General features: G+C 55.7%; 5 protein-coding genes and 1 long non-coding RNA gene across 13 annotated transcripts in view; all 6 read right to left on the reverse strand.

Annotated features, from left to right (window-relative positions):
- Positions 1-3,201: 3,201 nt before the first annotated feature.
- Positions 3,202-5,431, reverse strand: SNRPE (small nuclear ribonucleoprotein polypeptide E). The gene is made up of 5 exons (XM_050911421.1): positions 5,366-5,431; positions 5,153-5,179; positions 4,566-4,628; positions 4,243-4,321; positions 3,202-3,479 (listed from the first exon to the last, which is right to left on the reverse strand). The coding sequence occupies exons 1-5, from the start codon at positions 5,417-5,419 to the stop codon at positions 3,424-3,426; spliced, it is 279 nt and encodes a 92-aa protein (XP_050767378.1). The 5' UTR covers positions 5,420-5,431; the 3' UTR covers positions 3,202-3,423.
- Positions 5,432-5,649: 218 nt separating this feature from the next.
- Positions 5,650-25,097, reverse strand: ZC3H11A (zinc finger CCCH-type containing 11A). Of its 4 annotated transcripts, none has more exons than XM_050911574.1 (18): positions 25,020-25,097; positions 17,688-17,740; positions 17,091-17,292; positions 16,769-16,888; positions 15,864-15,987; positions 15,224-15,427; positions 14,769-14,885; positions 14,151-14,231; positions 13,572-13,682; positions 12,681-12,743; positions 12,387-12,482; positions 12,108-12,173; positions 11,063-11,563; positions 10,341-10,414; positions 9,314-9,638; positions 8,837-9,006; positions 8,346-8,413; positions 5,650-7,822 (listed from the first exon to the last, which is right to left on the reverse strand). In XM_050911574.1, the coding sequence occupies exons 3-18, from the start codon at positions 17,142-17,144 to the stop codon at positions 7,558-7,560; spliced, it is 2,439 nt and encodes an 812-aa protein (XP_050767531.1). In that variant the 5' UTR covers positions 17,145-17,292; positions 17,688-17,740; positions 25,020-25,097; the 3' UTR covers positions 5,650-7,557. The 4 variants fall into 4 exon arrangements, with proteins under 4 accessions (XP_050767531.1, XP_050767529.1, XP_050767530.1 ...); XM_050911572.1 differs by having other exon boundaries at positions 17,688-19,166; XM_050911573.1 differs by lacking the exon at positions 25,020-25,097 and adding an exon at positions 19,112-20,081.
- A 4,349-nt stretch (positions 25,098-29,446) lies between these two features.
- Positions 29,447-75,366, reverse strand: ATP2B4 (ATPase plasma membrane Ca2+ transporting 4). Of its 4 annotated transcripts, XM_050911161.1 has the most exons (22): positions 75,318-75,366; positions 58,453-58,904; positions 53,515-53,712; positions 52,389-52,646; positions 51,445-51,570; positions 51,157-51,282; positions 49,254-49,289; positions 47,474-47,635; positions 47,138-47,352; positions 46,804-47,046; positions 46,442-46,683; positions 45,886-46,120; positions 44,510-44,689; positions 44,164-44,251; positions 43,915-44,021; positions 42,066-42,257; positions 41,743-41,956; positions 41,091-41,302; positions 40,608-40,715; positions 40,045-40,227; positions 37,538-37,627; positions 29,447-31,973 (listed from the first exon to the last, which is right to left on the reverse strand). In XM_050911161.1, exons 2-22 carry the CDS (start codon positions 58,646-58,648, stop codon positions 31,668-31,670), a joined length of 3,717 nt encoding a protein of 1,238 aa, XP_050767118.1. In that variant the 5' UTR covers positions 58,649-58,904; positions 75,318-75,366; the 3' UTR covers positions 29,447-31,667. The 4 variants fall into 4 exon arrangements, with proteins under 4 accessions (XP_050767118.1, XP_050767120.1, XP_050767119.1 ...); XM_050911163.1 differs by lacking the exon at positions 37,538-37,627 and having other exon boundaries at positions 47,474-47,608; XM_050911162.1 differs by lacking the exon at positions 37,538-37,627.
- Positions 75,367-106,508: 31,142 nt separating this feature from the next.
- Positions 106,509-116,317, reverse strand: LOC127026310 (uncharacterized). The gene is made up of 3 exons (XR_007767736.1): positions 116,272-116,317; positions 109,710-109,813; positions 106,509-106,872 (listed from the first exon to the last, which is right to left on the reverse strand). It is a non-coding gene; the product is annotated as an uncharacterized LOC127026310 (long non-coding RNA).
- Positions 116,318-118,088: 1,771 nt separating this feature from the next.
- On the reverse strand, positions 118,089-120,896 carry OPTC (opticin). Its single transcript, XM_050911491.1, has 6 exons — positions 120,672-120,896; positions 120,083-120,218; positions 118,963-119,121; positions 118,658-118,860; positions 118,420-118,515; positions 118,089-118,286 (listed from the first exon to the last, which is right to left on the reverse strand). Exons 1-6 carry the CDS (start codon positions 120,894-120,896, stop codon positions 118,116-118,118), a joined length of 990 nt encoding a protein of 329 aa, XP_050767448.1. The 3' UTR covers positions 118,089-118,115.
- A 4,280-nt stretch (positions 120,897-125,176) lies between these two features.
- Positions 125,177-138,461, reverse strand: part of PRELP (proline and arginine rich end leucine rich repeat protein) — a 26,184-nt gene continuing 12,899 nt past the window's right edge. The window contains exons 1-3 of one of the 2 annotated variants that reach the window (XM_050911527.1): positions 136,996-137,124; positions 129,374-130,325; positions 125,177-127,502 (exon numbers count right to left, since the gene is read on the reverse strand). In XM_050911527.1, the coding sequence (XP_050767484.1) occupies positions 127,324-127,502; positions 129,374-130,310 (1,116 nt within the window). In that variant the 5' untranslated portion in view covers positions 130,311-130,325; positions 136,996-137,124 and the 3' untranslated portion in view covers positions 125,177-127,323. Of the gene's footprint in view, positions 127,503-129,373; positions 130,326-136,995; positions 137,125-138,461 lie in introns of those variants that run through there. The other variant, XM_050911526.1, reaches the window with a different exon arrangement.

Genomic DNA, 138,461 nt, shown 5'->3' on the forward strand with positions numbered 1-138,461 from the left:
TTTTCCCAGAACCCCAAAGCCACAGGCAGAGAAAAAGGACAAATATTTACTCAAAGCACCTTCCAGTGCTGTTAAAGGTGCCAACACTTTTAAGAAAGAAAAAAACTCAAACACTGCAGAGCTCCACCTGGATCCGAGTGGGCTCTCATCTGCCTGCCACAACCAGCGCAATGGTCTCAAACTGAAACGCCGCGTGGTAGAGAGCTCCGTCTTACGTAACCTGTGCCATCATTAGTGCAGAAGCAGGTCTCACTCACTCGCTTTTTAAGAAGGAGCGAGCTCTATTTCTACAAAACAGACATTCGGGTATGGTGAGATGGTATCTAAGACTGCCGTCAGCTCGATTTTTGGTTGTGACAGATATCTAAGTGCCGGTAGCGGTAAGAAAACTTTCTCTGGCAAACCCCGCCATAGGCACTTTGTTTCCTAGAGATGTGCGTGGTATTTGTGCCACAACATGACATCCCACTGCAATAATCCAGCACGCTGAGGCACTCCTCCTAATGCCACCTCAAGGCATCTTCTTCAAAAGGAGCCTTTACACCCACACCCACACCCCCCCACGCTCCCCCACACCCCCGCACTGGAGGGAAAGGAATTTGCACGTTATGGAGAAGTACAATTTGCAAAAGCAAACACAACAGCCTTCAAGGCAGCAGAAAGCCAAGCGATGGGAGTTTTCTAAACACAGAGCCCAATTGTAAGCGTTCACTCTACCTTGCTCCTCCTCACTGCCTCTTGCTCAGCCAAAACCAGAACCTTCTACTCCTCATCCCCTTCTGAAGCAGGACACCCCAGGGTGCGACGAGCCGGGGAAGGTGCCGGTGCCCAGGAGATCCAGGCACCCTGTCCGGCTACCGCGCTATTTGAGAGCAGCCCCGCACCAGACAGCCCAGTTTGCTTTCTTCCAGGTTGTTTGGGAGCCAATAAAGCTGCTTGAATGCTGGGGAACTCTATGTTCCTGCGGAGGCTTCTAACACTTTGCTGGAGGGGCAGGGGGAGCTGGCCGAGCCCGCAGCACCCCCTTCTGTCTACCGCACTCTTTTGCAGCCAGTTTGAGTCTCATTCTGGCACTGCACGGTTCAAGCGGCTCATGAGACCGTTACCTTCTTGCTGCCTGCAGCTTGGAAACGCTCAGGAAGCTGGAAGGATTCGGGGTTAAAAAATCAGCAAGCATTTCGATGAGTCAGTCCTGTGGTTTTTATGAGGACAGACAAGTGCTTCTTGGGAAGCCAGTTCGGCAAAGCCAGAATTGTTTTTGTGCCCCGTCTGTGTGCTGGTAATGCCTAGAAGCTCTGTTCTTGGACCACAACGCTGCATTGCCAGGCGCTCCTCAAACAATGGGGCTGTGTTTCCTCCTGGACATCCACACACGCCTGGACTCTCCTGCAGGCTTTCTGCAGTTTTCACGGCTTCCTGCTGGGGAGCTTCTCCTTTTCTTCTGCAACTCCCCCACGCACATAATTACTGCCTATTTTGGTACCTTATCATGAGATGCTTCAGAGCTGATTAGCCTGGACTTCCTTCCTCCCATCATCAACCTACTCCAATATTGACGTTCATTCGTGCTAATTTGATAATATCAAAGAGCAGAGGAGCTTTAGGAGGCATTACGGTGTCTTGAAGTGCACAATTTGGAGTTGGCGGCAGCACTGCCGATAAGAACGAGCTATTTCTCCTAACGTCCAACTCTTCTCAAAAAGCAGCCGCTTGCCAGCCACGTGCAAAGCGGAAGAAGGACAGACCCTTGTAGGCTCCGAGCCAGTTTTGTTTCAGTGGCCCTGGATAAACTGGAGCCAAGCAACGTGATGCAACACATCCCATCAAATAACCTTTTTCTAAACACACGCTGTTAGCAAAAAGTTACACACACTTGGAGAGAGAAACGGTTACTTCAAAGTCACTTCAAAATTACTTCGAAGAGTCTGCATTTTTACAGTCTCAAGGCCATCATCTGTCCGTAACAACAAAGAGACGCAGGCAGGTGAATTTTACAGCACTGCATCGTAAAGACCCCTTACTGCAACACCTGAACTACTGACTGAGACAATTCATTCCCGCCTTCCCTGAAAGCCTCGCTTGGTACGCCAAGGATAAAATGGAAAGCAGATGCAGACGACCTCTTAAAATACTATTTCATTCCATATGTGCTAGCTTCTGGTGATGGCTTCTATTACTAAATGACACTGGTAGGTTATTTCTGTTTACTCTATGTTGGAAGGACTTTGCAGCTTGTGAATACAAATACAAAACTACTGACTCGGTTACCAGGCTGTACAGCTGGAGCTGTTTTAGCCACTGCAGTATGTCATCCTGCCTCTCAGAAGTTTCTTACCACGAACATCTGCTACGATACTCCTGATGTACGACTTCTTGGAATGGGAGAAGCATGCTGGATGATCTCTGCCAGAAGACTCATGTATTTCTATCCTTTGAGGCAAGAAATCTTCCATCTTGAATTTATTAATTTTCACGCTTAAGATGATACACAAATTTAAGTTTTGAAATACTGAAAGCTTATTAAATGATTTCTAGTGCAGCCTGTGTATCAAGATTCATTTCTCTCCATCCAGGCGATCTTAGTGTCCGAGTTACAATTACAGCCAAAACCTTTCTTTCTCTTTTTTTACATCAGAAAAGCAGCAGAGGGGACTGCTAGTCCCAAGGAGGCTAGGGAACTTATCTTTTGTTCATGTGATAAGCACCTCAGCTCTCTTGTGGAAACTTAAATAGAACAGCCAGATTCTCAAACGGATAATAATAATAAACCAACACGATAAAAACCCAACTGATACATCTGATATCCCAACTTATTTAACAGCACCATGGTTTAATCTAGAGACTCTGGCCAAAGAAGCAAGGAGTTATAGAGATTTAATCCAAACCAACTGCCCTGTCTGCTTCTCTGACCTGAAGATAAAAGTTATTTTACAAGCACGCCTAACCAGTATAGTTTGTAAATGCCGGGTTACTATACCACAGCCCCAAGTCCCTCACTAGAACCATGCAAGCTCAAGGAGCGCACGCCGCTCCAGTATCCTGAACGAGCCCACCTTGTCCACCTAACGCAGATGTAACATTCCAGAACGCACAGATACTTATCAGAGACTGCACAGATCCACGGTGAAAATCACTCTGAAAACATTTCTCCCCCTTCTCTACTCACAGAAGGGCAAGAGACTGAAAGCAAGCAGATGTACATTTACAGTTAATGTGAAAAATGTTTATTTGCAAAACACATTGTGCATCGTTTCAAACTACCAAAAAAAAAAAAAAATTCTTTGCATAAAGGCATGCACCTTTTTCAGCCCACGTGAGCCCAGTTACACTCTACTTCATGTCTACTAGCTGGTCCTGCTCCCACTAGCAGTTTAGCCACTCTGAAGCACCGTAGCCATTGTTGTAAGTGAAGAACAACAAATCCTAGTTAGAAACACTTTGTAGAAGAGTGATATTGTCCCCTTTTAACATGATCCGACCTGCAACACAGAGAAAGGAAAGGGGGGATTAGAGAGATCCCAGACTCTGACGATAACCTCGCGTTTTCAAAAAAACATTTCACAACGGCAAAGGTGCTTGCAAGAAGACACCCACGCGATAACTGACCAGGTTTTTATCAGTAACACAGAGCCCCTTCCCGCCTGGCCACACCGCAGGGCTGTGAGGGTGGTCGCGCAGGGCCCACCTTCACAATTCACACTACAACGTATCAGACACAACCTCCACTCCTGCGCTCGGTGTTTGAACATCACTCCGTCCCCACCAAGAGCCCAAACGTGTCACTTGTCGCAGACTGCTGTTTATCCTCGTCAGCAGGCGGTAAGTATTAAATACCGCCACTTAGGTGGTTCCCGGCTTCGACTCGGCGATAACACAGCAAGCGTCAGAATTGCTCGGGGCCGCCTGCGTTCGATGTAGCTGGGAGGAGTTTGACTGGGCCCCTCCAGCCACCCCAGCTGCAGAAAAACTGCAGCGCAGTCCATACGTTGTTACAGACGTTTGAAAGACAAAAATTGGTCTCGGGCAGAGGGAGATTCTCCTCCACGTTCAACAAAACCACCAGCTCAAGAAACAGCAGGAACCGAGACCCAGCCAGTGTCTGCTCAGACTTCAGACTCAACACTCTTCCCATGTTTGGTACTTTAAAGGTTGGTACTTTAAAGTTTGGTACTTCCACTATGTGGAAGGCTCTCGCGACCAGATGTCGGGCACCCCTCAGGTTACACAGACATCCTGACATACCCAGCTGTTTCCTCGATTTTGTTTTGGAGTGAATCTCCTCTGCGTCGTCCAGCACCAAGTTCATATATTCATCAAAGCCCTAAAAATCAGCAACAAAAGCAGTCAGTGAGCTAAGTCCCCTGCTCTAAACTTCAGCAATGATACAAACTATCATTAGCTGTGCTGACATGGGCTGGACAATTAAGACTATTTATTAGAGAGGCATGAAGTATTTCTACCCCCCCATGCTAGTTATTCCTGACACGATGAAAAAGTTTTATGAATCTGAAAAAAAAAACCCCAAACAATCAAAAGACATAACAAAGGCACATCCTGATACTCACAATGATGCAGCCTTCTATCCGCATGTTCACTTGCTCATAAAGCCACACCTGGATCCTGGACCTCTGCAAAATGATGGAGGAGGGGAGCAAAACGGGAACATAAACACTCCAAGCAATTTTGTTCTGTCCTATGCATTAAGCGATCCTCGCTACCAACAGCCACTATAGCTCTGTAGCACTCAGAGGAGTAACTCTCACCGGTGGTTTCAGTTACGTCATCAGATATTTTTAAGGCATTATACTATTTTGTAAATACTTTACGTGTTCGCTGATGAACACGTAACAGCACGGATTTTAAAACCGCCACAGGAAAACACCCCTGCACACCGGACTGCGGGACCAAACGCCTGCCACAAAGGTAATCCCTTAACGTGAGAAAGAAACGCTGAACTCGGAACCCGCTGTTCTCACGTATCTGAACGACAGAAAGTTCTCCAGTTGAACAGAAACCGGCTTCAAAAACCGGGTTACGAACTGGGAAATACCAATCCGGTGCGGCGCCCCGGTCCCCGCACGGGCCCCGCGCAAGCAGCACCCGGACATTCCCCTCCCGCAGGGGCGAAGCCCGGCCGGGCCGCGGTACTCACGTTCTGCAGGTAGCGGAAGATGAGGTTCTGGAGCGGAGCGTTAAGGACGCAGCACAGCAACGAGTCCTCGGCAACACGGCCCCCGGGGCCCTTCGGCGCCTCACGGGCCGACACAGCAGCTCCTTCCCGCCCGCCCTCCCCGCGGCTCCGAGACGAAGGTCCCCCGGCTCCCCCCCCCCCCCTCCCCGCTCCGCTCCGCCACAGAAAGGATACGATGGGCTGCACCATCACCTTCTGCACCTTCTGGCCCTGCCCGCGGTACGCCATGGCTGCTGCTGCCGCCCGGCACGCGCTCCCGCCGCCGCCACCGCCCCTGCCGCCGGAAGCCGCTAAGCACGGCGGGAGAGCGCAAGGAGCCGTGGGATGCTGGCGGACCCGGCCGCTCTAGGAGGCTGGGAGGACCGCCATCTCTACTGCTCCGCGCCGGGGTGGCGAGCAGGGGGCACCCCCCGGCCCCGCTGTGTCCCCCCCCGCCCCACAGACAGACCACGCACCGACACCGTTCCTACGCCAGGTTTATTTAAAAACACTGTTAACTGCTGTCATGTGGAACAGTTCAACTACCGGTGAAGGCGGAGGAGGCCAGACTACATTTAATACAATACCTTAAATAGAATACAAATATAAAATGGAAGAATAAAATATTTACAGAATCCATGGCATACACCACATCCCGTCTCCGCGACGGAGCCTGGGCCAGGGGCGGCAAAGGCTGACGACAGAGTAGGGGGAGGGAAGCAGTGAGGGGGAAGCCTTCCTCGCCGGGCTCTCTCGCGCTCTTCCTCTCTCCCCAAGTCCCTCCTGTCCGCGCGCGAGCGACCGGCGCTGGCAGAAGTCTCCCTGGGAGAAAGTCCTTCAGCAGGATAAAGCGGCGGCAGCTTGGGGCTGGGTGACCCTTCTGGAGCCGGAACAGCAGTTTTCTAAGTTTTGGTTTCAAACCTTTCCTCTAGGAACTAAGACATCACAGTGGATTATCAAAGCACACAAGTGTTTTCTTCCAAAGAGAAAGTATTTACAATCAACTCAAACAACTGATTTTTCCTCTGCCAGCAGCAAATGCCCGAGGGCCCCTACAGCTTCACAAATCATAGTAGGAAGAGACTAAAGTTCTTCAAAAAATTTAAGAAAATAATTCAAAATATATCTGCTAGGGAAAACGGTCACTAGTGGCAGGGTACACAACACACCCCAGTCTCAGCTATTTTCAGCAGGGTCACAAATTCAGACTGCACGTAGACACCCGAGGCAGACCAGTAACCTCCAGTCCCACCTCCAGCGCATCCTTCTACACAGAGCTCAAACCTCAGCGGTGGGGCAGGGGGACAGGGGAGACCAAAAGGGAGGATCCCCGGGGACATGCCCAAAAAGGAGAGCACGGTTGGTCCTGCAGCAGTACCAGGTTCCAAGATCGCCGGCCCGGGCACACGCTCCCCCTCGGGTCGGTGCCAACGACGGTGCCGCGTGGCCGGTGGGAGGTCAGACAGAGCCGACAGCGTCTGAACACGAGACCCAGCAGCCGCCGCTTCCCGGCGGAAAACGAGCCAGCAGCTCGGGCGAACGATTCTTGGAACCACGAGGCACTTAAACCAATTCTTAGTTTACCAATTTACTGCAGACTACAAGAGGAATCCTGACTACCCACCCCAGAACCCCATTCACATCAGCAAAAAGCACCAAACCCCCCCAAGCTTTGGTACAGCACAACAAAACGGGAGGGGGGTATTCTAGCTGTACTGTAGAGCTGCTGCTTTTCACACCAATATTGTATCATCCCTGATAATTCAAAGTAAGGCTGGATGGACTGACCCCAACCACCACCCTTGGCAGCACGTTTGGTCCAAAATACTAGAGTAATTATTCTGCTCCCTCCCACCTCGACATTTTCATTAAGTTACCCTAAAAGATTAAAGTCAAAATGATAGCATACATAAATAAAACTCAAGAGTTGACATAGTAACTCCAGGCTTTAGATATCCAACTGTCCAAGAAATCAGAATACCAAAGCTTTGAAACACGCTGAACGCTGAGTTTTGCCAAGGGGGGAGGAAGGAAGAAGCTTTGCGTTTAAGCCTTCAGAGCATCACTGAATCAGTAGATCAGTTCACAACCACCACAGTCTGTAGCTGGGCACTTCTCTGGCCCGAAATAAACAAGTGCTTTGTCCTCTTAATGTCGAAGGTAGCCACCGATAGTTACAGAACGGATGCACAGGACCTTGACTCTGACCAGCAGGGAAATTTAGGACAACTGAGTGCAGATACTGCCAATTTCTACCAGTTCAAACTGAGTTTAAGACTCACTGCAAAGCCTCAGCTAGAAAAAGGATCACCTCCGGGTATCCAACAAAATACACAGTTTTAATTTTTTTTTTTTTTTTTTTTTTTTAAACCTTAAGACTACGCAGTTCAGCTGTCAATCATTTCAGAAAGTTCCAGGAGGAGGTCATCCTCGTCCTTCCCCGGGTCCAGGTCAATTTCTGCTTCCAGTTTGCCTCCTGAGATTTCCCAAATAAGCTTCTCAAAGTCATCTTCTACAGATAAGGGTGCTTTCCCAGCCCCTGTGGAGCTCAACCGGCGTGTCTTTACCGCTACTTGTGAAGAAGCTGAAGTTGAGCTTGAGACCTCTGACTGTGCCACAGAGTCTGCCTGGCTTCCAATATGCAGTTCAGGACTTGGAAGAACAAGAAAGAGAGCAAATCAGTGTATGACATTCCTTAACCAAAGAGATGTTTTCTGCAAACCAGCTCTTAAAACTGTAGTTAATCCCTCCTACACCTCAACCTTACACAGGGATTGTTATTCGATTAACCTGGGGCTACTTTTAGAGTCCAATGTATCAGCGGGTACATTTTTCAGTTTGGGGATTTATCCGTGAAGACAGAGCATCTGGGGTCTGGCAAAGAAAGTTCAATTTTTGTAGCCAGAGACACTTTGCCACCTTTACTAATTTGACTGTAAAAAGGTTAAGAAGTCAACCTCTGCAGGCATTCAGAAAACCCAAGAAGTCACTGAGAAGTTGTACCAACTTGCAGCATTTTAAGAGAAGAATCTAAATAAGCATTCCTGCTAGCTGCTAGCAAATTATTTCAGATTAATTGTTCCTTTGTTGGATTTTGTAATTATCTCAAAACTCTCATTTTTCCACATGTGAAAAAAACTTACGATCAAGAAAAAGAACAAATTATGGCCATTACCTGGTTTTGGGTTTTTCTCTCCCAGGTATGGAGACCAGGCTGTCCTCTGGCAAAGCAGGAGCAAAGGCCTAGGAAGAAGCAAGATGGTTTTTACGATACACAGGTAAGAGACTTCTTAGTCGATTCTTCTTCCACTGCTTCTCCTCTGGCATTGCTGAGCCTTAACCAAAATACAGAACCAGGGCACACCCGAAGAAGAGTTAGTATTCACTTGAAGATTACTAATGACCTCGTGTCTTTTAAGAACACAGCATTAATGGACAAAATCCTTCACACCACAGAGAAATCATAGCAGAGTATTACGTAAGCGCTGCCACTCATCTAACAAAAAGCAGAAAGGTACTACAACCATCCTGTAGACCACTCCCGGATTTAAAAGGCAACAGAGACCTGTAGAACATTTCAGTTTTCCATCTTTTCTCCAAGAGGAGGGTAAAACTTGGGCATAAATTTTACTAGGGACCCACTATTGCCTCAGCTACTGTCCTTACCACAGCTGCTTTTTTAGCTGAAGGCTCCTTCGTATCACCACCAGTGGTACTCAACGGTTTCACAGCCGCCACGGCAGAGGGATGACTCTCAGCCACCTTACGTTTCAGCGTCTGCTTTGTGGGGGAAGTCGCTTTCACATCCGAAGGCTTCAGGCACACCTTAGATTTGGCTAGGGTAAAAGGAAGAGAGAACTGATACAGCCTTGCTCTGCCTCAGGAAAAAAAAAAAAACAAACAACAGGTTCTCTTAACAGTCCCATAATCCTTCTAGTTTTTTGGCCAGCACAATTACACTGCCATTTCCCAGGTTCTCAGCAGTATTTTCCACATAGTAAACTCTGTTTACCAACAAGCCATAAAAAGGAACAAAGAAGTTACAAAAAGGAGCCAGAGCTACAATGTGAAAATTGTCACTTCTTCTGCCTTTCCTTCAAAACATGACCTAAAGTAACTCTTTAACATACAGTCAACACTTACTTTTAGCTTTCCGTTCCAGAAGTTGAGCTGCTTGTTTCCCTGGTGATAGAGCAGCATCCTTTCCTGGGCTTTCAACCCCATCTTCCGCAGATTTCACCAATATCCTCTTTGCAAGTTGATAAGCTGACCCTGAAACCACGGTGGATTCAGGACTTCCTGATGCTGGAGTTTTATCCTTGATTGCTTTTTCAGCAGGAGATGGCACAGTAGCTGCTTCCTTCTGAAGCTTCTCTTCTTGGCGTTGTTTCAGTTGCCGCTTCTCCCTCATTATCTCTTCAAGGCTCTTCACTTGAACTTTAGAATTAGTTGCACTCTGATCAGAGGGCTAGAAAGAAACAAAAGAAGAGGACTAATAGGACAAAAATCTGTGGAGATTTCATTAAGAAAATCTGAGTGGCAATCTCTCCAAAATGGCTCCACGTGGAACAGAGCACGTTAATACCATTCAGATCTGACATTTTTTCCATAAAACATTGCCTGTAACAAGATCCATGCTTTGCTATGGAAATACTGTTTCAAAAGCCTGCAATTCCCAACATAGCAGCTTCTTTAATACAGCAGAAGACTCTAGCTGTAATCTATTACATTCTTTTTAAGCAACAGAAAGTCATACAAGCTCCCTCAATACCACATTCACTGACAGACTGATTCCCTCTAATACAAAGCTCTAGCCTTTTCTATTAAAATTCTTACCTCAGGATTTTAAGAGACCCTTCAAGTCTGACAGATAAAGTCACTGAGAACAAAAACATCCCCTCCACACTAACCTCGCAGATTTTATCTCGTGCTAATAGGGTTTCTTATTCATTGTCAGGTATAATAAGATTAATTCAAAGCTTGAGGATTACAATGTTGTCTGGAAATGCTATCGAAAGTGACAGGACTTACGACTTCACTGCAGCGCCTACCAAATACGGAAAGGTAGGAACACACTCCAAGTGGGAGCATGCAGCAAGTTACAAACAAAACATAACAAAAAATTATCAAAAATTGTATGAATGTACGTACGTCTTCACAAAGGACTCACCTCTGCAGGTGCAGAGACAGCTTTGGGAGATGGCTTGCTCAATTCCACTATCTTCTTTTCTTCTCTTCCAGGTGCTTTAAAACAAGCAAAAAAAAAAAAAGAATCATTTTGTCAAGAGCAGAAATAAAGAAACCTGGTTACCTCTGTTTCCTTGGTGTGTTTATTTCCTCATGTCTAATAATGGGACAGAGGGAAAGGCTACAGTAAGCATTCCATGCAGCATTCAAGCTCTCTTTCCCTCAATCACACTCTCTCCTTTTACATGGCTTATATCATCTTAATGACGAGATCTTTACTGCTCTGTCATTTGTGACAAAAACTGGCCCTCACATTAAGAAGCTGATACATGCTTCACAAAACACATATACATTAATAACTAAGTTAAACAACACATATGCCAAAAAGGAAGGTAAACTTGGCTTCAGCACAGGGAAGATCCCATACCACAAACAGATGGCAGAAAAAACAGAAGAGAGAAATTAGACTACAAAGCTCCTCAATGAATGAATTTTCCAGTGGGAAATACAGAAAACTATCATGTAATTCATGGAAAATAATATGGTTGCATATTCTGGCACTTCCTTGCCTTTTGACTTTGTAGCCTTAAACTCTTTTATCCTCCAGTATACACAGAAGGAAAAAGCAAAGCGCATCCTGAGCAAACTGAATTTGCTTGATAGGGGAACCACTTCAGCAGGGCAGGTACCAAATCATCTTATTACCTATTAGCTTTGTGATCCGTAACAATCTCCTCCCTGTCGGGGCAGGTTCAGGTTGTGGTGGTGGAGCCGGAGTGTTTTCTCCGCTCTGCTGCATCCGCAGAGCTTTCTCCTGCTTGATTTCTTCCAAGGTTTTAATACGCACTTCTCCTGCTGGCTTGGCTTTACCTGCCGGCTCTGCCAGCTGCGCTTTGCCGGGCACAGACGGAGCAAGTATACTCTGCTTCTTGGGCTCACTCTCAACTTTTGTCTTGGTAGGAAACTCTTCTGGTTTTTGCTTCTCCTCTTCCAATCGCTTGTGTTTTTTTTCAGCCAGGGCTCCTGAGAAAGCTTTGATGCGAACTGCAGGGGAAGGTCTTGCCCCTGAGCTGGGATCTTCTGTTTTACAACGTCCTTCAGTCTGGGGTTTTGCTTGAGGTTCTCCTCGTCTCTGATTAGCTCTCTCAAGACGAATTTCCTCCAGCGTTTTCACATGGATCTCTCCTGTTGGCTTAGCAGCCTTCTCTGTCATCATCAAAAAAAGAGAAGCACCAACATTTAAGGAGAGTCCAACAATATTTAAAGTCTCCAAAATCTGTCACAGTACTAAGCAAAACTAGGTTTGAGTGTTCCCAAGAATGCATCTTAGGACAGTATCATTCTGCATAATATTCTCCTCCTCCTCCAAGCCACTTGTATTTTGAAGACCAGTGCTATCCAGAGAGAGTTGCAACACAAAAAAACATTAGTCTATTTTATTTTGTTACTTTCTCAGACTGTGTCTCTCCATTAGCATCTCAAACTCCTGCTCCTGGCAGTGGTTCTATTCTACTCATCCGTAAGCATACTGCAGCTTCTGACAGTTCACAGCAGGAGCATGAAACCTTGATGAGGCACAAGTGGAAAACACACGCACACCTAGAGCCAGATCTCTGACAGCGGCCATCAGGACAGCTTCAGCACTCGAGCAAGAGGAATCAGGCAGCTTTTTTAAATTAACTTTTAGGGCTGTATGGAAGTTCATGGAAAGAAAAAAAGGGGAAGGCATATTTAATATCCAGTTAAATACCTGTCTCTGTACTGGTCTGTTCAGAGGGCAATCCTAGCCTCTCCTTCAGAGACTTGGGGACTTGAACTACAAGACAGAACAGAAAGAGTTAGGGAGACTGCATAAATCTCAATTTCGTGTTCACATTTCGAAATGAGACAGGAGGTCACGTCACTGGGATTCAAAGTTACCTTGAGCCCTCAACCAACACGCAAAAAGAACCATTAGAAGAAAGGACAAACAGAAAAGCTAAGTAGAAAATCTGTGCATCAAATCCAGACGTCTGTTTAGTAGCTGTACCTCTCTTTGGTGCTTTGTCAGCATTCTCCAGAATCTCTATCTTCTTCCCCAGCCTTTCAGCAAGGTTGCGCTTTAGTGGAAGGACATTTTTACCAGCTTCAGAAAGAGAGAAAACAAGAAATACTTTGTATTTCCTTGTATTTGCCTTTCATTTGCTAACAAAATTTGCCATTTCTGCAGTCAACACAGATCTCCTCCAAAATGTATTTTCCTCCCGCATACAGCAAAAAAACCCTTAAATATAGTCATGTTTCGATGAGGGCACCCAAACCACAGCTCACAAAAAGCTCTTACCTATGGTGGTTTTCCGTTTTCCCAGTCTCTCGGCAAGATTCAGTCGAATCACAGGCTCCTCCCCTAAAACAACAAATCATCTCTTTAGTGCACAGAAACCAGTAGCCAGTAAAATCATTGTCCTTCTAGCCCATGTCCCAAAAAAAGACACTCTTTTGTTAGCCGAACCACATAAACGAACGACTACGAGTAGAAGTAGTTCTACGTGTTTTTTGCCTTTAAAAGGAATCTGTGCGGATCTAAACACCACCATTTATACACAGACTCATATCACACTACTGTCTGCAACTGCCACTGTCAGCCTCTTCAGTGCTTCAAAATGTATAATTTTGTATATGTGTATATTTTATATGTGTTTATATATGTTTTTATATGTTATATATATTTTATAATGTGTATATTTTGTATAATACCATCTTCTATAGGTCTTCCCTTTCATTGCTCCCGTTTTTCAGTTATCCTCTTTATTTGTATACTGACACTTGTTTTGACATTAGCCTCTCTCTCCGCTGCTACTGCACTTAAACCCAAACACTAATTCTGTCACACGCTGTCAACACATTGGCTCATTCACAAATCTCACTCAACTTCAGGAACACAAAAGTCAAATTAAGCACATTTGAGAGTCTGTAGGATGGTGATAATATATGATTAGCTATGGCTTAATGTCAGGCTGATAAAAAACACATCTTGATCTTTTGTTGCAATACAACAAACTGAGCACCTACAAATGTCAAATCTTTCCAATACAACCAGGGCCTTTAAGCATAAAAGCATGGTTTTGATTAGAAAAGGCAGCACCAGCAGAATAGCATGTCTGAATTACCTTAATTATTACTTAACCTTTCAGTTTAGGAGCCATGAAATGGAAACAATAGTATTCACTATTACCTTGCTTTGTAGATAGAGTCACAGTTCTCACAACTGTCCGTACATTTTCCTTTTCTGGCACAGGAATAGTCCGAGATTGGAGTGGATGAACAGAAACTCCTGAAGGACCTTCTGATCAGAGCAAGCAAAACATAAGGATGTTTAGGAAAAAAACCCAACCAAACAAAACAGAAGAACTATCACGAAGACCAAAAACATTAGTTATTCATTACTGTCAAACATACAATGACCAGTGCACGTAAATAAGAGAGATGAGCCATTTCCCTCTGATTTGCCCTTGGAATTCCAATCTAGAATACCAGCTGTTTGAGTTTAAGAAAACAGGTTGCATGCCAAAGTAGCTCAAGGCCCCCAGCTAAACATGGAAGTCTGTCCCTCAAGCAGCTCTCAGCTGCAATCATTTCCCAGTCTGAACCCAACAGTGCAAAGAAATTTCCTTTCTTTTGCAAATAATTGTATTCACCAATGCATAGCCAGCTATCCAGGTAATATCAGAAGGATGGGGGGGGGGGGCGGGGGGGGGAAGGATGAAGGTGAACAGAAGGCAGAAGGATAAGAAAGTAGGGGATATTAACTCACCACCTTGTTTTTTTGTTTTTTCCTTCAGTTTCTTCAATTTGATTTCTTCAAGCGTTTTTATTCCGAAATTTAAATTGTCATCTGAAAACACAAAACGGTTAATGAAACTGAGGCTTAAAGGCACACGTTGAAGAGCACAGATCCTCAAGCTTCTTACAGCTCAGAACGTTTCCAAAGTATTTCAAATAAACCCTGTCAACACTGCCCACAAGTAAAAAAAGCCATAGAATAGATGGTATTTTGGTAAGCAATTGGCACCTTTCTTCACCCCTCCTCCCATCCTACAGGGTAAAACCTATAGTTTTAAGCATTTTAATCCATCTACATGGTATTAGATTCCTCTGTCATTAGACATGGCTTTCCACAACGTTTGAAAGGACACATTTGCAGGTATTTAAACTCCACTCTGCGGCTCTATTCTGTTCTACAAAAGTAAACAAGGAGGAGTTTACCTGTCTGACCCAAGGGACATACAACATTATTAGATAGGAATGAGCTCATGGAAATAACTGACTCCATCCAGCTACCCTACGTTCTATCGTATTTTTAGAACATACTGCTTTTGAGTTAATTGTCAAATTCTCCTTCCAAGCCATCCTACTACAGCTGTTGGAATACCTTGCTTTGTATTAGCATTGGATTTCCTAGTGGAAATGATCCGCAATCCATTATGGGCTTCTGTCGCTGGTTGCTGGACAGGTGTTTTAGTTTCATCTCCTTCTTCAGAAAGCTGGTCTGAAAGGCAAAAATAAACCTATTCAGTTAAGGAGTAGGGATTAGACAAGATTTTTCATGTTTATGTAGCTCATACAATGACATTTCAGTCCATGGTTCATATTCTGTTCGTATTCTTAACTACAAACACGAACAATTGTTTGTAGAAGGATTTTTTTTTTTTTAAAGCAGCTATATTGACTTGACAAACTCATATAAGTAAAAGAGCTATACTGGGAAAAAAATATTTAGGACTCCAGACTCTTGTCTGTAGCTTTAACCACTACACAATTCAGGTATTCTGTGATTTATACATTCACTTACAGTAGAAATGCCTTCAATAAGTAAAAAATGCTCACCATCATCATCTTCATCATCATCTGCAGCATTGATTACAACAGGAGGATGTGTAGGACTCGGGACATTTTCAGAGTTTTCCACTTTCATCACCCCCCTCAGCTGTGGCGAGGGATTTGACTGGACAGAAAGTTTGTTTTGCTGCAGTGACATCTGAGCCATTTTCACATCATCCTCTGCAGACTCAGGTGGACTTGGAAGCGTAGCTAGAGGAAGAGGAGGATCATTTGTAATTTGGCCACTTAATACTTTGACCCCAATGTTGCACTCACTGCATAGATATGGTAGATAACCTGCCTGGCTACCGAATTTAGAGTTTCCTATTCCCCACCCCTGGTTACACTATGAACAATGGCTTCCTTCACACACAAATCTCACTGCCCTACCACCCAGAAAGGGTTAAATCAGGGGAAAGCAAGCTGAAAGGCAAAGATCACACAAAGCACAGAGAAGCTGAGCATGAAAGAAAAAATTAAATACCAGAATTACATTCCGCTTAGCTGAGAGCCTATGACAGCAGACTTCTCCCTGCACTCATAAATGAACAGTTACTTGATGTCTTCTACGGTATTGTACCCACTCATGAGTAATATTCAAAATTAATTATTTAATACTTTAAGAAAAAGGACCTAAGAAACTCACTTTTGCTTGGCGGTAAGAAGAGTCCATCAACATAACGTCCTTTTGTGTGATGAAAAGCACAGTTGGATTTTTGACAGCCTACTGGCTGATTCTCCCAGTAGCAAGGAATCTCACTGCGTTTTTTCTGAAGACAGAAAGAAATAAAAGCTCATGGTAACACTCACCTTAGATTTGCAAAGAGACATAGTTTCACATCGTGCCAGAGACAGGACTATTGCAGTGCAGTGCTGAAACATCATTCCAAAGGTCAATTTATCACTAAAAGTATTTCAGGGCATATACACAAAGTTTGCGTAAGCTGTAACAACTACATATTATCTAGCTTTCCTATCATTCAGTTTGAGAAGACAGGCACTCTCACACATCAATTCAGGGTGGGTTAAACTAATGCAATGTGCAAAATACTGGGATTATTCAGAGGGGAAAATGTCTTAAATTGCCTAGGTTAAATCTATCTGAATTTATCTTTCAGAGCCTTAGTTCCTTCCCATCTTTTCTCTCCCCACCCTGTACTACCCCAAGAGGTCAGAACAACGTTATCTGAAGAAATCCAAGACAGAAGAGACCTGATAGACCACTATCAAGCCTAGCCCTCAGGAGGCTAATGCAGGCTGTTTACTACCACCCTGCTCCAGCACATTTAAGCAGTCTGATCAATGTAGTTGCTTTTGCCTCTGTTAATAAAATAACGTCAGCACCTAATACAAAAATTTCTTGCTGAGATATACCTAAGAAATTGATTTTTCTTCCCCCAACTTCCTCCCATCCCCCTCCTACTAACAGAAACCAGTATCATTTTAAAGCAAGTAAATCTATCATGTAAAAGCACATTCAGTCCACCTACAGCAACGAAAAATCGCTTTCAGTGATTTAGTTTGAGAACACATCTTTAGGCAAACACTCACATCGATCTCCATGTGTCTGAATCTGCAGATATTCCTGAAACAGCGACCCTCTTGCCAGAGCGTGCAGACCGTTTCATTTCCCAGAGCAGCTTCACAGTGGCGGAAGGAACAGCTGTCTCCCTGCAACCAAAAGAAAATCAACAAAAAGGAAAACAAAACAGTACAGCCTAAAAAAAAGTCCATGCTATTAGGACAGGAAGCAGAATCTAACTGCTTATTAAGTTAATGGAAATCTGTATGTCTCCTCCCACTCTTCCCCCTCCTCTCTCAAAAACTAAAAAGGAAAAAAACAAACCCCAAAGCAAAAGAAACCCAAACATACCTTGTTACACGTGGAATAGAAATAGAAGTAGCAGTCATCTCCTTGGTTAGACATAATGGACAAATTCTTAGAACAAGCTCAGGTTCTAAGCGTTTGCTCAACAGGGACTTCCTCCAGTCTTGGCAAGAGCTGGCTTCACTCTTTCTTGGACTGAAAGTCTTCTACTGGCTTGATCAGTGAAATCTTCTTTTTAAAAGTAACCCTGAAGAAAGGTATCAAGAGGTGAAAAATAATTAAGTAATAAGCATTTTGACAGCTGCTTTCTGTTAATCAAATTAGTCTCTTGAGGGGGCAATGTCCTGAAATCAGCTGGTCACAAAAACTATCCCAATACTAAGTCAAGCTTCTGTAAAACTGCATGGGTTTTGTCAGCAAGCATTCTCTTCTGTGTCCTTAGAAATAGTTATATGCCTTGCAGCAGAGAAAAAACTACTGCGTGTGGCTGTAAGCCCAACAAGAGAGCCACTTCTTAAAAAACTGGTCATACATTTGAGTTATCAGTCAATGATTAGCTGTGGGTACTGATAATTTCTATAAAATACAATTGACATATTAAACATTATTTTCCAATCACCATGGATCTTCAAGTTCACATACCTGGACAACTTCAGCAAAGATACTGATCTTCAAAGACTTCCAGTTAACTTCTCCTGTAGGCCGAACCAACACTGAATCCGTGAATTAATAATAAAGGGGTAGAAAGAATTTTCCTCCTCACATTGCCAAGGGAACCTCTCATCCACAATTCAAACATAGGATGTGCTTTTAAACATCTTACAACTAATGGAGGAAGCAAGTCCATTTGAATACTGTCAGACTGGAGACAGCCAGGGTTAGTTAGCTCTTCAAAAAAAAAAAACCAAAAAACCAAAAAAAACAACAAAAAAACCCAGTGCATTTAAAGATGAACTCGTGATTCAAAGTGGCTGCAAAAATGAGGATCCATCTTCCACAGCCGGACAATTTTAATTTTTTTTTTTTTTTTTTAATTTAAAATTCAGTAAGTTGCAATTTCTGGTCTTCAAGATTTCTTCACCTATTAAGAAAACACAAAAACCTTCCCCCATCTTTATTACCTGTACAGCAAAAACATACTTGTGTGTATAAATACACAAATATGTATATACATACACATATGTGTTTATACACACACCAAGAGTGAGTGATAATAAAGTCAGCAAGAGTGATAGTAAAAATTAGAATTTTTGGCTATTTGCCACATAAGACTGCATAAAAAGTCTCTCATTTTAAGGGAACTGGCAAAAATGGAAGATCTACATAATATTTTGATGAATATGCCTTCAAGGCTGATGCTTTATAACATGAGTGATTTTGGGGCCAGCACACAAATATGCATACATATGTACATGCATACAGTATAAACATATCTATACACACAAGCGTGCACAGTATATGTTGTATGATATCTCTACTGAAAACAACTTTGAGCCCTGATCAGACACGTAGAGTTGCAATCAATTAACAGCAGGAAGACAGCAGATCAAGGATACAGCAAGCTTTGAGAGGCAGGGAAATGCTCACTTTGCAAGTGGCATGGCTGCATGATACCAAGAATTTTGAATTACTTTGATTTTAGGAAATAATTTGTTTTCTTTTTACATCGGAGCAAATACTACAAGTTTGCCATCATATGCTGTTCCCTAATCCATAAATTCATCATTATCCATTGCTGCAAGATCACGGAAGGTTTGAAAAGATGGCTTAGGTCCAATTCAACAGCTGATAATTTTTTGATGCCAGAAGAGCTGAAACTGATTTTATTTAGCCACAAGCAGGTTTTTTTTAATGTGAAGTCAGATACTTTGATTCTTATTTTTTTAAAGATACTAAGTGCCATAAAATCTGCAACCAGACCAGATAAAGTTCAAATTAAAGTGATTCTGACCCCTTTCATTAAAAGGCTGCACGTTTCTGTGCAAAGTATTTCTGACTCTTTTGGACAAAACTGAATGAAATAGTTCTTACAAATTAATAATAAAAGGTTGGAACCTTTTACTCACACAAACACTAGTGAATTTTCCAGGATATTTTTTTTGGCAGGGAATTTTCCCAAATCTAAAATAAAGAGAGGAAAAGTTGGGTTCTCGCATTAGTTACTGTTTTTTGACTGCTTGACAAAGGGAATAAAAACAGTAGTTAAGTGCAAGGTTTTCTTCCCTTTTCAGTATTGATGGGACTATTCACTTTCGACCTTTAGCACCTTCAAAAACAGACTTTGTGTCATACAGATTCCTATGCATCTACTTCTAAAAATTACTGGTGCTCCTTCATGTAGAAGTTTGACAAGAAACATTTTTCCAAATGTGTTACCAATACCATTGATAGTCAAATTAAATTTCAAGCACGATTTCTTCAGTTTGCACAAGCCAACACTTTATAGATGGCAATTAAGGACCACTGCTTTGCTGAGCAGAGGCATTCAAATACAAATCAGAAGGAATTCATGGTCTAGAAGGCGGCATTTCTTTTCCCTAGGAAGTGAGAGACACCTGTATAATGCAACATTACTATATCCACCACTACGGGGGAAAAAAGAAATCCCCTCAGATTTAGCTCTTGTGAATGCCCAAGCAGCTCAGCATTTTGCTTGTTGCCTTCCATATTCCTGAGCAGACTTCAGGAGCTGTTCAGAATTTGAATGGATCTTGTTTAAGGAATGGGAAAAAAGCAAAACTTTAAAACAAACAAACAAAAAAGCCAACAAAAAACGCCCCGAAAAAACCTCAAAGTTCTAAACTCCATAACAATACTTTCATTTTAAAAAAGGTTAATGCAAAAACTTTTTTTTTTTTTTTAAACTGGTATCAGTTAACGTGGCAATCTGAGTGCTAAACAGAAATCAACTGAACTACCCCCTGAAAGTCTGAATAAAAATGAGTAACTCTGGTGCACTCAGCAGGTCTCTAATGGAAGTTGATAAGAATTTTAAACACTTCTTTTTTTCTCCAGAACTCTAGTAAAGTTTTTATATTAAGAGATTTTGAATTCATTTTGTAAAAAAAAAAAAAAAAAAAAAAAAAAAAAAAAAAATTACAGATGCAGTAGCTAGGGGTCATGAAAAACATGCCAACAAGTGCCATAAACCTTACCTTTCCTAAGGGAAGAGAAATAGTACAATGAAAGTCTGTCTAGTTTGTTTTACAAGCTTGTCTTTCTTGGTACTGAAGAAACAGTCCTATTGCCTGGTCTAACCTTCCAGCTTGCTGACCTGCCTTTGTCCTGCACCGAAGAGCAAGAAGGGAACAAAATCTTTTTTGCACCCCAACAAATGCATGAGAGAAGTATTATTGCACCTGCCTATGGGTACTTTTTGGTTATAAAGCACAAAGTATTTCACTTGGGCAGTCTCTCTTGCTGGTCTACTTTGTGCCTTTAACTTCTTACAAAAACATTAAAGATGCTTAACACCCCTGTTTATTAGGACAGTCAGATGACAAGGAAGGAAGAGCACCAGGAACTACATGTTCTAACTCCCCTTTTCAATCGGTCAGTGTCACCTCAGCTGCAAAACAGCCACTGCTGATTTACCTTTTCGTTACCGCACTCCACAGGCTGAAAGTGCACTAGGTGTCGCAGATTACATTCAGAACAGTGCATTATGATCCATATGCAAACGACACATCTTCATGTCGTCTGAAGCACAGAACAACCTCTTCCTAACACATCTCATTCTCTGTATGAAAATCTAAAGCTAAGCTGTCCAAACCTGAAGCAGAATAGTCATCATTTCTACCCTTTACATTTCTTTTAGTCAATTCTAGCTGTTAAATACTGTTTAAGCATGGACTGGGGGCATGTTCCGAGACTGGGAGTGTTACAGCACTCAACACCCCCTCAGAGCAACGACTGCAAGGTTGTCAGCCAAGAAGGCAAAGGTTAAAGCAGATGATCGTTTCAGCTTCCTCTGCCATGGAGTCAGGGTCACCTTTCATCGTGATCTCTGAGAGTCAGAGCCGTGAGTTACCACAGCCACGAGGCACAGCTGCCCCTTGCTGGCTGGAGCAACTCTATTTGAAGATGTGCCACTTCAGGGACCTGAATTAGGACATTCTTCCTTAAGATGACAGGCAAATTAATCTGTTCCTGAAAGGGCTGATTGGCCTGGTGTTTCTGTAACTGTCAAAGAATAACCCTGAGCTGAAGCACTCATCAGATCAGACACTGCTTCAGTACAGATTTGTCTTTAGCTTGACACATCAAGACGCAGGAGAAGGAATTCTTCAAAGCAACCGTTACAGCAGGGATCTAGTAAAGTGGCCAAGACAAAGCATTCAGATCCGAGTGCACCACTCCGTAGAAAATCAGTTTCAAGCCTAAGATATTTCACCTATCTCTCAGTCCAGGAGTGACAGCGACACCTTTGATTTGAAAGTCTTTCCACATGCTCTGCAAAGCCAGAAGGATGTGACCGATGGCAGCGCTTGACTAAGAACTGCCGTTCCCCACTGCAGGCCAAGAATCTTGCACCCATCAGACATCTGGGACCACTGGAATGAGCTGAGAATAGCCCCATTCTCCCTCCCAGGAGGATGCTGCTCCATCTTCTGCTGTTTTAAAGTCACTTTAACATACAAAAGGTAGAGAGGTTCACTGAGCAGCTATTTCCTGCTTCAAGTGATCCTGTGGAAGACGGTTTGAATGCTGGAGTTCCTGAAGAATTTGATGGGCCTCAGCAGAATGAGCAAGCAAATCTCTTAACTACCTGCTAACCTGTTCTCAGTGCTCCTGTGCTCAAAGTCCTGAATCATTAATTTTAAAATATACCTACAACATGGCAGCTGGCACCTAGCACTGTGCGCACATCGTTGGCAGTGTTGTCAGAAGCTGGAAAGACAGGGTGATGGAATTAAGGGAAAGCCACACATCAATTTGGTAACTTGGTTCTTGTAGGACACTTCCTACTGCAGAAGTTTTAGCAAAGTCAGTGGGAGGGAGCTGCCTGTCTTCTAGAAGGGGACTTCTGCTGGTGCAGTCAGCGTATCGAAAGATATCCTTGGGCCATCACCGTCAAGTTGTCCGTGGTTGGTTCAGGGTCCGTGTATCAACAGTTAAATGCATATTTCTGTATTGCGCTTTCTCCAAAGGGATGAAAAATTTTTCCTTCACGATGCTATACAGTCACATGTTATAGATGTGAACTGACTGTCTAGTGCCACAATCTGTATGAGCTTCTAATATGTTGGCATTGAAAGAAAGTGTCTTCAGTAATCAATTTTATAATAGGTCGGTTTATCTGTTATTTAAGTGCATTCTCATATCTGAGTTCCTTCACAGCAGTATGTAGTTGAGAGTCTGAGTCCCATGGTTAAGATTCATGTCTTTTCTCCTACCAAGCACCTGCTCAGTAGGCAAAGATGGAACAGGAACACCCAAGCCTGGAGATGTTAAACCACAACTGGCTCTAAGCCTATCCGTTGAAAAGAAACAGCTCAATACATCACCTTCATGGGGCAAAAATTCACATGGAACAGTCGAAAAATCCAGAAGTGCTTCCCGAGCTTCAGGTTACCAACAGCACCATCACATTTAGGCCGTGGCCCAGCATGCAGGGTGTGTGGTCTGCAAGCATTGCTGCAACGTGGAAGTGCCAAGGCGACTCCCTGCCCTGCCCTGCCCGACACACTTTTTAAACATTGCAAGGAGTGTGCCAGGTACACTGAGAGTCAACTGAGAAGTTCCAGGCAACAGATGTTTTTGTCCTAATTTCTGGCATCAAAAGGCTTTTGACAGTACTGCTTTCATGAAGAAAACTCCCTCTTTCTTCTCCAGATGCTCCTGAATCTACTATTGCTGCAGCTGCACCAGCTGCACCAGTACGACCCACATCTATGGCAAATCTCTTTGACAGCTCTTTTTTACCCAGGCACATTTGCAGTCCACTCCTTCTCCTCTTCCAGCTAAAAAAGCAGCCCGCTGGCTCTGCCACACCGTCACTGCCGACATGAGAGCTGGGAACATACGTCAAACTCCCACTGCTAGAACTGCCGTCTGGGGAGATGGCTGACACAGACACGTTACAGGCATGTTCACCCTCCCTTACAGCACTTACAGCTGTGACCTCTGGCTGTTAGCCACAGCCCAACGTACACAACACTCTGCTTGGAGATGTCACCAAAGAGTCAGTGTCCCCAGATGAGTACCTGCCTTGCCACGGCTGATTGTTTTGTTGTTTGTTCTGGATTTGGCACACCAGGTGAACCATACATCCGAAGTTCCACACAATGGACGTCTTTGCTCTTCTTCCAGGCAACGGTGCATGCTTTAACATACTGCGTTCAGTAACGATGCTCTCTCCATCTTGCTCGGTGGCAACAGGCATGACTGCAGCACACGCAGGTGTAGCAGTACCTGCATCTCCCAAATCCTTAACAAATTTTTAGATAGCACCAATTTTTAATGTAGTGGCTTTCCCTTAATGCATAACCCCTTCTTTCCTGTATTTTTAGTGAGTGGCTCTCCTCTATCATTCTCTCTGTCCACCAGCTTTTCCTCCTCGGTGTTTGAATGGGCATCAGGAATCAATTCCAAACTAAGGGGAGTGCTAAAGCTGCTACATCTACTCTTGGGTGAGACAGGCATACTTAAAATAAAAGACACTCATTCTTTTTCTATTTCTGAAATCAACGCCAGGGCCTGGCAGCAATTTACTATGACGATTCATCTTCCTCACTGAAATGTTTTATTAAATCTCAAAAAGAGTCAATTTCCCCTGGAAGCAGCCACTTGGAAGGGTGCCATTTTAGAGGAGAAGTGACAGCAAGAGGAAGTTTTCTCTAGACTAGCTTTCCTCCTGAAACACCTGGCCATCCAGCAACAAATTCAGCCTATCTGTTCAGCCTGATCAGTTTAATGTGCGTCCAATTCAACCACGTGCCACAGTGGTGGTTCTGGTATCATTTCAACATCCCCTATCCCCAGGAGATCTCCTTTTTTACAATCAAATACCACAGTGTTTTATTTTGAAAGCATGGCCCAGAGCTTAATCTCCGAGTGCAGCGTGCACCCCAAAGCTCCAGTTCTGGGAATAATCTGTAGGCTCCACATACTGATCCCTGCAACAGTAAAAATCACTTTTGCATTTTCATTATAAACATCAATGTAAGGAAACAGAAACCTCTTAGAACCAATTCTTACGAAACAAAAACAAACGTCACCCAATTGGGTTGTTTTAAACAACCTAAAGGAGAAATTAAGATGACAACCGGGTGCATCCAGAGTTAGTCAGATCCTGAAGGCAGTTCCTTTGGGGAACGGAGGAGCAATCTGTCAGATGACTACATTACAGCACGCCCCTTATACGCATTGCTACAAAAGGAAGGCACAAGGTTTTAACTGAAAATAACGTATACTTATAAAGCACCTGCACTGCGATCTTCAATTTGCCCAACCGCACCTGCACTGCGATCTTCAATTTGCCCAACCGAACCTCCCCAGAGCCTGCCCAAGGACTCCGTTTCCCCGGGAGACCACCGGCGGCGGGGGGGGGGGGGGGGGGAAGGGAAGCCCGCAGCCAAGCCCTATAGAAGGGCTAACGGCCGAGGGAAGGGCAGGGGTGGGGAACGGGAGAGCTGCGCCCTGGGCTGCGGCCCTGTAACCGGGGGCAGAGGGGACCTTGGGCCTACCTCGGGCAGCGGAGAAGCAGCTCCCCCTCTCTAAAGTCCCGGGGCGCCGAGGCCGGGGAGAACACCTCACCCCCACCACCGTCCCCGGAGGGTCCGCACTGCCTCCCCCCTCCCGCCCCAGTGGCTACGGACACCCCGGTAGGGAGGGCTCGGGGATGGGGCCTGGGCCGCCCGCCCCGCCGGGCGCGGGGGACGCGGCCTGCTTCCCCTGAGGGGAGCGGAGGGGACCCCGGCCTGGCGAGAGGCCATTCCCCAGCCCCTGCGGTCTACGAACGGCTCTAGTTACCGGCGAGCAGGGACTTTACCGAACCCCAGGGGACCGCCGCTGCCGCCGCCGTGTCGCCTCGATCCGCCGGGGCCACCGCTCCGGCCGTCACCTTCCCCGCTGCCAGCCTCAAAGATGGCGCCTAACATACGGGCAACCTCAGCTCGCCCGTTGCCAAGATGGCGGGCGGAACAGCTTCACCAGCGCCCACTTCCGCCCGTTGAAACCGGCGGGGGGGCGGGGCGGCACCCTCCACCGGAGCGACGAAAGTGGGGCGGGCGGGGCCCGTAAACAAAGCAGGGCGGGCGGCTTTTCTGCCCTTTCCTCCTCCGAGGGGTCTGGCCAGCGCCTCTAACCCCAGACAAAGCCCTTCACTGTGGGGCAAATGGGGGAGTGCCCCCCTTTCCCGTCCACCTCTGCCCCGGCTGCGCTGCCCCGCGCCCACCGTCCTGGCAGGGTGCGTGCCCCTGCTCACCATGGCGCCAGGCCTCAGCCCCTGAGGTGGTCATCCCCTCCCTCACGCTACCGGGCGCTGCCTCAGGGTTATGCTTTCCAAGCTGGAAGCTATTTTGTGTCTTCAACCCGGTTTCCCGGGCCGGCAGGCATTTTGCCCTGGGGTCTTGGGGTGCCTCAGGCTGTGCTGTGCCCCAGGGAGGGAGGCGTGGGCCTGGCTGGGGTGTTTTGGGTAGCAGCCATTTCTCTGTCAGGTCAGCATGGGCCTGCTAAGGCTTCATGGCAGATCACAGACCTAAAGCTGCCTCCCTCTGCTTTTCTCCTCTCTGTGGCAGTGTCCTGCTTTCCCCAGTTTGACCCTGCTGCAGCGGTAAACAGCCACCTCGGCAGCAGGAGCAGTGTCTGTCCTCGGGGAGGGGGTGCTGCGGCAGCCCCGCTACTGCAAAGGCACAGCGGGCACAGCCATTTTCCCCATTAAATGACTACAAGTCCTGTGATTTGTTTCCTTCTTTGCATCCAGCCAGGACTATGTTTAAAAAAAGAAGCAATTGTAGCTGTTCTGTTTAATTAAGAGCTGGAGGATGCTGTTGGCACAGACACCTCCCCAAGAAAGCAGGAAAGAGGGTGGTTCTGCACAGGAAAGCTTTTACACCCTGTTCATGTCACTTGGCATCAGCTCCAAGGGTCAGACACTCAGCTGAGAAGTTTTAGATTGAACTTTCTCACTGACAGCCTCGCCTAGCTCAATCTTCTCATCATAGCTTGGCCCTGGAGTTATTGAAGATACAGAGAAGCAACCACCTCTCTACCGAAGCCAGGGAGTTAAACAGCTCCAGTGCAGTCAGCCTGCTTGGGAATGAGAGTATTTCAGAGGCCAGTTGGTTTTATTTCCCGTTGTCCTTCTTGTCTGGGCAAAGTGCCTCTATGGAGGCAAAATAGTCTCAGTACAGAGGCAGGACACGGCTCGAAGCCAGTCCCCGGGAGATGGAGATCACAACCTCCACCATGCATCGCCTTAGAGGCACTGCAGACACGGCATCAGGGAAGGGGACAAGGGAGGATCTTTGCTCAAGGGCAGCGCGACACATAGCCCAGGAGCACTGGTTTGGATGGCATTTGACAGCCAGTTCTGGACTTTGCTTGGAACTGGAAGAAGCCATGCTTTGAGACAAAGTGCTCAGTGCAACCAGCCAGCCCCTGCCTCTCAATAGCGAGGCTTGCTTGCACAGAGAGAAAACCCATGCTGACTAAGGGGTGCTTTTGTAGCGGGGGGGTTGTTTTTGATCCCCATCCCTCCTTCCACCCCACAGGCCCTACTTTCACGCTCTGGCTTGCTCCAACGGGAAACCCGGCCGTTCATCCAGCGCCAGGAGAAGATGTGGGATTGATTTCAAAAGCTGGTGGACACACTGAGGATGTCACAGTTACATGTGGGCACATTTTATTCTCTGGATGCACTTGCGCATTGTTTCTGCTCAACAGCCAAAGCTTTATTGATTCAAAACCATTACCCTTCTCCCCCACCCCCAGCACGCTTTATTTTTTTACTATGTACCCCCTTTCCCACCCCTCAACCACTCTTCTGCTTCCACTTTGAGTATTATCTCTGCTTGGAGTCTGTTTTCTCAGAAGAAACCAACTGACAATTCATTCAAAATTTTTTTCTCCCAAGAACCATATAAATTACATGCAAAACATTGTACATAGAGATTAATATCAAAATGCAATACAGATCAGGTGCACTTTAAGCTGGACTCTAGGATATGGCAAACACACCAGGGTACATATTGCTTTGAAACCACCATTTTTTTTTTTAATGTCATGCATACCACATAATATTCAGTCTTTTGTTTTGTATTTTTCTGTTTTTATACAAAAATACCAGTGCTTATTATACTTAGTTACTGGAAAAGAAAAACTCAGATCTGCGTGCCCTCTTCAAAAGAAAGTTTTGTTGTGAGAGCATTGGATAAATATATATACACACATAAATGTTGATTTAATACTGTATATATATATTTATTTAAGGGGAGGAAATAAACTAAAGGCAGTTTTAGCCATGGGCTTTGCTGAATGAAAATTGTATTTTTTGTTGAGCAGGAGGATATCAGAGGCAGGACAGCCAGAGATCAGCCAGTCTTGGTGGCAGGGGACAGCCTCGGCAGAGAGATGCTAGAGAGGAACAGCCAGGTGCCAAGAAACACGCTGGCGTTGCCCCACAGCCTCGCTGTTTGGGGCAGGACCAGGAGAGCGGTACCCCCATGTCGCCGTGCCCCGCCGGGGAGAGCTGGCTTTGCAGGAGGGCGTTTTACGGGTTGCATGCTCCACGGGTTGATAAACTTGGAGGAGCTGGACCGAGCAGTGAGAAGCAATGGCAGGCAGGTACTTGTGTCCTTCCCCCGAGAGGTACAAAAGCTTGCAGGGACTCTTCTTTGAGGTGCTTGGTCCCTGCAGTCATGGAGGGCAACAGGAGTTGGCAATGGCATCTTGGAGATGCCCTCCCTGGATCTGGGATGGGGCTCTTCCATTCACCCCAACATCGTGTCACCCCGAGAAGCATTTCTAAAGGGGCTGAGCACTACAAGACATCTACTCCTCGGCTGGGGAAAGCCAAAGGCTGCCCATGCTAAAATTTGGTTTAGTTTTTTTCCTTCTTGAGATTGTTTCAAAATTTTCCTCAAAGCTTATTGCACAAAACCTTTGAAAATTAAGTATAACCCCTGTGCAAATCAAAGGAAACCTTATCACATAATGCAAATGCCTAAAAATGCCTGTTCAGCAATGCACACAGGACGTGGTGTAATGTCTTTGGTACCAATCCGCCAATTTATTTAACAGAAAACCACCACCACCAGAGACCCTACTGTTATTAAGAACTGGATGCAAAATTAAGTTCAGAGTGTTTTAATAACAAAGCATTCCAAGGCAAGTTAACACGTATCACAGGGTATGACTTCGGTTCCTGTCTGGCATGGCACTCTCCCCCGTGCACACTCGTGGCAGTTCAAACAAAGCAAAAGAAAAAAAAAAAATCTCCCCCTCTTTCAAGGCATGTTGCAAAGAGTCCCCAGAAGTTCATGCCGCCGACCATGCCTTTCAGCGTAGAGCACCAATCTCCCCCAACTCTTTTGTAATGTCCTCAATAACTTAACCCAATAGTCATCTGCTGCCAGTATATCACTGAAAACTAAATAGAAAAAAAAAAAATACTTTACAGAGAAGATGTATGCACAATAAACGTTTATACTTTAAGCAACCAGCCATACCAACATAATTTATATAAAAAAAAAAAAACAACATTTGTGTCATCCAACTAACATCTAGTATAAAGATGGCTGCTCAGAGAAAAGGAAGCTGACTGGCATCCGATCGCTGATACACTGAATTAATTACCTGTCACTTTGAACTGCCGTCACACAGTCACGCGCCGTTGCAGACGCGGGACTCAAGATTTATTCTTTTTTTTTTTTTTCTTTAAACAAAATACATATGGCTGACGTAAAAATATCAGTTTCTGATCTAAAGAAAACTATATTTTTTGCATAATATTTATATATAATTATTTCTCCCCCTCCTAATATGGAAACTAGAACAACAAAAATATATCAACTAAAGAACAACCAGACCCTTGTGGCAACCTGCCAGTCACAGATTTCTGGGAGTGACTTTGAGAGCCTCCAAAGTTGGCTTTTTGTTGGTTTTCGTTGGTTTAAGTCTTTTTTTTTTTCTTTTTAAAAGAGGTCTGAGGTATTAAAAAAATATCAAAAGAAAAATCGGTGTGTGTCCCCCCCAAAGTATTTAATAAATATTTATGTAAGCTTGTAAGAACACCATATTTTCATCCCTTTTTTTTTTTTTTGCAAGTATTTAAAATAGAAAAAGTGATCGTTTAAGCAATGTCACCTTTAGTACAGAACCAAACCCCACAACCACCCCTTTTGTCTTTCCTGTCACCACTTGCGTATAACCCAGGAAAACACCCCCCCACCCCCCGGTCCTGCCCAAGGTATTTTTTCAGCTCGTGTGAAGAAGGAACGGGGAGGGCAGCGATGGGTTTGTCTGCGCGGGCAGGGGGCTTGACACTGAATTTGCAATTGAGATGGGCAGTGGTGGCAATTTCTTCTTGCTGTTGGCAGTGTACGGAGCCCAGCCTTCACCCCCTTTGCCAGCACCGAGGCAGGAGACCTGGGAAAAGGACCTTTCCTCAGCTACCTGGGGCAGGAATGGGGCAACCTTGTCCTTCCCTCCTCCCACCCCAAGGAAGGGACGAGTCGGTGCTGGGCTGGAAACAAAACAAAGACACTTGGTTTGTGTTGTCGGTTAAGGAACACTTATTTCTTGGCAAAGTACTGGGCCCTCGCGTGGCAGGCGGTGCTGCAGGCAGTGCTCGGAGAAGGCACGGGAGATTCTGCTGTGCGTTCTTAAAGGAAAGAAAAGAAGAAACCAGCCAGCCCTCCCTCTCGCTAAAACCTCTCTGCTTCCAGGGATGGAGGCTGGGCAAAGACGATGCCGTTGTACAGCCAGTTACAACCAGGTTCTCTCTGCTTCCAACCAAGCCAAGCAGGACGAAGGAGAGAAGGCAGCAGAGCTTCCTCCAGCCCTGCCTGCCTGGGGCCAGTAACCAGGGGTGCACCAGCAAGAGCCCACGGGGAAGAAACTAAGCCCAAGCAAAGCAAACTCCTGCCTCCTGCTCAGTCCCATGGCTTCACAAGAGAAGAGAGTTCAGAGCCAACTTACCCAGGACACCTGGGGCCTCTGCTCCAAAAAACCAGGACTCTCACCAAATGGTTACAAGAGACCGAGGTGAGGCAGGACACGGAGTGAAGAGATGACCTTCAAAAAAGCAGCAAGTGAGGCAAAGCCTCCATGCAGCACCTTCGCTGGAAGACCTGCAGCCAACCAACCAACCTGCCACCTCTGCGAGGAATTGCCTCCACTGGCAAATCAGCTGCAGAAGTGCTATGGAAATCAAGGGTCCTCCCATCGGCCATGGAGCCTCCCTCCCTTCCATCGGCTAAAGAGACAACCTGACTCTTCCCTTCCATGGTCTAGGAGTTGACCCACTGTACTGTCCAGAACCCAACGCTTGTTCTCCGTTCAGCCTGCTAACGCTTTGGCAGTGATGGGCAGAGCTGGTGGCACGGCTGGAGCGTCCTCTGGGGTTCCTCAGCAGTTAACTGGAGCTTGTACTCCGAGGCTGAAGGATTATTTAACCCAACAGTACAGACAAGCCAGAATGGGCAAAAGTCCCTCTGCTCTTGATGGCAGGAGCCGTTAAACCTTTGCAAGGCTCTCGCCAAGAGTTTCACAGCTGCTCAAGAACAGAAGAGATGCATCCCTTAAGACTCCCCAGGAAGGAGCTCCGTTTCTCACAACCATGGGGTTTTTCTTCACCACCCTTCCACTGCCAGTTCACCTCCGCCTTGCTTTGTAGAAAAATCAGAATCTTTTACATCCAGCAAGGTTACAGCCAAGTCACCTTCGTTCCTTGTCTACCAATTACTGCTTTGGAAACAGAGAGAGAAGAGTGTGTTTGCACACACAGAGGAGGAACTGTAAAGGCTAGGTACCATTTTTCAAGGTGGAAGACTGGTGTACATCCCTGTATCTATCAACCTGTGAGTAAACACCTTCCCCCTGGCTGGGTTATTTTTGTTTATTTTTAAATTTTTGCACTAGAGTGCTAACTCCCCCACTTCCCACTGTGAAGTTACTGGGGGCAAATCCCACAAGCAAAGAACAAACGCCAACATTAGAAGAAAACCCTAAAAACCACAAGTGGAAAAAAAAAATAATAAAGTCACAAGTGCACCCCAGCCCTCAGGCTGAGAGCGTGCATGTAAGACTACAACAATTTGAACTTTCTTTGAACATGCATTTTTCAAAGTGAAAACCCCCAACAGACGCATGGAGCCCAACTCTCGGAGAGGAAATAACCTGGCTGCTTCACTTGGGCGAGTACCACTGAAAATTAGGGATGGAGATGCACAATTTTGGCTTAGCCTCTCTCCCAACACCCAGCATCGTGGTACTCTGGTTCCCGCTGCTAAACAATGGTAAAAAACAAAAACAAACCCCAAAAACAAAACACCAAAATGATATACGTATGAGCAGTTTGACACGAAGTGACCGCAGTGTGTGATCAGTTACTGGTGCCAATATCACACAGGGCGAGGGGCGAATGTGGAGGAGGAGGGGGGGTTCGAAGTTCTAAGGTCAAACCGATGTCTCCAAGCTGTGTAAGGGGCTTTCGGGCTCCGGGACGGTGACCTCAGCTTGATCGCTGTCCACTGCATTGTTATTTCTGTTGAGGGATGTAGATCCACCCAGGCTACCCCCACCTCGCTTTGTCAGTCCGTCAGTCTCGGGGTCGTCTTCAGCGCCGTCAAGGAATGGTGTTCGAGGCTCGTCTTCCTCCAGGATGAACTCTGGGTGAGTCATGAAGTTATGGATGGAGCTTCTGGATTCGGGTTTCTCGAGGCCTTCGTACAAGGAGCTACGGAACGCATTCACCACTTTGATCTGCCGGGAGGCGAGGAGCGTGGGGGATAAACAAAAGAGGGGTTAGTAGCGGCTATGAGAGGCCAGAGCTCCCAGGAGAAAGTAAAAATAAATAATAAAGACACAATAAAACAAAAAGCACAACAACAACAACAACAACAGTCACCACCACTGAACAGACAGCTAAGTCAAAATGAGAGATCTATGGTGAACTAGGAGGGCCAACATGGATCAGACTCAGGCACTAGGTGTGTGATGGGGAATCAACCGACTATGGGGCGACTTCAGAAGCTGCAAGAAAAGACACAAAAAAACTCAAAAAACCAGATCACTTCAAATGAATGGAAGCCAGAATGCATTAGTTGTCATTATGTGTGCACACGCGAATCTGTGTGTATAAACGAGGACAAAAAAGTGGAACTACAACTCAAAAAAAGAGGTGGGTTAGACAAACAGCGGGTTCACTTCAAGGCAAAAAACTCTACTGTGGGAGCGATGTGTGTGTTTGTTCTATTTCATTTTTAGACCTATAGAAAGGAATGGGCTTTAAAAAGGTGTGACAAACTTTTCAAGCCCATGTGAAGCAGTAGGTCCAAATGGATGCCATGACCAGTAAAACCAGACCCAGCTAAACATGCAAGAAGGAAGCCAGATCTGTGCGAGTTTCCCCACATGGCTGCCACCTGGATCCCGGGCTGGAGCTCTGGATCCTTCCCTACACCGACATGCTGAAGACGACCCAGCGGTTTCCAAAGGCAGCTATTCTTTCGGATGCTCTGCACGAAAAACAAATCTCAAACTTTGCTAGAAAGCCTGGCCACACACCGCTCCTGTGAAACCCACAGGCTGTCAGCACTGCCAAAAGCCAGGCTCAACGTGTTACAAGCAGATCCAGAGCCCGGTTTGGACAACCAGGGTATGGCTCTGCTGCCTCCATTGCACTGGAAGGGAGAGGTCTGGAAACAAACCCGGATGGTGGCTAGCAGTGGATTCACTGCTCCCTCCAGTTCCTCTGGAAATCCAGCCTTGAACCCTTCTAGCTCTCGCTCTCCGTTGCGGCCAAGTCACAGTTGTTCAGTCGGATGGGTGACAAGCGTCAGATCCAGTAAACGAAGGGGCAGGAGGCGGCAGCGCCGTGGGGCTGCAGCAGACCTCTCCACCCCAGTGCAGACGCTGGCATGTGAGAGACAACCAACATGTGCACCTCGGGTGCGGCAGAGCGCTCCAGCTCTCGTGGATGACTCAGGGCTATAATCGCTCGAAAGATGTCAAAAGGCACAAACTGAAGGAGAGCGATGCAATATGTTGCCTTTTGAAGCAGAACCAACAAACCAAGCAGCTGAAGGTCTCCCAAGTCTTAGAGGACCAGGTGAAATCACACACATAGCTTCACCTTTTACTGCAAAGCCGAGGGCTGCCCAGCACACACTGCCCTCCAAAGCATCCCTCGGGTTGCTCCGCTGTGTCTTACACCAATGCTCTCCCCGCTGACTCTTTCAGGCCAGAGCCAGCAAGTTGCCTCTCTCCAGAGGTCCCCCATCCTGCTGCAGCAGGTCACACCAGCACCCTCCTGGCACGTGGCACCCTCCCAGTCACCTGGGAACTGGGCCGTCTCCTTTATAGAGGAGGAAGCTACTGACAAAAGTTGTCAGCAGTCACCAGGCATCTTGCACAAGCTCTTGCGTGTTTTATGGAAGCAATAGAAGTCTTTGCTCTGTTAAGCGGAGTTCATCTAGGACCAGGAGATCTGCTCAACTCCTCCTCTCAGAAGGAGCTGTCCCCAGACCACCGTAAGACTTTGTTCAGCAATGCTGGGTGCAGCGGGGAAGTCGGTAACACCACCCCGTAGCAGTGCCAGTCGTCCTGCTCTGTCTCCTGCCCCGTGGAAGCAGCACTGCTACTCACGAGCTACCTTCACCTGCTCCCAACACCCGAGGAACCCAGTCCCCACCCGTGTCCCCTGTCTGCTCTCATGGTGTCCCTGTGGACTGAAGCTGGGGCACAAAAGGGAGGAGATTCACAGATCCCACAAAAGAGGTGCTCCTCCGCAGCATCCCTGTGCTACATCCTGGAGAGCCTCCCCGTCACTCAGCTGCCGGCCGAGGGAGTGGAGAGCATGCAGAGCTGCTGGAGGGAGAATGATTCAGATATCCCCTTGCAAGCTGACGAGGCAAATAAAGATACATGTGTTTTCTGCCACTTCTTTGTGAATGGGCTGCAGATCTGGTGGGTGAACAGAGACGACACCCCTCTTCTTGGTGAGGTGAGCCGGGTTAACCTGTCCACCTCGGTCTGGTACATGGGCAGGCTAGGAGGGAAGTCACCAACCCGCACAGCCAGCGAGAGCCTCCTAGGGATCTTTGGTCTCAGCACAAACAGCACTCACAAAACCAGACCACAGAAGTTACTTAAAGAAGAGTCTCGTGCCTGGAACCCTGGAGATTTTACCCGTAAGATGTTCCAGGGTTCCCGTCTTGCGAGGGATGCCCTTCTGAGTCCGCTCTCCATCTGGCTCAGAACGACGGTGCTGCACCACATGGGGCAGCAAGGTGGCATCCCCCTGGCACAGGCTCAGCACATCCTGGCTAGAAACAAACAAGCCAGCTCTTGCACGCACACGCGGACCGGCACGCACACGTGAGCTGGAGGACAGACACTCGTGAGGAGATGAGCGTGGGCCAGGTCCCACCCCATGATGCTGGAGCACCAGCTGGCCTGCAAAAATGGAAAGTTTATGTAGCTGGGAACAGAAATTCAGAGCTGTGTTTGCTGCACTAATGACCACAGTAAGATCCTGGATAAATTCAGTGTTTAGCGTGAATGCACAGGACAAGCGAGACCACCAAGCAGGCCACCTTCTACCAAGACTGATAATCTGTCACATCATCAACATCTTGAGAACAGCAACTGCAAGCACCGACAAAAGCACTGACCCCTAAAATACAGTGTGCAAAACCAACTAAACCAAGTATAACCAACCTGAACAAGCTAACGAGAGCCTAGGTGACTGCCAAAGCAACTAGGTGGTCAGTCCAGTACAAGCTCAGAGGAAGGAGTAGCTTCACAGAAGCCCTCCCTGCCTCACCACCACAAGCATTGGTGAATCCAGACCCTATCTACCACATCACTGCCTTCAGCTCCACGAATAAAGTTCTGCTGCAGCTTTCCTCAGATTTTCTTACTTTGATTTAACCATCTCTGTCAGCAACTGCTGTGAAATTAATTCAGCTGTTCCCTTGTCAAAGGAACTTAACAGCAAGGAAACCAGTTTTGAATGAGCCAGGCAGTGCAAACAAAAATGAAATCCTCCCCAACCAAGCTGAAAGCCCACCTCCCTCCCTGCCCGTGGTCAGGCTTACGCCCCCTCTCCACCCGAAACCTTCGCAACCTGCATAACCTCCAAGCTTGGAATTTATTCTCATTTCACACCATCACTGCAGCACCGCAATGTGCTGGGCAAACCCCACTGCTCACATGGAAATGGAAATTACATCTTCTGCATGAAGCCAGCATCAGCTCCACCGCTGGTTTGCTTTGCCCAGCTCCCTCAAACCAGGGCAAAACCCCCAAGGGAGACCAGCTCAGCTCTGCAAACCATGTCCCGAGGGTCATTCCTGAGACCTGCCTCTCCTCCATCACCCCAAGAGGGGCACAGCAGGCGGGGCTGCCGAGGTCCAGCCCTGGAGAACTCATCCCACAGAAGTGCAGTGGAAGACAGAGGGACACCATTAATCTGTACGGAGGGAAGTGGAGCTTTGAGAGAGAGGGAAGGGAAGCGGCAGAGGGAAACAGAAGTCTAGGCAGAAAACAGAGGGAAGACTTAGCGACCTGGGTTAGCTTCTGGTAAAGTTGTTTCCTGCCTGGAAGGGCACAAGCTATCCAAGTTATCTATTCCCTTGCTGCAAATCAGGGAGAACATTAATCCACAGACTGCAAAAAAACCCTGCATTTTGGTCTTGTCCACCCAAGCCCACTACCCTGAGACCCCTCTAAGCAGCTTTTCTTCCGATTAGAAAGTCTTGGTGGTGCACAGATGCCGTCGGGAACAGAAGGCAGCTGCGCTGCTTCAGAAACACTGGGGTTAAACAAAGTAAAATTCAAGCATCAGTGTCAGCTAAATAGAGAGAAAACAAAATTATCAGAAATTCTCTCTTCTCTCCCACAGTGCATAAACAGTGGAAACTGAAAGCTATTCAAAAAAATCACCAAGGGTATCTCTTTAATAAGAGGAGAACACGGAAAATGACTGTGCAATAAAAAAGCCAATTATCCGGGAAAGATACACTACCTACTCATAGCCTGGCACAGCCCTGCAAAGAGAATTCACGCTCACGTGCTCACAAGCCTGTATACGCAGCTCACAATGAACACGGAGAGGGGCACTGCACCAGAGAGGGCTTTTCTTTGGTCTGGAAACCCACAGCTAGATCCAGGATCCAGCTTTGCCACTGATGTTCAGCAGAGCCATGTTTTCCATCTCCGTTTGCATGCAGAGTCGCGTGTCTCTGCATACGCTGAGAACCAGCATGTGCAGAACAAGCCGGGCACTGATGAGCCGCTGCAACGGGGCGGCGATGCTCCGGCTACGACGGGGGACCAGCAGAGCCCTGTGCCGTCCCTGCAGAGCTCCAGGGCAGCAAAGGGCACGCTTACGTGCACGGGCTCGCTCAGCTCTGTCTCACACGGCATGCAAGTTCACAGGCGGGATAGGGGAGGCTGCTTGCTTACAAGCCAGCTCTGAAACAGCGGGCTGAGTTGCAGGTGAGCGGCTCCGAGCAGCTCCGATGTGTCACCACCGGCCAGCTGAGCCACGGTAACTGGTTGCTCTCACGCACCGTCCAGCCTCCTAACCAAGGCAGGAGCAAAAACCCCTTCTCACACATGTGCAAGAGGCAGAGAGCATACAGGCAGCCTGTTACCGCAGCTCAGCCGATCCCAGTAGCACACTAACTGCTGTGGGAAGGTCCGAGCAGGCACTCTGCCTCCAAACAGATTTACAGCTTTGGTAAAGCAATGCCTCTGCCCATCCCTGCCCTGCTGGGGCATCCTGGGGCTGGGCAGAGCTGCATCGGAAAGAAATGGCAGCTTTGGGGTGCAGCGTGCCCTTTTCACAGCAATGCTTTTAGTTGCTCATGAACACATGGTTCTTTTAACAAGAACCGCCAATTTTTGCACCCCTCAGGAAAGTGGACTCATACATCAGTCCTGCAAAGGAGGAGAAGAGGTAAAAATGGAGGAAGCAACAAGGAAGGGGGCGGGGGGGAGGGGGAAGACCAGAAAATATCATAAACTTGTTAAAGATGCAACAGCATAAAAACTTTTTTTTTTTTTTTTTTTTTAAACACTCTCCCGCCCCATCCTTCATTTTGGAAATGAGTGTGCGAGTCAAGGTTTAGAGGGAGAGAGAACAGGCTGGGTTAGGTTGGTGCAGGTGCTCTCTGTGGTTATTAGAAGTCATGCATTGTAATAGACTATCACTCACTGCCCGCAGGAGGAGATGCAGCAGCAGCAGCAACAGCAGAAGTGGTGGGAGTGGAATTGACGGAGGAAAGAGCTACATGGGTTGGGCTAGAAACATTTTTTACATCGTGGTGCTGGCTCACGATGGAAGGCTGTCTCCTGAGGGCTCCCTGCAAAGAGGAGGCTCCGGTCTGGAATGTGTAAACTACGTCCATCTGCAAAGAACCAGAGAGTGAGATAGCGTCGCCCCGGCCAGAGACAGGGAGAGGGGTCAGGGATGGAGGGGAGCAGGGAGGTTGGGCAGACACACATGGACAGGAAGGAAGAAGGAGGACGGAGAGGTTGAGAGGAGGGAGGAGAGAGCCCCCCCACCCCACGCTCCGCAAACCCACACCGGGTTCGGCTGGTGTTTCTGGGAGCAGAGGAGAGGTCGGCTTCCAGCCTCTGCCCCGCTCTCGCAGGCATGAGAGGGGCAGGGTTTATCCCACCACCAAGCAAGAGACTGCGGTGGGAGGGAGCGATAGAGGAAACACCTTAGGTTATCCCAACAATCTGCAGGAGGAGCAGAGAAAGAGAGAGGGTGGGCAGAGGTGCGAGCTGGCAGCCGGTGGTCCAGAAAACTGCACTGGGAAAGGGTTTCTGGTCCCTCAGTCCCATAGGACGTACAGCTGGGGGGCCAAATCCTGGGACACACCACGCGCCCATGGCAGCTCCCATGGCAGCCGGCCGTGTTGGAAGACATTTCAGCCTCTCTCCCAGGCTCACAGCTCTGCACAGGACTCAGAAGCAGAGCTGGTAGGGGCGGGCAAGGATGCAGCAAGGAAGCACCCTTGGTGGTGGGCCACAGTTGCTCTGTGGATGCGCACCAAGGGTGGAGGAACCGAGCAGCACCCGGGTGCCACCGTGGCTTCCCAGACACTTTGCAGCTGGACTGTCCCCAGCCCCGTGCCAGCCAGCCCGCGGGCAGAGCGCACAAGCCCTGCGGCACCCCAGCTTGCCCGCCTTGGCCACACGGCTCCTCGGGAAGGGACACCTCCTCCAGACCCACGTGCAGCTCTAGCTCGCCCTGGAAGTATTTTACACACTGCTTCGCTCTTTCCCCAGTTTGATCTCCCTCCACAGAGGAACCCTCTTTTCCCCAGTGCACCAGGCTGGCCCGTGGGGAAGAGCCTTGTGCTCTCGCTTAAGACACACTGAGTCGGGACAGAAGCCCCAAGACGCTCGCGTTGGACCTGCCGGCTGCTCTGCTCGATGCACAGGGCACCGCAGCCAGGAAAGGAGTTGCTAAAGAGGCTCCAGAACGTGCCAGCGTCCAGGAGCGTTTTTCATGTTGCAAGAGCAAGAGTTCATTTCAGCCCAGGTCCACCACGGCTGCAGGGAGATACCTTGGAGGCTCCGGGCTCGGCCCCAGCGGCACGCCTGGCCGCTGGAACTGCAGCCATTCATACCTACCAGGCCTCCAACACATCTGGACCGCTTCCAAAACGGCCCAGTGCTCCCAGCACGTCTTTCACGTGAATGAACCAGACCGAGCTGGCAGCTCAGCCCCCCGCAGCGCCAGCGACCAGCACTGCCCTGGGCCCCCAGAAGAGCCCGGCCGCCCCTCACCACTCGCAACAGGCAGGCAATCAAGGCTGAACCTCACCTTGAAACCACCAAGGCAACATCTCACAGAGGAGAAGCAAAGTTAACACGGCACAACGCGGCTGCTGTGCTCGCTCCAGTCCCTGTGTCTGGGCCATTTTGGTTATCTCCATTTGTCAAAGGACCAGAGGAGGAGGAACGAAAGGTAACACAGCAGCCCTACGTGCCAGGGGCCACTGGGGACCTACAGCTTTCCTCCATGGGGCAGCTCTGCTCAGGCCTCGAGGAAAGACGAGGGGCACTGACCTCTCTGCAGGGAGCTCTCCCTGCCCTGCCCAGCCAGCAGTCTGGGGGAAAAAAACCCCACCCTTTCAGGAAAACTGAGTCAGGGAGAAACAAGCTGATGTAAAAACCGTATTAAGAGATAGATTCTCCTCCCCTTCTGTGCTGTGGGGCCAAGAGCTCCAGGCGAGGAGCCCAGAGAGCTGGCAGGGAGGGGTGGCAAGAGCCCTTGGCCAAAGGGCTGTCGGGAAGGACAGAGAGCAGCAGAGGAGCAAGACCAGAGAGGGTCTCGCGCAGGCAGATCCCTCCTGGGCACGCTCCCCACTGGGAGCGGCGTCCCAGCAGCAACCGAGAGCAGCTTCAATGCTGACCTGCTGCACAACTCAGTAAGAGCCTGGGCGACTCTGTGGCCCCCCTGCAGCTTCTGAGCCCCCTCCTCTGCTGCACGAGGTGCCCATCAGCAGCACATCCAGCCTCCCGCAGACCAGCCTGGCCTCGAGCTGCAGGATGCTGTGCTCTGCATCAGAACAGACCGGTACCTCCCCCCGCCCCGAGCTGTCCCAAAAGCCAGGCTGTCCTGGTTCCCCAACCAGGGCAGACCCAGAAAGGCACAGGTGGTGGGAGAAGTCTAGCCCAGGAGGTGATGGCATCCTCCGAGCAGCAGCCGTCACCTCTTTCCAGACAGAGCCCCTGGAGAGAAAGAAAGAGAAAGAGAGAGAGAGAGGAGAGAAGGAAGAGCCCCACAGTACCCGCTGCCCCACAGTACCTGCGTCTGTATCCTGTTGAGACCCCTGAACCACAGGATCTGCCCACGCCGCAGCTCCATTTCAGCGTGGTCGATCTCATCCACATCTTCAGGCAGCTCCTCCTCTGGGATCTCCTCCTTGGTGATGCCGTGCCCAGCTTCCTTCAGGAACTTCAGGTGGCTGGTTGGGACAGTGCAGATCAGCTGGGGAGAGGCAGGGAGAGAGCAGCTCCTTAGCCTGCAGGTTATGGCAGCACGGAGCCCACTGCCAGCCTTGCCCAAGGGGGAGCATTCCTGCCGCGAGCTGCCAGGGACTCAGCCAAGAGACGCCAGGATGCAGCCGAGCGATGCCACCGCTGGATGTACCCCACTGCAAGCAGGGTGGGAACAAGGAGTAGATTAGCAACCTCCTCTCCTCACTGCTGGTGTGGTGCTGGGATGGAGCATCACCCCCTTCCAAAGCTGCCTTGAATAAATACTGGGGAGAACAAGGGCAGCGAGGCAGCGGGAGGGGAGAGGCAGGCTGGGCTGCGAGCACACCATGGCGTGGAGGCATGTGGTATGTTTTTCGGACTGTCTCTTACCTGGCCCCAGAGGAGCTCTCCCACTCCGATAAAAATACACCAGAACCACTGGCTCAGGGTGAGCCCAGAGCAGCTGAACGGCTTCCCACCAAACTCCACAATAATGATCTACAGCACAGGAGAGAACAAATCACACACTGGGGAGCTCCAAGGGCTGCACAGCACAGCCACGGGATGAAAAGGTCACCTACAGCCACACATCTTTCCCCCCTTTCCCTGGGATCACGAGAGGAGCAAGGACCTCACATCTAGGCTAGTAACTTTACAGGACACCAGAGGCGCGCTGGCCGGCCGGCCCTTGCACCTCTCAACACACTCTAGACCCCAATATTCAGGGTTTGTGTCACCAAGAAACTGCTGGAGAAGAATAAGGGGACAGAACAGAGCTGTGGGCAGTGACTGCAGTGGACACAGGTCCATGCCTGTGGCATGGTCCCCTCCCAGCCCCACCACCTTATTCCCGCGCTGTTCCCACAGCTTCACCTGAGCTGCAAATGTCCCCAGCACCACCGTGCAGAAGATGGGGTTGCGGTAGATGGACTCGAAGACGTTCCTCTCCCCGTGGATCTTGCGTGCGTTGATCTCATTGAACAACTGCATCATGACAAAGGTGTTGAAGACGATGGTGTAGTGCTCGGTGGGTGGGGAGTGGAGCGGGGCATTCCGGCCACTGTCGATGTCAAAAAACTTCTCCCCTAAGCAGACAAGGGGTTTTGGGGAGGGGATGGGGAAGGGCAGGGAAGAGAGGAGAAGATGAGATCCTGCTCCTTACTTCTGCTCTGCACTGGTGGAGGTGGAATTAGGATCCCAGGCTCTTGCTGAAGATGCCTTGACCCAGCTGGAGTCCCCCATGCTAGCCCCACTGAACCTTTATTTCCTTAAAAATGTTGAAAAACTGCTTCCCTGGCTAAAACCGTCTCTGCACCCAGTGAGCTCTAGAGCAAAAAATCCTCTCCTTATCACCCCTCTGCTTCCCATCCATTAAATAAGCTCTGTCCTGGCCAACGTGAGATCACCGAGTGACAGCTGAGAACAAGGGTTCCCAACACCAGCGAGGAAAAGCGGCTTGCGAGGCAGGGCTGGGACTCTGCCCCTTTCCTTTCCCCCCGCCATTTTTTGGGACCTCAAAGCTCACCCGCAAAAAGCAGTGTGAAAATGATAGTTAGCTGGTACACCGCGTGCCCCAGGATGTTCTTCATCATGGTGCGGGAGATAAGCGGCTTGTTGCGGCCGTACGGCTTGCGTAGCAGCAGGGACTCGGACGGGGGCTCCGTGGCCAGGGCTAAGGAGGCGAAGGTGTCCATGATCAGGTTCACCCACAGCATCTGGACAGCCTTCAGGGGAGAGTCCTGCAGAGAGAGGGGGGAGAACACGTCACACCACCGAAACCACCCTCTTTTCACTTCTCATTTCGCAGGAGCCTCCGCTCTCCTCCTGCCGAGCCCAGCGGCCCCGTACCTGCGTGATGCAGGCGCCCGTGAAGGCCACGATGACGGCCACGATGTTAACGGTCAGCTGGAACTGCAGGAACTTGGAGATGCTGTCGTAGACGTTGCGTCCCCACATCACCGCCTTGACAATGCTGGTGAAGTTGTCATCCGTCAGGATGATGTCCGAAGCCTCCTTCGCCACATCCGTGCCTGCGATGCCCTTGAGGACAAGGGAGAAAGCGACGGGGTGAGTCACGGAGCAAGCTCCATGCTCGCTGTCTGCCCAGCTCTGCTTCTTCCCAGAAACGACCCCAAGACAAAAATCCACCAGAGCCAGAGGAGCTGGTGCCAGTCCTGCGATTGACAGCAAGTCCTGCTGCAGCTGCACCAACGCACCCGAGAGCGCAGAGGCTCCAAAGCAGCAAAGCCTTCAAGGAGAGGCACCAGCTCAGCTCCAGAGCGGGGCTCTGAGGCAGCGCAGCTTCACAGCCTGTCACTGTGCATGCCCCAGACAGGGGCCACAGCGCAGCAAAGCTGGAAAACAGCTTATAAGCGCAGCTTCCTCCTTATGCCAGGGAACACGGGCATCCCTGGCTGGGCACCTCTACTGCAAGCGAGGGTTGGGACCCCCAAATGAGAAAGAGAGAGCTCAGCAGCCCGAAGCCCCGGCACCTTCCTGGTGCCCTCTGCCCCGTCCAGGGCAGATGGCAGCCCCGCAGCAAGCAGGGCTGCCCACAGCCTCCCAAAAGTCACCTGCAGCTTCTCAGAAGGACAGTTTGCTCTACAGGAGCTGGGCTCGCTGCGTTTCTCACCACCGGCACACAGAGGCGCTCGCTTTGCAGTAATGAAGCGCACCAAAGCCATGCCTGTAACAAGGCAGTTCCCTGGTACTTTCGCGGAGAAGCTCTCTTGAGATTTCCAAGACCCATCTCAGATGGGAACCCCCGGCTGTTGCAGGACATGAGCTTCGGAGGCAGCTGGACAGAGCTATCCCCCGTGCTGTTTGCTCCCCACTCTCTGGAGACCCAAGCGCCGCGCAGCCCCGGTGCCCAGCCCCCAGCAAAGCCCCGTACCTGGCCAGGGTCTGATCCTGCACATGGGTGCTGGGAGCCCCACTGTACAGTCCCCATGAGAAGACACACTACCTTCTGCTGTTCCTCCTAAAGGCTCCAAAATTGCACTTGGATGTTTAACAGCTTCCTAAAAACCCCTACTCCCAAAAAATTTCTCATTTGCTCAAAGCTCCCTACATGGGCTCATAAGGCTCCACCCAGCAGCTGGCTCCTGCTCACGTACCTAAACTTAAACAATTCACAAGAAACCCATTAAAACCAACAGGTTTATTTTCTTGCTGCTTTCAGACAGGGCAAAGAAAAGCAGCAAACCAGGAGATAAGAACTTTTCACCATAAACAAACTCCCCAAGTCAGTGCCAGCACCGCACTCGGAGCCTGGGCTGCCCGTTACTAGCCTGGGTGAAGAACTGCAGGGATAAACCAAGTCACGCTGAGTTACTGGGTTCCCACAGCTCAGAAACCAGGGCCAGGCAGGTCCCTGCTCTGGGTGCTCTGCAAGCGCCGTGTCACCTTCAGCTTGACACAGTCCCTCCAGGTGGGACAGAGGAGCTCAGCCCTAAGCCAGGCTCTCAGAGGATTGCTTCCCATCAATCTTTTGCTAACAGTCCTATAAAGTTCATGAGAATTAAATCAAACCTCCAAAGAAAGTTTCTTTTTTCTTTTTAAGCCATCCTGTAGATTCGGAAAAGAGTTTCACCGGTCCAGAAATAATTTCAGTGTTGAGAATAACCAAGCATGCCATTTGTTTCTCACCCCAGAGAGCGAAGGCCACCCCCAGGGAAAACCCACCACCCGTCCGTACCATGGCAAACCCAACGTCAGCTTTCTTCAAAGCTGGGCCATCGTTGGTCCCGTCCCCGGTCACGGCCACCACCTGCCTCTGGTCACCAACAGTGCTGTCGATAATTCCTGAAACGGAGACAAGCAGTTCAGAGAAAATAAGCCCCAAGAGCAGGCTCCCAGCACGGATTATGCTGCAAAAGCACCCGGGCAGAGCAGGATGAGACACTCTGGTGAGAGGCAGCAGCTGGGGGAGCTGGCAGGCGCTCACCTTTCACAAGCGTGTGCTTATCTGTCGGGGAGGAGCGGGCCAGCACACGCAGCTTGGGCCAGATCTTATCCAGCTGCTCCTGTTCTACCTGCAGGACAAGGCACATGTGAGAAAGGGAAGGGACCCCCCCTCCCAGAAACCTTCTGCCCCACCAGAGAGCAAAACCCCAACTGGGACAGGACAGCGCCTTTGCCTCCAAGCACCCGGACACCCCTGCGGCTGCACTGGCTGTGTTTATCCAAGGAGAGGACAAAAATCCAGTGGAATTCAGCGCCTTATGCTGCTGGGGCTGTTGGAGAGGCCGCCCACACCCGCTGCAGAGCAGGACCCGGGGCTGCTCTCCCACCTCTCCCTTCTCATTGCGGATGAGCCGGTTGAACTCCTTCCCCTCCAGGCACAAGAAGTCCTCCCCTGGCAGCAGGATGCCACACTTGGTGGCGATGGCGCGGGCAGTGTTGATGTTGTCCCCCGTCACCATCCGGACGGTGATCCCCGCACGCTGGCACTTCAGGATGGCGTCGGGCACCTGGGGGACAAGGACAAGAGTCAGGGGGGGCAGACAGGCAGGGCAGAGCACTCTGCTTCGGCACTGGGTATCCCGGGAGCCAGGCAGCTCCTCTCCCATCCTCCCTAAAAGGATCTGGAAAGGGCCCCGGTGGGGTCAGGAACCAGCAGCCCACCTGCAGCCACGCTCGGCTCGGCTCTCACACTGGGGATGAGATGCTGAACTGAAAACTGCCCCCCCAGAATCAGCTCAGCCATTTATCCCTGGGGTGCAGGGGGAAGCCACCGGGGACCGGAGAGGATGCCTGCCCCTGCTCGCTGCCGCGGCTGGCTGCTCCTGAACCGTAGCCTCCTGCCCTCACCGCAGCTCCAACCAGACTCGCGTGCGTGGCCGGAGCAGCTCCTCCAGCACAGACAGCGCGAGATCTTCCAGCCCCTGCCCCAAGGGGAAGGCAACCTCACTGCCTCCTCCCCATCACGCCGTGGTGCTGGGCGCCAAGGCACGGCCAGGCAATCCATCAAAACGGAGGCATTTCATCCGCCCCCCTGCACCGCTCTGGCAGCACGTTGCTGCACTAATGGGTTTATCTATTATGGAGTGGTGGGGGAAGAGGATATTAGTGAGAAATTAGCAAATTGAATCAATGGCCTCCAGAGCCGGTACCGACAGGGCATCAGTAATGCAATTCCCAGACCCAGATACTTGAACATCTAATCAGGAAAGATGCAAGCAAGGCAGGAGCGCAGGGGCAAGCTCCAAAATGTAATCAAGAGGCAGGTTTTGGAGGGCTTATTGCATTAGCCCAGCTGCCTGCCCGTCACCCCCGTGGCGGAGGCAGAGGGGGAGCAGCAAGCTGCGAGGGAGGAACCAGCTAGATCAGCCCTGTCCCTCTCCAACACCCCTGTCACCCCTACGCGGTGTCTCCGTGCACCTTTCCACTGCATGTGGAACCAGTCTGGCTTGTGCACAGACCCCTGGTAGCAGCTGGGGGGAAAGTCTGGGTGGAAACACCCTGCCACCAGGTCATTTTGTCCAGGTATGGGAGAGAAATGCCAGCAGCAGGGAGCCAGTAGTGTGGGGCACTTCAGGGATGGATGCAGAGGAGCTGCTTGTGCTTTCATAAGGGGCTCGTGGTCCTGAGCAGCAGGGAAAGGGGCTCCTGGCCCAGGAACGGGGCCGGGGTGGAGGACAGCCAGGGCAGGGCTGGGGTTCAGTACCTCTGGCCGCACAGGGTCCTCTATCCCAACCACAGCGATGCAGGTCAGGTCAGACAGGATCTCGTTCTCGCTGTCCCAGTCCGGCTCAGCATCAGCGGGGAAGTCACGGAAAGCCAGGCAGATGGTCCGCAGCCCATGGCAGGCCATGGGCTCTATCACCTTCTTCACCATCTCATCCCGGTCCTTCACCTTGAACACCCGGGGGTCACCGTTCTTGTCCAGGATCCTGGTGCACCTAACGCAGGACCGGGATGGAGGGTCAGGGAAACCGGTGGTGGCACGCGCTGCCGGCTCAGCGATCTGCTCCCCATCACCCAGGTTCCCCATCTGCAAAACGGGGGCATCCCCCTTACCCACAGCTCCCTACAGCTTTACCAAAGCCACCCTAAAAGAGTTAAATACTTTGCATGGCAGCACCTCCCGATAGTCACCTCCCTGCTCCACAGCGGCTGGGCACCCTGCACCCCGCAGCCCCCCAAAACAGCTCCGTGGTGCATCAAGAGCCTAAAGCCCATGGGACGGGGAGAGGACCGGCATAGCGAGGGAGGACGGTTACTTGCGGAGGATGATCTCGGAGGCTCCCTTGCTGTACATGCGGAAGCCGCCGTTGCCGTTCTTCAGCACCGTGCTCATGGACTTGCGCACCGAGTTGAAGGTGTAGACCTTGTAGAGCTTCTCCTCTGGCACCTCGTTCCGCACAGCCTGGTAATCCTGCTTCAGGTCTAGCACGAAACCCAGCAGGGCGCACTCGGTCTTGTTCCCCACTTGCCGGGGTAGCCCCCCTTCCTTCTCGGGTGGCTGGAGGGGAAGAAGGGAAAGGAAAAGCAATGCCAAACCCCAGTATGGTAGGATGGGAGCTGCAGGGATGGCCAATGGCGGGAAGGGCAGAAGACAGGATGTTGTGGTTCTCCAACTCACCAGGATCTTGGATGTGTACGCGGAGTTGATGGCAACACCGTTGACTATGAGGTCCAGGATCTTGGGCAGGATGGCTTCGGGGTCGGGGATCTGGCGGTAGTGGGTGTCCCCCACATAGGCCTGCACCACCGTCATGCGGTTCATGGTGAGCGTGCCCGTCTTGTCCGAACAGATGGCGGTGGCATTGCCCATGGTCTCACACGCATCCAAGTGTCTCACGAGGTTGTTGTCCTTCATCATTTTCTGCAACAGGCACCACGACCAGGAAGGTCAGAGCCAAAAGCCTGAATTTCCCCATCACGCCCCCAGCGACCCCGCCGCATCGTGGTCTCACCTTCACGGAGTAGGCCAGGGAGATGGTGACCGCCAGCGGGAGCCCTTCAGGCACAGCCACCACCAACACGGTGACACCGATGATGAAGAACTTGACGAAGTACTGGATATAAATGGGGGTGCACTCTGCCAGCCAGGGCCGCCCCTGCACCCCAAATGTGTCAATCACGAAGTACAGCACCAAGATGATGACTGTGATGGCCGACATGATCAGCCCTGGGGGACGAGGCAGAGTGGCAGGTGAGGGGACGCAGGGGAAGGGGACAGCCCCTTCTCCCCGTGCCACTTCCAGCGAGAGCTCTGGGGTGACAGCTTGTGCCAGGCCACTGCCACTCACCTGCCTTCCCGATCTGGACTGCCAGGCGCGTGAGCTTCCCTTGCAGCACAGACTTCTCCTTCTTGGGCACCTTCACCTTCTTCTTCTCCTTCTCCTCATTTTCCACCCCTTCCTGGCTCTTCAGGGGCTGGATCTCTAAGGCCACACCATCCTGAGTTTTAGCTACAGCCCAGAGCAAAATAAGACACCACGTGTGAATAGGAGAGAGACCGGAAAAACCTGTAGGACACCACTGAGAAAGATGGTGGTGGGAGAGAAAACCCAGAACAAGAACCATTCCCGACGACACACGCATCCGAGCACATGGAAACCTCGTGTCCCGGGGCCCTGCCACCTCTCTACGGGGCAGTTTTCTGCCATCTACCCCAGCCCGACGGAAAAAGGATCCTCAGAGCTGACACTGGGGACGTGACCCCTGCACCGGTCACACCTCTAAGGCAGCGCTGCAATAAACCCTCTGGCCAGGCTTTGGGGTGGAGGCAGGTCTCTTCTAGCCTCCCCCGCGGGCTGCTTGACACCCTGCAGCAGATGGGGAGCACTCTGGGTTGACCCCCGAGAGGCTCCGATCCCCCTGGTCCCCTGATGAGCATCCCCACTCCCTCCCGGTGCCACCTCTGCAGTGCCCTGTGGGCAGCTCAGCAGGAATCACTTGCCAGGGGAGCGACTGAGGGGGTGAGATGGAGGGGGACGGTTAGAAATTCAGATGGAGATTGAAGAGGAGTGAGCCAGCTCCTTGAATCCCAGCCCTGAGCCACCCATCACGTTTTTTAGGACCCGAGACAGCCAGGCTTTCAGTTGCTATAATTGGTCTAGTCCAGCTGAAGGTCTGCACCAGGGAGACTCGGGTCAGCTGGAAGTTTTGGAGAGGGATGGGAAGAGGGTAGGAATCCCTCCGAGAGGCTCCTCCTCAGCCATCGGGGCTGGAGGAGCAGTAGTGGCCCCATGGCTGCCCGCGGATGCCCCGGGACCTGTCCCCTCCCGGCTGCCACCGCTCGATGGCTCGAGACACCCTGGAGCTTGCGGCTGCTCCACATCGGACACCTCCACGGTTACGACAGACCCGACACGGACAAAACAAGCACCCGGACACAGTCTGACGGGAAGGAGGGAAACTCAAACTGCTGAGAGGAGAGAGAAAGAGAGAGAGAGAGAGAGGTGGAGAGAGAGGTGCAGAAATGGGCTTCCTCCACAGCCTGCAAAGAACAGTGTGAGAAACACTGGCGAGGAGACGCTCACGGAGTCGAGGCCATGGGAGGAGAGGGTGCAACTGTCACGTTGGCCAGGCCCCGTGGGACATTTCATCCCAGGAACAGGAGCAGGGGACCCACGTCTCTCCCCCAGCCGTGCCCAAACACAAACCCCGCAGAGGGATGGCGTCTGCAGGGCACAAGGGCTTCAGAGCCACCAGGTCATGGCTGCGGCTCATGGATGAAGTTTGCCCCAAGAAAGGGATGCTCTGCCAATGGTCCAGGCTGCTGGAAGAGCCCTGTCCTCCCTGCACAAAGGCTTTGCCCCATGCAGGGGCAACATGGCCACAGGGGAAGCCAGCCAGCCCCATCCCAGCTATGCACAGCCCCGTGGTGGGGTGCTGGAGGGCACTGCGATGCCGTGCCAGGGCCACCGGCCACGGGACCGTTGCACCCTCTCCCAGGACAACGAGGCGAGAGTCCCGCCGGAGCAGCAAAGAGCACAGACTGATGAGAAGAAGGAAGGAAGGAAGGAAGGAGGAATGCTCGGTAGTTAGTGTGGTGCTGGTTCAAAGGATGGAGAGGCTGGTTACCTTTGTTGCGATTTTCGGGGGCTCCAGTTTTTTTACCTGTTCAAAGAGAGAAAGGGTGGAGGGCTGAGCACATGGACCCACGTTCACCGTCCGGCTGGTGGGACAGCCCAGGGCTGGGCCTGCTCCAAGGGGCCACGCACCGCTCCAGCGGCATCTGTGCACAGGGCTCAGCACCCTGCAGTCACCCTCCAGACACCACGCGTGCCTTGGTCCACAGCTCACGGCACTGGGGAGGCTCCAGAGCTCCCTGGCTCCCCCAGGCACCCCGTCCCCAAGGCTTCAGACTTCCCCACCTGTAAAGCACCCGCTACAACCCCTGTCAGTGCTTCAAAGGGTGCCAGTGGTGTCTCAGACCTTCAGGGAGAAGAAACCATACAGCAGAGCTTGACCTCCGTGCAGCACGTGCCGAGCACCGGTGCTCCCTACCTCCCGCTGCCATTGGGTACGAGCAAATCCGCCCAGGAGGCGCAGACTTGTCCCCCGTCATGGGCGACACTACACCCACAGTGGGGTGCTCTGCCCCCCATGTCTGTGGCGGGCGAGGTCTGCAAATGGGGGTCCCCGGCGTGCCTCCACAACATGGGGAGCACAGGGCTGCTGCAGTCTAAACAAGCCTTGAGTGATAAGGGGTTTATACACCTTCTCCCCATCATCCCCCAGCACCACGGTGGGGGATGAGCTGGTGAAGCCCCCTGCCCCACTTTGCTCCCAAATTGAGGGCTGCAAGGCACAGAGCTGGGTTTGCTGTGGGGCTGAGTGACAGAGCTTGAAGGCTGGCAAAACACCGAGCACCGTGCCTGGGTGCCTGGCGAGCTGCTGCTCAGCTCCAACAGCAGTGCCGTTCCCACGTCTCACCCTGTACTCCCACCTCCAAGCTGGCAGCTAAACCCCAAGAGCTCCACAGCCACCGAACCCCAGCAATGTGAGCCAGCCGCCCGCCCCGGGCAAGCAGAGCTGGAGAAACCCAACACACATGCGGCCCAGAGCCGAAACGGCTGCCAGGAGAGGCCCGGCAAGCCTCTCCCAGCCTGGCATCGCCTCCCAGGAAGGGCTCCCTGGCACAGGGACGCCTGCACAGCCAGCAGTGCCAACCGGCAGCTCCCTCCTGCCAGCTCCTTGCACCTCGTGGCTGCTCCCAGTGAGCCCAGACCTGCCGAACAAGGGTGCGGGGACACGGGGGAGAGCAGGAGCTTCCCAAGCCCGGCTTGTACTGATGCTGGCTTTAAAGCTGGTATCAGAGCTGGCACAGAGCGGGGGAATAAGCAGCAAGATGTGAGAGCCGAGGCAGGAAAGCATTCGAGTCTCAGCATGATCAGGAACACCTCAGCCTGCTTGGCTGCTCTCCTACCCTCCACCCCCCAGCACACAACCCCTCCTCTCCCTCTTGCCATCCTCTGCGCCTCGCCTCCTTCCCCAGGGAGCTCTGGGGATGCCAGCAGAGATCTTCAGCAAAGTCCTCAAGGTTCTGGATGGGCTACTAACACCCTGCGGACAACCAGGACTCACCTTCCCACCACGGGGCAGGCAATGAGCACCATGAAGCATCGCTATCGGCCACTTTTCCCTCTAAGCCTCGACCCCCCCCACACTGCAACTCCAGGCTGCAGCCGGCTGGAGAAGAGAGAGTTGGAGCCGTGTCCGAAAGAGCTGGCAAGCAGAGGTCTGGGTGCACGGGGGGACTTTCCTCAGGCAGCACGATCCCCACACTGCGGGCGAAGGGGCAGCAGGGAGGGATCCCCCCCCGCCACCTCGAAAGCTCACCGTACCTGCCTGGGTCATGGGCACTAACCCACAACCGCGTCCCACCGATGTGGGCGTAGCTTGTTGCACACCGGTGGATGCTTCCCAGGAAAGGGAGAAAGACAAAAAGGAGGGAAAAAGCAGGTTCAGTGGATCTCCTTACCTTTCTTCACCTTCTTTTCCTCATCTCCTTCTCCCGCACCCAAGAGAGTGAAGATGATTCCCGTCTGGGAGTTGATACCCACGGCAGTCACCACCATCCTGCCGGAGCCCTCCATCACATGGGTACCTGGCACAGCAGGAAGGCCAGGGTGAGACGGGACACCGGCACGCAGTTCTCATCTCCTCCCCAACCCCAGAACATGGGACCCGGGAGCAACCATCTCTCCACCACAGCACAAACCCATCCCAGCCCTGCACCCACCACGTGAGAGCTGCCCAGGATCCTCACCTGACAGCAGCATGGGGTCTTTATCCAGCGATTTCTTGACTTGGTCTGACTCCCCGGTCAGCGAGCTCTCATCTATTTTCAGGTCATTGCCCTGGATCAGGATCCCGTCTGCTGGCAAGAGATCACCTAGGAGAGGAGCAAAGAGGGGAGTCAGCCCCGGCCCGGGCAGCCATAGCTCACCCCTGCCTGTCCCATCCCAGGAGGCGGCTTCGTGTGTCAGCAAAGGACTCAAAACTCAGTCTCAGACCAAATCTAGAAGGAGGAGAAGCAATAGATGGGTATTATAAGACAGATGGGTATTATAAGATGACATCCAATAGCTCCAAAATCTTCACTGATGTATGAAAGCATTCGTTGTGAGGACTTTTGCTCAATCAGACAGTGCTTCCCCCATCTGGTTTTACTGAATCAACACCACATCCTTCCCAAAGCCTCCTGATACATCCAAACCGTTACACGATCCCATCATCCACCTGCCGAGGAAAGAAAAAGCCCTACGTGAAAATGAACACCATGTTGGACCAATCTCCTTCCTGCTGGGAGTTGCATGGGATGAGCATACCCCCTGGTAAACAAGGAGCAGGACCTAGTTTAGCCCAAGGGCTACATCTCCTTGCTAAAAAATGTTCACCAACAAGGACATAGTTGTGAAAATGAATCAGTTTTGAGACCAGCAGGTCGCTAAAGCAACCCAAAGCTGTGTGCAGAGCCTGGCTTAGCTCTGCCAGCCCAACTCTGGGCTGGCAAGTGGCAAGGTGAGCGGAGCTCCATCATCTGCACGGGAGCATCTCCCATTGCTCCCAGCCACGGCATGCTGCAAAAATAGAGCAATTGGAGGAGCCAACGCTTCCCCTCAAGGCAAAAGGGCTGGCAAAGCAGAGAGGAGGAACTGCCAGGCTCCTGAGGTGGAGGGACAGACCCCAGCCACCGCCACCTCCACTCACCGTACTTGATCTGCGCGATGTCTCCCACCACGATCTCGGCCACCGGGATCTGAATCACTTGCCCCTTGCGGATGACCGTGAACTTCTGCTCCTGCTCAATGCGGCTCTGGAGGCCCCGGAATTGCTTCTCCTTGCTCCAGTCATTGAAAGCGGTCACCAGCACCACGATGATCACCGAAAACAAGATAGCCGCCCCCTCGATCCAGCCAGCCTGCGACTCGCCCTCGTCCTCCACGCCGCCCGTCGACTGGCCGCACACTGCAGTCAGAGGAGAAAACTCGTTTGCACGACGAGACACCCGCTTTCCTCCGAGTAACATGTGCAGAGCAGAGCCTGGAAGACAGTTACTCCTCCCTCCTCCTCCCTGAGCTGGTCCAAGGGCTTCCCCTGCTCTCAGGAGAGGATTTTTACATCCCTGGAGGCATTTGGGGTTTTTTTTTCCTCCCTTTTTTTTTTTTCCACTTTTCATTTTTGGCAGAGGTTGGGCTGAGAGAGCTGGGATAACTGGCTTCTATTTCCAGTTGCAGCAGCACCCAGCCCTCCCTCCACTGCGTGACCCTCGAGTGAGTCACCGTCTCCCTGCACCTCGGGATCCCTGCCCCTGCTCAACTCCAACGATACAGAGATCCAGGGCCAGGGAGGAGAAACTCGCCCAACGCTGTTGCTCAGCCACACGTGGGGTGTCACGGCTGGGAGGAGCAGTCCCTGGTCGGAGGGAGGTACCAGGGGACAGACAGCCTTGTCCCTCCATGCCCAAACCAAAAGAGAAGCCCCACGGGAAGCCACCGGGCCAGACAGACCCCTTGGGCTTTGAACATCTTTTGAGGGAGCAGCAAGGAGCAGCTCGGAGCCATGTCGTGGTGCCAGCTGCGCCCAGACACATCCATCAGTGCAGGTCCTTGGATGGGACCATGCCAAGGACCCCAAGGATGGGGAGAAGCCACCACTTAAAGGGTGAGCAGAAGTAGCTCCCAGCTCCATCTGCACCAGGGTGGAGGGACCCACGGGGTGACCTTCCAGAGACAATACCCATCCCAAAGCCCTGCTCCTGCACAGCTGGGCATGGCAGCTTATGTGGGTCCCCCACCAGGCACCCCACCACACCGCAGGGACCCCAGGGACTCACATTCATTGTCACCACCCGGAGGGTGGTAGAAGGACAGGCCCAAGGAAATTATGGCTGCGATTTCCAAGATGATCAGCGTGACGTCCTGGAGTGCCTCCCACACTAACTGCAGGAACGTCTTGGCCTTTTTGGGAGGAATGAAGTTCTGGCCGAAGACCTGCCGCCTCTTCTCCAGGTCGGTCGGGTTCCCGGACAGGCCTGGAGAGGGGAGAGACGGAGATGAAGGCAAACCCCACTGCTGCCCCGCAGCCCCCCACCAGCACCAGTGGGACCCCCGCAAGGAGCAGCTCCCTGCCTGCATGGGGGGCATGAGGCACAGGCAGGAGGGGAGCCGAGACAGGGCTTTGCTCCTGTCACCCATGGGGCAGGGGACACGCAACCGGTGGGGCAGGACGCTGCCAGAGCCGTGGGCAGGAGAGCGCACAGGGGCCGGGGCGAGCATGCTGAGCCGCCTCTCCCCGGTGCTGCAGCCTCACGAAGCGCCTGAGTGCCAGTTAATGCCAGTTGGCACTGGCCGGCTTGTTTACATGCTGCATCAAATTAGCCGTAAATCTGGCACCACGAGCGGCGCTCAGAGCTGTCGGAGCCACCTGATCCCTCTCTCCTGCCAGCTCGGAGGAGCAGCCGCCGCGGAGAGCGACTCGGCACAGCAGGAACGTCTCCGAGCTCGGCCGAGCCCCACGGGCACACCACAGCCGCAGAGGCTGGGGCAGCACGGCCAAGCCAGCTCCTGCGGGGATCTGGTGGAGGAGACACGGGGCTGGACCTGCTGAAAAGCGGTGGTGGGAGAGAGGAAAAGGAGCAGGACAGCCCTGAGCTGGGCTGCTGCTCCCCCCAGCTGCATGCAGCAACCCTAGAGAGAGGGGAGCAAAAGGGGAGCAAAAGGGGAGCCTGAGCCCCTGCCCCAGGGCAGCAGAGGACTGTGAGCACAGCAGCCTTCACAGCCCTCCCATCCCGGGGCATAAGCCAGTGACGGGAGACAGCAATTTGCCCCACTGCCTCCCCGGTCATCCCCTGCATTAAAGCCATTAAAAAGCTGATGGAGTCCAAGGTGAGAGCAGCCTCCCCTGCTCAGCACCACCTTAACCAAGCCCCGCGCTGAGCCCCCCTGCTCTCCACCTTAAGATGGCCCACGGGGCTGCTGCCAGCTCCCGAGATGCACCGGGCAGGCGGCTCTAACACCCGGCCCTGGACACATCCCGGTGCCTGGAGCAGCCTGGCAGCGATGCCCTCCTGGGGGGGGATCAAGCCCTCCCACTCAGGGGACACCTCCCTGCCAGCTCCATGTCATCCCAGCCAGGAGGAATCAGCAGAATGAATCCCATTTCCCACACACCCCCCCCACGCACCCCCCTTTCTGCTGCGACTACACCCCGCGGCTGCAGGGAGGGGACGCGCTGGCAGAGCAGCCCTGGCGTCCCCACCCAGCTGTGACGAGGCAGCAGGATCCTGGGATCTCCCGGCCCCGATTCCCGCCCAACGTCTCCGGTGGGACGGATGGAAAATATGGCTAACCGCCGCGGCTTGACTCATGCCAGTGCCAGGGAGGCACGGCGTGTGCCGCGGGCAGGCATGCCGGGCACGCACGTGCTCCCACACGAGGACACAGGATGCTGCCACAGGGCATGGGAGGTTGCACAGATGGCTTCTCCAAAGCCCATGTCCCACCCACAGGCATGACCCCAGAGCTGCCCCCCACCCTCCCGGGGCAATTGGGGAAGGGGGGGGCAGGGCTTTCAATTTATCTGTGCTGACACAGGGAGGGCTGCAAAGAGCAAAGAGCAGAAGCAGAAGCCCAGGCACGCACCGCGGCTCCAGGCTGCCAGCAAATCCCTCCTGGCCAGGGCCACTGTCGGGCCTGAGGGGGACCGATTAGTGGGGGAGTGGATTAGAAATTTTGGATGGAGGCCACAAGTGACAGCAGGAGAACAAAACCCTGTGCAGCCACCGGTGCCTGATTAGAGGGGAGGCACTGCAGCCTGGGAAAGCTGCTTTTGGGTGGCAAAGCCTTCTCACGCAAGGAGCCCCCAGAGCAGGCTCCTCGCCCTGGCTTGGGAAAGAGGTGGCAGCCCCGGGAGCTGCTACCGCCGGCAGGTGAGTCAGCCGTGTTTGTTGACACTTGTCACCCAGGGGAGACCGGGAAGGGAGACGCTCTAATCAGCAACTCGCTGAAGCTGCCTGTGCTTCGCTGCCACCACCCCCCTCCCCTTCCCACCCTACCTGATCCGGCTCGGGGACAGGGCTGCTGGAGGAGGTGGAAAGCCAGCGCCCGGCAGCGAGCCACCCCATCACCAAGCCCCTTTGGGAGCAGCCCTTAAGGGGTTGAGGTCCACCAACATCTTTCAGGGCAAGAACCACAGCAGCAGGTCCCAGCAGACCCCTGCCCCGATGTTGGAGAGACCCTCACTGCACAAACACTCGTGTGCAGAGATCCCATCCTATGAGGGCAAACCACCCAAGGGCCCCTCGGGGTGAAGGCAGTCCTTGGGGAGGGACTGTTGCCAGCGTCTGCCCCACGAGGACAGTGCCAGGCTCGACCAAGGATAGCGAATGTTGCAGCACGGAGAGAGGCGGCAGCACCGAGGGGCAGGAGCCACACGCACCCGAATGGGATCAAACTGCTCCAGACACTGCCCGCAACGGGCTGCTGTATTTTACAGTGGGGCAGGAGGTCTGGGAGGACTCCCCGGGCTGGCTCTGCTGTGCCAGCAGCCTCCTCTGGTGACACCCAGGGAGAGCACACGGCCACATGCTCCCTGCCTGCACGGGGCGGGAGCTGCGCACCATCCCAGCGGGATAGCAAGCAGAGGGATAATGAGCACGGGGCCGGGCACAAACATCTGCACAGGGCTGCCGATTGCAACACGGAGCTGGGACACGCACCCAGTGCCCACACACGCGGTGGTGCCGCGTCCCATGCCCGTGGGTCCAGCGAAGCTCCCGGGCTTTGGCCGGGCAGTGCCAGCTTGGGAGGGATTTGCAGGCAGAGAGGGGCTCGGGGTCAAGTCTGAGTCAGCCCTAGCTCTCCGCAAAAGACTTCCCAGAGGGAGAAAGCCCCACATGTGCTAAGACATAGCTGGCATTCCCTAGATTGCATATTTCACTAAACCCCGGCTGGGACATCCCACCTGCAAACACAACCCAAGCTCGCCTGCGTTGCCCTGCGCTCTCCAGGGCGAGCAGCTACCTGCGGACCCCACTCCCCGTTTCCCAGGCTTCGCCTGCGGACGCATCGACGCAGGGGACATGCTCCTGGCTTGCACCTTCCCCAAACTGCCGGGGTTTCCCTCGTCACGGCACCGCGGCAGTGTCACGCCGTGCATCGGGCTCTCGGGTGGCCACCCGCAGAGAGGCAACCCTGCCACAGCAGGAGCCAAATGCCCCGCTCCGATGGGATCGGACGGAGGTGCCACAAGCTGCCTTGGCCTTTCACTCTTCCTAAAAATCCCAACTTGTAGGGAATAACCTTTCTTTGCTCTCTGGGCTCAACAGGACGGGGTTAGGGACAGGCAACAAAGCTCACCTCCAGAGCAACAGGGTGAGGCAGGGGTAGGCTGGGGGCACGAGATAACAGCAACGCCAACCAGTGCCTGGAAGCAACACTCGGGATCGAAGGGCAGCCCTTCGCCTCACCCTCAGCAAGAGCCGTTGGGCCAAGGCAGAGCCTTTCGGGCTCGCTTCCCCCCCTCCCCTCTCCTCCCACCCCCAAAGGAGGGCGCTCCCAGTTTGGCAGGGCCAAACACATTGTTTTGCGACCTGGACTTGGTATTTCCACCGGGACTCCCCCCCTTCTCTAATGACATCCCGATATTGTCTCCCCTTCCCGGTCCCACTCACAGCTGGGAAACATGCTAATCCCCAGCTTACGGCACTAATAATAACCCACAAGTTTTCAGAGCCGAGGCACAGCCACATCCGCCATCCCACACAGCCACCACGGGGCCGCATCCTGCCAGTGCTCTTCCCAGCCCCAGGTAAACCCTCGGTGCTGTAACCAGGGGGTCTCCCCCCACCCTGTACCCCTTTTAATGCCAAGGAAGGGGTGCATCACCATGCAAAGGCACCCGCAGCCACCCCATGCCATCAGCTCCAGCGCCTGCCCCTGCTCACCGATGTGGGGGCCCCAAAAGGCCAGCCCAGACCACGGGGAGGAGAGGGGACATCCTTCCACCAAAGCCTCCCAGAAGTGACCTGGCACCCGCAGGCAAGCATCACTGCCACCGCTCAAACCCGTGATGCTCAGAAGCACCCAACCAGGTTTTAAGCTCCCACGGCTGCTCGAGAAGCCCTACAGATCAGAGGGAGACCTGCGTGCATCGCCCCATCCCCAGCAGCTGATCCCCTTTGGGGTTGTGCTGCCCGTCCCTCAGCCGAGATGCTAACACCCTGCAAACGAGCTCCACGGAGCCTGGCCACCTCCCCAGGCACGCTCCCCAGCGCTCTCCAACCTTTACACTCTCCTTCACCCACACCCCACGCAGCCCTGCCGTTAGCACTGTAAATTATTAAACAGGGAAAAGGCTGGCGCCGACCTGCAGGGCAGCAGCGGGGCTGCGGAGAGGAGACCCCCCCACACCCCTCTTATGCCCCATCTGCTCCTCACCCCTGCCCGCATCCCGCCTCCGCTCCATCCTCCCAGGGGATGCAGGGCTCCGGGCTACGCCTCAGGGGAATCCCCAGGGAAGATGCTTCTCTTTTTCTTTTTCCTCCTTCTCTACCTTAAATGATCATTTTATTAAGATGCAGGGAGCCATCTCCCACGAGGCTTGCGATGGATGCCCGGTGCAATGGGACCACGCTTTGAGCTCAGCCACAAGACAGTTATTTGAGCCACCACCCTCCAGCCACCAGCTTGAACCTTGCACAGCTCCCACCCAGAGGCACCGGCTGGACCCGAGCAGGCGGTCCCACCTTGCAGACCACAGGACGGCCACTTACCTTCCACTGGTGACGTCTTCAACCTCTTGCAGACATTCTGCACGCCGCCATAGGAGTCATTGAGCCGGGCGACCGCCTCGGCGCTCCTCAGCTCCATGAGGTTCCTGAGCTCCACCATGGAGCAACCAAAGTCCCCCTCATGGTTGCCTTCAGCAACCGAGTTCCCAGGGTGGTGGTCGGCCACGTTGTTTGTCATCTTGCTGGCGCAGTGGCAGCAACGCCGGCTCGCGGCTCCTGCAGCACCCTCCCTCGAGGGTCCGCCGGGGGGATGCTTGGTGCGGCCCCTTCCCTGGGGGCTGCCCGGGTGAAGCGGGTGCCTCTAACCGAGCCCAACTTCTCCGGATAAAGGTGTAAACAGGATGTGCATGTTACCGCGGAGGCGACCTTAGCAACGACCAGCGTGCATCTCCCGCAGAAGGAGGAGGGCTCCCTGGATACCACAGCAACTGGAGCTGCAAAAACAAGGATGGGAAACAGAAATATCGGCATTAGGAGGCCTACTAATAAATGCACGCGCCCCGCAGGATGGGCGAGCAGAAGCAATGGTGCCCGAGGGTCGGCACCCCCCAGAAATAATGTGGTTTGGAGGCGCCGGCTTGCCCACCCGGTCGCGAGGGTCAGCATGATTTGACCAAAAAACCTGGATGAGCAGAAGTTGACCTCGCAGGGAGCTCAGACAGACTCGGCATGGACCGGGGCATTTCACAGGCGCTCAGCCATGCTGCAGGGAAAACCGGCGGCGGCAGCTCCGGCAGCGCACGGGGCCGGGCAGGAAGGGCGCCCAGGTGGTTCTTCGCTCAACCCCCAGCTGCCCGGCCCAGAAAAAAAACGCTCCCATTCAGTTTGGTTTAAAAATACATCTCGGCAGTGGAAAACAGCTGCTTCCTCCGCAGGCTGCTGTCCCGGGGCGGGAGCGCCGGCTTACTGCACTGCCAACAGGTAAGCAGAAGCATCCCGCCGAGCTAGCTGGCACCGACGGAAAGGGGCTCGCAGCACCCAGCGGATTTTAATCAGCGGAGAGACTCAGCAGGAACCAGAGAAGCTACTAAAACCTGCATGTTTCTCTAAAATAAAGAGGCTTTTGCATTAATGACCCTTTCAGACTGTCTCTCAGGAAGCCCTCTGTATTCTGCTTGCAAGCTCTCACGCTGTCCCCTCAAAGGCAGCGAGCGGGCTCTCAGCCTCGGCTCTCAAAGCCCCAAACTGCTGCCAGCCAGGTTACACCCCAGCCCTGCCAGTGAGGGCAGGCGAGCCCCAAAACCGCTTCAACCAGCAAGACCCGAGCGCTGCGGCCGGGCAGGGACCATGAGCATCCCACAACTCCCCCCTTCCCTGGGGGTTTGGGGTCTGGGGTCCCCCGCTGGTATCCCAGGCAGGGAGGACAGGGGCTAGGGACAGCTAGGGACACGGAGGGAGCAGGTGGAGCAGCACGAGCCAGAGCAGGAAAGGGCTTTCTCTTGCCCAAGACGCCCTCCAGCTCTGCTCCCAAGCTCAGATGCCAGCAGTGATGCTCCAGACACCTCCAGCACTACAGAGGCAAAGAGCCTGCAAGGGAGGGTCTTTATGGAGAGAAAATAAAGTCTTTCCTGGAGGAATATAAATTAATAACAAAAGGGGAATGGCCACTAAAGCAGCATCAGCACTGAGACAGAGGTCCAGAGGTGGCAGAGCAAGCAGCCAGAGAAGCCAAGTGGCCAGACGAGAATGGGAGGAAGAAGGAAAACTCCCATCGCTGCTTCCCAGAGCACACGGGATGCACCAGCCCTTGCAAACCCAACAGACAGGCACCAGACCATCATGGGGCTGTCCCAGCACCACCCCGCAGCAAACGACCCCGATTCCAGCCCCGGTCACACCAGCTTTGTAACCCCTGGGGCAGCAAGATGCCAAAAAAGCAAACCCCTCCCTGCACACCCGACCCAGGGCCTGGCCCCTGCGAGCAGCTCCCCTCCCCGCCAGCAACACCCAGGGCGGCTCTCAGCATTATCAGGAGGCAACAGGCACCAACCAAACCTCAGGGACACCAGCGATGCCACCGCCACGGGAGGGTCCTGTCCAGCAGCTGCAGGCAGCAAAGGGATGGGGAGCACAGGGACGTGCTCCCCCCACAGCACTGCGGCTCCTGGGGCACCCAAACTTGCATCCTCGGGGCAGAGCGTTGCTGCTGCCCCATAAAGCAGAGATCACCAGCACTGGCTGGGGCACCAGCATCCTTGCCCATGCCCAGCCTGGTCACCCCACGGCTCCTCGCGGAGTCGAGCTCATCTATCATTTAAAGGTATGAAAGCTGCTGGCAGCGGGAGGTAGGAGATGGCGAGTCCAATTAAGCAGACTCCTGGTGATCAAGAGAAAAAAGATAATTCCCCCCACCTCAACACACTAATTTTTTCCTTTTTCATAGCAACTAACATCTTCTGAGAAGAGCTCAGAGATTAAGAGAAAGACAGTTAATTAATACTGTAACGGCCTAGTCTGTAATTACCCGTGAAGGAGCCCACGGGGCACCGATCATCACCAGCCCGTGTCCAGCCGCGAGGGTCCTTCCCTCCAGCAGCGCCGGTCCCGGACTCTCGCTCTGCCAGTCAAGAAGAAAGGAGGGACCGTGGTGGGAGAAGACTCCTGCCGTCTGCTTTAAGCATCCTCCTCCAGCCCCAGTTTGCAGTCAGAGCATTGGCCGGATCAGAGACCCATTCCTGGCCCATCTCTGCCCCATCCCGCCGGCACAGGACAGGCTCCCACGCTCCCTGGCCAGGCTGGGAAGGATCCATCCCAGGCAAGCAGGGAGCTGCGCTCAGGCTTCCCTAACAGCTAATGCTCTAACGAGCTCCTAATGACTCCAGCGGCATTCAGCAGGAGTCCCTAACTCTAATAATTCATTTCCAGAGCCCTCAGGCACTGGAGAGGAAGAAGTGCTCCCCGAGGGTCCCCTTGGCACGCAGGGTAAGAAAACACAGCCCAGGTGGGAGAACCCCAGCAGGAGCCCAACTGCCCTGCCCTGCGTGGGAACCGACTGCACGGGACCCCCTGAGCCGCCGGCAGTGCTGCATCACCTCCCAAATAGCATCCCCAAGCAGGACAAGGGTAGCTGCAGAAAAGGAGGAGTTTGGGGGTGGCAGCGGCGAAGGACACGGACCCTCTCGACCTGTGGGCCGGGGTGTGAGCTGGGGGAAGGAGCATGCACGCTCCGGGAAGGAGGGAGCGGCTGGCGAGGAGCGGCGAAGCCGATGCGGTGCTGCAGACAAACCTGCCCAGAATAATAAACGGCTGTATCACACCTCCGTCCTGGCTGGGGAGAGCGGCCGCAGGCCAGCGCAGCCCTCTGCATGTGCCTGCCCTGGGCAGCGGAGCGGCCGCTGGCACAAGGAAAGGGACCCGCTGGCTTTTAGGCATGGGGGAGAGGAAAGCAGGCTGCTCAGAGAGGGACAAGGAAAAAAAAAAAAAAAAAATCAGCTGGACATGTCACACGTGACACCTTCAGCCAAGCCACGAGCAGTTTCATTGCGACACCGGTGGCACAGCCCATGGCACCAGCAACCCAGCACACGCCAGCCTGCAGCTGCTGCCTGAGCAGGCATTGCTGGGCCACCGGGCAAGAGCACGAATCCTCCCTGCTCTGCTCAGCTCACTCGGGCTGGACCCCGGCAGGCAGACGTAAGCACCACCCTGTCCACCCTGGCAGATGACCAGAGATGGAGCAAGCCCTGACCAAGCTCAGGTGGTTTGTTTGTTTTTTTTTTTTTACCCATGAAGTAAGGTGAAATCCGCACCCCAGCTCAGCTCCCCCCACATCTCGCTCCAGCCTGGACATCTCCCACCATCCAGGGCAGAAAGCACCGTGCCGAGGAAGAGCAACACCAGCCGCTGCCTCCCCTGCCCAGAGCCACAAACCCCGCCGGGCCGGCAGGGCAGCTCGGCCAGGCAGGATCAGGCCCATTGAGCAAACCTGAGGCCATTTGGATCAAAGTTTATCATCTTCCTCAAGCACCTGCCTGGCTGCATCGGTACAGAGGCCACCCACATCCCAGCCCCACACGCTGCCCCTCGCTCGCAGGCTCGGGTCCTGTCCCTTGGGCAGCACCCGCCGGGGTTCGTCTCCTCTCCCGCTTTGGGAATGGGGTATTGGAAACACTTGGCTGCTGTAGGTTGCCATGGCAAACTCAATGTAAAGCTGTCAGGGATGCTGTTTATGTTACCAAGTGGGGAGAGGAAAAAAAAAAAAAAAAACAAACCACAAAACAACTGAAATTACCCTTCCTGACCTGGGTTTAAGATTTTTCTCTTTGGAAATTGAAAGCCGAGCTCCATCCCCAGTGGAGAGGCTGCGCTGAGCCCCAGAGCACAGCCGCACGGACAGACCGACTCTCCAGATGGACACACAGGCTCCAAAAGCCAAAGTAGCCAATTAAAGCAGAAAAACAGGCCTGCAGCACCTTTCACTGCCTGCTCACGGGGAAGTGTCCTGGGAGAGACCGCGCAGCTCTCCCAGCTCTCCTTCCCACTGCACGGACCCCACCACCACTCAGCACCCACCATCGGCTGCTGGGAGCCATAGTCCCACATGGGAGCGATGCTCTGATGGGAGAGGGAGCCGAAAAGCTGCGGGGAAAGAGAGAGTGTGCAGGTTGATGCCGGGGAGCACGTGCGCCGGGCTGTCTGTACCGGGACCTTTGCACAACACACCCTGCCCGGTTTCGACAGAGACAAGAGCCTAGGGCAGACGCTGCTCTTGGCAGGCGTGGGGGGCACAGGGAGGGTGCAACTCCCCACCCCGGTGCCTGCTGCGGCTAAGCCGGGTCCGTCTCCCATGGTGGAGGCACGACCGAGATGAAGTGACATGCCCAGGGCAATGTGGAGCAAGAAACGGTCCCCAGGCCATGGCAACACCGATGCTTGGTGGATTCTAAGCAGCAACAGAGCCCCCCCAAGGGCCAGGGATTGGGGCCCCTCCCTTGCACACTCACCAAATCGCAATGTGCAGATGGCAGCGTGCATGCTGCTTGATCCCAGCAACACCCATGGCAAGCCCTCCCCGCTCTCCGGCCACACGCTTAACCCCTCCCACGCCGGGTGGCCGGGGCGCCCCAGGGAGGGCACCCAGAGGGGACACCCAGCGAGCTACCGGGTGTTATCACCTCCTCAGGAGAGAGGTAGGTGGAAGGAGCTGAGATGGCAGCTCACAGTGGCAAACCGCATGCTCCGGAGGGCCAGGGCTGGCTCCCGAGGGGCAAGGGTGCAGCCTGCAGCCCCTTGGTGCAGCCCAGGGAAGATTTTCACCCTCGGTACCAAGCGCTTCCCCCAGCGCTTGCTTGCAGCCAGGAAGGGAGGAGGCGCAGGATCGCAGCCGTTAGAGCAGGCAGCGAAGGTCACCGCGCAGGAACCTGCAGCCTCCACCCCAACGGCACGGAGAGGGACCGTGCCCCGAGCAGGGAAGGGTGGAAGAGGCGAGGGGGGACAAGGCCAGCCTGAAACACCCCGGACAGACCTCTGCAGGCATGAGCTCCACTCACAGCACCCTGCGCCGGCACCCATGCAGCGAGGGAGCAGGATCTGTCCCTCTTCCCCCAGTAACACCGGCATCCATCTCTCCTTGCTTCTTCCCCCGGGGCCCTGGGTGCCGAGACCGGACATCGTCCCCCGCCGGGGCTCCCCTGGGCAGGCACCTGTGTCACCCACGGGACGTTACCTCCTCGCCGGCGCCTCCTCCCACCACGGCATCCGCTTCCTTCGCCGGAGCACGCTGCCTCGGGGCAGGCTGCGCCGCGCCCCAGGGGAGGGGACGGTGGCATTTCCCTCCCCAGCGGGGCCACCCCAGCACCCGCCAGCGGGAAACCCCCAGTGACACCCACCCCACAGCTGCCACACTCCAGGGTGCTGCACATGGGGACGGGTAAATGCAAGAGCCAAAATCCTGGGATGGGGGGGAGACTCCACGACTGCAAGACCCTCTCGTTTCCCTTGCAAATGCGGAGGCGGAAGAAGCTCCCAGCCTTCATCTTGCAAGAGCGGGGGAACTAAACGTGCCCCCCCCCCAGGGCACTGCAGCTGGAAGAGGAGCCAGCAAAACGCCCAGGAAGTGCTGGGGCCTTGCACAGCCCCGGCAGAGCTCGGCAGCAGCAACACCGTGCCAGGGGAAACCGAGTCACGGTGCAGAAGTGACTTGGTCCACAGTGCAGGGCTGACGCTGCAGCCCGGGAACACCAACTCCAGTGGAAATTTGCTGCGGGGTCAGAAGGAGCTCAGGGCTTCTCCTACGCTAACCCACCGGCAGCCCCCGCGGCAGCAGCCCGGGAAAGGCAGCACCTTCTCCTCCTGCGTCCCCGCAGGGGGAACCGCCGGCCCCGCAAGCGCAGCGGCAGCTCCGCAACGCAGTGAGTTAAAATTCCCAAACTCCCACGCGGTGCCGACTCCTACGCACCTCACCGTCTGCGAGCTGGGACGCCGGAGGTGACGCGAGGGTGGGGGGACGGGACACACACACACACACACACACACACACAAAGCACCCGGTTACTGTAGGCAACGTGTAACGCTGTCACGCGCGGTTGCTGGCTCAGAGTGACACGCGTTGTCAGAGGCGGGAAGGAGCTGCTGGCCCCGAGATGTCACCGCCACCAGCCCCAGCTCCCCACCCTCCCCTGCCGCTGGAGCATGAATTGCACCAGCCCACGGACGGCAGAACCCGTAGTATTTCTCCCACACACCTCTGCCGAGGCACACGCTTCCCCGCTGACGGGAGCGGGGCGAGCGCTCGCTCGGTTGCCAAGAGCGCAGCGAGCGCGCGTGGCGTGCTCTTCGTGCACAGCGACCGCCAGCACATGCACCGAGGGCTGCCACGTGCAAGGGCACAAGCCAGAGCTCATGTCCCCAAACAAGCCGTCACCCCCCCCCAACCGGGTTTGCACACTCGCCCCCACGCAGGGTGCACAATGCACCAACACCAGCACTGAAGCGACCAGGGATGGGGAAGAAACCAGAACACCATCCCGCCCCGAGCAGCATCACACCATCGCACCATCCTCCTCCTCCTCTCCTGCCTCCCGCCAGGCTGTGGGGACCAAAAGGAAGGATGGCAGCTCTGAGCCACGCACCAGGGGCCAAGGTTACGGGGAAAGCACAAGTGAAAGGCAGGCAGAGGCGACCAAAAGTGCATCTCTCTCTGCAGGGAACACAAGCAGCTGCCATCAGCCCGCTAATTACAGCGGCCGTGGCTCCGTTTTTGCTAGTATTTTACCTCCTGTTAACGAAGGTAGGAAAATTGTTGGGTTTTTTTTTGCATGCCCAAGGCAGCAATTAGCTATTGCGAAAGGCAGGGAAGAGGCTGGAGGCAGGAGAGCACCGGGCGCACTGCGGAGGCGTGGAACAAGCGCGGATGCAGCGATCCATGACGTGGCTCCCCAAAACCTGCTGCCCCGAGCCCGCTGCCAGCCCAGGGGCCAAGGCAGCCCCTGGCTCCCGCTGCCCGAGCCCCGGCACAACGCATCCACGTGCAAAAGCCACTGGTGCAGCTGCCGGAGCCTCGGTGCTGGGGGCTCAGGAATCTGCCCGCGCCCCCAGGCTTCCCCGCACCACAGGGTGAAGCGGCCCAGGAATTTCGGGGCGGGGGGGTGTGTGGAAAAAAAGAAAAAGGAGGGAGTCTCCAGGCGAGCTGTCAAGGGGAATGTTTCCATCTAAGGCCTTGGTATTTCTCTCCCGGCGCCTGCACTAAATCACCCCAGCTCCTCTCATTATTCTTCTGTGCTTTACAAGGTAGCACAGCCAGTGGAGGAATGCAGAAGTACGCAGAAAGCAAACCCCAGCCTCTTCTGCACCAGCAAATACCTGCAGCCCTGGAGCGCTCAGCCTTCGGAGGGGCACAGCATCCCCTCCTGCCACCCCTCCGCCAGCACCGGGCACCCTGCAGAGCCAGAGGCAGCTCGTGCCCGGTGAGCTGGTGCGTTGCAGAGACCCAGGCTGCGCAGTGCTGCTGGACCGGGGGGCTGCGCTGGACCCCGGCATGAAGCTTTGTCTGCCCCTTCTCCCTGCCACTCAGCGCTGGGAAACAGGTTCCTGCCACCCCAGCCTGGGAGCATGGCAGGCACTGGGCACGCAGCACCAGGCAATATGGCATCATTTGGCACACATTGGGCAACTCTTTACTCCAGCTCTTTTTTTTCCCTCCAGTTGAATCTGTTTTGCAATGCCCTGGTGGGGAGTTGGCCGGAGCAGACAGCCACGGACCCGGTCCTGGGCTTGTCTTAGTGCTGTTTTACAGCCTAAAGCAAACAAGCAAGTCCAAAGCAACGTAGGGAAAGGTTTGGGATTTAGGTGACTTCAAAACCGGGCAGCAGGACTCAATAGAAATAAGGCAGCAAACCAGGCCTGGGGCTCCATCTCTCAAACTCCTCTTGCAGCACCACCGACCCACCTGGGCCGCTCCCAGGACGGACATCGAGCAACGGTCGCATCCCAGCCCTGCGCTCAGACCAACCTGGATCCTCCCAGTTCACGGCACGCCTGGGTGCCCACCGGCCTTGGCACCCCGCTGCAGAAGGGAGATGACACCCGACGATCCCGTCGGGGCGGGCAGGTGGGGGGTCCCATCCCCAGGCAGATGCTCCATCCCCGCACAGCTTCGCCTGGCTCCCACCCAGGACATGGATGCTGGGGCTCTCCCAGCCGGCCCCTGCGGAACAGACGTGCTGATGCACAGAGTATGGCTGGGAGCAGCCGTTCGTGCCGGCCAGGCAGCTGGAGGAGAGGGCACAGGCCACGAGGACAGGATTAAAACTGAGGACTCGTGCAGAAAGCAAGACAGGGGGAGCAGAGAGCCCTGCCTCGAGGGACGGGAGCTCTGCTCCAGAGACCTCACGAGCAGTTCCCGGGGCAGAGGCACAGCCAGAGGACGCTGGCACTTTGGCAGGAGCTCAGGAGGAGCTGAGCCCGACCCAGTTCACCCACAGCCCTCGCTGCCAGCCCAGCATTGTGCTGCTTGGGGGAGCAAAGGGAGAGGTAGGGATGCTCCGGGCAGCTCTGCCCTGCCCCGGTGCATTCAGCCATCCCCACCGCTCTGGCGCCTGGGGATGCCCATCGGATGGGGCAACCCGTGAGCACTGGGTGCACATGCTCTCCAGCGGGAGCAGGACTCGGCTCCCCGCACATCCTTTCACCTTACGCAGATGGGGAAACTGAGGCAACAACACATCTAAGCACAGCATCAGCCCTCTCCCAGCCCCCAAGCAGGGAGGAGATCCCGGCAGTCCTGACTCCCACCTTTCTACATCCTATTCAGCAAGCGGAAGAACAGCTTAGCTTAAAATAAAGTCAAAACCAGCAGGCAAGAACCGACCTACAGAGCACAAGGGAGTCTCACAAGCAAAACAACACCCAGAGAACGAGAGAGCTATCGGCCAGGACACATGGGTACGGCCATGATATTTTTAGCAGTATTACACAGGGACAGGGGATTCCTACCCCGAAGATCCCCGGGGGCTTAAAATAGGTCCCGTCACTTCCTCCCAGCAGTGGCTGGGAGAAGCATCTGCTGCTTCTGGAAGCCAGGAGGAGAGGTTGAGCCCTTGGGTCTCGGGGTGCTGCGGGGCACCCCGAGACCCAGGGAGGCATCTGGGTGAGCGCAGCACTAACCTTCTCCGCCAGAGCACCACGATGAGCTGCTTCCTTCTGCCCCGCTCGGTGAAGAGAAAAAGCCCGTGCCAAAACCAAAATAGCGGCAATAATAAAAAAATACCCCTCTTGTTCACAGCAAGGGAAACTGAGGCAGGGGAAACGGAGTTTGTTTGACACCACGGGGAAAGTTGGCGGCTTGCTGGGTTGCACGGCCCACCCGGTGAGCAGGGGGTCCCCCAAAGTGGTGATGCACTGGAGGGGAACCCCAGCAAGTCCAGCCACCCCACAGCAGCCCCCGGGAGTGGGCTGGGACAGCAGGAGGGATGACCCAACGCTCAGATCCTGACCCCGAGGCTGGCAGCAGCCCTGGGGACACGGTGAAGGGCTGGGGACAGAAACGCCTCTCCTGCCACTCTCGCCACGTGGGCAAGGGGGACGGGATGGGTGCCCCTGGATCCGGGCGTCCGGCATCCACAGCTCCCAACCGTCTCAGCTCCAAGCGCTCCCGCGCAGTCCTGCTCCAGATCACATCCCAGACGGACAGCGCGCCAGGCAAAGGGTAACTTCTCCGATCCCGGCTAGCAGGTATCCCTCATGCCAAACCGCGCCAGTGGCAAATCCATATTTTTCCATTGAAAAGTCCAAGCAGAGAGGGGATTTTCCAGGCAAAGGGGAAGAGCAAGCAACCGGGCGGGGGGGGGGGGGGCTGTGAGCCCCCTCCCTGCCCCAAAGGGTTAAAAAATAAAGCCGGCAAAAGTGTGTCTGCGATAGGAAAAACACACGCGCTCCCAGGGAGAGCGCGCCGGCTGCTCGCCGTTTCCCTTCCCGACATGCCCCGCTCCTGGGAAAGTGTAGGCTGTTTTCCATATATAACTGCAAACTGTTCCATGCAGTAAGAAGTCTAATTAAAGGGAGGGAGGGAGAGCGGCAGAGACGCAGAAGACCGAAAGGCAATATTTATACGAGGGAAGAAAGCCTGCATCCCGGGCACCAAATTAGACCCTTGCAGAGCAAAGCCCATGATATCATCGGGAGATCAAATCTGGGCAGAGGCAGCAGCTTTGCAAAAGAGGCAAATCAGAGCCTGGAAAATATGTACCAATAAATAAGAGGAGAGAGCCAGATGGGCCAGGAGAGCACGGGGAGGGGCAGGGGAAGGAAAAGCTAATCTGAGCCAGTTGCTGGGATAAGGCAGAGTGCCACAGGAGGGTGCACATACACCCCCGGCCCCCCCACCCCAAGCCTCCCGGGGTCCCCACTCCCCGGCCCCCACTGCCCTGTGCATCCTGCAGCTGGAGAACCAGTTATTTAAGTAAATAGCAGGAATCTGCTTGAAAAATAAATATTAAAGCAAAGCTGCACACGCAGGAACAGGGCTGAGGGATGTGAAGTGCCAGGGAGGAGAGCTGCACGCTGGCACGGTGCAGGAGCCAGCTGCTGTGGCGGGTGGGGAGAGGCTGCAGGCGAAGGGGCACCCATCCTGGGCACCCACCCCAGGCAAGGGGTGACCCACGCAGCACCCAGTCCTCACCCCACTTAGACACGTCAGCCCTGGCTCTCCCACCCACACGTGGCTGCATCCCACCACCCCGATGCTTTGGGGGTACCCCCTTCCCCAGCATCCCCAGCCCGGCCAGGGGAGGAGGGGTGCAGGGGGAGGCACACTGGGCTGGACTGGGAAAACACGCACCTGATCTGCTCTTCAAAGCCTCTTTGTTAGAGCTGCACTTCCTACAAGCGCCAGCCACAGCCCCAAGGTAATCCACAGCCAGCTAACACATTCCCAGCGTTATTAGGTCCTCTGCCTACACTAGGCATCAATGCATTTTAAAACCGTTAACATGCTTTAATTAAGTGCTGATATATTTAAAAGTCTCCCTACCTAGGCTGAGCCCTCGTGGAGAGGCTGGCTTACCGCCCGGCCGCAGGGTTTGCTGCATCCCTTGGGGCCGGTGGCAGCACCGTCACCAACATCCTCACGGGTGCTGCATGCTCAGCTCCCAACAGCAGCTGGGGACCGTCCCCTCTGCACCCCAAAACCGGACCCGACCCGCTGCTATGCTGCTGCCGCCCCGATCGGCGATGGAGCCCTGGTGTGCTGGGCACTGCCATTCCCAGCACCACCATTCCCGGCACTGACCTGGCCCCCGGCCCCACCTCCGTGCACACACACACACACACACACACCCTTGCGCCCCGGGCGCCCAGCACCGTCCTGACCTGCCATCTTGTTTATGCAGCGTCTCGAACCCCACGCGCTCCCTCCCCCTGCACTTCGGGCAACGCCCCAGAGGCTCCCAGCTGCACCAGTAACCCAGAGAAACTGGGATATCCCTTTCCTCAAGTGCCAGCGTGAAGCTGCTGGGCGAGGCTCCCGCCTCCTGCATCCCTCCAGGTGGGATGGTGCCTTCCAGCCCCTCCGGCACTGACCCACACCCCAGGCTTTGCCACTGCACACATCCTTTGTGCCCATAAATCACACCTCACGGTGCTGGGGGAGGGTAGCCTGCAGGTCACTCCCCCCCCCCAAAAAACCTGCTGTTGAACCTGCAACAATGCTGAGAGTCTCAGGCTTAGGTTGAGCTCTGCTTCAACTTGCTGCAGAGCTGGGACACGATGCAACAGGGAAAAGGACACCCCACTGCACCGGAGGGCTCACACTGCCCGGCATTCCCACCCCAGCAAGCAATGCCCCCCGCTAGCGCAGAACCAGCCCCGAAGCCCTGCAGCCTCTGCCCAGCCTCCAAGCAAGAAGAACAAACCAGCCCCACATGGCACAGCCGAGACCGGCACAGCCCCGGGGTCACCCGAGGTGACTGCCGGACACCAGCCACTTTGTACTGGCTGGACCTGGAGGCGCAGGAGCTGTGGGAGGCTTTATAACAGTCCCTGCCTATCACCGGCATTTATACAGGTGGGTATCTAAGCACCAGCGCTAATCTGGGGATAATAGCAGCTTTAGCAGCGATAGGGCAGAGATTACTGCCGCAATCCGGGTGTTAGGGGCGTTTCGTTGGCAGTAAGCAGCGCAGCAGGCAGGCAGAGAGAGCAAAGCAATCCGCAGGGAATAAAGCGAGCGGCCGGCGTTGCGACCTGGCTCCCGGCAGCTCCCCAGTGACACCCCAGCCCAGCACCGGGCTGGTACTGGGGTATGGGAGGCAGACGTGCTGGCCCATGCTTGGGGGACGCGCTGCCTGCAGTGAGCCTGCTCGCCACCCAGCCAGAAAAATGCAAAACCCACCTAGTGCCTGAGTTTTTGCGTGGACAGGATTCCTCCTCCTCCTGCCCCGGGCATCCCACCCAGGATCGGTCGGCATGCTGTAATCCCCTCTGCTCCCAAGGCTCTGGTTCCTCTTCTCTGCCCCCACGTTTTCCCGGCTGCCCCATGCACACAGGGGCAGCTGCCCACAGTAGCGGGGTCCTTCATCATCCTCTTCATCATCCTCTTGCACCATCCTCTGACCCCAGGCAGGGTCAGGGCAGGTGTTTTTGCTCTCTGCGTAACAAGGACAGTGGGAATGCAAAAAGCAAGTCTCGCTGCCAGGGGAGCCTGCTTGGTTCGGGGTCCCCCAGCACCATCTGGGCTTGTTCTGCCTGGGGAGCACCCTGCTCCCACGCAGCCCCTCGAGGGGAAGCAGCCAGACAGGGTCCCAGGGCGAGGACGCTGAGATTTGGGGAAGCCCTTCCCCTCTCTGCCTGCTTTTCTGGGTCCCTTTTTGGAGATGCTCTGCCCAAACCGATCACCTCGAGCGGGGATGGAGCACAGCAAGGTCTCGGGCTGAGAAACAGCGAGGCCGGTCTGCACAGGCAGCTATGTCCGGAGGTCCGGGAGGAGGAAGGGAGGATCCCTCATTGTCCTTTCCAAAGGGAAAAGGGACAGTCCCCTGAATGGAAGTGCCAGGCAGGGCAGGAAACATCTCCAGCCTCCTTGCTCCAGGCTGCATCTGCCCGCAGAGAGCAGAGGACACCTGCCTGCAGCACAAGTCCCCCCCCTGTGCTGCAGAAGCACAATCTGCAACATCTTGCAAGGATTTGATGCATTTCACGTTCAACTGCAGGAGTGAGAAGATCCCCCGGCTGCTGCCCTGCAGAGAAACACCCAGATGCTGCGGGGAAGGGAAGGAAAGGAAGAAGAAGGGCCATTCCTGCACCGAGCCCTGGGTAACGGCAGTGCGGGATGCCCGAGCCGGTCCTCAGCGAGGTGAGACCAGGCGCACAGAAGACGAGCATGTCTGCAGATGGCAGGCACGGATGGGGAGAGATGGAAAGAGTGGGAAAACAACGCCAAGAAGGGAAGCAATGAATGGAAAGAGATGAAAGGCAGCGGGTCAGGAGTTAGCACGATAGAATTGAGCAGCAGATACGGAGCCGGAGCACGTTGCGGAAGGATTTTGGCCCGCCAGAGCCTGGCCCATGGCTGCACCCAGGGGACCAGCTGCACCCAGCCCTCGAGCATGTGCTGGGTACCAGGGCACCCACCTCTCCATCACCCCTGGAGGAGCCTCCCCTAAAACAGGCACCTACAGAGCAACACCTCAGCACCCCGACCCATGGCTCCAGCCTCCTCCCCCAGCAGGCAAAGCAGCCGTCTCCTTCGGCAGCCGCGATCAGCTGCGTTTGGCACCCAGCACACGCCGAGTAATTCAAGCTGCCCCTGGGAAGAGCAGCCCGCAGATTTAATACTCCACAGAGCAGACGGGTGTTTGCAAGGCCAGCTCCCGGGGGCGCAGCGTATCCCCGGGGATGCTGAAGCAGGTAGCGGGATGAAGTTATACAGCTGGTTTTTCCCCCATGGGGAGGCGAGCGGGTCTTGGCTGCTTGTTTTCTCCTTCCCCCAAGGAGATCTCCTGCTCGCTCAGGAAACACCCCCAGGTGCCCTGCAGCTCTCCAGGGCGGAAACACTGCCCAAACACAATCTGTTTTGGTCCTTCCCTTTGTTTTTGGATAGTCCATCCAGGGTCAGATTTAAGAGCAATTCGTCACTTGGGAAATAACACCACTTCAGGCCTCCTCCCTCAAATAAACCTCAAAAGACATCATTTAGGCGAGCTTAATCTGGACAACTAAAAATAGCCAGCACTAGTCACACTGGAAAATGCAGGCTGCGGAGCTTCACACTTTCGCAGCTCAAGCCGGGACATGGGGGTTACTGGCTATGGGAAGGGTCCCCCCGGCTCCGCAGATGTGTCCCTGGGCGATCACAGCCCTGCTCCCACAGGGGAACGGGCTGGGCACAGCGGGACCCACTGGGGACCCATCCCTGGGGCCACCAGTGCCCTGCGCGGCTGCTCCGATGAAAGTTTTGGGTCCCCACACTTTCCCAAGCAGGATGCGGTGACTCACGGCCACGTCTGCAACCAGGACACCCAGGAAAGATCAGCCGCGCTTTCAGCTTCTCCACAGCCAAGCCAAGCTTCTGGTCCCGGCTCCCTGCGGCTGATTCACCCCCGCTTCCCCCAGCGTCCCCAGGCAAATGCAGTCAGGCCTCTCTGCCAGCTCTGCCCGCACACGGGATAAATCCCCTGCACTGAGTAATGCGTAGAGGCGGGTTGTTATTACAGCTTTCCTCCTGTTCTGTAGCAGCGGGGCTGTCACAAGCGATGCGACCCTCGCGAGGCACAATTCAAGCCTTGCTACAGCCTGGCAGCCCATCCCACCGCTCCTCCGCAGCCAGCCTGGCATTACCGGCTGCCGGTATCACCAAACAGCCTCCGGCAGAGCCACAAATCCAGCCTGCCCTCGTTTCCTTGCAATCCTCCTCCTTGCACCAATCTCTCCCTGCTCCAGAGGCAGGAATAATATTTAACTCGGGTTCACGCTGGAGCACGAGCTTCCTCCCAGCCTGGGTCACCCCCAGGCTGTCTCCATCACAGAGGCCATGCTGGATCCGTGCTCCTAGCACGGCCACGTGTCCACGGGAGAGCCCAGCACCGGCAAAAAGCCCCTCTGGAGCGGGTGGCGCCGGGCTGGGAACCCCGGGGAAGCTTGGCACCACGTGCTGCCGGCTGCCAGCTGCAGCGATATGTCACAGCACGGTTTTGTATGCAGCCGGCGCTGAGGCGGCTCTCCCGGCGCACGGGACCGGCAGGCAGGCTGTACAGGTGCCACACTGATCCGGGAGCCTCACGCAGCAAATGAGACACCCTGCCCTGAATTTCACAGCCAGCAGATCACGCCTGGAGCTGTCCTCCTCCCCTGGGGTACAGCCTGCAGAGCCGACAATAAGGTGGGGGCTTCAGCCCCTGCAGAAACGAGGTGAGACGGGAAGATGCTCGAGGACCGAGCCATCTTCTCGCTTGCACTCATGTCCCTTCGCTGCCTGTGAGACAGCACGAGCAAGAAAGCAGCTTCCCCATCTCCAGTTAAAAAGCATCCATGCAGCCTGAGATCTGCCTGCAGCAGCCAAGTGCTCGAGCAACCCAGGGTTACTTTTAAGTAGCTGGTGAGAAGGTGGGAAGAGAGATGAAGAGCCGGAGCGCCACGATGCCGTGCCACTAAGCCTCTGGGAGGGCTGAAGCAGAGAGAGACGAAGCATCAGCGTTTCCGAGCAGGAACAAACAGCGAGAAGAGAAAAGCCGAGGGCACGCCATGGGGCTGGCCGGGGCGATTGGCACCTCCCGGGCAAGCGAGGGGTGGAGGAGGGACAGTAAAGCTCTAGCTGCCGCAGCAGGGTCCTTAATTAGCATCTCGGGAAACCGTGCTGAAAATCAGACACCTTCTGTCCGAAATCTGAGCCCGGACCTGAAAATCTGATCACTGGATCCTATGCTCAAAGAGCAAAGGTCACATCGAGTCCCAGACAGGCCCTGCCACCGCGGTGCAGGGCTGAGCTCCCCTGTGGATCCCCTGCAGCCCAGCTTTGCCCCCTGCCCCCCCTACCCCGACCCCCCCGGCGGGAGCAGAGGCAGCACCGCGAGGGCCAGTGGCTTATTTTTAGCCTGGGGAAGGCAGGAACCCGCGAGCAGCCCTCCCAGCTCTCGCCCTTGGCACGGGGCTCGCTGCTTTTACTGCTGCCACTGCTGAAGCGAGTGCCTCGGGCCTCAGCCCGGCCCGCCGCCCCCCAGGCTCTGCGGCACTGGATTCGGCCCCTGGCTGGCATCACTGACCAGCCCAATCCCTCCCCCAGCACGAATCCTTTCTCTGCCCGTGGAGGAGGATGCTGGGATCAGCCCAGCAGCCGGCGGTTGCTGCGGCCCCGTGGCAGACGGATCCAGCTTATTTACAGCTCCTTAACGGACCGCGGCGAATTAGGCAGGGCTGACCTTTCTGTGCCTGAGACAAAGAGGAGATGTCAGCAGCCGCGGCGGTGGAGGAGTCACAGGATCGGCGGCGCAGAGCCCTCCCCTGCCAGCCGGGACGGAGCAGAAGGCCAGACCTGCGCAGGGGGCTCGGGAGCGGGGAGCCAGCCGAGGCCACGGGAAGCGAAGCGTGCTGGGATCCCAGCCTGGGAAAAGGAGGGATCGGATTCCTCCCTCCCCGTCCCCGCCGGACAAACTCTTCCGGGTAGGGACTCCTACGCGCTGCACTCTCCCCAGGCACACCAGCAGCTCGCTGCTCCCCGCAGACCCCAGCTGCTTTAGCAGGGGGAAAATACAGGGATACTGCATAAAATAAAAAAGGGGGGGGGATGGAGACTTGCCCCCGGCACCTCAGCAGCCGCAGCAGCGCTCGGCTCCTTTGGCTGTCGGCGCCTCGGCTCAGCCCAGCTGCCGACTCATCCCTGCCATGGAAGTGTAGAAGCAAAAGTTTCCCCGTCAGCATAAAACACAGACAACTGGCCAAACCTTCGACTTGGCTTCTGCTGCCCTGGCAAGGAGTCCCCACGTTGGGGACCCGCCGTGTCCCAGTGCGGGTGCCCGCAATGGGCGGGGGGTGCAGGCGACTGGCCCGCTCCCTGCATTAGGGGACCGGTGTGTCCCCATGGACTCACCACAGACCCTCGTGCTGTGGGGAGGGAAGGGCTTGCTGAGACGAGGAGCTCTCCTGAGCCAGCCCTTGGCACTGCCCGACAGGACGATCCTTCCCATGCCCCTTCCCTTGCTCCGAAGCAAGTTAGCCGCAGGATTCTGGCAGAGAACCGTATGCAGGGCCGGTGTCACGGCTGCGCGGTGCCCCCTCCCCAGCCTGGCCCCTCCTGGTCTGTATGGCGTTTAGGACTGGATGCCACGATGCAGAAGCACAGACATCCCAGGGAGCCAGCCCAGGAGCGCTCAGCATCCCACCTCACGCCCGCGCCAGGGTCCCCACATCCCTCTCCATCTGCCAGGGCAGCGGTGGCCTGTCCACGCTTGCGAGAGCGGGGTCAGCCCCTCGCTTTGCTGCCGAGGTGGTGCGGGCAGAGGGATGCTCCTGGCCAGGACTCCCACGGCCCCGATTCCTGACCCCCCCCAGGGGCATGTCGCTGTGCATCAGCTTCCCACGTTTAAATCCGAGACCCCTCCCAGAAGCTCACAAATGCAGGAGGACACTGAACTCATCTGTTACTCACAGAGAGCTCTCCCAGGATCTAAGTTACTTAATTAGTGCTTTGAAAGAGTCACCATCCAGGTGGGTGACACACCAGTGGGTTGTCATGTGCTCCGCACGTCTCAAGCATTTGCTTTCTTCCTTTCTCTATCCAGGGTTAGCTTGCTGGTTTTTTTCTCTTTCCTTTTTCTAATGAACAAATAGAGGGGCAGGTTTTATAAGTCCACGGAAACTCTATTATCCCTCTGCATTAAAGCCAAAAGCAACTAATTAAAACATCAAAGTCAGATGTTTCATTAGTTCGGCCTCAGAAAGCGCTGACAGGAGGTGGCAGGGAACGTGGCTCCCACAGCCGGCTGTACCGAGGGACCCCAAGGCTGGACCTGCACCTCGAAACATGGTCCCTGTCCCAGTGTCACTGGGAAACCCAGCAGGGAACTCTGGGCTGGCCACCGCTGGGCAGAGAGGGGCAAGGTGCTGTCACCCACCTGTGCCTCTCCTCCAGCCAGTCACTGCTCATGGCAGGAGGCCTTTGGATGCACCAATTTTGAGGGGAGGGAGGCTGGGGAGAGGTGCACCACCCTCTCCCCATCACAGCTGCTTCCCCCAGGAGCATCTCCATCACCAGCACCACGGGACGGGTCCTTATTCCCTCCCAGGCACAGCACGACGGCAAGAGGGACGGGTTCAAATTCCCAGCTCACCCAGACCCATTTATTTCCTCTTCCACACACTGGTTCTCCACTTGTACAATAGAAAGGACATCGCTGCCTCCATCCATCCCACCAGGAGGGCTCCAGGCAGCCAACAGGCATCGGCCAGTATCCCTCACCCTGCCTGGATCCGCTCCCAGAAGTCCCCAGCAAGACAGAAGAGTTGGGGAACACCAGAGGAGGTGGCACCTCTTTGCGCTGTAGCGGCCACCTCCTCGTCTAAGGATCTGCATCCCATTGTCACGGTCGCACTGAGCATCGCAGCATCCCTCCCCGGGCTCCCGCTCCACAAGCCCGGTCCCTGCCGCAGCAAGCTCATCTCTGGCACAGCGGCAGCCGGAGCAGAGCGGGGTCCCCACCCCACAGCTCACCGAGGGTTTAACCCAGGTTTTTCCTCCGGCTCCCAGACAGCAGCGGTGATTTGCCAAGCGCAGCGCAGCCTTCCCCGGTGGGGAGGGGCCCTGGGCAAGGAGGAAGCCGGAGCAGCAGCCAGCCCTTCCCCGGGCCCTTCCACGGCGAGCAGCGGATACGGGGAGCAGCAGCAAAGAGGCGTCGGCAGCGAGTCCCTGCTGCAGAGCTGCTGCTCAGCGCCGAGCTCCTCACGTCCCCCAAAACCCCGCGGGCTCCTTCCAGCGCTGCTGCAACAGGCGTGTGTGACCACTGCGGGCAAACTCCACTCGTGGCCTAGCCGGCCGGGGTGGGAAGAAAAAGGAAAAAACCAAAACCAAAAACAAACCCAAGAGAGGAGCAGGGAGCGTGCGGGGAACCCGCAGCCCCTGTGAGGTGCAGGCAGGGAAGGAGCGGGCTCATCTCCCAGTGCAGGCAGCCGGGGAAGGCCTTGGGGAAGAGGGGGAACTCCAGGCACAGCTCCACCCCGGCGCTTTCTACTGCAAAACAATAGCGGAGAGGAGCAGCAGTCCCTCCCTGCTCTTACTCATCCTGCCCAAGGACCTGTGCCACCCTACGGCTCACCCCTCCCTGCCCCGTCCTCTGCGCAGGGCTGCCCCGGCGGGTTCCAGCACGGCGGGTCCCGGCTCCTCAGGCACAAGGCTCGGTGACGCTCCAGCCGGCAGCGGCACATGCTAATGCCAAGAGATCCTCTGCACGCAGAGCGCTGCGAGAGCTGAACCCACGGCACGCGAGCCGGCAACGCAGGGAATTCCCTCCGTCACCATCTCAACCGAAAAAAAAAAAAAAATAACCACCACCCAACAACACCCTTCGCCCTCTCAAGCCTCTACCTGCAGCGCTTGCACCACCTCCCCAGCGCCAGCCACCTCCTCTCCTGCCAGGAAGGAGCCAAGGCTTTGCAGAGGTCCCGGCGCGTCCCCTTGCACGAGGCCGCTCCCAGGGCAGCACCCACAGCCCTGCCACCGGCGAGGGTGGGTCGGGGATGGAGCTTGCACCCTGAGGGGCCAAGCTCTGGAGGTGCGGGGAAGCCGGAGGTATGGGGAAGCTCTGCCTCGCTGCCCTGGGCGCTTCCCAGCTCTGCTTGCACCATAGCACCGTCCCGGCACGGGCACCCCCTCCACCGCGCCGGTGCAACGCCAGCCTTGGCACGGGGCAGAAAACCCACATATCCGATCAACCGCTCCCAACAGGCTTTGGGGGATCAAAGGGCATGTAGGTTTTGGGAGGCCTCCAAGACCACCCAGCTCCCTCCGTTCAGCCTGGGAGGGCCCTCTGCTACCCGGGGCCGGGGGGCACCTGCAGCCACCCCTGACCCCACCACCCAGCCCACGCCATCCCGAGGGGACGGGTGGGATTTCCTGGGGAGCGTCACCCGAGGGGGCAGCCCGCAGGACACCGGCGGGGAGCCGGGAAGGGAACCCCACGCCGCTACGGGGTGGGGCTGGCGGAGCGCAGGGGCGTCAGCTTCTCTCGCTCATGATTAAATAATTTAGGTGCGTTTCAGTGCTCAAGGAAGCGAAAGATTGAGGGCACTGTCTGGAGCCAGGCAGAGCGCAGGCAGCCGGCACAAACCCTGCCTGCTGGAGCAGCCAACAGCAGAAGCATCGTGCTTGTTTGGGGTGGGGGGGCACAGAACGGTGTCCCCCAGCCCCAGGACAGCTCTGAACACCCCATGGGCAGCTCTGAGCACTCACCTCCACCCCGGCTCGCTGTCCCTGGGTCCCGGCCGGACTGCCAGTCCACGGCTGCCCGTCCACGGGCAGAAACAGGCTGCACTGGTTTGAGATTTGCAATCCAAACCCCCACCCAACCTCAGGTCTCCAGAGATAAGAGCACAATAACCTATTGTCCTTCCTCCACTCCCTCCCCTCTCAAGATCTCGACTTGCCTCCGGCAAAGCAGGGAGGGACCACCCAGCTCCACACCCTCCCCACCACCGGGGGCTCCCCTGGACCCCACAAGGGGCACGACCCCGGCCCCTGCCCACCGAGCCAGGCCAGGCAGCCGGAGCGGATGCTCCAGAGCCAGGGCGCAGGCAGGGCTGGGATGCAGGCAGAGCGCTGGAGGCAGAGGCAGGAGGCGGAAGAGGCTGCTGCCTGCTGGCCATGTGGGCCAGAGCCTGGCTGGTTTTCTTCTTTATTGCCTTTTTTTTTTTTTTTCCTTTTCTCCCCCCCCCCCCCCCCCCCCCCCCCCCCCCCCCCCCCCAGTCCTCCAGTTTTGTGCCGTGGATTTGATCAGCTGAATTGGTGCAGGCAGGAGGGGGACGTGCCTGGCCGTGGCGTGGGCAAACACCAGGCAGCCTCCCCCTCCCCGCCGTGCCAGCGCTCTGCGATCCCACCCTCCATCCCGCCCCTGTGTCCGGATCCGGCTCCATGCACACCCTGCCTGGGTTATCCCACTCCAGACGCATCTCACCCGGCTCCGGGCAGGGAGCAGCACCCCTCCTGCCCCACGGATGGGGAAAACCACCCACGCAGCACCTTCCCCGCTCTGTCCTTGGGCTGCCGCAAGGAGCTCCCCCCCCCCCCCGCCCCGCCTGCCTGCGCTGTCTCTGCCCTTCCCTCCGCCACCAGTGCGAAGCTGCAGCGTGGCCTGGGATGGATGGAGGCATCGGCCAGACGGAGCCCGACCCACGGCGGTCGCATTCTGTCGTGTGTGTGTGTCCCCATCCTCCCTGCAGTGCCACAACACGCTGCCCTCCAACAACACGCGCGACCGGGAGCCCCACGCCCCCCCCTCAAGGGCAGGCAACAAGTTGCAGGATACGACCGGAGCGGGTTCCCACCCACCCCAGATGCCGGGGGGGGGGGTGTGGGGGGAAGCTGCACGCCTCGCAGACCCCCACGCATAAAAGCGGAGGGACCGTGGGCATCCCACCATCCCGCCCACCTCCAGGGGACCCACCCGGCTTCGCGCTGCAGCGGGACCGGGCAGCCTCGGGGTGGGGGGGACCCCACGCCCCAAGTCGTCGTCGTCCCCCCCCCCCCAATCCCACCTGCTGCACCTGGGTGCAGCACCCCAGTGCACACAGCGCTGCATACTGGGAGGGACTGGGGTGGGCGAAAGCACCGCTCCCACCGCCCCACCCGCGCCGCGGGTGGGGCGGTGGGAGCGGTGCTTTCGCCCACCCCGGGAGCCAAGCACCGAAAAACCAAGCACCGAGAAGCACCCCCGGGACCCCCACCCCACTCCCCGTCCGTCCCCCACTCACTCACCGGCTCAGCCCCCACAGCGCCCGGCTGGCGATGGAGCTCCCGCGGCTGGCCATGGGATGGGGGGGGGGCGGGGGTCGGGGGGGGGAAGGCAGAGGAGCGGTCCCGGAGCTAGCGGGAGAAAATGCTTGTCATGGCAACCCGTGCCGTGCCGAGCCGTGCAGAGCCGAGCCGAGGAGGGCTCGCCCCAGCCCGCCGGGGGAGGGGCTCTCTTAAGGTGGCGGCCCGCCCCGTCGGCTGCTTAAGGGGGACGGGAGAGAGCGGGAGGGGTCCGTACCCCCCCCCGCCCCACACACACACACTCTCTCCCCGGACATAACCGTGCGTGCATCCCCGGGCAGTTTGGGGACACACCCCCCCCCCCCCCCGGCAGCTCGGTGCATGCACCCCCAAGGCGGCACGGGGACCCCCGGGCAGCGTGGGGACCCTGCCGGGCAATGCAAAGACCCCCCCCCCCCCCTTGGCAGTGCGGTGCATGCACCCCCAGGCAGTGTGGGGACCCCCTGTGCCTGCACCCCTCAGCCAGCATGGGTACCTCCCCACAGCGCTGCAGCGTGTACCCCCCCTCGGGCAGCGTGTGACCCTCCCCGTGGCACTGCAATGTGTGCCCCCCTGGGCAGCGTGGGTACCTCCCCACGGCAGTGAGGTGTATGCACCCTCAAGCAGTGGGGGATCCCCCCCCCAGGGCAGTGCAGGTACCCCAAGAAGTGAGGGTATCCTCATGCACAAAGCCCTCCCCACTCTGGGCGTGGGGAAGGTAGATCTCCGGAGCATTGTGAACGGTGGCAAAACTGAGGTTCCTCATGGGCACTGTGGTTTTGGGGTTCCTCATGGGCACTGTGGTTGATCACCAGGGGCTGATGTGTGCCCACTGGGGTGTGCCCAGCCCTGCAAACCATGGGGCACAGTCCTCTGACATCCCCTGAGAGTGACTGTCCCCTTGGGTGACAGCATCACGTGGGAGGGGTACACGCACTCTGTGAGTTGCAGAGGGTTGAGCAGAAATAACTGCCCTTTCGCCCAGGCGGATCCGACCTTCACCCTTTTTTAGAAGCAAGCAGGAGAAAAATCTTCATTGAAACGCGCCTGAAGTGTGTGAAACGCTGCGGTTGTACTGAAATCGCAGTGTGGCATCGGTGCAGCAACGCTGGGTGTAGGCAACCTTAAATCAGCGTTAATCCTGCCTGTATCCCCACGTTTGGGCACGCAACCCGGTTCAAGTTAAACCAGTGGAACATCTGTGCACACACAAGCCCTAATTAGTGCTTGTAACGTTTTTTTCCCCTCCTTGAGGGCCTGCACCTCAATAATTTTGCATTCCTGAGCAGTCTCAGGGCAACATGGTGCTGCAGGAGACGGGTTATGCCGGGCGAGGTGAGCCAAGCCCTGCCGCGGAGCCCCCAGCTTTGGGCCCTTTGCCGGGGGAATTCCTCCCCGGGCTTGCAGAGCCGCTATCCAAAACGTGTGCTGGTAAAATCGCTTCCATTCGGCTCCCGGGGAGTGGACCTGCCTGCTTGGGTGAGCTGATCGCGGTGCAGTTTTGGTGCATGGGCAGTTTTGGTGCACGAGCAGTTATTTGAAGTCAACTGAATGACTTCAGCGCTGCCGGTGTTGGACGTAATAAAGTCTCTGCATCCTTTCAGTAGTTTGCAGCACAGAAGGCATCAACCTGCTCCTGTGCTTTGCAGCGGAGGGGAGGAAAGGGGCCTGGGCTGGTAAGTCTTTGCTCAACTTCAGTGGTGGGGTCCTTGGCATTTTCCTGGGGAGTTAGATGGGGTTACTCCTTCTTAACTTAAAAGACTCCAGGGCTGGAGGCTCTCATGACAAGAGCAAACCTTGTATCTCAAAAAGCAAGCTCAGGCATCTTCCATTTCTTGGCTCCATGGCTTGCCCACACAGAAAGTGGGAATAAACACGCGGCTTTTAGCTGGTGCCCAGCTCCCCCACCTCCACCAAAATAAAAAGCAGACGGCACTGACCAGATCGGGTCTTGGTGACTGCCGAACAGCTTGAAAAATAGACGAGGTGGAGACGGCAAACAGTGCTTCCAGTGGGCTGGGATGCGAAACTGCTATTGAGACATAATGGCCTTTTAAAACAGGTTTTCTGAGCTTGGAAGGAATCTCTGACCATCTGGATTTGGAGTCCTGAAAGGAAATCAGCCTTCCTGCCTCGGGGAACCTGTTGTTAACAGGGCAATTCACGCTCTCAGAAATGTGGAGAATTTGCAGCCTCCTTGGACTTTGGCTGATATGGGGAAAGGCAGATTTTACAGCCCGGGCACTTGCCGTTGAAGGAACTAGCCAAAATCCGTTTGAAAAACATGCTTCCCATGCAGTGGCAGCCTGCAATTACAGAGCTGGTACTTAGCAGCTCCTGCCTGGTGTGTTTCCATTACAGCGAGAGCAACCATAAACACTGAGGCTAAAATCCCCTTCCATTTTACATTTAAGGAAAAGCACATGGAGGAAAAGTTAAAAGCCTGGCCGGAGCGGGAGCAGGAGCAGGACCATCGCCCCTGAGCGAGCAGCCAGACCCTGCTCGCACCGACGCGTCCCCACACACCGCAGCCAAGTGGGGCAGAGCAAGTGAAAAGTTCCTTCGTGGAGTATTTTGGGGTCGTACAGGCCCATGGCTGATACTGATCTAAACCTGCTCTGAAGACACCTTTGCGTGCCCCTGCTTCCCAGGATGGTGTCTCTGCTCTGCTTGCTGGTGCCACCCCCTCCTGCTCCATCCCGTTCAGTCACAGGGCCACACGCTCTCCTGCTGTTGGGAGACACGAGGCTTTGCCATCCCTGGGGAGGTGACGGGGCTGTCCCCACGCTGCTCTGCCGGGGGCACAGACGATCCTCTGCACTCCTGCGCCCAGAAGAGGAGGGAGAACGAATCAAGCCTTGAGCCAGCAAAGCTCCCCGCTCGTCTCCCACGCGGCCAGCCCCGAGCTGCAGGAAGGGACCTCCCAGGATTAGCCAGGGCTCCGGCTGCTGCAGCCACAGGGGTGGCAGCGGGGACAGGCTGCTTCTCGTTTGGCTCTTGGCAGGCGCTCACAGGCCAGCTCCGAGGGAGACGCTGGATCCTGCTGGCAAGTCTCTGCAGGGCTGCTCCGCTGCTTTGTGCTTGTGCCTTTGGCCTCCTCGTTCGCCTTGGATGATGGCTGGATATTCATTTGTTCCCTTATGTTCGCCCAGAACGAGCTCTGGCCACGTGTGCAGGGCCAGCTCCGCGCCCGGCATGCTGCTGCGGGGAGCACATCAGCTTTCACGGCCGGGATGCGGCCAGGAGAGGTCACGCTCCGAGCTCCGGCCGCAGGAAGGATGCACGGACCGGTGCTCCTCACGGCTCTCCCCTCTTTGCCGACACTTTGCACTCAACGCCTGTTGCATGCAGGCAGGGCTGTGCCAGGAGAGGAGTGGGAGCCCCATCCTAGCCCAGGAGGCATCTTCCTCCCGCGCCTCTCTGCAGGCAATTTCTGTTGCTTTGGAAAAGGAGCAAAGACTCCCACAGTGACCAGCAGCATCGGAGCCCACGATCAGGGATTTAAACCCTGCGGGAAGCCCTGCTGTGATGGGAACCTCAGCTGTTATTTATATTTTGGCACCTCTTTTCTTTTCTAAATGCTTTTCTGCTGGGTGCTCTGTAAGCAAAGCAGACGGCAGTCCCTGGCCTGAGCAGTGTCTGGCCTAAAAGAGACCAGCAGCAACATAAAATAAATAACCCCAAAATAGAAAAGATCAGTCCACCAGGTTCTTCTGTAAAAATTGGGCTTAACTGATGATTTCCCTTTAAAACCAGTATGAAACTGTAATAATTTGCCTTTAATGTCTCCCAGGCTGGGAACTTGTAGGTGGAGTTTTAGCCCAAAATGAATTGAATCAGCCAAGTTGTATCAGCCAAGTTACAAACCCATCAAAACCCGAGGCCAGATCCTGATCTCATCCCCATGGGTATAAATCCAGCATCGCTCCGCTGGAATCAACAGGGAAGATTTTTGTCATGGTGCCGGATAGCAGAGAGCAGGATTGGACCCCCAGGGTTTCTAATGGAAACACTGACTGACTCTTAAGCACAAGGCAGAGTCGGGCGTCTGTAAAATCTCTCTCCATTCAAGGGCTAAATATAGGGAGAGAGCGCGCCAGCGATTTGACTTTCAGTCCTCAGGGATAAATAAACCCCCGATCGCTGCTGCGGGAGAGGCTTTGTCGGAAATGCCAGGGGCTGACGGGGGGTCCCGCTGCTCCGAGGTCCCCTCCCGTGGGGCAGGGCAGGGGGGCCCGCAGGGTCCCCGCGGGGAGGCAGGGCTGGCCGACATGCTCCCAGGTGATGCCCGCAGCCATGCCGGGCTGGTGCAAAAGGGCTTTGGGGTTTTTTTTTCTGCCTTTTCTTCCCCTTTTCTCTCTCTGCTCAGCCCTGAGCGCTGCTGAGCTTCAGCGCCCACAGATGCCTGTTTGCAAGGCTCAGACTCGTGCTGAGCAAGGACAGCAGCCTGCGTGCTGCCGGTGGGAAGGGTCCCATCATGGCCACACTAATTCCCCTCTCCGCCTTTTGCCTGCTTTGCCTCACTTGGTTCTGGGCTTTTCCCTTGCTCCGGGGCAGCTCTCCATGGCTTTGTAGCCCCAGAAAAATCCCACAGCCATGGGATTGCTAATAAACCTCTCCTAGACCGTTTCTGCTCTCAATTACTGTAACAGCCCTGTTAATTTCTAATTAAGCAGCTACTTCATTGGGGAGGGGGGCTGGAAATAAAAAGCAAAACAGAAAAGGAGGGATTTGGGCCCAGTTTTGCTTTATGGATGTAATTAGGAGACAAAATTGTTCACTCACCTAAGGAATTCGTCACCAAACTGCCTGTGAGCTGACAGACACGCTGTGTTTTCCCTGGGAGCCCTGTGACTGACGGCGCTTTTCCTTTCCCCACCCCTACACGTTCCCATTTGGAGCTGGAGCCACAACAGGTTCTAAATCTATTAGTGCCTGTTATTGAACCCCTAATATTCGCAACAGCTGAGGAAGAGCCTCTGAGCTGCTTCTTCCCGAGCACCCGAGGGCAGAGTGAGGGGGAACGCCGTGTCGCAGGGATGCGATGAAGCCTCACCAGGGCTGCTGGCACGGTGGAGCTCCTTTCTTCTCCATGGAGCACCCCACCAGAGCACCCTGTGGTTAGGGCAATGCACATGCCCCTCCTTGAGATCTGGGGGACCCCCGGTCCCTTCCTGAGGGTCAGAGGGAAATCTCTAGATCCCCAGCTCCATCTCAAAATGAACATTTTTCCCTCCAGTTCCGACCTCGTTTTGTTCCTCACATCAAGGAGGAACCTTGTACTCGGTGTTTGCATCACGGTAACAGCTCCGGGACCTTAGTGGGACTGAGGAAAGTCCCTGCTGCCAGGAGTGACAACGCGGTGGGTAGTGCTGAAAGAGAGGAGAGAAAAGCGACAGCGCGGGAGAGCTGCTCTCCCATCACTCGCAAGCTGTCAGTCCCGGAGCGGAGAGGAGGCGGTGGAGCGCCCGGGCTCTTGAGTCCTACTTTGGTGCCTTCCTTCCAGAGATGGGAGGAAAAGCCAGGCTGGTGTCGGAGGCCAGTCCCCCAGGGCTGGAGATGCTGTTGGTCCCAGCCTGGGTGCTGTGGTACCCAGCACGGCAATGCTGCAGAGCCCACGTGGGGCCATGGTACTAGGACGTGGCAGGGATGGGGACAGCACAGCAAAGGCAGGGTTAACCCCAGCAGGTCCCTTTCTGGGGGACATTTGGGCCCTCTTGCTGCCCCTTTGTAATGCTGTGGGGTCGGAAGCAGCCCTCCGAGAGGAAAGTACTTCCCTCCAGCCCAGCTCACCCCGCTGCTCCCAAAAACCTACTTTTGGAGCCCAAAGCACCGGTGAAAGCCCAGGGAGAGCAGCCGCAGGTCACCGTGCCGCATGTGGAGCCCGGGCAGGGCTGGCATTGCCCCAGCAAAGCCACTCTGAGCCTGCAGATGTTCACCTCCTCCACTCCCATGTGCTTCACTGCAGAAAGTCAGGCTCCAGCATACTGTTACCAAAAAGGCTGAGCCTCCCCTAACCCTACATTAAGGCTGCTTGTTGGGCCCCTAGGCAAGATAATTAAGGGGCATCGCTGGTATTTCTCTGGTGTCGACGCCACAGGGCAAAGCTGGGGCGAGCTCAGCCCCTGCGAACACCCACTGTGAGGGGGAGAGAGGCGGTGAAGTTGGGTTGAAAAAGTAGAAGCTGAAGAGGTAACCTCTTCCCAAAATGGAGAAAGAGGGAGAAGAGAAAACCATAAACACTGCCAACTGCGTCCACAGGAAAACAAAAAGAAATGACTATTTTATTTGAATAATAACCATCAATAATACATTGCTAAGAAGCTGCAGATGACTGCAATTAAAAAAAGCATTGCATTCCCTGAGCAAAATCTAAATTATTCCTCACAGCTTCTCCGCTTGCTGAGTTATATTAAAATGAAGCGGTTCCTGGTGCGGCATGGCTCAGCAGAGCTGGGGAGCCCGGGTGGAAGGCATAAAAGAAGAAAAAAGGCGAGGAGAAAGAAGAAGAGCCCTAATGTAGGGGGTTATAAATATTTTACAGCCGAGGAGGAGTGGGGAGCCACGGATATAGATGCGATTGCGGGCGTCCATGGTGGGAGGGAGGAATTTATCACATAAACAGAGGAGAAACTTTTCTCGAGGAGCACGTGCCCACACCCACGGCCAAAACGGCTCTGGAGGGTCCCTGGGTGCCGGGGATGGGCAGTTTCAGGTTTGCTCTGGAGGATGCAAATGGGACTGGGTGATGGTGACCTACCTCTGCCGGGTGCCGTGGGAAGTGTGCCGGGTCTGGGACAGGCACCGTCAGTTCCTCGGGAAACACAGAGTGCAAATATTTACTGGGAAAACCCCAAGAAACCCCGCAGGTGGGGCTGGAAATGCTCCCTGCCGGGAGCACGCCGGCTCCGTGCTGGGGCCATGCTTTACAGCCCGAGTGTCGTGCAGGGTCCTGCCTCCCGTGGCCCTGGGACAGCATGAAGACCCCCATGCACGGGCTGTCTGCTGCGGGTGCTGGTCCAGGGGCTCGGGCACAACCTGCCTCCATGCCGGGGCTGCAGGAGGGGGGTGACCTGCGACCGGCCAAGTCACACAGGCACGCTGCACCCCGCAAACTCTTCTCCCGGCTGCCAGCGGGCAGGATCCTGGTGCAGGAGAGGCCACGGCTGCCGCTGCAGCCCCGGGGAGCAGGATAACGCCGCCGCACCTCGCACCCTGACATTGACAAAGCCAACACGCAGAGCAAACACCAGCTGGCAACTCCTCCTATCGCTATCCAAACAGCGGCTCCGCTATCCAAAGAGGAGTAAACAGGCCCAGGTGCTGGGCTCGCTGTACCTCGCCCCCTCCCTCACCTCCTGCCCCTCCTCACCCCGGTGGGAAGGGAGCCGGGAACCAGCCCTCCAGCAAAAGTCACCCTCCGATGGGGACAGCAAACCCATGGCTGCTGTCTCCCTGGCCGAGAGCCAACGCTTGCCCTGAGGCAGCTTCGTCTCCTCGCCGGGAGAGCATCGGCAGAGCTGGAGCCGAGGGAGGTCAAGGCCGTTTGTGCAGCTGGAGCCGTTCCCCACCCTCCACAAACTGCTCCGTCCCTGGAGCTGACCGAAGCCAGCGTGGGAGGCTGTGGCTTATCTGAAACGGCAGCGTGTGGCAGGACCAGGGGAATCCTCCCGAGGCCAAAATGTTTCCTCTTTCCCTCACAGCTCTCAGCTAGTGCTTCCCAGCCTTTCCAGGCACTTTGCAGCAGCGGGGACATCCCCATCCTCTCTGCCTCCTTCCTCCGCCGGCTGAGCAGAGGGCCAATCCTGCAGGCAGCGTGGGACCTCCGTTCCCAGCTCCAAGCCTGGTCTCCATCTGCCGTGTATCTGTCTCAGTGTGGTCCTGGGTGCGACTGGAGTGCTGCTCAGGGCCGCCGGCCCCAGCCATCTCTCCTCCCATATCCCCATCCACACTGATTGGAAAAGCTCAATGGCACCTGCTGGGAGCCTCTGCAGGTATTAAAACCTCTGCGCCTTAGAGTGCCTCTTTAAAAATTAAAGCCTCAGTGAGAAAGAAATGAGTCATGACAGGGAGAGATGAAGTTCTCGGCATCTGCAAATTGCTGAAGAAAGGAGAGCCAGGAGCAGGGCCGGGGCTGGCTAGAGCCATGACCATCTCTGATGCACTGGGCGAAAGGATGGAGATTAAACGGAAAGCAGCCAAGGCATGGGACACCCAATGGGGCGTGCTGGGGGAGCTGGATATTTGGGTGACAGCCACTGTACGGGTGAGGGTACCCTCGAAGTTCCCTTGCCCTGTCTTGTGCATCCCCACCAAGCTGAGAGCAGAACTTTTCTCTACAGCCCTGCAGACACCAAGCCCTGGTTCGGCATCCAGGCACACCAGACTTGGAAAAACAGATCCCTGCCTCGTTTGGAAAGGCGACGGGGGCCTCCCACCCGCCTGTCACGTAAGGCACTGCCCTGACACACGGCACCAGCAATGGTCAGGCTCTAAATGCCTCTCCTGGATCTTGACCAGCCGTCCTCACCTCATGCTGAGCTGCATCCCCAAGCACCCACATGAGCGAGCAGCGTGGTTGGAGTGGCACCCCAGCTGTAACACCAGGGTGCCCAAAGCCATGAGGATGCCGAAGGCTCTGGTACCCCCAAACCAGACCCAACCTCCTGGCCACCAACGCTTTCTGCTAAGTGCGAGACCCCGCAACGCAGCCGGCCCCAGGACAGAGGGCAGGGTGCGGTGGAATTACCTACCTCAAATCCTGAATGCCCACAAACCTAACACCGCAGTGCCTAATAGTAATACACGAGCTGGAATAGCTTGTGCTGCAAATATGGCACAGATGTATCTCTTCTGCAAGACGTGCATGCGTCTCACATCAGCAGTGACGCCAGCAACTTATTTCCCCACTGACTGCTGAGACGGCTGATCTGCTCCTCAGCTGTGACGTGTGAACCTGCCCTTAATTTCCAGTGGCACCAATATGTTTTCTTCCTTCCCTTTTTTCTCTGCCAGCCCCAGTTTGCTTCATGTAGGACATGACAGACAGTGATAAAGCACCCTGAGTGATGCTGGGAGGCCCAAAGGCTGGCTCATCCCAGGCTCCCGAGGAGCAATTAGCTAACGGAGGCCAAGGGCTGGGCTGGCCTCGCCAGCCAGCAGCGTCCCTGGCAGCTCACAGTGAACCTGGGTCATGTATGACACATCGCATACATAAAGGATGTGTATGTATGAGTCTAGAGCAGAGCTCCCAGCAAAAAAAAAAAAACCAGCGTTCGCTTTGGGGAGGGAAGCCAACAGGGTGTATAGGCAGGAGGGTGAGTGAACAACCCTCCCTAAGCCCGAGTACCCGGCTGCACCCCGGCCAAGGGGATATTGCAGCAGACAGGACAAGGGATGAAGCTGCATGCACCTCTGCAGGATTGGGATGCTGTATATTTATGTTTAAGGGTGCATATATCCAGGCCAGGTGTTCAGAGGCACGGATGCAAGCCCGCAGCCAGGACGCTTGTGTGCTCGGCTGACGGGTGCAGCAGTTGCCAGGGCTGTGAGCTGTGTGGTCTGGCAGCCGTGGAGCTTTGTACATATATTTGTAAATACACTAAGCCCATGGTTTGCAGAGGAAGACGTGAGCCAAGTGCCTGCAATTGTCTGCACGGGAGCGTAACCTTTGGGGAGTGGAGCCTGTGCGCTTTTTACTGAGCTCAACAGAAATTGTTCTGCTCTGCCGAGCTGGAAATTGGCTGCAGATACCATCACCTAGGCATTGGGTCTGAAGAATAGACTCTCCTTTCAGTCATTAGCTGTGGGCAACACCGCAAGCAGCTGGGGAGGAGGAAAAGGACTGATGCGGTCCCTCGGGTCCACCACGGCAGCAGGTGTGGGCTCCGCTCTCCCCATGCAAACCCAGCTGCAGGAGGAAACAAGGCAAGGAGGTGCCTGCAGCAGGGAGAGGAGACAAAGATGCCTATGTGCCACCGAGGAGGGCCTGGGAAGGCTTGAGCCCTCCAGCCCTGCCGGACTCACAGCCCCATCACTTATCCTTCGTCCTGATCCCCCTCTGACTAATATCCTTCCTCCCATTCGTCCTGCCCTCCTGCTTCCATCCCTGCCCGCAGCCCCAGCAATCAGCCTTTTCCTCCCCCGGCTAACCTCAGCGAGGATTGGGAACGTGGCTTCCAACCCAAATCCTAGAGCAAAGCAAGAGGAGACAAAGCAGCTGCAGGACTGAGATGACTCCCTCCAGCAGCCCAGGAGATCGGTGTCCAGCTTTTGGATAGATCAGATGCTTTTTGTCATTCGTTATCAGCTGACGAACAGCACCGCAGTGTTGGGCAACGGAGCCAGATGAAGCACAGCCTCGCCGGTAGCATAATTCAGGCGATGCCTTTAAAGGGAAAGGGCTCAGCGGTGGCTGGAGAGGCCCGTGGTGCAGGCAGCACTATCTGCCCGTGATGACTAACTCGCTCCCTCACACACCCTCTGCTCTGGGGGCCATGGCAGGAACCGCTATCAGAAAGCAGAAGCTGGTTCCTTCCCTCTTGCTCCCCACTAAGATTTTCCAGTGACCGATCGTTCTGCAGCGTTAACGGAAACTTGCCCAGTCTCCGGCCGTTTCTTCTCCAGGGTGTTTGTTTAGGGTGGGTTTTTTTTTCTCTCCAGCTGTCTCTTAGCATCATCAGCCCTGAACTGACTGCCCTTGAAGGACGAGCATCGTCTCTGGCATCACACTATTGCCTCCGAGCAGGGAACTCGCTTGGTTTTGTTCCGAGCGTGGGAGACCCGCAAGGACAAGCGCCTCATTCCCCTGCACCCAGCTCCAACACGGGTCATCGGGGGTCCCCAGGAAAGGGGAGCCAGCCCTGGGCACAGCACAATACAAAACACAGCCCACCATAATGGCAGGGGCTAGCTGCAGCATTACTGGGCACAGCTCTGCTGAGGACAGGCTCCAGAGATGCAGCATAAGAGTAGCTGGGGAGCAGGGAGAGAGGTGGATGCAGCAAGCCCCCCTTCCCTGGGACTTGTCAGGGTGAGCCAGGAGCAGCAGCACTAGCTGCAGAGGAGGAGAAGCTGCCACCCAAGGGGACAGGCAGGCCTCCAGCACCCCAGCCTGAAGCACCCAAACATCCGAAAGGGACAGACCTGTTACCCCCCCGGGTACCAGTGTGATAACACGCTGGAAAATTCAGACACTCGAACACATTTTGGGAATCTGAAAAGCAGCTGGCAAAAGCCTCACAACCCGGGTGCCAGGGAGCCTTGCTCCAGCTCCCCGACAGAGCCAGACCTGCCCAGCCGGGCACCCCACAGCTCCCGGCCACCTTCACACCTTCTCCTCTGGCAGCAAAAGGACTCTCAGCCAGGCTGGATCCAGCCCGACTCCTCGGCCAACCCCACAGACATGAACCGCAGCAGCATCTCCACCTCCATGACTCGCCCAGCCCTCTTCCTCCAGTGCGCTTACTCAGCCTTAATCAACTCCTCAATTACTAATTAAAAAGCCCCACAGACTGTAATCCCCAGTCCATGCTCAACTAGAGGCAACCAACAGCCAGAGAGCTCTCCTAGTGCTCATTCCCTAAATCTGTTCCTAATTAGGAGTGGACTTACCCCTGCAATTAATTGCTGGAGTCATTCATTAGATATCACAGATGATCTGTTTGGAAAAGGAGGCAGCAGAATGGCTAATCAGTTCATAACTAATGGAGAGCATGTCAAAACGGTGGTAAAGCCTCTGTACCTGGCCAGGGGACAGCGGAGGCTGGAGGTTTCCAGCAGAAAGCTCCTGGCTTTGGAACAAGCGGGGTTTGGGGTTTTTTTGCATGGCTTTGGGAGTGCTGCAGAGATGATGCTCAGGATGCTGCCAGCCCCAGGGGCTGTCACTGCAGACCGAGGAGCTGCTGAAGGAGCTGCACCCAGCATGACGCAGAGCCAGTGTCCCGGCTTACCCCAGCCCTGTGTCCCCGGCCGCCCGCTCCTCTCGTCACCACGTCCAAGCCCCGAGGGGAGCTGGGACTGAAACAATCCTTCCAAAGCAATTACGCTGAACTGGCTGTTTTGACTCATCTCCAGGTATCAGCAAACCTTTGGGAGAGCACTCCGCCCAGGGCCAGCGCTGGAGTGCAGGAAGCCCGCTTTCTCCCAGGCTTCCCACTGGACACAGGGGTTTCCCCCGTGCCGCGGGCGCTCCGCAGACCCAGGAAATCAGCGGGGTCAGCTCGTGTAACCCGGCATCAGGCAAGGACAGGGAACATCCCCCGTCACCAGCCTCACAGGAGACAGCGGAGTGACACAGACAGGGTGTAAGGAGACCACAAGCCCTTTCCTAACCCCCCCTTAAATTAGGTTAAGGTCTTCCGTGCCTCAGTTTCCCCAGCTCCCCACCACCCTCCTCTCCCGCACTGCAGGGTGCATAAGGCATGGGAAGCCTGCTGGCTGCAGTCACCACTGAAAGCATTGGGTGCTATTATTAGCTTTAAGGGAAGTGAAAGTGTTTCTGTGCCTCAGCATTTAATTTTCCCTCCTAATACAATCTGCATGGAAACAAATTAACCCCCCTACACCCAGACCCACCCAGGAAACCACCAGCCTGCAGGTGAAAAAGCCGCAGGGCCATTCCCCAGGGCCAGGGAGCAGCAGCTCAAGGCTCCCAGCAGGTCAGGGGTGCAGTTACAGCTGTTTTTCAGCAATTTTACCATAATCAGGCTGTTTCGGTGATGCACGAGCTCTGTGCTCCCTCCACCACTGCCAGGTCACTGCAAAGGGCCGGAGCCCTCAGTGCCTTTGCTGCTGAAGCAGCTCCGTGGTTTCTCAAATGAAGATGCTTAGGAAAAAAAAAAATGTGTTAAGTGACAGAGGAGTTGAGCTGCATTCTGGGCTAATGGCTGGTGAAATTACACTAAAAATGGAGCAAAGCAAATCCTTGAAGGTAGACAAAAGTAAACAGCAAGAGAAACTGGGACGCAACTTCTAAGCAGGAATAGCTGTTTATTGCTGGTTGACAGGGGAAGCTTGGGTGACTCACACTGGGGACGGCCGACCAGTTCCAGCTCTCCTGGGGACTGGTTCGACTCAAGGATGAGTGACGGATGACCAGTCCCCCAGCGATGGGCTCTGTGACAAGGACCTGGTGGCTCTTGGCAGGGACAGATTTCCACATAAGGCAGCGGCTCCAAGCCTGGCCAGCCTCACAAAACCGCCTTTCCCCCAGCAGTTCATCAACATCTACATGCTTTCCGGCCACCATGAGCCAGGATGGGGCTGAGCCGATCACCTGGGGGCAGATGTGCTCTGCAGTCCATCACCAAGTCCTTAGGGGAGCTCCAAAGGAGGGTTATTTGCTGCTTCTGTCTGGCAGCTGATGAGGCAGCTGAGGATGGTGAGGATACCCTGGAGAAAGCTCGGGAGAGCACTCAGATGGGGAAGCAGTGTCCCCTAAACATCCCCTTCAGCCCTAAGCCAGCACCTGGGCAGGCAGACAGGAGGTGAGCGAGATGGATAAATAGATGCTGCGAGGAAAGCAATGAATAATGAAGAGAGTTGGGCATAAGACAGACAGAAGCGGGCAGAGTGATGGATGTGGAGGGATAGAAAGACGAGCGCACGGCCAGACAGACGGCTGCATGGCCAGAAAGGCGGCGGGTGCAGGGTCTGCGGATGCCCTGCGGATGGAGGGGAGAAGGATGGGCAGAGGCAGCGTGCAAGGTGCACACGTACTCGTGCTACCTCTGGAGGAGAGCCACCTGATGAATAATAATAATGAATTATGATAACGAATAAGCATTCAGGCTCAGTTGTGCTTTCATGCCAGGCTTGTAGGGGCTGAGGGAACGAGGTCTTCTGCAGCCCTGCCTGCCCGCTGCCTTCCCTGGCCCCGTGCCTCAGCCAGCCCCAAGGCCAGCAGGACATTAACCTGCTTTTCCACCAGCGGCTGCCGGCCACGTCAGCCAGCTTTTAATTAGACCGAGCACTTCCGAGCATCCCCCGCAGCCCGTTTGAGAAGATCCGGGAGCTGGCAGAGCTCAGCCTTATGGCCAGAGCCTGCACTCAGGCAAAGGCAGTGCTCGGGACTCATCGCAGCTTGGTGCCGGGTCTCCAGCAGAGCTCCATGCTCTGTCTGCCACTCGTGCACCCCCAAACCTGCCCCGTCCCCCTTCAGAGGGCATCTTCTGACAACTGCTGCCTTACCAGTGCTTCTGAGCGTTTGCTGCTCCCCCCGCCCCAAGCTGGGACAGTGCCACGACCTGCCGCTGGCTGTCAGAGGAGCCAAGCTGTGAGGAAATCTGGTGCGTCTCCCAAAGCCTCCACTCCCAGAACCCTGTGATTATGGGGATTTCTCTTTCCTTTTCTTCACTTTAATTTGCAGCCTCCGTGGTTGCGGAGCTGTGCTCCTCCCAGGAGCAGCAGGTCCCTGGGAGAGGGGGGGAAGGCACCCACCCTGCCAAGGCATGAACCCTGATGATACAGGGCATCCATCCCTCAACCCTCTCCACAAACAGGACCCTCCCAGCTATTTTCTCTGGTACGGGGCCACCCATGCCCAGCCCTATGTGCCTCTCAGGGGAACTTGGCAGCAGGTACCTGCTCCTCACCGACTAATCCTGCTCCCTGCCACCAGCCAAGGGCTGACAGGAATAAACACATCCACCAGCCCGCTCACGACATGCCTTTCCATAAGGGGAGCGAACCTGCCGGCACCGCGCGCTGCTGGCGGAGGTGCCGCTCTCTCCTGGCTCGCTTCCAGGCCAGCTGGTCACTGCAGGCCAGGCAGGGAAGGGGCAGTGGGTGCTCCTGCAGAGCCTGAAGCCTTGTGTCTGCTGGGCACCCCTTGCAGGGTGCTCGGGGTGAAAGTCCACCCACAGCTCCCGTCCTCCCAAACCACCCCCCTGCCAGCACATCACCTGCAGTCAGTGCAGCACCTCTGCTCACCACCCCTGAATCCAGCAGCAAAGACTGACCTGCTGGTCACAGCACTGTGTGAGCTGAATGCAAAAAGGCCATTAAATAAATTAGTTAACGAGAGTGTTAATTAGAGATGAGAAGGCTCTGGGAGAGCTAGGTGGGAGGGAGAGGAGCTGGCTGACCTGCGCACCCCCAGCAGAAGGGCAGCCCTGTCTGGGGGACCCCCTTGTAGGCTGCTCTCGCTGCAGTGGGGACACAGTGGGGCCATGGAGGGGACACAGTGGGGACACAGTGGGGGGCGGCTGGGACCCCTGGGTGCCACAGTGGGTTCCAGGTGCCACCTCACCCATCAACAGGGATGCCCCTGTGAAGACAGTGTTCAAAGCATCACTTCCAATATCCGTCTGTTTTCCCATCCTGCCATGGAGACGCCTCCTTATGTAAACCCTGTTAAGTAGGACGGCCTTTTATATCTCTTTCTGCCGTCGCTGCCGGTGGCTGTGGAGGCTCCAGGCCTCCGAGCCATGCCCGCTGCCTGCTTGGCAGCCAAGGAGAAAAGCTATCAGAGTGTGTGCAGCTGGGCTGCCCTTGCACCCAGCCCTGTGCCATGGCCATGCCAGCACTGGAAAGGGCTGCACCCAGCCCAGGCACTGGCCACTAGTGCCGTCTGGGTGCATCCAACACCATGTCGGGTCCCGGCGGGCCCTGGGATGGCTTCCAGCCAGCACCAAGGGGTGGGGAATTAATTGAAGTGGCTGAGTTCATGCAATGCCCTCCCCAGGGCAGGGGATGTTGTAGCAGAGCAGATGGAGGGGGTGAGCATGAGGTGGTGGCACCACCACACTCAGATGCCTTTTGATCCCCCCCCTGTGCTCAGCAAGGAGGGCCCCATCACCGGGGCAGCCCCCTGCCCAGGCCAGCAGCTGCCCACAGGACCATGGCACCCCCTAATTCACAATCCTTTATGGCTCCCTCTGGCCAGAGCATCCCCTCCTCGCTGCTCCCTCCGTGCCTCCCCGCTGCCTTTTCTCCAGCCCTGTCAGACATCTAAAATCATGGCTTTAACAAGGGTAAATTTTTGATGAACAAGCTATGAAATATTTGTGGCCGTTGCATGAGCTTTCAATTATTCAGCATGAAAGTGCAGGCAAGGTGTAGGCAGCTCCGGCAGCAGTGTCCTGGACTGCCGTGCTCTCCCTGTGGCAGTGAAGGATGCGGTGGCCGCATGGGACATGGATGTGCTGGGGATGGCTGGGGAGCCCAGGCAGAGCCAGCTAGAGACCCTCCACCCTGCACTGTGGGGAAAAACCTCCGGGGACGAAGCCACTTCACCAGCAAAATCATTTTAATTCCTATGAAAACTCTCCCAGGGAGCGAGAGGCCACTCGAGCTGGCTGAAGCCTCGCTGGGACGGAGGCAATGCTGCAACATCTTGAATGCTTGCGACAAACTTAAATTTGCTGCCTGGTTTCCACGCTCACATGTTTTCCACTGCTCCTTGGATTTGCTGCTTCGGCCATGGAGTTGCTCCCGGCAGCACAGCTTCGGGCTCATGGTATGTCCTCATCCTCAAGGCTTGCTTTGAGTGGGATCTGTGGGGACACCGGGAGCTGGGACGCTAATCCCCCTGCTCCTGAGGCTGGACAAGGTGAAGATTTCTATTGCTCCCATCTCTGGGCCAGTCCCACAGAGCTGGTGGGCTGGGCAGGGGTCTGAGCTGTCTACGAGGAGAGGACAAACATCCCTGCTCATCTCCTGCCTGGGGGAGGTTTGAGAAAGGCAGGAAAAGCTGGAGTGCTGGCCACTCGGAGCGTGCTCGTCGTGTGCTCTGGATGCCCAAGGCCGTGGTTACGTGGGCCACAGCTCATCAGGGCACTGGCCAAAGTCGTCTCTGCCCCTCTGGCTCCTTCCTGCCCCGGCGGGATGGGGCCCGGCGCGACATGCATGCGGCCGGCCAGTATCACCCGCCGGGAGAGCACCGGGCAGGTCCCTAAGGGGAGTACGTCGGGCCATCCTTGGGCTGCCAGCAGCTCTGCTGGGTTCCCAGCTGATGATCAAACCCTGAGCATTGTTTGAATCAAAATCACATTTTCAAATGCCATCTTTTGCCACAAAAGAGCGATGCGGAGCTGTGACCAGCTCGAGCCTGGGAACACCCCAGCGCCGCATTGTTTGCAGCAGCAAGGGCATCCCGCCCTGCCTTGGGCACGCTCCAGCTTGGGTGTTTCTTATTTCCCTACTGAAGCTGCTGCTTGCATTTCATTCCCGTTGTGTGCAGCAACACCACTGAAGGATATTTAACAGCTCCCGGGTCTCATCCCTTCTCTGCCTGCTTCCAGCTTTTGGCAGAAGGATGTCAGCATCCATGGAGAGCACCAGGGAGGTGCAGAGCATCCCCAATACCCCCCATCCCTTGCTGCAGCCCACGGTCCTGGGGAAAGCTGCTGCTACTGCAAGTTTGGCTGCATTATTGAGGGAGCTCATTATTGCATTGGGGTTCCATCAGGGTGCTGGTTCATGAGCCGACATCGGGTGCACGGACGCCACCCAAACCTGCACCCCGCTGAAGTAGGGCGCCTGCTGTCGCGGGGCTGCTCCTGCTCGGTGCTTCGCAGTCAGCCAGTCCTGGAACATACCTGGGGGAAGCAGCCAAGAGGCATAAAATCCCCGCTGAGCCTCTGCCAGCCAGAGGAGCAGCAATTAAAACAAAATGATTAATCATAAACAGTGAGTGGCTATAAAACTTTCCAGTAATAGGAGTGAGAGTGGGATAAGCAGCTCGGGAGCTGAAGAAGCTCCTGGCTGTAGCAGGGGAGCAGTGCTGTGTTTCCAGCAGGGTTTAGGAGACAAGCACTGCTCCCGCCGACAGGAGGGACGGTCCCCGGTTGCTCACAGAGTGCTGAGTTCCCTTTTGGCTTCAGAGAGAGACGAGCTGCTTGGCTGGAGATATCCCCTTGGCCAGGAGACGGCGATGCTCGCTGGGCTGGATGCTCTTTGCCACGGCGCCCATGACATCGCCATCTGCTTGTGCCGGGGCTGCTCTTGTTCGGCTGGGGCGAGGGGGAAGACCAAGGGCAGGATTTGCCCAGGGACTGGTTTCCACCCACAGCGGCTGCTCGGGCAGGGCGTATTTCAGATCGCCTTTCCCCAAGCATCACGTTGCCTGCATCCACCCCCAAGCTGCATCTCTGTTTGTGATCTGCTCAGAGCCCAGGGGAGCATCCAGAGCTTAACCCCGGTGCCGCACTCGATCGTCCCCACCCGTGATGGGGAAGGCAGGGGTGCGGACAGGGCTGCAGTGCAAATAAATAACCAGTGATCACAAAGGGGAGGACCGGCCTTGCAACCCCATGCAGCTGAATCGCCCATTGCCGCATGGCAATGGACACCAGAAGCGAGGGGCTCTCCCCCTCCTCAGGATGGATTCGGTTTGCATTTCTCTGTGTGTGTGTGTGTGTGTGTGTGTGTGTGTGTGATTGCCATGACAACCCTAAAACATTTATCAGAGATAATTGGCGAGGGGCCGGATCCTGATCTACTCTGGGCGCAACACTGTGGCAGGTTGCCTTCTGCCCAACTGCTCCTCTTGTCTTTGAAACCTGCATCTTCTGAGCATCGCCATCCCGGTGCAGCTGGGCTGGAAACTGCAAGCAGAGGCCGAGGATGCCGTCCCCGACACCCTCCTGTCCCCAGGAGGTGCTGGGAGGGCCAGGGCAGGGCTCCTGAGGGAGAGGGATGCTCTTTCCATTTGATTCACTGGCTTAATATGAGGGGCTTAATATGCCCATGGCAATCGAGCTGCATCACCATGGTGGGAAGGAGAATCCATTTCCAACACTTTATTATTTTTGTTAATAATAATTTAAAAAATTGACTTAAAATGGTGGTGCTGACCTTGGCACAAAGCGTGTGCTGGGACTCAGCACCAGTTGGGGTAAATGGGATTTTTGGATTCATCTCAAGTCATTAACTCCTCCCAGCCAGCCATTAATCCCCAGGAAATGCCCTGTGACTTGGATCATTGCTGCTTAATTAATACAAGCTCCCATCCCTGGGAGCCTGGGGCCAAATCCTGAAGTCATTCTGTGCAAAGCTTCCCCTTGGCTGCAGGAGCTGCTCCCCAAGCCCGCGGTGGCTGTGGTGCCAGCAAGAGCTGAGCTGATGCTGAGGGATGCGGGTGCTGCGGGATGCGGGTGCTGCGGGATGTGGGTGCTGCAGGTGCTGGTGGGGCCAGAGGAAAATTACCCACAGACTGGAGCCAGGGATAACATTTTGTTGTGGGTTTGTACAACCCCAAGCACCACGCCATGGCCAGGACAACCTCTCTGAGGCACGAGCACGGCCCTGAGCAGTGCAATATACTATCCTAATAACGCAAAGACGTACGGTAAGCCTTCACACACGCTCGTGTTCCCTCCATCCCCAGCAAGGGATACACTTGTTTCTTCCCCTCTCTCTTCCAATAGCTCTCATGCAATTAGCTTTATCCCCCTTAACTTGTCAAAAATAGAAAATGCAACACCTCCTCGTCCCCGCTCCCCCCTGCCCTGGTCTTTTGTGATCCCTCTTCTTAAAAGAGAAATAAAACCCCATTCATCACAATAATGATTTTTATTTCCAAGCATTGCCGGTGATTTATGGACCTGTTTCCTGAAGCCACTTTCTCCTGCAGCAGAAACAGATGAATGTTTTTAGGGGTGGGCTGGGGGTGCCAGTGGGGGAATGGGGACGGGCAGGAGGGAGACACGGAGACACCGTGGGCGAGCACGTGCCAGCAAGTCCCACGGCAGCACGAGTTGGGAAAAAGGCTTAAAATAAAAGACGTGGTCTGATAGGAAAGGGAGGTGTCACCCATCCAACAGCCTGGAACAAGCCCCTGGTGCCACGTGGATGCAGAAGCATCATGGGGCAGCCTGCGCCATCCTGACCTTGCCCTGCGGCACACGGCGCGGGCTGGGCAGCATTGCCCGACCCTGCTGGCATGTGAGGCCGTGGTGACAAACGAGCCTGTAAAAACCTGAGTGATGCTGGGCCATAAATCCCCCCCATGAATCCGGGTAGGAGCCGTGCAGAGCGTGCCGAGGAAGGTCACGCTGCCTGGCATTTCCCACCACGGTGATTACCAGTGGGCAGAGGTGATGTGGGGCTTAAATATCAGCAGGATTTTGGTCAGGGAGCGATCACGGTGCTGGGCAGCTGGGCAAAATCCCACCGACCCCATCCTGCAGGTAGTGCCACCGCCGGTCCTCAGCTCCCCAGGCCACTGGAAGCCTTTTGAGAAGACCCTTTACCAGCCCCATTGCAGATGCCTCCAAACCCAGACCCTTCACAGAATCACTACTTGCTTTGCAAATTTAGGCTGCCTGTATATTTATTTTTGCCTGCATTTATTTGCCTGCATCTCTTTTTTTTTTTTCCTTCTGTTTGTCTGAAGTTATGGCTCAATTTCAGGAGTTAAAGAAAACTCAGTTTATAAATAGTTTGCTCAAAGCACCGCTTTCCAGAAATGACAGAAGTCAGCTCCCAGCGAGCACCGTTTCCCCAGGGGAGGGTCGCCTCAAGGGGAGGGGGGATTTTCATCTTTCCCACATCATCTCCACAAACAACATCTAACCTTCCTGAGAAAGCTGGTGGGAGTATTTTAGGCGGCTCCTCCCTGGTGCTGGTATCGCAGCCAGGACATTTCCCTGCTTGGAGAGTGATGGTGCAGCTGCGGTGGTTGGGGACAGCCCGACCAGAGCAGCACTGTCCCCACTCCGCACAGGTCACATCGCCCTGCTTCGATGCCCCCAAGCCGCCATGTGATGCTGACACTGAGAAAGAGATGGTGAAAGGAGGAAATTTGGGGGGAATTGTCACTGTTGGAGTGTCTCTGCCTCTCCTCCCAGCGTGGTGCTCCTCCTGAGTCCGAGCCGGTCATACGAGAGCTGGGCTGCTGCTCTTGTCACCCCTTTTAAGGCTGTCAGTGTTGTCCCTGGAGCTGCCCGCGCTGCAGGGCTGGGACCAGCTCCAGGAGGAGGGCAGCTGCATGCCCACCGCTCCGGCTGAGCCGGGGAGCCAGCCGGCGTTAACATGCAAAGCTGTCCCCAGTGAGACTCCCTCCGTACCCCTGGGCAAAGCCTCCCCTTAGTCCAGCGAGACTAAACCCCCTGCAGATGCTGCAGGAGAGCGGGCTGGGGTGGAGAAGCCCGGCTTGCTGCCGCTTGCATCCCAAGCCGGTCTCTTGCAGAGGGAGAGAAGTGATGCAGCCAGATACGAACCGTCAAAGAAGACAGTTTCTTCCAGGACAGGGTTTTTGGGTAGCCTTTGGAAATGAACATCTCGAGCCAGACTATCTCATGACACCATGTGCTGCCTCCTGAAGCCATCCTGAAGGATTTGGCACCAGGAGGTTGGGATCCAGCCCCGCTGCCTCCACTGAGCGTGCAGCCATGGTCGCCCAGCTCCTGGAGCCCTTAGGAACAAGCCAGGGGAGGCACGGCTGCTCTTACCCTATTTTATTTCTTTCCCCCTTCATGGGCTAAAAAACAGGTGTATCATTCTTAAATTACTGGGAGGTGGGGTTGCGGAAAAGTCACATCATTTGGAACGGGTTTTAAGGACACGAGTCATCAGGGCCGTGCGGAGTTGATGAGAAACATATAGCATTTTGTCAAAGAAGAATTTATGTCAGAATGACTAACGGGAGCAATAACGAGTGCTTGGGATGAATCATTTAGCAGAAGCAGGACAGAGGCCATTGCTAATGGGAGGAACCTATAGCCGAGATTTTGGGAAGAACAGGTTCATCGCGAAATCTGATTGACACTGGAGAAAGCCAGGCAGATCCAGACAGCCCGATGCTCTGCCAGCCTCTCAGCCGCTATCCCGGCATGCCAGGACACCGGCACGGCTTGTACAGCCCAATTTTCCTTCTGACCCCTTTTCCCTTGCTCAGACATACTGAATTTCTGGGGGCCAGGCTGGCGTTTCTCTGGGCTGAGGACCCCAGAGGTATCGAGAGAGCAGTGGCAGCGATGGGCAGATGCTGACGTTGGGCTCTTGGAGCTGTTTTTATGTGAGCCAGTGAGGTGGCCTCAATTTGACTTCTTCACTTTTTTTTTTTGGATGCTGTTAATGGGCATGCCTGCACCAGCAAACCACCCAACGAATTCACGGATCAAGGATACGTCCTAAAAAACTGAGGGTCAACAAACCGAGAGCTCTTTGTAGCTCTGCGAGGTGCCTTGGAGCAAGTCCTTCCCTGGGTGATCATCCCATCGCTTTGACGGTGCGTGGAGAGCCAGCGCTGCAGGATGGGGACTGTCATCCCCATGTGCATCCAGAGCCTTACCCTGCGCGGACCTTGATTTGTCGGGACCTCTGGTCCCTACAGTGATGCGGGAAATAGCACTGCCGATAGCCAGGACCACTACTTTCCAAGCAGCAGAGATGGCTGCCTGGCATCCTACGGGGACCTGACCCCTCCCGGGCAGCCCTTGGTGCACGCTTGCCTCCGGTTGAGCAAAGGATGCTGCAGGATGAGCGGGACCCAAAAGACCCTGGATCCGAACATCTCTCCCTCCCTCTGCAAAGTGTCAGACCACGGCTCCGCTGGCGGCTCTCAGCCGATTTCCCGGCCCAAAAGGCAGCACCTGATGCCTGTCTCTCCTCGGTCAGGGTTTCACCGCAGCCCCAGCTCCTGGCATCCTGAGGCTTCATGGGGACTTTCAGCTTTTAAACCACATTTCTGGCTCTCTGGACCCTGAAGCAAGCAAGCCAGGAAACTCTCACACACCAGCTGGGCAATAAAACCCCTTAAACACCCGTATTTCAAGGTGCCGAACGCACGAGAGCCGGCGGTGGGCAGCCGGCAGTGGCAGGGCGTGCTCCCATGGCACAGCAGGACGGCTCCCAGCACCTCTCGCACGACCATCCCGCGCAGCAATTAAATACACAAATATTTGCTGCAATCTGTTTTCTATCTCTGCGTTCCTCCTGGGCTCAGCTCACCCCTCCCGGCCCGAGGAACGCCGGCATCTGCTCCTGCTTAAAGCACACTTCTGCTAACTCGCTGGCTTGTTCCAAAAAGGATGAGATGGGGGAAAGACAGCACTCGGCTTTGCTGGCTTTTGTTTTTTGTTGGGTTTTTTTGTTGTTTTGTTTCTTTTTTTTAAAGGAGGGTTCGTTACTTCTCCCTCTTTCTTTCTGTTCCTGCTCAGTATGGAAAGTTTTGCTTCAGCTTGCCCTTGTGACTGGAAAAAGAGCCAGTTCATCGCAGCAGAACAAGGGGGCTGTTTCTTTCTTTTTTTATTCCAGAGTTCTTAGGAAAGCGTTTTTTCAGGGAGGCTGCCGGGGAAAAGCAGGAGCGAGGTCTCTGGGGAAACACCCGGCAACAACCTGGGCTCAAGAAATGATGAGGACCAAGAAGTGGTGGGGTTTCAGATCAGCAGGTTTGGGGGGTACATGGGAGAGAGAAGAGCCTGGGAAAGGGGGACAGGACTGCCGCGGTGGGGAGCAGCATCCCAGTGGCCACGGCAGAACCATTGCCCTCCCCAGCAAAAACCTGCGCTGGTGTTTGGGGCCGGGGCTGGCACCAGGGATGCTCTGCCAGGCAGGGGCCTGGGTCAGTCCCCGGAGCTCAGGTCCTGCGCCAAAATGCCAGGAGGCGATTGTGGGTGTCCCCGGGTGTTTGCTCATGCATGGACATGCATGCACGAGGGTGACGGGAGGGCTCAGGGCAGGGAAGGCGACAGGATTTGCCCCAGGTCGCAGCGTGGACTGTGTCGGAGCTGAAGCAGATGCTCCGTCTGCTGAGACCTGGCCCAACGTTTTAACCCCAGCTCCATGTTTCTTCCTCTAGATTTCCCAGGGTGGTTTGGGAAAGGCAACATGCCGTGGTCTTTCTGCTCCCCCAGATTCCTCCCTTGCCTCCACCCTCGGGGCTGCAGGCAGGGCCATCTGTCTGCAGGCAGCTCTGACGAAACCCGGGGAGAGGCGAGCTTTGCATCAGGACCAAACTGCTGTGCTTTCAGCATCTCACTTCATGCTGACAGAGGGGTGTTAAGGGAGAAGGCAGAGCCGCTGTGTCCTCCCCCACCTCCCCTGAGCCCTTTGGGACGAGGCAGGGATTTCCATCTCCAGGACGAGATCGCAGCCCTTCCCAGGACAGCCGGGGTCTGTGGCCAGCTTCCCGCTGCAGGCACAGATGCTCCTGCCCCAGGTGCCTGCGCTTGCGGAGTCAGAGACTGTTGTGACGGCAGGAGCTGGCACAAGCTGTTATACGGGGACCCCGGGGATGGTGACACATCTGCGTCATGGATGACAACACTGAATGGCCTCAGCATCACTGCTCAGACCCTCCCCGCCGCCAGAAAACACCCCAGGGTGTACCAGAGGCCACTTGAGCCTTGACAGGCTGCCAGCGCTTCCCCTCGCTCTGCGAAGGCAGGAGGAAGGGGAAAAACAGGGAGCACAACGGGACGCTTGTAAAACCCTGGGTTTTGTCCATAATAGACTCTGCCCCTTCTTCCAGCTGCATCCCAAGTGCTGAGCATCTTTGCTCCACTCCAGGGTTTATCCTCCAACATCAGGCTCCCCTCCGCGCCCCTGAGGGTAGGGATGCATCAACCCTCCTCCCCCAGCTGTAGGAGACCCGTCTTGCTGTGGGTGCACGGAGCAAGACAGTGCTTTTCCAGCGAGGAGGCAGAAAGCCAGCCTGCTGCAATTATCAAATCCGACAGCTATCGCTGAAAAGCAGCAGAAGGACGCAGCAGAGCCTGCCAGGGCTCTGCTCAATGAACCAGCCCGTCGCTCCGAGCGGGATGTGTTTGTGCCCACTCCTCTTCCTTCCCCCTGCAGCCACTTTAGCATCAAAGGGATTTCCCTGCGCGGGGCAGGGTGACGATCTGCTCTCGTGCTGTGCACTCTGAGCATCGCTGGCACAGCTCCCTGTAAAGCATTTGTTAGCACTCGAGTCGGAGCAGCAGGAGGAAGGGGGTGGCACAGGGAGCTGAAATAGCTCCTGGCTCTTCCCTGCATCCCTCCACCCTCCTCAAACCTTCCTCAGCTGGGAACTGGATATCCCACTGCCAACCCATCACAGCCTCTCAAACAGATGCATTTATGGGCTTGTTATAATTTCAGGTTTCTATTTGATTGCAAGGGAGGCATCAGACCCAAAGCCACTGAAGTCCACGTGGACACCAAAACCCAACCCTAGGTCAGCTACAAAGGGCCCAGCCCCGTCCGCACATGCTTGCAGGCGCCGAGTGCCACCAGGCTCGGCAAGGAGGTGATGCCCTCTTCCCCGTGCCCCTAGGCTTTGCTGTAAATCCCTGCACCACTTCAGGACCCAGCCCAAACACCTCTGAGCCTGGCTGCTGGCTTTGATTCCCTTTTTTCTTGAAAAAAGAAAAGCTCGGAGCACACTTGGAGGCTGAAGAAGTTTGCAAACAACCCAGCCACATTCTCCGAATCCTTCAGCTCTAGAGAGGCATTGAAACATTTGATTAAAGAGTTGCATTGAGATCTGCAAGCAGACATAATACAGAGAAAAGCAGGTCAGATTTTGGCAGCTCACCAACACAGCCACCATTTTGTTAAGTTGAGTCAAGCCGTTAACGCAACTTCCAGCAGGAACCCAACATGTTTGGGGGCTCCCAGACCCACCTCCACCCCCCGTCTTCCCAAACCCAAGCCCCTCTTGTTCCTGGAAAGGCTTGTGCAGGGGAGGATGGGGCTGCTTTGGGAGAGTTCTTTGGGTCCAGAACCAAACCAGAGATTTCTCCGGATCCTCCTGCATCCCTGCAGCTCCAGCTGGATCCCACTGCAAATTCAGGGAGCCCTTGCTCTGCTCCAGCATCTCTCCCAGCCGGGTGCAGCCCACAGACTCAGCCCCCACCTCCTCTCTGGGAAAACTAAAATCTGGAATTAAGTTATTAGTTTGATTAATACTTAGGGGGCAGAGAAGTGTGCAAAAATCTATGGAGATGCCAGTTTAATAAACAAGTTGCTCTTGGCTCCAGCAAGGCTCCCAAAGAAAATCACCGCGGTGCCGGTGCTCTCGGCGTGCCCTGGGCTGCATTTCCAACCTGCAATTGCAATGGCTCGGATAAGACGCAGAGTCGTACGGATGGAGGTGGTCCCTATCTGAGATGTCACCCCATGCCTCATTGAAGGGAATTATTGCTGGATCAGTGCGACAACAAGATCTTCCAGTGGTTGGGCCACAAAGCATCGCCCATCAGTATGGGAGAAATGCTTGCAGTGGACCAGACCATCCACCAGCATCCTCTCCCTGACCGAGACCAGTAAAAATGCTGCAGAATTAGGGTAAATGAGAGAAAAACAGCACAAAAATGAGTTATTCTGCCCTCACGTAGGGTCCCCTGCCAGCCCTTAATATTTGGTGCTTGTAGGTGAAGCAATTTCCACACCAGGAAGGAATTGCTGGTATTAACCATCCTGCAGCGGGATGAAAAACCATCATCGAAAAGAAAGGAAAAAGGACATTGTTTGAAAATCCAGACCCCAGGCTGGAACGAGTTAATCCTAGTCTGTCGCCAAGATCCTCCCCAACCATTTCAGCAGGATTTCAGCCCCCTTTCAAAAGGGGATTTTGCAATACATTTACTTACATTGCAAAATGAAAAGTAATTTGGAGCTGAGAAATGGATTATGCTCTGCCGAGAAAGTGTTCAACTGGGGTCTTTTGACAATTTGGAAAGCTTTCCTTTTTCTTCTAAAAAACATGTTGAAACAGAAATCTGTTGAAGCCGATGTTTTTCTATAAACACGCCAGCTTTCAACAAACCTCCATTTTTCGAGCAAAAACAATTTGTCTAAAAATTACCAACTGGTTCTGCCTGGGACTGGTCTCATTCCTATGGCACACAGTCAGATATTGCCCCCAAAGCGTGCACGGCCCCCCAAGCCCCATCACTGGAGGCATTTCCATGGCCATGGACTGCAGCAGGGCTTGGCCGGCAGCTTTTTGGGTGTCGGAGGTGGGTTTTTTGCAGTCAGAGGGGACCAAGCAGCCACCATGGGCAGGGAGCATCACTCCAGCTTCTCGGGGAAGTCCCAGCAGAGAAGCAATAGCATCCCTCCTGCGAAGAGTGCGCCCAGCCCCGTGGCTGCTCCAGTCCCCCATCCCCGCAGCTGCTACTCTATTTTGGGTTTATTTAAGGAAAAATTCTATAGTTTTCACCTGAAAAGTGGTTGGCATCATTTAATACTCCCAGCTGCTGGGACTCTCTCATCTGTGACTGTGAAAGCTGATCAAAGCGCAGCGGAGAGCCGCAGCGGCGGAGCCACGGATCGATGGGGCCACAATTACATATTGATTTTTATTTTTTTCCTAGGCAGCTGCTTTAATGCCAGTGGCGTTTCCCTCCCTCCCGGCCCTCACCACACTCGATCTCTGCAAGACAAATGGGCAGGATGGGTCAGAGCAGGAATTTCCCCTGCTTGATAATCTCAGTCTTTAAATTTTCTTTAAGCTTTGGGGCAGGATAAGCAATTCCTCCAGCTGCACCGAGCCCTGGCCCCTCTCCCATGCTGGGGACGCCAATCACATGCATTTCCAAAGACCCAATAATTAACGGTGCAAAGCCAGGTTTCCAAGCTGGGGCACGCAAGGCGTTACAGCAGCTAGAAGCGGGGGCTCTGCCGATGCTGGGGACAGCAAATAGAGACAGAGCCATGGTCCCTGCCCCTCACGGGGAGGATGCTGTGGCTCCAGCTGATCAAAGCAGATTCATGGCATTACCATATTAGCAGCCCTGCACTCTCTCCCCCATTTGTTACCCTAATGGGGATTATTACAGTTATTATGGTCTCAGCAGCCAATGCTTATTGATTCTGACACTGCAGCGGTTTTAATCGGGGATCTGAAACATGCTATTATTGGCACCAAAGGGTCATCAACGTGCAAACAGAGCCACGATGACAAGGACAAAAATAAACCCCCGGCAGAAGGCGATGCCGGGCGACAGGGAGCTCAATGGCAGGGGGAGAGCCAAGCGTCCCCAAAGCAGGGTGCTGGCGGTGACGTCGGGGAGAGGCAGCGGAGCGGCGGGCGCCTGGGAGTAAGGTTTGCTCGGGAGCAAGTTGCAAACCACGGAGCACCTGAGCGGCTGATTTTCACACCTCACACGCGCGCAGGCGCAGCCGGCCGCCTCCGAGCCGCCGTTCGCCTCTCTCCCCCCAAACCCGGTGAGTCACCGAGAGGTTCTTATGCAATTGTGGGGAAAAGCTCTAATTGCAGAGATAATGCCACAGGAGTGACACATGCCAGCACCGAGGGCTGTGGTGTTCGATTAGAAATTACCCACATCATACATATTTATAGAGCCTGCCTCTGATTCAACCCCTTCCAGCACAGAGCCGAGAGCCATCGGCCCTTTCCAATGTCCCCCCCCTCCTTCAAAAAGCAGCAACCTCCTCCCCGTGGCATGCACGCACTGGGTCCCTTTCATGGAAATCACCTGCTCTCTGCTTAAAGTAGCTCTGGCAGCAAATGCAAAATAAATATACTTAAAACACAAATAAACAGAGATGCAGAAGGCGCTGCAGCAGTAAGTCACTGGCCCTTCCCGCGCTCCCACTGCTGGTCTTCATTAGCAATACAGCATGCACGGGGCAGGCTGCATCGATCCGCTCAGCGATCATTAATTCATAAGCACAACCATTGGGTTTTTGCGCATGTCCTCATGCAAGTTTTATCAGCGGAGCCACGTGAGCGCCCGCCAGGTCCGGGCATCGCCGCGCACGGTGCCAGCAGCGGCGTGCGGAGCAGCCGGCCCGGGGAAGGGCAAACCCAGCTCCGCCACCCTGGGCTTCCTCCCAGCCTAATTAGCCTCTTGGCAAAGCCACCTAATGACCTGTTGGAGACCAGGCTCCCTCTGCTTCTCCTTCACCCACTTACCTAAGAGATGTCCTGCTGCAGCCCTGTCCATCCATCCGAGGCATCCCTCTGTCCCCAGCCACCAGCACGTGTGTCCTCTGTCTCTTCAGCAGACGCAAGGCAGACTGGATCCAGGCAGGAGGTTCGCAGGGAAGTGGAATATTTTGTGTTTGAGCAGACAAAAGAGCATTTAAGACGCTGAGTGGGACCCTGACCCAAGTCACCCCACCCCTGCTCTGCAGCTCCCACCGCTCCCCTCCCATGGAGGATCCCAGTATCCCCAAACCCCCGTGCATGGCTCTCCATCCCTGTGCTGAACCACGGTTCACTGTGGGTGACCTCCTGGTTGGGGGGAAACTGAGGCCACAGAGGTGTGTGAGGGACTGGCCTCCTCTCCCATGGCTCACTGAGTCTGCAGGAGATGCCCCTTTCACTCTGTGCCTCAGTTTCCCTCACCTATGGAGACCTCATCCCCTCTTTGACATAAGCACTCAGAGCTGGGGGCGAGAGGGACCAGGGCCAGCAGCCGCAGGTTTGGGTGTGTGACCAGCCCACTTCAGAGCCCTTTTAGGATCCGATTCTCCTTTCACTAATGAGGGGGTAAATCAGAATAATTTGTTGATGGAGCTGGAGGAAACTCCCATGAGAGAAAAGCCCACCCCCGGGGCTCTTCCCCCCATGAGCCCCAGGGCTGCTCCACACCACTGCGGGCAGAGCAATCGCTTTTCCAAATGCTTCTGCCTTCTACAGTCGAACTCCCTGTGCCATCGTGGCCGTTACTTCCCCCTCCGCAGACAGAGGCTCTGGGAGGCGACGGGTCCCTGGTCCTCACAGGAGGGACTGTCTGGCATCGCCCGGGGAGCCGCTTGAGATGCAGAGCCCATCCCTGCTCTCGCCGGGGTCATTTTTTTTTTTCTTTCCGCTTGGCTGGCCCGTGCAGATGCTCGTCACCCACTCCAACCGCAGAGCCTGTCTGCTGCGAGTCCCCGGGGGGAAGGCGAGGGGGTGCAGCCCGGCTGCTTTGCCTGGAGCTGGTGGTCCATCCTGGTGGGACTTGGGTGGGGATAGAGCTGTCCGCTGCAGCCCTGCACTGGGGGAAACTGTCCCTGGTGCCCCCCCCATCACCTGGGTGACACTGGGAGGGCAGAGCTGGCATGGGGCAGCCCTGGCCATGCTGGGGAGGGGGCAAGCACAGAGACAGCCGGACAGCACAGAAAGGTGGAGGAGAGAGCGCAGGCAATCCATTTGCGATGTGCATCGATTCCTAATGCGCCCGGTAGCCTGCCTGGCTCTTCGGGGAAGCATTAGGAGACGATGCTTAGAAAAGCTATCCACGGCCCACTGCAGTAAAACCCTCGATTACCTCACCGCCACAGCACGGAGCCCGGGGGGACGGGGAGAGCAGGCGCAGGGCTGGACATCCCCAGCGGCCAGCATCCCTCCAACCTCCGGCCACGTGTCACCCATCCCAGGGATGGACACGGAGGGAACAAAAGTCAAGGTCCTGGCCACACGCAGGGGCTCTCCCCATGGGTCCCCGCTACCCAAGGGGGTGCTGCCCTCTCTCTGCAAGGGTAAAGACATCCTGGGAAGCAGTGACCCAAATCCCCCCCTACCCTCGTCTGCCTGCCTCCTCCTCCCTGCCTGGGTGCAAATGGGGTTGCAGAAAGCAATGTCTGACGGCCCCTACCCAGCAGCCATGGAAAAAGGCAGCGAAAGGGCAGCTCCTGGGCTAGGATGGCAGCGAGCCCCAAAGCCTTGCAGGCAAGCGCATCCCCATGGGCAGGGCTGGCCAGCTCTTCAAAGAGCCCAGCGGTGCTGCACAATGGCTTTGGCTCTTAAGCAGAGAGGCGAGGGAAAGCAAAACCTCTCCATCCAGCTGAAAGCACCAGGGGAGCGACAGGTAGGTAGAAATAATTACTCAAATTGGAATTTGGGGTAATTATGTTCTGCGTTCCCACAATTTGCCCTGTGGGGAAGCCTTTTCACAACCCCCAATAAAACAGATTTATCATCGGCTGAACACCAGGTCCTTTCCCTGTAATCTTCAAACTCAAACACATATTTCTCTGATCATAAATTAGCAATACTTGCACTTGCTCTCTCAAAGCTGTTTCTCTCTTCCCCCTCTCCAGGTTTTCCACATCCTACAGAAACGGAAGATCCAGGCTCTGGCTGGTTATTTTAAAAGATGGCAATCAATCAGGCATGCCAAGCTTGGCTCTCCTCCTCCTGCTTGGGGTCCACAGCGCACCAACACACTGGCTGCTGCTGTGCCAAGCTCTTCCTTAGGGGTGCCTCACCCCTAAACCAACATGTGGCCACCCAATTCATGCTTGAAAGAGTTTGGCTTCAGGTCAAGTAAAAAAAAAATAAAATCTAAAGCCAGGAATGGGGAAGCCCTGAGCTGGGGAATGAATCCCCGGTGGGCGAGACCTGCATGCCCAGCAGGACACTGGTCCTTGTCCCAACAGCCCTGGAAAAGCCTGGCTGGCAGCATGGAAGAGCCATGCTTATTGGCATTTTTCTCAATTTCATAATTTCTCCCCGGTCAGACGGCTAGGTGTGCTCAGCCGGCGGATGGGAGATGGTGCAGGAACAGAGAGTCACCTTGGAAATGATGCTGGAGAAACTCTTCCCTCTGCAGCAACAGGCCAGGACTGCTCGGGGGGAGGATCCAAGTGCCCTGAGGCTGGGAGCAGGATCGGGGTGGAAATGCCCCCCATTTTGGGGAGACATGAAGCAGCTTTCACACACCCCCTCCAAGGGGGTGACACTGTCACTCCTGGCTGCAACAGGGACATCAGCTCACATGCCACAGGCTCGAGCATCCTCCAGACCAACCACACCTCCCTGGGAGAGGTGCTTCCAGCAGAGACTCCCCCCTTCTCAGCTCCATCACCCCCAGCCTCCCCATAGCTGCCCCCCCCCCCCCCCCCCCAAAAAAAAAAACCCAACCCAACAGGCCCTTCTGAGCTCTTCCCTCCACAGGAATTGGGTTAAGCCGGGGGGCCCCCCTCCCAGAGGACACATGCCTCCTGTCGCAGAGCCTTTCCCAGGCGTCAGGGCTCCTGTTGACAAGACCTAACGCAACGTTGCTAATAATAGCTGTATCTTGGTTGCATCTCCCATCCTGGAGCAGCTCATGGCAAGGAGTCCTGGAGCCGCTTGCTCCGGAGCCGGGTGGAAAAGGAAAGCTGGGAAAGCCCCGGAGCGCTGCAGGCACCCCCGGCCCTTAGGAGACCCACAGTGTGCTGCAGGGAGGGGGCTGATTTTCTACAGATTATTTTTATGCTAAACATTCCCAATTTGGGCGGAGGGGGATGTGAAGAGGGAAAGAATGTGTTTTCTTCTTTCTCTTCCTTTTGCTGTGTTTTTCCCCTCCTTTTTCCAGTGGTGAAGTGGAAAATGGGGAGAGGAAAAGCCCAAGCAGGTTCCCCCCCCCCCCCCCATTTCCATTGTTGAGTTTCCCTGAAGCGGCCCGGGCAGCTGTCCGCACCCCGGTGATAATTCATGAACAGCGCTTTCATCTCCAGAGCCCTTGCAGCTCCCATCTAATGAATCCCAGCACTGGGATCCTTCAGAAAAAAAGGGGAGATCTGGAAACCGAGCAGCAACACAGCTCTCCCCGGGTGGCTGCTATTAATTACTCCATTAGTGTTAGGGATGTACAACCTCTCGGACCCCAAGGCACCGATCGGGATTTCTCCAGATGAGATTCTATATAAATATAGGCAGGAAAATGAGTTTCTGGTCAGTCTGGGGGAGCCTGGTGCTAGTCCAGCTGCCTGGGTTGGGACGCGTTGAACCCAGGCAAAGTCCTGCCCCGATGCCGGGCGGTGGGAGCTCGCCGAGGGCTTCGGCAGGGCTGCGCGAGCGCTCCAGCCACGAGCTGCACAAACAGCCGCCCTAAACGATTGCATGCTAAGCACAAATTGGTGCCTTGAGCCAACAGCCAGTTAAGTGCTATAAATAAAGCTGTTATCATCCGTGCCTCGCTCACTGAGCAAGCTGGGCCACAGTGCTTCCTCCCCAGCAGCGTTTAAGGGTGATTTCTAGCCCGGAGGAGGCCAGGAGCTTGTCAGCAACCACAGTTCAGTGGCCTTCTTCCATCCTGCCATTGATTTTACCCTTGGCCAATAAATCCACTGGTTGCCTGCCGTGGGCACGGGTGGGGGACAGAGCTGGCAGACACGGCCACTGTCCCAGACAGGGAGACCTGTGTTATCTCTGTGGCCTCTTCCCAGCTTGCCTGGGTCCCAGGAGGGCTAAGGAGGTCCCATCCTCCTCCTCCTGCTGCTGCTCTGATTCCTGTTTCAGGTCCCTGACCCCAGCCACCACTGCTCTGCTCCTGACCTGGCTTCCCCAACCCTGCAGTAAGCTGCCTATGCTGCCCCAGCTGAGAAGCTGCAAAAGGACGGAAAAAGATGGCTCTGTCCCCAGACGGTGGCCAAGGGACATGGCCCAGCGTGGCACAGGTTGCTCCTGGTCATGCTGGTGGGAGGAGAGCAGCGAAGAAATCTGGGTGAGGAGGGGGGAGCAGGAAGAGCGATGGGCATGGTGATGGGAGAGGAGCTCATTTCCCACTGCAGGAAAGGAAGCTCAAGCAGAAGAGGACGGAGGCAGCTCACGGGCAGGTGTAGCAGCATGCTGAGTCCCTGCAAGGATGCCACATGCTGTCCCAGCTCCTCCTAAATCAACCCAAGGGAAGGAACGTGCTCATGTCACGCTCCCCAGGGGACAGAGGCAGAGGAGGGAGAAGGTTGCTGCTCTCCGGGGCTTAAAGATTTTCCTGTCTCTGTTTTGGTGCCGGTTAATGACGCATGGCCGGGGCTGGGAGCAGAGCATGGAGGGGGAGGGCAGGATGGAGGAAGAGGGGGGCCCATATGGAGATGCTTCTCCCAGAGAGCAGCAAGATGCTGAGCTGGCGTGAGATTGGGAGCTCACCGAGACGTTGGCTGTTAGAGCCAAGCAATCAATATGTGAAAATCCAGCCCAGGCGAGGAAGGTGACCTTGAGCGGCAGAGAGAAGGAGGGAGGAGAGCTGCATGAATTACACACGGAGATGCTCTTTGGGTGAGGGAGGAGGGATGGAGGGGAGCGAGAGGGACAGGCAGGATGCGAGCCCTCTGCCCGGCTGCTGCAGAGCCTGCTGTGTGCCCAGGGAGAGGGCAGCCACAGATCCAGCCAGAGAGGGCAAGGGGAGGGAGGTTAGTGCCTGGAGTTAGTCTGCTCCTCCCTGTCCATCCCTGCACACCCTGTACTGGGGGACACAGCTCCCTGCACATCTCTAAAGCAAAACAGTCCAGGAGCAGCCGCCTGTCTCACCCATCCCCTCCAACTGGGACTGCTCCCCAGTGCTCCCCCTGCCCCACATTGTTTAACTGTCTCCAGCAACGGGGCTGCCACCGTTTCCCATCAGAGACTACTTTGAAGCCCTGCAGCTCCTGCTGTTACTCAGCAAACGCTCCCGAGATCAGAGCGACGCTTTGCCTTTGCACGGCTCCAGCTCACGGCTTCTAACGTGGACCCTGCGCTAATTCCTCTCTCCGGCTGCTCGGCTCCCTTCCCTGCTGCCGCCTGGCCCTGCGTGCCTGCAGCGTGTCTGCTCCTCTGCTGTCTGCTGGCCCCGTTAGCTGGGCTCAGGCGGTGCCCGTGGCTGGCAGAAGCAGCACGTGTACCTCAGCAGAGATGCACAGTCTCTTACATGCATATATGCATGGGACAGGCTGTGCAATCCTATAAAGCCTCCGCCACAGAAATGGCTTAACATGCAGGCGGGTCCCCGAGGGCCGGTGGTGACCCTGTCCCCTCGGGAGCAGCGTAAGCCGAGGCATCAGCTGGGTAGAGCTGCAGACATCAGGGGATGGAGAGGAGCCGGGACTCCCAGCTGCCCAGCCACAGCCTAAGGGCCATGGGGCAGCAAGGGTGACAGAGGGGGTGGCCAGGTCTCAGACACGCTACCAAGCCAGGCTGAACCGGGGCAGGACTGTCCTGCTGGCAGGAGGGCTCAGGAGAGCCCCTCTAACGCCCGCTGCCACCTCCAGCCCTGGGGAAGGCTCTGTGCCTCCACGCTGCTCCAGGACAGGACCCATCCAGCCACGCTGGGGTGCTCAGGGAGAGCCTGGGGGCTGGCCGCCCCACGGAGGGGATCAGGCACTTCAGCAGGGTGGGAAAGGGCCGTGGGGCCAGCAGCAGAAGGGGGCTGCTGTTCCCTGCACCATGCTGCAAAGACAGGCGCTGGTTTCTTTCTCCCACCATGGCAGCAGCAAGGACACGGGAGCACATTTAATAACTGCACCAGCAGAACAGTGGGGCTGAGCCCCCAGCAGCCCCCTCCCAAAGACAGCACCAGCCTGGCCCCCTCCAGGGCTTTGGGGAAAGGGAAGACCTGCTGCCCCAGCCCGCTCCCTCCTCCCTAGGGGTCTGAGGGGACCTGAGAGCCACACAAGACAAGACAGCACTGCTGAATCTCAACTCTCCCCCAGCAAAGCCCCCCCCAAGCCACCCCATTGCTCTTAGAAAAGTTTGGTTTCTGCAAAGCCAGCAGCCCCATCTCCCCCAGAGACATCCCTCCACCTACCTTGCTCGCCTCCCCCACGAAGCAAACCCTTCTTTCCCCTCTGCAGCTCCTTTTAATCCTTCCTCTGCCAACACCGAGCACCTGGGCTATTCCCCAGCTGAGTGGGCATGCCCGTGAGACGATAAAACCACCCCAGAAGGGAGGTAAACAGCAGAGAGTGAGTTTGCAGTCCGAAGTTGAGGTCAGGCATTTCCAAACACTCTGCCTTGCCATCTAGTGGGATGAACGCGAAGGGCCGGGGCTTGCCGTTGGGAAAAGTTGGCCAACTCCATCCCGCTGGAGCCGAGCCTGGCTCGTAGCAATATTTCATCCCGCAGGAGCAGATGAGATCACTGGGGGTAAAGGATGGTGCAAAGATGTCAGAAGGATGGATGGGGAAGGAGGAGAGATACGGGGATAGACAGACAGGGGATAGATAGATACAGCTGTTTCAGGGATGACATGACAACAGTGGTAATAAATCCTGGCATTTTAGATCTAGCCTGAAAGGAAAGGCTGGAATAGCTCCAAATTCCCATTTACCAAGGGCCCTGGCTTTTGGATCAGCATAAGCTATGTCTGAGTTGGGTTTTGCATGGAAAAGAAAGGCAAGGGGAGAGAGGTGGTGCACACACACGTGCTCTGTGCCACCGGCACGCTTGTGCCTGTGCTGTGCCAATGAGGCAGGGTCGCAGGCACGAGCGCTCAGCAGCGTTTGCAGCGTGCCCGTAGATGAGAAGCTGGATCTTCTTGCAAGGTTTTCTCCAGCCGCCTTAGTTTGCCTCCCCGGGCCTGGAGGATGTGGGCTGAGCTCAGTGGTTTCGGTTCAGGATTTTGGATTCTCCAGGGATGTGTCATCCCTCTCACGGTATGAGTGTTTGTTACATGTGTATAAAAATATAGAGGATGAATACATTATATTTAAAATATCTCACCACTGGGCAGCTCTTTTCGGGTGTTGAAAGCTGGGATGATACGAGATATTTTAACTCCCTCCGACTGACTCTTTCCTGCTAGACCCAGGGCCCTTTGGCTCGCAGGCTCTGGTGCTGCTCCAGGCTTTCTCTGCAGCTGAAGCAGACCTAAACCCAGGGACACCCTCCCTCCGGGCAGAGCTCATGCCAGAGACCCCACTTGATGCCAGGACAGCTCCCAGTCCCAGTGAGGGTCAGCGTCCCTGCAAGGCAGGGGCCACGGGACTGCAGCGGGTCTGGGGTGAGGTGATGGAGGACTCCAGTTGCCCTTTGCTGAGGTTTCCTATGGCATCTTCTTTCGGAGCACACGGGGACAGCCCAGCTGTGGCCACAGCTCACACCTGGGTGTGCAATACCCCTCCGGAGTCACACAGACCCACTGGGGATGGACCTGGGGATGGCTGAGGGGACAGCCTGATCACGCAGGTCAAACCTCACGTGGCCAAAGCATCGCCTCTCTGGAGCGATGCAGCTCCCGAGCCCTGTCCAGGAAACCCTGAGAGCAGACACAGAGGGGTCTTCCCAAGGCCCTGGGAGGGAACTGAGGAAGAAGTGGGACACAGGGAAGTCCTCATCTTTGCAAACCAGCACCATTCACAAAGCAGCTGCTGGGCTGGGGCTGGGCGAGGGCTTTCTGCTGCTCTCACTGTCGAGAACAAGACACTGAATGCGTTTTTAAAGTTTTCATTTTATTAGAGTTGCCCATCCCCTGCTCTGTTTGCCCCAGAACTGAGTTCATCCCTACATGGGGCTCAGCTCACACTGGGGTTAAACACAACTGCCTTAACCCCACGTTTTCCATGGGGCAGCAGGGTCCGAGGGGGTCTGGGGTGGGGGCATGGTGGGTCTGGGAATGCTCGCCCTTGTTTCCCAGTGTTGGGGCCATGGGGCTCAGAAGAAGCGGCCCGTGGGCAGGCGGGGCAGGCAGAAATAGGCGTTGGGGAAGAGGCTGAGGTTGATGGGGTTGCCGTCGAGGCGGATGTCCTCCAGCGCCCTGCGGATCTGGCTGTGGTCTTGGCTGTTGCAGAACGTGTCCTCATGCATGGTCTGGATGTTGTTGTTCTGGCCAGGGAGGGAAAGGGCAAAATCAGATTCAAAGGGATGGGGAGGAGGAAGAGGAGGAGGAGGAGGACGAGGTGGTGGTGGGCTCTGCTAGACTCAGGTACAGACAAGCCTGGGTCCAGGCTTGTCTCACCTGGAGGTGCAGGGAGCGCAGGCTCTCAGGCAGGGGTGCCGGGATATAGTCCAGCTGGTTATCGGACAGATGGAGAAACTGCAGCTGCTTCAGGTCCTGCGGGAAGAGGGGAGAGATGAACCTCCCTGCTCCCAGCCCGCTCCGGCCCTCTGCACCATCCCTGTTACCCCTTGGCATGGCAGGTTTGGGCTAAAACCAGCCTGGATTCAGCCACCGGGTCACCAGCCCCAGCACCCACCCGGAAAGCTTCGGGCCGGAGGCCGGTGCTGGGGATCCTGTTGAGACGGGCATCCAGCCGGACGATGCTGTGGGGCAGCTCGGGCAGCGCCGTCAGCCTGTTCTCGGGCAGGATGAGCTCCTGCAGGCTGGGGAGCAGGCGGAAGGCGTCCGCATCCACCCAGGAGATGAAATTGCTGGTCAGGTCTATTCGCTTCAGCTTCTCTGGAGGGAGAGGAGGGAGGAGATGAACAGGGACCCACGCAGAACCGCTTGTTCCCCCCGTGCCCCATTGCAGAGCCTGGCCCTTCCCTTGCCTCGACATACTCAGCCCCGTGAAATCGCTGGCCTGGATCGCGCTGATGCGGTTGAAGCGGGCATAGAGGTATGTGGTCTCCGGCGGCAGCGGCGGGATGTGCTCCAGGTCGGCGTCGTCGCAGTAGACGGAGGTGCCAACGCACAGGCAGAGCAGGCAGCTGGGCAGGCCTGGGGGTGCAGAGGCAACCCTTGGCATGGCATGGCATGGCACGGCTCCCCTGTCCCCCACGAAGCACGCCAGCATGCAGGGAGATGGGAGGACATGCCCACCCCTGCCCACGCTGTGGGTACACGAAGTCTTTAGCACCCAGAGCTGTCACAGCCCCAGCACCTTCATCAGCAAAACAGCCCAGGGCATCTCATCAAGGGAAGGGCCAGAAACTCCCAGCCAAAAGAGCTGCTAATAAATGAAACTGCTCAGGGCCAAATACCTCCCACAGGAGAGGGGGAGATGTAAGGTTGCCAAGCACAGCAGCATTACACTCAGGGCTCGCTTGGCCCCCTTAGTTTTTCCACAGAAGGAAATGGAACAAAAGAAAACAGTTTTGCATCGAGCAAAACATCTGTCTTGGCTGCGTGAGGGTCCTGGCAAGCCGGGCAGGGGCAGCAGGAGGGGTAAAGCCATGTCCCCTCCACACACGTGCTCCCTCTCCTCTCCCCCAGCGCCCGCAAGACTCAGCATCCATTAGTGGGGGAGTTCAAAGCAGCAAGGCAACAATTTCCCTTTGCCTCCTACTTAATTTGTCCCAGTCCAGAGTGACAGAAAATGAATAAAGATATTTATCCCTCGCTACAGGATTTTAATTGTCACTAATCTAATTGCTACTCTGTCCGACTGTCGCAATGCCTCTGCTCATTAAAATGTTGCTGCTTTGCTGGAGCTCTTGTTTCCCAGAAATGTCTCGCTGCAGCCCTCCTGCCTGCTGTGTGATAAGATGCACCCCCAACACCTTGTCTCCTCACTGCCCGGGCAGAGCAAATAACTGCTGCTGTCTGCTGGTGGCAAAAGGATTTGCTCCCTTTTCTCCAGAGCACCAGCCCTGCCACCCCTGGGACACGTGGCTGCATCCCATGGGAACCAAATCCCACTGGTTGCACCTTTGTGCTGCACCCAGGGGTCTGCACTCACGCTGCACGGGGATGGGTGCTGGGTGGACGGGGCTGGTGGTGGTCGGAGGCTGCAGCTTCGGGGTTTCAGCCGTGGTGCTCAGGTCTGGGAGAGCCACGGGCTCCGTTGGGCGAGGAGCCAGGGTGCCAACCTCGATCTGCAAACACAGCCTGGGCGTGAGGGCTGGGGTAGCCGAGCGAGTCCTCCTGTTCCTCTCCAGCACAGGAGGCACTGGTCAAGGGGTCAAGAGCATTGGATAGGTCTTATTGAAAAGTCAGCTCCTCGTTGGAGAGCTCTCCTAGCTCAGGGTTTCAGAACCCCCCCTCCCTGTTTGCCCAGAGGGATGCAGGAACCTTCACGTCCTGGCTTCCTGCAGCGATGCTCTGGCCAGGCGCTGGCAGGGGACAAGGAAGCCGGTGGAGATCGGGCTCAGGTAAAGCCTTTCCTGCCACCAGCAAGAGTGGTGGAAGAGCCACCAGGACTCATAGGCTTGTGCAAGAGGCTGGTTCACCAGCTGTGCCCCATCCATCCCTCGACCAAGCCCCTTTCTGGGGATGCACCCAGGGAAGACCTGCCCCGTGCGCTGGGTGCTCTCCTGCATCCCCCTCACCTTCGGAGCGAGGTCACCATAATCGTAGAGCTCCTCATAGTTGCTCAGGTCAAGGATCTCACCATAGTTGTCCAGTGTCAGGTCGTAGTTGTCCAGGTCCAGGTTTTCATAGAGTGCAAGATCAGCTTTTGGCTTCTCCGCTTTCCTCCTCTCCTCCTTGGCTGGGACAGCCCAAGCTGCCCCCAGACACAGGCTGGCGATGCCCAGCCAGGCCAGGGTCTGCATCCTGCACCCAGCTGGGTTCACTGCTCTGAGGGCAGTGCTGGGGACCGCAGTCCCCAGGGGCGCAGGGCTCCGACAGGGCCAGCAATGCAGGTCAGGATGCGGCCGGGTGCCCTGAAACAGTTGCAAAGCAGTGAAAGCAAAGAGGGACGGGAAGGCAGGACCAGCACGCCGGCTGCAGCCAGCCCTGCTCTGCAGCCGTGGTGGGGACTGCAGCCACCGCGGGGGACAAATGTCCTCCGCCCCCGGCCCCGGGAACACTACGCCATCCCTTTTCTTTTCAGCCCATTTCATGCTTGGCTGGATGGCTGCGCAGGAGAGGCCCCGCGGCCGTGCCGGGCTGCCCTCGCTTCCCGGCTTTCCGAGCCCCGAGGAGGCGGTGAGGGGGTCAGGAGGTGATGGGGGGATCAGGGTCCTGCTCTGGCCCCTCAGAGCAGTGGGTGAAGCTAGTCACTGGCCCAATAAACCCAGCAACCGAGCAGAAATGACCCCAGGAGTCCTGGCACTCTGCTGCTCTCCCCTTCAGTCCCCCCTGCTCCTACACCCAGGTCTAAAGCCCAGGATGCTGTTTCTCGGCCTCCAGCACCCTGGGCAAACCAGTGCCCGGTGGACCAGAGGCCACAGGGTCCCTGTGACTCGACCCTGAGCACAGGGGCTGCCTGCACGGGGACACCCCCAGCTCTGCAGCCCGGGCAGGGTATGCCTGGCAGCCCCGCACCCAAACCCACCAGGGTCCATTCCCAAAGGGAGCTCACTCCCATGTGAAGCTGGCCCCTGTGCATGGGTCCTCAGCACCCACCGTGCACCCTGTGCTGCAGCATCGCCCACCCACCGGGCTGCATGCCCATGTGTGCACCCACGGCAGAGCAAACAGAGGGCCCCGGCACCCAGCAGCCTCCCACACGTCTCTCCCAAACCAAATGCAAAAGCAATGACCCAGCCCAGAGTTTTTGCACCCTGGGCTGAGGATGCTGCTCCCTAATTTCTGCCGGTTTCCCACAGATCAAACCTTTACGAGCGCGGTGAGCCCCCCACATGCATCGCCAGCCCCCGATCCTCCCAGCCTCACAGCTCACCCCAGCCCAGCGGGGCTCTGCTCGGCACTGGAGGAGCAGAAAGAAGACGGCATGGACGTACCCCCTTTCCCCTCCTCCTTGGTGTGGGAGAGCCCCGCTCCGCTCCTGTGGGCTGCTGCACTGGCCGGGGAAGGGCTGCCAGGCTTTTAATGCGTGGAGAGGAGGGGGGGGCTGCACAGAGGGGCCTGGCATGGCCGCTGCCAAGGGGAGAGGCAGGATGCGGCCAATCAAGCTGACAGCCCCCCACTGGGACCTTATATTGTCCCCAGGGGCGAGCCAGCCCCGATGGTAGCCATCCTCCAACAGCCCAGGCTTGTGTGTGTGTGTGTCCCCCGCTGTGGGGGACAAGATGGGATGGGACGGGATGGGGAGCGTGCTGTGCTCCCTGCCCTGGTGTCCCCATGGGCGATGGGGACACACAGCCCTGGGCAGAGGGGACAGAGCCAGCTCCATCCCTGCCCCAACCAGCCCAGGTCCTGCCAAGCCAGAGAGCAATTACCAGCTGTGGCCATCCCCAGGGATGCAGGAATGGCAAAGCACCAGGCGCAGCCCCCCTTGCTGATCTGGGTTTCAACTGGGTGGGACCTTGGGGCGCAGTGAGCATCCCAGCCCTGGGGAGGGTGTGGGGGGACCCGCTGCTTCCCAGGGTTTGGGGGTCTGCACAGGCGCCCACTCCAGCAGCCAGATGGCTGGTGATATTCGGCTCATCCACCCCAACTCGCCTCCCGCGGGGCTCAGCACCGCTCGCCCCCCTGCGCACCGTTGCTTTGGAAACATGGGGGTGGTTTGGGGAGGGGGAGCTGGTGCAGATGTGGGGGGGCAGCGCTGCTCCCTTACGAGGGTGGGATGGGAGACGTCCCCCACCTCCCCCTGTGTGCACCCACGTGCTCTGGGGCAGGGGGGCTGCTTGATACCCCCCATGTAGGGTTCAACTCGGGGGGCCATGGCCCTGCTTCATCCTCGGGGCGGGGGGGGCGGGATGTCATTGCCAGGATTGTGTCCTGTGGGGTTGGAACACCCCGGGATGGGCTGGGTGTGCACGGCAGCCCCACGGGCTCCTCGCAGCGCTGGGCAGCCTTGTGCACACACAGCCACCCACTGCCGTAAAAACGTTCTTCTCTCTCACAGGCAGATCGCAGCCCACACGCTCACCCACCCGAGACATCGCACCCATCTGCCGGTGCTTGCTGGGCAGGCGGGGACACCCTGGCAGCCCCCTCACCAGCGGGCACGGGCTTCGTCCACGCACCCGCAGCCCCCTCGCCCCCAGCCCACAGTGTTCCCCCTGCCACGGCAGCCCCAGCCCTGCTCAGCACGGAGCAGAGCAAAGAGCCGCCGCTAATCTTCATTAAGCCCCTCATTAGGCAGCTCGGCAGCCACCGTGATGGAGGCGATGTGGCAGCTGAGGGGGGCATTACAGCTGACCCGGTGCCTCTGTTCCTTGGGGGGCTGCAGGCCCTTGTCCAGGGTCAGCTGCTGAGTCCCCCCTGCCCCCAGGGAGCAGGGGCTTTTGTCCAGTATGGCTGGAGGGGACCCGGCCTTTGGATGGCACCTTCTGCCCCAGCTCAGAGGGGAGATTGGGGGCAGCTCCTGCCCAGCAGCCCAGCATGGGGGAAACTGCTGCAAAGCAAAAGCCTGGGCTGGCGAGGGTCCCCATGGCAGCGGGGTCCCCGGGGGGACCTAGAGAAGCAGCCGGTGTCCGTCCTTGTGCCCACTTCTTCCCTTGTCCCCAGAGGCAGCGGCACCCCAGCAGCCGCAGCAAACGCCTGCAAGCCGGCATCGCCTGGGGGTCGGTGCAAACCCTCACAGCAGGGGAGGTCCCTGCTCAGGCACCCACAAGTGGGCTGGGTGCGTCACCAGCTGCAAGGGGGCTTGATTTGAGCAGTAACTCATCCTGCACCAGACTGCCTCTCGCCACATCCAGCCACTCCCCAGTGGGCCCACGCCCCTCCCAGCACCGGGAAGATCAGGACCCACCATGTTGAGGAGCCCCCTTTGATGCCCACCCCAGCAGCCCCACTCAGCCCCCCACTAACGAGGAGTTTCCAGCCTTCCCCGTGACCCCACGGCACACGCAGTGAGGGGAGGGCTTCCCATGCTGACGGCCCAGATCCCACTCCCAAGGTGGCACAGCGACTGTTTGCAGAGAGAAGAAACGAGCCCCCCTGCTTTTGTGGTGCTCAGCTCCCCTGGGGAGACAGGGCTGACTTGCCCCGGGGAGGCAGCGAGTGAATGCACACTCGGGAGTGCGTGATTCACGCCCCGATTACAAAATACGGAGATTTTATTCTCCAGCACAAAAACATAAGGGGAGCTCGCTGCCTGTGCCTGCTCTGCACACACACACGCACACGCATCCCCTCCTGCCAGCGTGCACGCTCCCGTGAGCAGCCCCACGCTGCAGCCCATGCGTTTGCACCCACGCCCACAGCCGTCCTCCCTCTCCGCTCATGATTCACGTGGGGAGAGCAGCAGCAAGAGGAGATTTGTGAAGCTGCAGCGATGGGCAGAAGGATAAGTTGCTGCCTACACCCGTTCTGCTCGTGTGAAAACACACGTGCACCCCGCATGACCGCAGCCCTGGGGATGGATCCGGGCTCGTTGCCATGAGTGGGAGAGATGCCTCCCCCCCTGGCTGCCCCATGGCATGCCCTGAAGCTCCTCTGTGCTGCTCCTCCGGGGCAAACTCACCCTGGGGACATTGTCCGGCTTCCCTGGGAGCACGAAGGTGACGTGGGGGCAGCTCAGCCCGAGTTCACACACCCTGCCCCAACACACAGCGCATGCAGCCATCGGCTTCTCCCAGCCGGCTTGCAGGGACAATAACGCCCATCAGCTGCAGTCACGGCCCTGGGAGCTGCAGCCAAGGTCGAGCTCTCTTAATTAGCAGAGGTGCTCATTAAGACAGGCACATGCTCCATAAGCCTGCCCACCGCCGCTCTGCAGGGGGGCTTTGCAGGCGTGCCTGCTGCTTTGACCCTGGCGCTGCTTGCGAGTCCAGCCCAGCATCGGTTCAGGCGAGGGCACACCACAAACAACCCCCAAGCCCGACAGCCTCCCGCTGCAGGGACCCTCCAGGATCTCCCGAGCTCCGACTGTTGGGAAAGTTAGCCCCAACAGAGGAAATCCGGTCCTGAATGAAGCGGCGGCAGCTCCCGCGCAGCGAGGAAGATGAGGATGGATGAGAGGCAGGTCCAACCACGGCGCTGGGTCCCTTGTGAATCATTTTATTTTCACTGCTGCGGAGAGTAGGAGTGAAAATACCATTAAGTTGAAATCAGTCGAGAACTACATATGTCTCTAGATATATCTGTACAGTCTACCAGTATATATACACATTATATATAAATATATACATAGGGTCTCCGGGTTTAAGGTTGAAACCTGTCAAACCCAATAAAGCCCACTGGAGGAAGATTTGGAGATGAGACTTTAATCATGAGAAAACAAGCCTGAATTAGCACGGGGGTTTAATGAACCTTCCAGCGCTGGGAAGGGGGGAGCACCCAGCTCGCAGGGTCGCTGGTGTGTCCCCAGGCTGCGGGGAGCATCCCTGTCCCATTCCCGGGGAGCGGGACACAGTGCCCGTCCGTGCCCGTCTCGGAGAAGGGTCAGTTTTGGTGGCTGAACACAAAGGAGGTAACGGCTGGTTTCTTTGGTTTATTGCTTTAATGTTTATTTCAGTTGGATGTTTTTTTTCTCTCATGTTTGGCCTTAAAACTACATCCTGAGAATCAGGAAGAAAAAAAAAAGTATAACCACCCCTAAACCCAGACACCCTATATATGCGGGTACAGCTATCGAAGAGGGAAGCGATACATGTGAAAACAGGGAGAAGGGGGAATAAAAAATAGCTTTTCCAAAAGAGTAATTCTTCCCTTTTCTTTTTCTTTCCCTTTTTCTAAAAAAACAAGGCAAAACCAGTCATGTGTGTTTGGTTCAAGAAAGCAACAGAGAGTAAAACTTCCAGGAGATGGGAGTCAAGGCAGGAAGGCAGAAGGACTGAGAGCAGAGCGGAGATCTCACAGGTCAACCCAGCCCTGGCAGAGCCCGGGTTTACACCCACGTCAGCATCTGGCCCCAGGTACCTAAATACGAAAGCAAGTGTCCCGCTGGCATCGCTGCAAAGCAGCTGGCTCTGCTCTGCCCCCGGGGGGGGGGGGGGTCCCGTGCCCAGGGCAGGTCGCCAGCATCGGGGTCCCACAGGCTTTGGGTCCTGCCTACATCGGGGAGGCCAGGGTTTTTAGCTGGAAGCAGCGGAGCGCGGCCGATGCGCTGAGCCCTGCATCTCCGCAGCACGGGGCGGGGGGAGGATGCAGGATGCTGGGAGGGGGCTGCGGCACTGTGGACTGATGCTGCCGGGGGGGCCTGGGAAGGATGAAAGTCGGGGAGGGGGCTGCGGGAGGGGGCTGGTCTTGCAAAGGAGGGTGCGTGGTGTATTGCTGCGGGGAAGGTGCAACCCACGCGGGGTGCAGGAGAGCCCAGCTCCAGCTGCAGGGGCCGGGCACCCTCCCCACTCCCTCCTGCCAAATTCACACCACCACGAGGGAATAAGCCCCTCGGCCTCCAGAGCAATGCGGAGCCAAGGCCAAAGCCCCCCAGGAGGGCCCAGGCAGGAGAAGCGCATCCCTCGCCCGGGGCCCTGGGACGTGGCTCTGGCCACGAGGTGTCGTTGCCGGTCCTGCCGGTCAGCGCCAGACCCGGTCACCCTCCGCCTGCACGGATCCTGCTCCCCCAGCCACCCACCGCCGGTACACCCGGCTGGCATCACCCTGCGCCCCGAGGCTGCAGGGTGGCCATCCACACCAGCCCAGGGCATCCCTGCTCCACCTCCGTCACAGGGGATTTTTCCCCAGGGACATCGTGGGCTCTCTGGGTGCAGCCACCCGGAGCAATGGTATGACCCGAGTCCTGCAGCGAGGTGGCCCCTGGGCTCCCTCGTCAGCTCCATCCTGAGATGCCTCTGGCTTGGACCAAATCCAACCTCCTGAAACTCTGCTGGGTGGGAGGGGAGAGACAGAACCAGCTCCAGGACTGGCCTGGGTGAGGGCAGAGAAGGCAGGGCCCACAGGCAGGGAACTGGGGTGAGCATGGCAGCCACTCCGGGATGATGCTGCGACCTGGGATGGCTGCTGCGACGCGGTGCTGTCCTGCAGACAGCGGTCCCTAAGGATGCACATGCCACGCATGCCCACCGCCACTGCAGGGGAGGAAAGGGGGAAAGGCAAGAGGGATGGAGGCGGGGTGTGAGCAGAGGGAGAGGGAGGCAAAGAGGGTCCCACGTGTCAAACACCGACGGGGGTCGAGTCTCTGTGCAAAGCCAAGTCCTGGGAGAGACGCGCTGCCAGGCAGGGCTAGAAAACCACGGACTGCAGGAGGCGGAAACACATCATCAGGTCCAAGGGGATGGGGGGTTTCAGGAGGTTCCCGTCCAGCCGCAGGTACCGGAGCCGGGGCACGCTGTCCAGGTCGGAGGGGGAGAAGTCCTGGATGGACATCAGCGAGGTGGGGCAGATCTGTGTCCCGTTGATTTCTGCAGGGAGGAGAGGAAAAGCGGGATGCAGGTTAGAGGAGAGGGAAGACAGAGAGGGTGTTAGAGAACCCCCTCCCTGCCTGCCTGTCTGTTGAACCCCAAAATGGGGTTGCTTTGCTACCAAGAAGGAGAATCCCCAGCCTCTCCCAGAAGACGGTGTAGCCCCAGCAAGAGAAAAATCTTGCTTTTGTTCAGAAATGAAGTAGGTCACATTCAGCCAAAGTGTGGTGAGGGATGCAGTGTCATTTGAGAGAGAAAAGGGATTCTTTCAAACATGAAACCTGCCAAGCCAGCCCTAAGCCTTCAAAAATACATCAAGGAAACATGCTCCAGCACCTTTACGCTGAAGATAACGTCAATAACCAGCTCGTTGCTTACTTCTGGATTTCCACGTGTTTCTCCCCACCCCAGGGCCTGCATTACAGAAAATAAACCCGGGGATTCTTATGTCATTACCCAACTCCAGGGACTGAAATCTTATGAAAGCTGGGTAAAATAGGCAAAAAAAGAGCTGGGACATGATGTGCACGGCCACGAGGGCATCTCTCCATGGAAAGCCCTAGCAGGACCTGGGTACTGGTGCGTGTGAAGCCAGCAGCAGTCACCACCACCTTTGCCCCAAGGTCCTCCTTGGCTCCAGTTTGGTGTTGTCTAAATAAAATGCAGATTAACCAGCATTTGAACCAGACGTTCATCACTGCGTCATGATTCCCTGGGAAGCAACTCCGGCGACCACCTGAGAGAAGGGATGCGGCTTTGTGAGGGTTTTGTCCCTCTCCCTGGCATCACGTCCCGTAACGCTATTAGTGCTTGCCTGCAAAGAGCAGCTTTCTTGCTCGTCCCTTCCTGGCTCACGTTCAGTGCCCTGTTTGGGCAGGAGCCGGCCCGCTAAAGCTGCTCTGTGATTTTACAACAACCCCTCTTTGGCAGTGGACCACTCTTACGTATAAAGCCACGCACCATCACTGCACAATAAACACCGCAGCGTGGAAGTGCCTGTGTCACACCACTTGTGGGGACCAGCGTCCTGCCCGGCAGCTGCTTCACAAGGCAAGTAACGCCCTGTGTGGGTCCTGCAGCCCCCATGCACCCCACCGCAGCCAGAAATACAAGAGCCCAGCACGCTTTTCCCGGTGCACATGGAGGGTTTTTGGCAGGAGCGCCGCATTCTTGCTCCCCCGCGGATTACAAGGACAGCAGGTTGCTGGACCTCTAATACCAGAAACATCTGGGGTGACCAGGAATGGGTCTCTGTCTTCTTCTCAAATGCGCTAGCTATGTTTACACATTTCACAGGCCAGCACCTCTCCCATGAAATTGCAGTGCTTTGCCTGGAACGGTGTGAAACTGCCCCGGTTGGTTTGCCAAGGCAACCTCCATCACAGCCTTGTTCTCCCTGTTCCTTCCTTTGTGAGGCTCAGCTCGAGAGCTAAGCTGGGTTATTTCTAACCATCTTGACTGCGTATTTGGCATCTGTTCTTAAAATATGTGCACAGACTCTCCTTTTTAAATATCCCTATTTCTGAGCCCTGCTGGGGAAGTGACTATTTAGATGGCAGCTGGCCCCAAAGAAGAGCTGCCCATGACAACGAACAAGAAAAGCCCTGCAGCACCAGGGGGAATTTAGCTCTGCTCCTCAGCTACCACCCTGATCCTCAGACCATCCTTCCCCACATGCAAATCCATCCCCCTTAGGGCCTTGCTCACCTACAAAGAGCCCCCAGCTCATCTCACCACTGCATCCCCCTTTGAAGGGTTCACATCCCACCGGGTGAAAAACGACCTTTTTCAATGAAACACTTGCCATCCTCAAGCCCATCTTCTCCCCCACAGACCTCACCACAGCCTCCCGACCGGCCCGTGCAACTCACTTTCAATGGAGTTGTTATTCAGGTAGAGGTGCTCCAGCTTGGGGCTGATGAAAGGGACGTTGGTGAGCTTGTTGTGGGCCAGGTGCAACACCAGCAAGTTGGTGAGGTTGAAGGAGTTCTTGGGGAGCCCCTTGTCAGAGATCTGGTTGTAGTTGAGCCGGATGAATGCCAGGTTGGGGAACTCCTTGAAGTAGTCACTGGGGATGTCCTCAATGTTGTTCCTGTCCAGGAAGAGCTGGTGGATGGCACTGGGCACTCCGGGGGGCATTTTCCTCAGGATGTTGTGGGCAAGGTTGAGTTGCATGAGGTTCTTGAGTCCCTTGAAGGTGTTTTTGTTGAAGACCCCATCGCTTAGCTTGTTGTGGTGCAGATCCAAGAGCACCAGGTTCTCCAGCTTGCTGAAGACCCCAGCAGGGATCTTGGAGATCTGGTTCCTGCTCAGACGCAGCTGCTCCAGGTTGGGCGGCAGGAAGGCAGGCACCTCCTTGAGCTGGTTCTTCTCCATGTAGAGGAAGATGAGGTTTTCCAGCTTCTCCAGGACCCGCCTGTCCACCTTCCGGATGCGATTGTTGTCTAGGTTGACCCATTTCAGCTCCGTGGCATTCCTGAAGGACTCCTCCGGGAGGTCGTCGATGAAGTTGTTCTGGAGGTAGAGGTAGTGGATGCGGGACGGGATGATGGGGACCTTCCGCAGGTTGCGGCTGTCACAGTAGAGGGCAGAGGGGAAGTCTGGGGGGCAGTAGCATTCTCGGGGGCAGTCGGGGAAGATGGAGGGGGGACCCGGCGGCAGGGGTGGAGGCAGCTCTGTGGGCTCGACGGGCTCAACGAACTCGGGAGGCGGGCGGGTGGGTTTCCGGGGAGGCTTCCTCCGCTGCCCGCTCACCTCCGAGATCAGCACAAGAACAAGCGGGAGAAGCAATCTGAAGGCCACCTTCATGGTCCAGATGTTTCCCTGAGGGAGGCGACAAGAAGAGGTGGGTTAGGAAGCGCCCGATTTAGGTACCACATCATCTCCCATCTCCCTCATCACTGACAGGCAGGAATTTACCCCACATCCTTGCCAGTAACCTGCTATTTTCTCTCCTTCCCTTGGAAGTTATCTTTAAATCCAACCCCTCTCTAGAGCATGAGTCACTGAGATCCCCTCTCTCTGGCTCAGCTTTATGCCATGGCGGGGGGGGGGTGTTGGTGTTGGTGTTGGGTTTTTTTCATTCGGTTTGGGGTTTTTTCACATGCCACCCCCAGCACTGCCCCACTGAACTTGGCTCCCCCCCCGGGAGCCCTGACACCACTGTGCCCTCTCCCCGAAGGATGGATTGCCCCTTCGGAGACCGTGATGGATTAGGCTTAGTTTTGCACTTGAGCCAAAAAAATCAATGATTCAGTAGCAAATTGGCTGAGCAACAGTATCGGGATGCCAGTGGCAGTTAGTGGGGCAGCAAAGATGGATGGCCCTGTGCTTCAGGGACAAGGCTTTAATGCAGGACAGCCCATTTTCAAGGCCACGTGATAAAAAGGACATTTTCAAGACTACGCATGGGCAATACCAAAGGTGTTTGGCTATACGGCTCCCTGTGCTGCCCAAATAACTGATCCATCACCTCCAGTCCCACTGCAGGGTGCTGGGCTAGGCTGGTTATTTGGGGAGAGTCCCAGGAGAAGTGGGAGATCTGGAGTGATCAGGTGAGTTCTCTGCTTGCCCCGAGCCAGAGGGTTTCTCCTGGACACCAGCCCAACACCTTACACATACCACCCCTCCCTCTTCTCTGGGTCATTATCAAGCCCATGAAGGCTGCCTGTCCCATTTCTGCCCTCCCTGCTGCTGCCTGGAACAGCAGCAATCATCCTTGCAAGACTGTTGCTGGTAGCTCTCCAGCTGATGCCTTGGAGGATGGAGGGATCCAGCTTGTTGCAGACAAGCTCCCCAGAAAGCCCTGTGCAGAAGGTGCTTTGGATGCTCTGACACTCCCCGGGGCCAGCTGGAGCAGACCAGGCTGTGGGCTTCCTGGGCAGATACTCGGGGTGTTCGCCAGGCTTTTCCCGGCGGCATTTGTCACCCCAGCAGGAACACAGCCAAGCTGGATGCACGGTGAGGCAGATGGAGGAGCTCGGCAGAGGCAGGGTGGGAAAGAGAATCAAGTGAGATGAGACAGGGAGGAAGACGGGGAGAAAGATGAGGAGACTGAGAGGAAGATGGATCTCCTGGGGAAACGGAGTGTCTGTTGTGGGAGCCAGTGCTGCTGGGATTGGAGCGTGGGGCAGAAGGCTTTGGTGATGCTGGAGCCAGTGATGCTGATGCTGGAGAGAAATCAGGCTCTCCCGGCTCATTGCTGTCTCCCGTGCAACACGACAGAGTGGAGCTCACAGCTCGCTGGTGCACAGCACTGCCGTCACGGCCACAGGGGCCAGGGGCATCGGCGCCATGGGCACAGCCAGCCGGCTCGGCTCAGCTCAGCATGCCCGGCAGGAGCAGCAAACAGGCAGGGCTGAGCCGGGCACATCGCTTTTGCCTTTGGGCAGCAGCAGGGAAATGTCCCCAGCCTTCATCCGACCAGCAAGCAGCAGCACAAACCAACACTGCTGCGGTACCCTCCTGCCACGCCAACCTCCTTTAGCTTACAGCTTCCCACCGGGGTCCGCATCCCACCCAGGGATGTCCTTAGGGCCCCTCGATGGGCCACTGGTCCCAGGGCTGCGCCAGCCTGGCTCCCTTTGAAGCGATCCCACGCATTCCTGGGGCTCCAAGTAATTGACTTTCTCCAAGAAAAGATCCTGTTCTCACCCCCCGCTCCAGGCCCAGCCTGTTACTTTCCTTTTTGTCTCGCTCTGCTCCCATCTGGCTCTGTTTAACCCTACAAGCCTCACATGCCTGCTGTTTTCAATCAGAGCTCTGGCATCTCGCTGGGGGAAGGGAGGAACAGGGGGAGAGCAACGGGGCCCGAATGCTGCCAGATATTCAGCTCAGCAGTGCTGCAGTAAGTCCCCTTTGGGGATGTACGTGCGTGCTTCTGTGTTGTAAGAGTTCAGATTCAACGGCGGGCTGCAGAGAACATGCAAATTCGTGACAGGGAGCTGCTTTACGTGCAGTTCCCTCCCTGGCTCCGCAGCACCCCGCTCCTTTCCCAGCCACGTCCCTCCTTGCACGTGGCTCTCCCCCCACCTTGTCCCAGACCTTTCCTTGGGATTTTGCCTCCGCTCCAAAACTCAGACCTGGATTTTAACACCCACAACGCCTGGGGGAGCGGCAGGGGCTGAGGTCTGCATTTGGCCCGTTGCAGAGGGGAGGAGGCATCTGGGACGCGATATTTCAGCCAGTACATGCTGTGATCCGGGCATTTGGCTCCCTCCACTCGCAGGGCGATGCTCAGCTCAGGCCACCCGGCAGCCACCCCGGGCAATGTCACAGGGAGGGTGGGGGACAGGGCAGAGCTGCCACCCCGTTGGTCTCGGGAGCTGGCTGTGCTCTCAGCCCTTCCAGGAGCGACCTGGCCCTGCACAGCCTGCACCATCCCCTCCGCATGAGGCTTTAACGCTGCAGATGTTTAGGGACTCAGCGTATAGCAGAAATAGTCAGCGAGCCAGAAATTCAGGCTGGAGCGCGGCAGCATCATGTGGCATTTGTCAGCACAGAAGGAAAGTGTCAGGAGGCAGAGGCAGCCCCTTTTATCTGCAACCCACTGCCACGTCCCCACGGGGACTGCCACAGCCCCTCTGCCCATTGCTGCCGGGCAGAGCCAGCACTGCCACGACCCTCCTCTGCTGCCGGTCCCCACCAGCCTCTCCCTGCAAAGCTCCAGCTCCCTGCGGAGGCTCTGCCCGCCGCTCCCCAGCCTGCTCTGGGAAAGCAGGACCCACTTCCAAGCGATCTGCAGGAAACCAGCTCACAGCCAGCAGTCCCCGCAACAGCCTTGCATCCAGAATAACGGGGACACAACAAGCCTGAGGCCACCACAAGCTTTACAATTGCCTCCAACACGCTGGAAGGTTCAAAGCCAGCTCTCCCTGGACCCGACACAGTCGGCAGTCTGCTCTCCATCCAGTTTCATGCAGTTGAATTTACTGGCATGAATGCAAGAAGCCAGATTTCAAAATCCCACACCCTGATTCTGCACGAGCACTGGCTGCCGAATCGGCGGCTGGAGCCACGGCACAGCGCCTGCTCTGCAAATGCCTCCACTCAACCTCTCTCACCGCTCCCCGACAGACAGGACAGCTCGGATCCTGCGTACCCGCAAGGAATCCATGCAACTGGAATAAAGCTAAATCACGAAGCAATGAATGCATTCAGGAAACCAGGTGTGGAGAAAAGGCTCGATTCATGGACAAAAAGCAGTTCTGACACCTCCTGAGCTGCGAGCTGGGCTGACCAGCCTGGCCTGGGTGTAAGACCAAGGCACCCAACAGATGCCAGCCCAGGGCTTTTCCCAGAAAGAAGCAGCTGCTCCCTCAGTCATCCCATTACAATTGACAAAAATTCGGCACAACAGCTGGAAATTCCAGCCCCAAATGCCACTGGTGTGTGCTTTCCAAATAGTTTATCATCTTCGTTGCATCTCACCAACCCACAGCTCCCAAGCAGTGCTCGCTGCCAGCCCAGTGACTGGTGCCAAGGGCAAGCAAAAATCACAACCTCCGGGGCAAGAGTGAGCTATGTAAATGTCATGGGGGGGATTTGTCACGGGCAGAAGTCCCAACGCTCTCCCTTGGGTGCCTCCTGCCCTCCCCGCCTTCTCTTGCAGCAGTTAGACACGCAGAGAGCAGCAACTGGCTCTGGACGGCTATCACCGATGTATCTGGGACCCCTGCTCCTGTGGAGGGGCTGAGAGGGATAAAGGGAGCTTTTAACTTTGGGAGGAGAGGGGAAAGCCTAGATGGCTGGACCAGGGATCCTTTCCAGCCCGTTGCCCATAACCCTGCTAGCTCCCTTTACACCTTTCCCACTGGGACCCCCAATTCCCATCATCCCTGCAGCTCCCAGGCTGGAAAATGCCCCCACCCAGCCCGGGAACCTGCACGTTCGAGCAGAACAAGGAGGGCAAGCTAAAAATAACCGAAAGCAGCCAGCAAAGCTCCCTTGTTGGCTTCCCTCATGTCCAACCACCGCAACAGCCTGTTCGTGTCTCTGCAAGAGTCTGGGTCTGATCAGCTGTAACTGAAACAGGGAGCTCTTTATCCAGCGGCGCTGGAGGGCTGGGAATGCTGGAAAAGTGCTAAATACAGCGCAAGCCTGTCCTCCAAGGGGAGGGCAGACACGCTGTCACCCAGGCATCCTCAGGGTCCCCTGGGGAGCAGAGCCCTGATGCAACAACCCGCTCTTTTCGCCCGTTCCCAGCACTTTCCCAGCGAGAAGCGGAGCCGCAGGCAGCCTGCTTGGCTGGGGCCGGAGCCGGCACACTGCCGAGGCGGCCGCAGGGTCTCAGCCCCCGCCGCGTTTCTTCTTGCGGGGATAGTGCCATGGCCATGCAGGGGATGGGTGTCTCAGGAGACCCTGCCGGAGAGCAGCTCGGACACACTCCTGGGCTCTCGAGCAACACTTTTAGGCTCAGCCCGAGGACTGCAAGACATGGGGACGACAATGCACGGCTCCTATGTCCCTCTGTGTGCCAGGAGCATTTCCTCACTGTACCACAGTCACCAGACTCATTGCGAAAGGCTCGTCGCGTTCGCTGCTCTCTCCAGCAAACTCCTCCCGCAGCAGGGTCCATGGAAAGGCAGTCCTGGCAGAAAGCACCTTTCTGCTGCCTTCTCCGTGTCAGCAATTCCTCCTTCCTCCTCCTCCCTCACTGCATGTCCCGACCCTTCCCAGGGCTGCTCCCAGCTCAGCCCGCCCGCAGACTTCTCTGCCACACACGGTGGAACTGGCTAGGACACAGACAAAAGCAAATTGTGGGAGAAAATGTTGCCAAAGCGACTGCAGCCCGGCCCCCAAGCCTGCCCCCCACACACACCCTGCTCCCCTCCAAGCAGACACCTCGCCTTGGTCCCCCCGGCTCTGCTTTCTCTAAGGATAGGAAACTGCTCTGATGCCTTATCAGCTGCTGCTGCCTCATCCCTCCCCTCCAGCCTCTTCCCGAGGGCTGAGGAAACCTCCCACAGCTGCACTTTTATCTCTTCCCAGGTAAAAACACTCAGCCCCTCATCCCCCCGCTTCCCTGGGGAGCAGGGACACCCAGCACCCTGCATTTCTGCTCCACGCTGCCTGTCCCAGGCTGGACGAGAAAAGGGTGCTTCCCGGGAGGCAGCTCCGGGAGCTTGCAGGATGCCATCGGCCGAGCACCACATAAGGAAGGCCCACGATCGCAGGCTCCCAGGAAAGTTTCCAAGCCCTCATGTGTGACATGCTTTGCATTCAGCTGCCAAGGGGATGAATTTCCACTTTCTGCCCTGGAGATGCTTTTCCTAAAACTCTCAACCAGACAGGGAAGGGAGGGTTTGGGATGAGCCTCTTCTGCGCAACAAAGCCCTTTCCCCAGGACTTCAGCGAACATCGCTGCCCTGTTGCTTCCTCCCATCATCTTCTGCTGATGCCGGAGCAGAGACAAAGAGCTGGCTCCAAACGGGACCCACAGGGCAGCTCTCCCGTGGCAGGGTGCGGGGAGGGGGCTGCACCTCTCCGCCTGCCTGGAGCAGAGCTGGCTCAAATCCCGGCGATCGAGCCAGCAAAAGTGGTGTTACATGTCCTGGGAATAGTCTATGTGATCCAGGCACGGCTCTGCCTGCCGGGCAGGAGAGAAGGGCTTTACCACCTACATTTTGGGCAGAAAACCAACTTGCTGAAAAGTGCCGCTAAAGCACTGAGGTGCTGTTTGCCTGCTCTCTCCCACCTCGCTCTCAAAGCAGCGTGATGCTGGTCCCCTCCGCAGGGCAGGGAAACTCCCTGCTCCCCACTCCGGCACGGGGGTGAGGGACTGCGCACAGCCCCCCTCCCGCAGGAGCCGGACCCCGCAGCCCCCTCCCAGCCCCAGCCATTTCCCCAGCCCGTCTGTTGTACCCTGTGCCCAGCATAAGGCAGGCACGGTAACCCAATGTTACCAGAGGCTCCCTGGTAGCAATCCCGGCTCCGCAGGTATCCGCTCCCCTCGCAGCCTCTCCCCCTCCTTGCACGCTTTCCCTGCTGCTTTCCAAGGCAGGGGACTGTCCTGAGCATGGCTCGGGCTGTGCAGCCCCCCCCCCCAGCACCCCCAGCTCTGCCTCCCTGGCTGCAGAGCCAGAGCCAAACGTGCGTGGGGTTGTGAGCGTGTGAGAGCACAGGTCGGTGCGGGGTGGGAGACACAAGGGAGTCCTTGCTCAGCCCCGCAGAAAGCGCCTGGCAGTAGCTGCAACGCTATCATCACACACGGGACTTTCCTCTGACTTTGCAGCCTCAAGTTCCCCCCACCTCCACCCCAGCCTGCCCCGTGCCGAGAAAAACTCTTGCAACAAGAGAAAAGGAAACAAAGACCCCAGCTGCTGAAGAACAGAAAAAAAAGAGGAGAGAAAAAAAAAAAAGGAAGAGCAGATGCTGCTTTGCATGTAAGGGAGGCTGGAGAGGGCAGGAGCATCGTGGACCAGTGCAGCGTCCTGGGTCGGAGGATCAGGCAAGGCGAGAAGAGCCTGGGGGAAAGCACCGGCCCACAGCTTACCTGTGTGCACCTCTCCCTCCTCCTGCCTCTTATTAATCCCCAAAACAAGTTTCTCTCTGGCTGCGTCCCTCCTCCTCCTCCTCCTCCTCCTCCTCCTCTCGGCACCGCGGCTCCGCCACGAGTGAGCCTGGGCCGAGCGTGGGGGTTTTGTTCCTGGGAGCCGCTGGTCGAGGGTGGGTGGGAGCGCGGGAGGCGGAGGGCTGGGACGGAGGCACGATGACAACAATAACGTCTTTATCTGGCAGCCAAGCGCTGCGGGCTCTGCGGCGCACACATGGCCTGCCTGCCGGAGGGCTGGCGTTTAATAACAATTCCTTCTGCTGCGGAGGCTGCTCGGAGCCCGTGTTTAAAAACAAAGCTAATTAATAATTTAAATAAGCCCTTCCCTTGCCACGGCCCCTGTTTTCCAGGAGCGTGTGTTTGGGATGGCGCTTTCCAGCGACACGGCTGAAGCGCAACTGGGGTGCAAGAGTACGGGGGTTCGGCGTGGGTCACCAGCCAGCCTGTCCCCAGGGGTGTCCCACCTGGGTCCCCCATCTGCACAGAGTGACTTCCAGCTGCCCCCCCCCCACCCCTGCTGAAGGGAGCCAGCCCCGCGCTGGGGTCTCTGCTCCTGCCTGGCAGATGGCACCCCGTAAAACATGATGCAGGGTTCATTCGCTCCCAGCTGGTGATAAGCTTTAATTTAAATCCTAACGGCACTTAATAAAGAGAAGGGAGGGGAGCCACGGCGGTGCCATGCGGCCGAGCGGGCCACGGGCACAGGGACACTGGGTTTTGCATGGAGCCTCAGCCAGATCCCAGGCTGGAAAACCACTGTGCACCGAGGGGACGCGGCCGAGGGACCCCTGGGGCTCCCGGGTGCCTGCTGGGGCGGGCGCGCTCGTGGATGCTCAGGGGGGACAGTTCTGCTCCAAGGAGCTCAGAGGCAGCCTGGGACCTGTTGCGTATTCACAGCTCTCAGACACAGCCCAGGCGTGAGCAAGGAGTCCCGGGAGGCACAGCGGCCATGGGGATCTCCCTCTTTACAGGCATCCCTGCCCCGGGCATCCCTGGGACGTGGGGTTCAGGGGGCAGGGGGTCCTCTCCCTCCCTGCGAGCAGTCCTCTCTCCAAGCAAGCTGATCTGCAGCAGGGGCCAGGAAACCTGAGATGCTTTGGCTCATTGAAAATCCAGTCCAAACCCTACCGGAGGCTGGCAGCCATCCAGGCGGGTCCGATCCCGCACTCCCACACTCAGCTGGTGGTGGCTACCAACAGCGGGTTCAAACAGCCAAAATCAGAGCCTCCCCCAAAGTTCCCACCCACTGGACTCCCCCACTTTGCCCTGGGCTCCCCGCAACCCTTAAATATATTTGTTCCCAACATGGTGCCCTTCCCTTTACTCCTAAACCTATTATTAGGTTTACTCCTAAACCTAAAACTATTGCTGGTGAGTGCTGCTTGCTGACTGCCGGGAGCGGGATG

The sequence above is a fragment of the Gymnogyps californianus genome, chromosome 27, assembly GCF_018139145.2.
Source record: "Gymnogyps californianus isolate 813 chromosome 27, ASM1813914v2, whole genome shotgun sequence".
Lineage (NCBI taxonomy): Eukaryota > Metazoa > Chordata > Aves > Accipitriformes > Cathartidae > Gymnogyps > Gymnogyps californianus.

Bases quoted from the DNA above. Each gene is read 5' to 3' on its own strand.
- ZC3H11A (XM_050911574.1), bottom strand. From the start codon at position 17,144: ATGTCTAACCAAGGAGATGACTGCTACTTCTATTTCTATTCCACGTGT. The intron at 9,639-10,340 runs GTGAGTCCTTTG...GTTTCTTTCTAG, and splicing joins CTGTCTCTGCACCTGCAGAG to CCCTCTGATCAGAGTGCAAC. The intron at 8,414-8,836 runs GTAAGGACAGTA...GCTTCTTCCTAG, and splicing joins CAGCTAAAAAAGCAGCTGTG to GCCTTTGCTCCTGCTTTGCC.
- SNRPE (XM_050911421.1), bottom strand. From the start codon at position 5,419: ATGGCGTACCGCGGGCAGGGCCAGAAGGTGCAGAAGGTGATGGTGCAG. The intron at 5,180-5,365 runs GTATCCTTTCTG...GCTCCGCTCCAG, and splicing joins AGGTGATGGTGCAGCCCATC to AACCTCATCTTCCGCTACCT. The intron at 3,480-4,242 runs GTATGTCAGGAT...TCTGTGTTGCAG, and splicing joins AAAATCGAGGAAACAGCTGG to GTCGGATCATGTTAAAAGGG.
- OPTC (XM_050911491.1), bottom strand. From the start codon at position 120,896: ATGCAGACCCTGGCCTGGCTGGGCATCGCCAGCCTGTGTCTGGGGGCA. The intron at 120,219-120,671 runs GTGAGGGGGATG...CTGTGTTTGCAG, and splicing joins ATGGTGACCTCGCTCCGAAG to ATCGAGGTTGGCACCCTGGC. The intron at 118,516-118,657 runs GTGGGTGCTGGG...CTCTTCCCGCAG, and splicing joins TCCGGCCCGAAGCTTTCCGG to GACCTGAAGCAGCTGCAGTT.
- ATP2B4 (XM_050911161.1), bottom strand. From the start codon at position 58,648: ATGACAAACAACGTGGCCGACCACCACCCTGGGAACTCGGTTGCTGAA. The intron at 52,647-53,514 runs GTGAGTCCCTGG...CTCTGACTGCAG, and splicing joins TCCGGGTGGTGACAATGAAT to TGTGCGGCCAGTCGACGGGC. The intron at 44,252-44,509 runs GTGGGAGAGCAG...CTTGTCCTGCAG, and splicing joins TCCGCAATGAGAAGGGAGAG to GTAGAACAGGAGCAGCTGGA.